At 43.1% G+C, this 113658-nt stretch overlaps 8 protein-coding genes across 16 annotated transcripts in view; 4 read left to right on the top strand and 4 right to left on the bottom strand.

Annotated features, from left to right (window-relative positions):
- The window catches only part of nhlh2 (nescient helix loop helix 2), a 3636-nt gene extending 500 nt beyond the window's left edge, over positions 1 to 3136 (bottom strand). Inside the window, exons 1-2 of the mRNA XM_079336385.1 lie at positions 2583 to 3136; positions 1 to 1794 (exon numbers count right to left, since the gene is read on the bottom strand). The exon at positions 1 to 1794 is cut by the window's left edge and continues 500 nt beyond it. Of these exons, the coding sequence (XP_079192511.1) occupies positions 1383 to 1754 (372 nt within the window). The 5' untranslated portion in view covers positions 1755 to 1794; positions 2583 to 3136 and the 3' untranslated portion in view covers positions 1 to 1382. The remainder of the gene's footprint in view (positions 1795 to 2582) is intronic.
- Positions 3137 to 32489: 29353 nt separating this feature from the next.
- On the top strand, positions 32490 to 35687 carry hpxb (hemopexin b). Its single transcript, XM_079336233.1, has 8 exons — positions 32490 to 32634; positions 32799 to 32956; positions 33059 to 33212; positions 33688 to 33900; positions 33989 to 34081; positions 34765 to 34895; positions 34995 to 35142; positions 35302 to 35687. The coding sequence occupies exons 1-8, from the start codon at positions 32556 to 32558 to the stop codon at positions 35526 to 35528; spliced, it is 1203 nt and encodes a 400-aa protein (XP_079192359.1). The 5' UTR covers positions 32490 to 32555; the 3' UTR covers positions 35529 to 35687.
- Positions 35688 to 41696: 6009 nt separating this feature from the next.
- On the bottom strand, positions 41697 to 47940 carry LOC306818643 (gap junction alpha-3 protein-like). The gene is made up of 5 exons (XM_079336325.1): positions 47810 to 47940; positions 45177 to 45238; positions 44686 to 44774; positions 43837 to 44396; positions 41697 to 42630 (listed from the first exon to the last, which is right to left on the bottom strand). The coding sequence occupies exons 3-5, from the start codon at positions 44752 to 44754 to the stop codon at positions 41772 to 41774; spliced, it is 1488 nt and encodes a 495-aa protein (XP_079192451.1). The 5' UTR covers positions 44755 to 44774; positions 45177 to 45238; positions 47810 to 47940; the 3' UTR covers positions 41697 to 41771.
- Positions 47941 to 49070: 1130 nt separating this feature from the next.
- On the bottom strand, positions 49071 to 52037 carry LOC306819005 (gap junction beta-6 protein-like). Of its 5 annotated transcripts, XM_079336756.1 has the most exons (7): positions 51864 to 52037; positions 51716 to 51775; positions 50920 to 51091; positions 50542 to 50694; positions 50032 to 50180; positions 49751 to 49957; positions 49071 to 49575 (listed from the first exon to the last, which is right to left on the bottom strand). In XM_079336756.1, the coding sequence occupies exons 3-7, from the start codon at positions 51088 to 51090 to the stop codon at positions 49497 to 49499; spliced, it is 759 nt and encodes a 252-aa protein (XP_079192882.1). In that variant the 5' UTR covers position 51091; positions 51716 to 51775; positions 51864 to 52037; the 3' UTR covers positions 49071 to 49496. The 5 variants fall into 5 exon arrangements, with proteins under 5 accessions (XP_079192882.1, XP_079192881.1, XP_079192883.1 ...); XM_079336755.1 differs by lacking the exon at positions 51864 to 52037 and having other exon boundaries at positions 51716 to 51798; XM_079336757.1 differs by lacking the exons at positions 51716 to 51775; positions 51864 to 52037 and adding an exon at positions 51189 to 51272.
- A 1517-nt stretch (positions 52038 to 53554) lies between these two features.
- Positions 53555 to 54826, top strand: sap18 (Sin3A-associated protein). The gene is made up of 4 exons (XM_079336552.1): positions 53555 to 53765; positions 54134 to 54243; positions 54335 to 54457; positions 54558 to 54826. The coding sequence occupies exons 1-4, from the start codon at positions 53694 to 53696 to the stop codon at positions 54712 to 54714; spliced, it is 462 nt and encodes a 153-aa protein (XP_079192678.1). The 5' UTR covers positions 53555 to 53693; the 3' UTR covers positions 54715 to 54826.
- A 760-nt stretch (positions 54827 to 55586) lies between these two features.
- Positions 55587 to 58301, top strand: rtraf (RNA transcription, translation and transport factor). Its single transcript, XM_079335970.1, has 8 exons — positions 55587 to 55772; positions 56098 to 56222; positions 56316 to 56415; positions 56950 to 57030; positions 57153 to 57241; positions 57320 to 57388; positions 57630 to 57678; positions 57756 to 58301. The coding sequence occupies exons 1-8, from the start codon at positions 55712 to 55714 to the stop codon at positions 57908 to 57910; spliced, it is 729 nt and encodes a 242-aa protein (XP_079192096.1). The 5' UTR covers positions 55587 to 55711; the 3' UTR covers positions 57911 to 58301.
- A 57-nt stretch (positions 58302 to 58358) lies between these two features.
- nid2a (nidogen 2a (osteonidogen)) lies at positions 58359 to 100773 on the bottom strand. Of its 4 annotated transcripts, XM_079335964.1 has the most exons (41): positions 100685 to 100773; positions 94622 to 95020; positions 93381 to 93566; positions 93046 to 93162; positions 84615 to 84716; positions 84375 to 84514; positions 83958 to 84090; positions 83524 to 83850; positions 82877 to 82988; positions 81172 to 81211; positions 80963 to 81072; positions 80737 to 80870; positions 80541 to 80652; positions 79974 to 80174; positions 79648 to 79878; positions 74356 to 74502; positions 73730 to 73858; positions 72091 to 72216; positions 71802 to 71938; positions 71616 to 71721; positions 71356 to 71489; positions 71136 to 71241; positions 70021 to 70154; positions 69827 to 69932; positions 69134 to 69267; positions 68945 to 69050; positions 67851 to 67984; positions 67664 to 67769; positions 66965 to 67098; positions 66750 to 66855; positions 66266 to 66399; positions 66056 to 66161; positions 64869 to 64998; positions 64686 to 64786; positions 64397 to 64569; positions 64162 to 64291; positions 63853 to 64024; positions 61897 to 62054; positions 61626 to 61749; positions 61110 to 61222; positions 58359 to 59105 (listed from the first exon to the last, which is right to left on the bottom strand). In XM_079335964.1, exons 2-41 carry the CDS (start codon positions 94826 to 94828, stop codon positions 59095 to 59097), a joined length of 5349 nt encoding a protein of 1782 aa, XP_079192090.1. In that variant the 5' UTR covers positions 94829 to 95020; positions 100685 to 100773; the 3' UTR covers positions 58359 to 59094. The 4 variants fall into 4 exon arrangements, with proteins under 4 accessions (XP_079192090.1, XP_079192091.1, XP_079192092.1 ...); XM_079335965.1 differs by lacking the exons at positions 66750 to 66855; positions 66965 to 67098; XM_079335966.1 differs by lacking the exons at positions 69827 to 69932; positions 70021 to 70154.
- Positions 98318 to 109328, top strand: ptger2a (prostaglandin E receptor 2a (subtype EP2)). Of its 2 annotated transcripts, none has more exons than XM_079335969.1 (3): positions 98318 to 99199; positions 99938 to 100852; positions 106800 to 109328. In XM_079335969.1, the coding sequence occupies exons 2-3, from the start codon at positions 100031 to 100033 to the stop codon at positions 107085 to 107087; spliced, it is 1110 nt and encodes a 369-aa protein (XP_079192095.1). In that variant the 5' UTR covers positions 98318 to 99199; positions 99938 to 100030; the 3' UTR covers positions 107088 to 109328. The 2 variants fall into 2 exon arrangements, with proteins under 2 accessions (XP_079192095.1, XP_079192094.1); XM_079335968.1 differs by having other exon boundaries at positions 98318 to 99203.
- Positions 109329 to 113658: the final 4330 nt, after the last annotated feature.

Raw genomic sequence — 113658 nt, 5'->3', positions numbered from 1 at the left:
CAACAATTTAGGGAAATAAACATCTATGGGGCCATTCAACCCCGTCTTGAAGTGCTTATCGTTGCTATTGATAGACAATAGACGTGACATTTAAACCAAAATAAGATAATGACAAACATCAAACATACATCAAACGAATCAGTTATGTTATGGGTTAAAAGAAAGTGCCATTGTAAGAGTAGAACACCATCACTTTCCAAGTTCAATTTCACAGTCTAAAATATAGAAGCAACAAACAATATACATTTATACAAAAAGACGCCAGCCTATGATATCAACATAAATAAATAAGCCTTAAATATTAACACAATTAAATAAATAATTCCATACACTTTAAAAAAAATGATTAAGGTCACAATTTTATATGTCATAAGTGGCACTTACGCATTGAATCTTTTTTTTCTTCCTTTACGGAAAACATCATCTAAAACTAGATCTAAAGCAGCTATTTCGTTTACATCCTTTCATATCCGACACAAACATGCCCCAGTGTTTGTTTTATTAGACATCAAATCGATACAGTGAGTGGAGGAGGTTTTTTTTTTTTTTTTTTTTTTTGTACTTTAATATTAATGACACTAAGTCGGAATGCCATTCATTATAGAGTGAAGATTTCCAGATTTGGTCCCATCATCACTGCTGGGTGTGAAAGCTCATCCTCCTCCCACTGTATATCAGAAAAGAATTGTTCTTCTCATTATTGCATCTAACAGCTCAAACGACTCGGCGCTTGATGCTTTAGTTCAGTGAGCGGTCCGGACTGAGAATTATCACTCGGAAAAAAAAACTTTTCAATCACTGCCATCTTTCGAACCAGCGCTGGACATCGTGCTAGGATGAGGGTCAAGTCAGTCACAGCATGATGCATGATGTATGGCGATCTCCCATTATCCGGGGCAAGAGGGGATTTGCAACTTAAGGGGTTGAATGGGTGTTTCCTTTTTGGATTTTTTTTCCTATAATGAACGGAGCTCGTCGTGTCACAGGTGTTGGATCAATATATGAGCCGATAAATCGTCAAACAACAGGTTTGTACCTGAATGTGGCTCGAGAGACACAAATCAACCATTAAATGATATTTTTCTTGCCTCAATTAAATGTAATATTAATCTTGAAGGAAGAAAAAAATGTGACTGGTTCATCTTTTTTTCCTCGTAAATTTAAATTATTGGGACTGTTTGCACAACATCTCGGCCATGAACTGTTTTTAAAAAATATTGTAAATCTCCCTAACACATCAACCATCCTTATGCCAACCTTGCCATACTGAATTGACCCCTCAGCATCATGCTTGGGTCCAATTTACCAACCCAACATTTCAGTCTCATTGTTTGTGTGTTTGTGTGTGTGTGCTGGTGTGTGTGTGTGGGGGGAGTCCACTTCTAGACATCCAACACATGATTGAGATAGGAGATGTAGCATATAGCCAGTCTGAGGATCTCGATCTTGGAGAGTTTCTTGTCCGGGGGCAACGTGGGCAATAATTTCCTCAGCTCCGCGAAGGCCACGTTGAACGCCTCCACCCGGATCCTCTCTCTGGTGGCGTGGGCAGAGCGATACTTGGCCGTGGCCCTCCTCCTCCTCCTCTTCTCCTCCCGGCTCAGGGGCTGGTCTGATCGACATTTTGCCCTTTCCTCGCCATCCGTCGGCTCGTCCGAGCCGCAGCCGGCTGACTTGAGGCCGTTCAGCAAAGATTCCGGGTCGGACTGAGTCCAGGAGAGGTCGGCCTCAGCTTGGTCCGGGCTCAGCATCATCTTTATTCTCGGTTATTGGCGCTCACTCCTTCTTAGGAAACTGTAATGTGGAAAAAAACAGCAATTAAAACAATAATATTGAATATTCTATAAAAGCATAAAGTCAACTGCTGTCATTCTCTCTTATAATACAGATGTATCATGTTCTAAACAAAAACATATATGTTCTCATACCTCAAAATAAAACATCTAAGAAGAAGAATTGTTTTTCATTTTCAAAACAACCCTGAGGCCCCCATTTTGAGAACCCCCCACTGCTTGTTTGGGTGCCGGGGCCCCCTATAAAATCAAAACAGTCGTTGCATAATAACATTAAAGTCCATAAATAATGAATGCCTCGAAAAACTCGTGTAATGGTTCATTTATTCAACCCTTAAGGCCTTAAAAGAGCCAAACACATACAGCAAAACCAATTCTAAAGTGTCCTCTTCTTTGTTTTTTATAATCAAATATTTGATTTTATTTGATATTACAAAAAAAAAATCCCGTTTTGAAGGAACTGTTTTTTGTTTAGTGAATTAACATAATCAGAATTGGCCATCTGTCACAGTGTGATGAACACATCTGCTTGGCTGAGGCCGGAGTGACTTGACAGCATGGAGGCAGAAGACGGGAAGAAATAATGTTGACATCTGCTGGACATGAAACTAGCGAAGCTACTGTGATTTTTAAGACGGGAAAAGTAACACATAGACTAAAAAAACATCAAATAAATCCCCTGTTTTGTTGGTCCTGTAGGCGCATAAATCGTAGGCGCATTTGTAAAAACAACAACAAATTTGCAAATGAACTTTTTTTGTGCATATTTTCCCCACTTTTGACACTCACCTTGAAAAGGAGTTTTGAGGCACCAAAAAAAAATCTTCAAACCAATTTAAAAAAAAACGCCTTAACTCCAAATTAACTCATAATCCGTCGGGGGAAAAAAAACAAACATCAGGTCGAGGGACAAAAAAATATATATTCAAAAAATAGTTTTACTTTTGCAGCTGCTTACTTGCAACATGAGAACCTCGAGAGGTCAAACGTCAAGCCAAGAAATATGTGTGCAGGTTATCAGAAACAGTGGAGTCGAAAGTCTTGGAGATGATTAGTCGATTAAAAAGAAAGATTCGATAAGGATCGGACAGCCCCACGCGTGATCCCAGCGATGGAGAGACAATAGAAACGATGTGCAGGTTGTGGAGAAAGTGCAGCCGGGGCTACTCGTCCATCCGCCTGTGGAAGATGGGGATAAAGAGGGTGAGATAAGCGAGGTCTCCCCCGCGTGAGGAGTCACCGGATCGGAAGGCAGTTCACGGATAATCCCCCTTCCCCTCTTTTTCTTCTTCCTCTTCTCTTTCTTCCACCGAGTGTCATATGCGAGATAAGATCCAAACGATCCTCACTAATAAAGGCTCACTTCAGGGACGGAGGGGATGGAATATATTTGAGGAATGGTATTGTCTAACGCCGCCCCCTCTCCCTCTCCCTCTCCCTCTCTCTCTCTCTCTCACACACACACGCACACACACACACACACACCTCCTCTCTCTCTCTCTCTCTCACACACACACACACACACACACACACACACACACACACACACACACACACCTCCTCTCTCTCTCTCTCTCTCTCTCTCTCTCTCTCTCTCTCCACGCCCCTCAGCCCTCAAGCGCTCTTGCTCCCGTGGGACTCCAGTGGGCAAAGGGAAGGCAGAGATGTGTGCATGATGAAAGATGGAAGAATAAACAGGCGCGTCCCGTGTTGTGAGTTTGTGCACGTGCAATCAGTGCAATAATTAAAACTATGAAGTGTCTCTGTGTCTGCAGGTATAAGGGGGCAGGACAGCAGAGGGGGGCTTCAGGAAGAATCAGACAAGCTTTAAAGTCACAGGTTCATTCTTAAATGTCATGTGTTTTTATTTGTCACTGAAGATAAGATGAGATGAGGACGCATTAGTCCCTAAGGGGAAAATTCAGATTAACCTGAACATGTTATGTACGCTTTGGAACAACAGTATCCTTTTCAATCGGATCTTTTTTTATAGAACCAAAGCAAAACTAAACTAAACTTTTTGATCATTTGATTCCTAAATGTTCTTGTGAATTTAATGCGCTGAAGATGATTGTAGCCTCCTCCATTTGTAAAACATTGAGTCAGTTGCAAAAGTTGTTACTGCAACGCACCCTAAGCTACTTCATGTACCTGCATGTGTAAAGTCATAATCTAAAAATTAAAAAAAAATCAATAGAAGCATAATTTTGAGTTATTTACCTCTATATAGGTACTGAATATTTTTACCATTTCAGCCAAGACTTTTCTTATCTGAATCTGCAATATTATTTTGAACCAAATTGAATTTCTTTATTTACTTGTGCAAAATCATAAAAAAAAGCAACATGTGACAACTAAAGTTTTTTTTTTTTTTGCAGATTCAAAATCTTGCGAGTATACAATGAGTTGACCTCCATTGCTGCCTCTCCTTGTTCTGTGTGCATTTCTCCAGGTGGCTGTCCTTACACCTGTGTTCGGCTGCACCTGTCATATGCACAGGTGAGTAATACACACCCTCCGTTATAGTTTTCATAGAACATGTTTACTTGTTTACTTGAAAAGTTCTTGTGAAAGCGAAAAGGAAACGTGCATAAAAAAAACCCTGATCTGGATGGTGTAAATATAAAATCATGTTTTGGGTGGGGATAACCCACAGCACCTCTTTTTAAAAAAAAGGTACTAACATGAATTTTCAAAAGTTTTTCCCCCTCTCCTCCTCCTCCTTCTTCTTCCAATCCTCTTCCCATCATGCCCCTCTTCGCCCGGTGGCACCAGTGTCAGGTCAGCAGGGCCTGGTTCCAGAGGAGGGGCAGTGGCCAGGGAGTGTGGGGACTAGCTGCGCCTAACGAGGTGATTAAAACGATAAGGGGAAGCACGGATGACTTGCCGTGGCCCGCAGCCACCGCCATGCTAACTGCCACCACACACACACACACACACACACACACACACACACTGAGAGTGAGAGAGAGAATAGTACTTCAATGGTGCCAGAAGGATCATATCAGTGAACATTTTGAGTGTGCCTGTGAGAGAGAATGAGAATGTGTGTGTGTGCGTGTGTGCGTGTGTGTGTGTGTGTGTGTGATGACGGACAGCTCGCCTTGGGCTCCGGCCCGGTCCGTGCAGTGTGTGTGACACACAGAGACTCACAGCGGGGTGTATCAGAGACATGTCAGGACCAGGAGACAGAGGCCTCCTGACAGCTGGAGCCCACGGACACACACTCTCACACACTCACACACACACACATACACACACACACACACACACACACACACAGCCCTCCACTCTAATTGCTCCACAGACGGAGAAGAAGTCGAGATGCTTGGTGGTCTCGACCCCTCCTCACTCCGTAAGGCCCTCGGCCAAAGACATGAAGGACCCCTCCTAGGCTGTTTTGTTTGTGCCTGCTGCAGTTACATCCCACAGCTGATGTTGTGAATGTGGAGGCCGGGTGGAGAACTGCAGGGTGGAGGAGTCAGCAGAGGATGGTCTCTCCAGCCAGAAGGATGACGTCTGGTTTAGTCATCATGCTGCCGGTAATAGACTCCATCAGATTTATCTAAGTGTGCTGAGTCTTGGATTAAATCATCCCTCTGTTTCAAGGAATGAGTCTTTGTTGATACACAAGGTCAGCATTCTTTAACGAGGGGAGGTTAGGGACCGAGCGTTACATGAAGCTATTGCTACTGCTAACAGGAGGACATAGAGAAGCCTTGTTTCTGCAGATTTTGAATTTTGCAAAAAGATGTGAAAACACAAGACACCCGGAAAACAGACTACAGAGCATATTAAACCAGAAAAAAAGCAGAATATGGGACCTTTCAGGCATACCCAAATGGCTGTTTGGGTATGAGACAACAGGTTCTACTCAACCTTGAAATCACAGGCCTTTCTCGAATAAGCTCGAGCACGTGCAGGAACATTTAAAAAATGGATAGAGGTCAGAGTGCAAAACGGGTTCAAGGCCGATGCAGAGCTGGCTAAACACTGAAGCTTCAGTGTCCGCATGAAATGTTTGAATTTGGATGGCACTAACCATTTTTAAAACACTACGTGCCACACTTGTATTTTTCCCCTTTTACAAAGCTGTGACGGTTGAAGTTGAATCTCAATCATCAAACAGAAGGAATCTGTCAGTGAAATGGCGAGCGAAATATGTTAATAACCCCCTTCATGCACATTCGGTGTGATTAATTCAAAAAAACCATCCTCAATTGACCGTTTCCACACAACCCTGTGTGGAGGGAAAGACCATCGCTGCATTTACGAAACATTTCAGCCTGGAAGGTTTTCCGAAAACTAGCTATTGAAATGAAAAGTTTGAGCTTTTTTTTTTTACACCATTTATACATTTCAGGGTGAAATACTTCTTTGAAAAGACCACCTTGGGAACAAACGTTTGGCCTGCCCACTCAGTGTGGATCCCATAATCATTCTGAACTATCACAAGAAGCAGCGCACTGATTTATGGCTATGATTATTCTTTGCAGGGCTTATATCACCGATCCAGCTGCGGCCTAATATTGCAGAGTTTCAGAGGAAATAAGATGCAAATTTGAAACCTAATTTTTTTTTGTTGGAAAGGATGTGATTATTGCCAGGCAGGGGTGAATCTTTTTCAGAAACATAAAAGACAATAAAAATGTCATTTTTGAGTATGGAAATGTCACTTTACAGAATCAAAAGGTTGCTCGGCGATTCAGCCTGATGAGACGTCTGTAAGGGAGTGATTTGTCTGATCCGTCAGCTGTCCGAGCCGATTGTTACGACAAAAAAAAAACACCTTGAGCTCGAGTGACATCCTCCAAAACCGTCACCTATCTCCCACACAAACACACACAGGTTTGAACATTCAGGGAGCAGCGGGATGGAGCTGTGAAATGGGAAGGATTAGTCACTTTGTCAGGAGATGTATGGGGCTTCTCTCAGGTGGACGGCAAGCCACAGGGGGCATCTGTGAGAGAGGAGAAATTAGAGGCGAGGAAGAGACGACAGAGAGAGAGAGAGAGAGAGAAGGAGGCGAAAAATGGAAGTGTGCGAAAATGAAGACAGAGTGGGAGAAAGGGCCGTTTGCGCGCCGCGGAAAGGAGACAGTAAAAGTTGTGGCGAGTGAGGATTTACGCCTCTAAACTTTCAACATTTGCATCACTGGAACACATGAACACTCTGGGCAGAGCGTGAACGCCAACTTGTCCATGTGTCGTGTTCTGTCTTTTCTTCCAGCGTAGTGAGATAGGCAGTGGCCTGGACCCTGGCCTTGTGTGTGTCTGTTTGTGTGTGTGAGTGGTAGAGAGAGAGAGGGGTGGGGTAATGGCGAGGGAAGGGGGGGGGGGGGGGGAGCTGTCGGTTCAGGCCTGAACAGGAGGTGTGGGATCCAGAAAGCTGGGGGTCCCATGTGAGAATGTGGCCATCCTCAGTGCTGCCGTGGCAGGCCTCGGCACCATCTGTGCTCCCAGCAGGGCGCCCAGCGAGCAAATTCTCCCCGCCACCCAGACACATATGGACACACAAAGGTGCTCACTTTCTCACTCTCTTTTGCATGGAGGTGCACACACACACACACACACACACACACACACTGGAAACAGAGAGAAAGCACTTGGGACCCAGCGGTAAGAGAGGGGAGGATGGATGATGAGCATCTTGTTAATGACGCTAACTTAAGTGTGATGATAGAAGCATTATTAGTCAGCGAGTGATCCTGCTGTGTGCTGCAAAAACTTGAATCATAATTTTGCAAAATGGGGCGTACAACAAGCTGCGAGTGAGATTTTCTTCATGGGGAGTTGTACTTAACCCCAGTCTTCTTCTCCTTCTTCTTCTTCTTAAAAGAGTTCTCTTTTCCTGCGTGGTTGGCCCAGGACCATTTTACCAAAGCTAGCATTTTTAACGACGATTCGAGCGCCACAGCTTCTTCCTGATCTGTCTTCTACGTTGTTGTCAAATGAAATAAAGTCACGGAGAAAGTCGCACCACTTCTCAGGAAAGCTCGCACACGAACAGATAAACAGACTTGAGCTTCTACGGCGCCACTTCGCGGAGCATTTTGCTACGCATGTCACTGACGGCAGAGGTTGCTACTCCATAGCGCCGTTTCCACCAAGCGCTTCAAGTTTGGTTCGTCTTGGTAAGGCAGGTATTTTGTGGCGTTTCCATTGACTAAAGATCCCCAAATTGCCGGTCCGTGACGTCCTACTTTTTTGTTACCCTTCTGTTTGGTAGAAGCAACAAACACAACCCCGCCATATTTGCATACCCCGTCGAACATCGTCGTCCATCGCTGGTTTTGTTTACCGTGCCGCGTTTTTCTTCGTTCTCAAATTCATTAGCGAAGGTAGCTGTTAGATGCAACTTTCAAAAACCAGCACAAACCCTGCTGATCGTTCGCCCAGCAGCTCGCGTTTGGCAACAGAGGCGTCACGTCTGTGTCTTTTTATAGGCAGTGATTTCCTGTGTGTCACAGCTGAGCTGAGAGAGCTTCCAGTGAGAGGAGCGCAACATTTGAAAGCCATGTTTTAATCAGTGACATGATGATTCAGTACAGTCAGTTCCGTTTGGAGATTGGGAGTGGAGGATTTGTTGATGTGCGTAAAAAAAGAGCACTTCTAGTGAGTTGAAATTCCTGTGAGGGATATTTAACTGCTTATGAAACAAGACTGGAATGAATGCAGATACTTCTGTCTGACTTACAAAAGCAAACAAGACCATCAGTAACAAAGTTGACGACTTCCTATATTTACATTTTTAGTGCATTAAACGGGTCAGCGGGTCAATGTCAGAAAAGTATGCAGCAGAAACAGTCTTTGTTTCTTCTGTGCACGGGGTAAGACTAATAAAAGCTCTTATGTTTTTCCTCTTTTTTTCGAAGAACATTTGAACTCCCAAAAACCTCCACAGCACCCGCATGCGTTGCGTTTCCACCTGCATCGTGGCTTTGCTCCATTTCCCAGCGCCCAGCGCCACTCAAACTGTTTCTGAAGCACAGCCGACAGCAGCTGCCATCGCAACTTCACAAGATCCCAAACAACCGATTACTTTGCTTGTCTGAGGTGGATTTGCTGTTCATGTGGTGCGCCATGGTGCTGAAGTCCGGTTGACGGAGGGATTGGATAAGTGATCGGCGGTCTGTACAAGGTGTTGACTTTGAAATTGACAGCATCTCTCTATGCTTTCCAGTATCTGACTTCCTGTCTGGATCGATCTGCTCTCTTCAGTTCGACACGTGTTGGAAGCGGATTCGACGCTGGATTGACTGCGGCGCGTGCTGCGTTGACGAACGGAGGCGCAATCACCAAGGATGCCGTGCGGTCTGCAGGCTGGGCATTTACAGCAAAGCTAAGAAGTAAGAGGGACCCGTTTGTCCACAGGGTTCGCCAAGATCGACACGAACGCCAAACCTAAAATTCAACAGGCTCATGCATCAAGCAACTTCTAAGTTCAAGCTTCCTTCTTTAACCTTATGCTATACTCCATACTCAAGATGGAGCTAAAAATCAGTTAGTTGTTTGCTTCTTTCTGGTTCCTTCCATCCCACTTTGTTCAGCACACATACATGTTTGATCCCCACACTCTCCTCTCCACTGACCCTCCTGTCTTGGCCCACAGCCCCCCCCCCCCCCCCTCTCCTCAGAAGGCGCACCTGCCTCATTTACCGTGTTGGTGCACTCTCCTTTAGCCACCCTACACCTCCATCTTCCTCAGTCCAAGCGCCCCAGCCGGCTGCCTCCATCCCTCTGGCCCCTTATCCACCCCCAAGTGGCCCCTTTTCCTCCATCCAGGGCCTCCAGCTGGCTGATGAGTTCATTAGGCCCAGAGCTCTGCCAAGGAGTGTGGCGCTGTTCGGGGCCAAAGCAGGAGGGCATCAGGAGGCCCCTGGTGGTCATTGGGCACAGAAGACGGTCATTGGAGGCGGGACAGGAAAGTCCCAGAATGCCCCACATGTCGATTGTGTCCATTCTTGGAGAGGGCGACTTTTTATTTTGTACATTAACAATCTGGTTCGGCGCTCGCTCCTCACGGAAACTTCAGGTCGGGGATGAGCGCGAGGCGTCGTGGGTTTGAAGGGGTTCGCGTAAACAATGAGGGAAACAGATTTCTAATAATCCCCACAGGTCGCGGTGACATCTGGCCCCGTACTTGAGCGTTGGCTCAATTAATTCGGAAAACACAAAACAAAAAAGCGCCAGGGGCAAAGATCTGGGGGGACTTAACGGGGCCGCTTTGTATGTGTGTGTGCGTATTGATTGTGGCATTCGATCAAGTCAACTGCAGTGGATGTGTGTGTGAATTTTGTCCAAATTAGTCGAGGTTTACAGCTGCTTTACGCCCTCATTTTTACACACATCTTGTAAAATAACCACAAAGACGTGGTTTAAGCATCAAACAATAGCGCCTTTTTATCCTCAGCTTCTCTCTACCTACTGATTTCTGTTCGCTCCACTCTCACCTTTTCCCGCCTCTGTCCTCTCCTTCCCTCCTCTTCGCAGTGGGTCAGCTGGGGTCGGGGCCTTGGTGGCTGGGCTCAGGTGTAGCCTCAGCTGGCGAGGAGGGAGGGAGGAAAGAGGAGGAAACGGAGAGGGGAGAGGAGACGAGACGAGGAGGATTCTGTCCCACGGGCGAGCAAACAGGGAGTCCGTCGTAAAAGAGGAAACAAACACGTGCATCCACGCAAGTAAGGACACAAAAAAAAAAAAAAAAAGACAACAGCTTTGTCCCTCACCCCTCTTTTTCTACACCTCCCCCATCTTTCCCCTCTTCCTCTCTCGCTCCTTCTCTCCTGGGAGAGGCCTGGCCGGGCTTGGCCTGAACGCCATCTGCTGCATAATGTAACGGGATAGAACTCCAAATCCTTCATTTCCACTCACTGCCTGTCGTGTGCATATTTGTGTGTGTGTGTGTGTGTGTGTGTGTGTGTGTGTGCGTGTGTGTCCACTCGTACAATTTCATTGGAAAGGGTGTGAATGTTTGAGCGCGTGTGAGATCTCATTTTACGGATGTTGTGACATTAGCCCGTCCAGCGCTGATTCTGAGTGACGGGTTTGATGAAATAAAAAGGTGATGAGAAAATGTGTGTGGTGTTGTTTAAAAAAAGGGATTATTCCGCTCTCTTGAATATGCAAGTCTGACGGTTTTCACAGCGTCCGCGTCGGAGACAAGAAACAACTCTTCCTCTGAGGCGACATCATTGCATCTCCGACTTGTTATTGTCTTTCCAGATCCACTTTCAGATGCAACAAAGCGTCCAAATGAAAAAGTCTTTAAACATGAACTCCTGGGAAATCTCTAAAGCGCATCGAGCTTAGAGTGGCGCCTTGCCAGCGATGTCACAAATTTGCTTTTTGTTTACAAGTTAACAAACAAAAGTGCGCACACACGGAGTCGTGTTTAAGTGCCCCACCCCTCTCCGCAGCGCTGGTAACCCGGAGGTGCAAAGAGTTGTCCCTCCAGGTCCCCGTGGGGCCGCTGTGAATCGGGGGGCCATCTGTTTTCTCGTAATAAGCTTTCTCTCCATTCGCCCTTTCTCTCTCGTCTGTGTTTGTTTCTCGCTTGTTTCGAAGGGTCTCCTGTCTCTCTTTTTACACGCAGGGACACAAAAAAAAAAAGACCGAAAGACCGAGAGACGTCGCGTTGCTTCCGGATGCAAACACTGACTCAAACGCTGCGAGTTTAGGGAAACTGAGACATGGCGAAATATCACAGCGTGAACCCTTAACCCCGACCAGCTATCCATGGCTGTTGACATAAAGTAAAAGTGACACATCCCTCCTCACATAAACCCTTGCACCCTCTCCAGCTGCTGGGCAGTCACTAAAGACTGCATCCGATTTATTTTCTTTGTTTTGTTTGTGTTGTGCGCTTGATTGGGAAAGCTCAAAACAAAAAAGCGAAAGGATTAAATCGCTTAAAAAAAAACAACGATTTGGCCACACATGGGCAAACAAAATAAATAAATCACTGCGATGCCTGAATACAACTGAATTCAGAAATACGCTGCAGCGACAGGAAAACAAGCAAAATGTGGAAATGCTCAGCAAATATACACATTTAGAAAAACCGGGAAAGTAAATCAGAAAGAGTCAAAAACAGAGCACGATTAGTAAAAATAGAAAAAAGCGGCCAAACATGGGAAATACTGTCAAACCACCTGATACAGAAACACACTTCAAGAGCCAGAAAGAAGAAAAGAATATCAAGCCTATATGGATGAAAAAAAAAATGCACTGCAAAAAGGAAAACACAACAAGAGCGAAGTTCAACGTCAACAAAGAGCAACACTGACTTTAAATATATCACCCATGTGTTCCAGTTAAAGCACATTGGAGAGCACATTTTAAAAACACCCGGCCTGAGGAACTATTTGGGATGTGAGTGAACTGAAATCAACCTGCTTGACTCCGCTCACAATGACAGTGACAGGTGCCGAGAGCACGCCTCACTCCCATCATCCTCCTCTGCTGGAGTCGCTGGCTCGCTTGGCCAATCGCTGACGACGGCGCTGATTGTTTAACTTTTTTTGGGGGTTTGGGTGAAAGATTTGGTGTTAGGTGGCCCTGGATCGATCAGAATAGTTGCCATGGCTACGGAGTGATGTGATGGTTTTCAGAGGGAGAGGGAGAGGGAGAGGAAAGTAGATTGAAGTTCACAACGAATGACATATAATTATATATCCACAGACATAAAGAGTCTCGAGAGCGGTCTGAGTGTGAATGGAGTTCTGCCCAAGGTCTTCCTTCCCAGCATGCACACTGTATGGAGCAGCGTTAAGGACATGTTTGCAGCAGGCATGTACCAATTCAAACCTGACACCACACAATACACATTTACGTTTCATTATGGGCTGTGCATGACAACGTCGATATGTCATCTGATATTGTTCATTACCCTGGCTGCTGCATTATCCGATTTATGCCTTCCTGTGGCAGCTTTCAATGCAGCCTTGTGTTATATCATGATTATGAGCAGCCCGGGCGCAGGGATGCTGTCTGCATCTCATTCAGGCACAATGAAATGGATCAATATACCAGAGGAGGCTGAATCAGGGGGTCTGCATGTGCGCGAGAAAGTGTGTGTGTGTGTGTGTTTGTGTGTAGAGAGACAGCCTTGGGAGATCAGAAAGCACACTTGCTCGTGGCTTCAAACAGGGTCTCTCTTTCTGTCTCTCGCACACACAGCTGCTTTTTTTTTTTTTTTTGCAGGGAGCACCATTTCAGTGTAGGAACAATTTAAAAAAAACCCCAGTATGTCAGCCTGCGAGCGCTTCTTTTTCCACGTGTTGTTGGTTGCAAACTTCATGAAGCCGTATTTCTTCGGTGACGCAGCAGGCAGGCGGGCAGGCGCGAGTCGGACATCTCGCTTGCTCTCATTTAAGTGCAGATTTACAAGCTGCGTGCGACAGGAGCTCAGGAGTTTTTTTTTCAGGCCTCGTCGGGAGGAAGCTGTGATGTGAATACATCCAAAAGTGTGGCAAACGGGCTGCTCGAAGTCCTCTTGTTGTGAAATTGAAAAATCGGAGCCCTGTAACAGCTCAGGTGCTTCGTTGGTGTTGTTCTGAGAGAGTGATTTCCTCTTGTTTGACGAGTCTTTTTTTATTCTTACTTTCACGCACAAGAACAAACACATTCACGCGTGCAACGCTGTTAAGTCGCAATTACACTAATTTAATGCCCCATTCCCCTCTATTAATCCCAAATTCTGACCACATTTTGATCCCCGATTTAAATGAAGGGGCTGCCACATGCTTCACTCAGAACAAAAGGGAGGTTAGATTTATTCTACATTTGGGGCAGTGTGTGTGTGTGTGTTTTGTGTGTGGTGGTGGGGGTTCATGCATGGGCATAACACGGCCCCTAAAGGAAGGCCCCCGCTGCCAGCTGCCAGCCATAATTAAGCAGCCCTGCCGTGTCTATCTCTGATTATGTTTGACCTGGCTAATAAGGCGAGTGTGTGCCACCTACACGTGGCAGCGGAGCGTCACATCCCCCCATTGTCCACTTTCAGATGAGGTTATTAGTTTGATGTATGGTTGATGATGAAAACGTGCGTGTTGCTGAAACATCCGTTGCATTAAGTTCTCAGTGTGTTGAATAAAAGGAAACAAAAAACAAAGCAGCATATGGTTGTCAGCCAAAATATCCTCTTAATGCTAACTGAATATAGATGTGTTATTCGTTTGGAGTACTGATATTATTGGCTGAAGTGATTGTTTCATGTAAGGATGTGATTTAATGAGGGGGATAAAAAAACTAAAAGTTTAAAAACAATCAAAAAGGCTCTCTTTTCTTCATAAAAAATAAATTGACGAGAAGCAAAACGCTTGGAGAGGACGCGAAAAACACAGGGAGAACCTCTCACTGTCTCTGATGGCGAGACAAGGAGCCGGCCACAGAACGCTGCAGCTCTGGGGTAGGTATAACCTTCACACACCTGGGCCAAATCAGGGCCAATCAGTCACACACACACCTGACACTGCTCTGAGATGATTAGCTCCCCACACCGAGCGCGGTCTCCCTCACAGTTTGGTCAAACTTCGCACCAGTTCATTGCAAGAAATCAAAAGGAAATCAAGGTTTTTTTTCAGGCTCATATCACTGAAGTGAGAAATGGGCATCCATTCCCAGAAACCAAGGACGAAACCAACCAACAGTGATTACCAAAAAACATGAATCAACTTTCACTTCCTCTTCTTCTGCAGTGTGCTTTGACTCACTCCGATGGATCTAATAGCACCTTTAAAAAAAAACCCAACAACTTGGATTTAAACATTTAGAGATAAGTAGGTATGAAAAAAAAAAATCCACATTTTGCTATTTCACTCAGGAGTTGGTGGAGACCAAAAACTGAGCACAAAGTGAAAGACTTTGAGAGGAAAATGTTGTTTCTTTAGAATCTGTCATGGTGTGCCTTTGGGGTTTGAGCTGGTGGTTTGACGGAACCAGATATATTATGATCTGACATCTGAACAAATCGAGGAATAAGGATAAACAATCTGAACTGGTAGCGTTAGCGATCAACTGAATCTACCTCCTTAGACCTGGATCGGCACTACGAATCAGTTCGCCTGGTTTCAGAGCTATGAACTACGTGAAAGAAGGGCTGCCTCCTCTTCTGCACACCTGCGCATCAATCCATAGTTTCAGACCTCGGCTTGAAAACCCATCTGAGGAAGAAGCCAGCAGAAGGCGGCGTGATCCGTCAGCTGAAGTGCAAACGTAAAATAGTTCAAACATTTACTCGGAGAAATCTTTATTCCTTCCAGTTAAAAGATCACTGTCCTCCCAAATGGCACTCCCAGGGAGGGCTCTCCTCCAGTAACTGCCTCAGCCAGCATGTACACCAACACTGCAGCAATCAGTATAAATTAATAATTGGTGAATCAAAGTGCTTAATTTAATGGCGGCTATGAAAGATTAATACCTGACATTATCCAAGCTGCTGTGCTGTAAGCGGACCCACCCATGCCTGAGGAAAACCAATCTCACGTCTATGAATATGACATTAGACACATTGACGCGGTGTGGTACATCAGTGTCAGGCAGAGTCTTGAGTACAGCGAGTGCGGATGGAAAGTCCACAGAGTGTGACTGGTCTATTTCTGTCTCTCCTCGCCATCCTTTTCTCTCTCTCTCTCTCTCTCTCGCTCTCTTGCTGGGTCTAGAGGCGAGAGATCAGTTCAGGGTGGAGGAGAGCTGGTGTTTGGCCTGGGGGGCCCTTGGCCACAGATTCTGTCATTGTCCACAGCTGCCACTCCGCCTCCCACCCACCCGCCCACCCCCCTTTTCCTTCTCGCTCCTCTCTGTGGCCATCCTCACCTTAAGGGCGTCCCCTGCTACCCCGCCTCCCTAATGAAGAGTGACACGCGTCCGGAGGATCTGATCTAGTCTGAAACGGGGGGGGGGGGGGGGGGGGAGCTTGCCTCCTCTGTTTTGTCTCCTATTATTGACTGCGCCGGCTCACACTGAGTCGCCCATGATGAGACCGCAAAATACCCAAGAGGCATCGCTCCCAAATCATAGGGGGAGCTCAAAGGGCAGATGTGATTGTATGGAATCGTGAGGACCTAATTGTCTTTATTCATGAGCTGTGTGATTGATATTAGGGGAAAATGAGACACCCTAATTGTCCTCTTATATGAGGGATTTGGTACAGGCCCACACTCTGATGCTGTGGGTGTGTGTTGTGCACTACTGGGTGAGATATCAAAGTGACAACTCCTAAAGGGCATCTATGCAGCGGTCTGCAGACATATCACTTGAAATAATTCATGTTGTCTTGTTGTTCTTTCTGACACTTTCTTGCCTTTATTGTTTGGCTGGATCCAGACATTATCAGGAACAAATGGATACACAACCTCGGAGGCATGAGAAACAACCTTCTCAGCCGCCCAATTCTGAACTTCCCATTTTATATATTCTTCTCCCGGTTGTTAAATTCATCCTGCTCCACCCCGTGTGACAGTACGTTATATATTTTGAAGCTTTATGATGTTTGCACTGAAGTCTGCTTCCTTTTTTTTACGGCTGCATCAATCCATCAAGGTGAATACTCGATCACAGAATGAAATAGAATAAAAGAGTTTCCTCACGTATTTGAACAACAGCATTCGTTTAATTAAGGTTAATTTTCTGATAACTTGTCTATGTGATATTTGGCTAGCTTTGGTACTTGTATGAAAGCCCAAAAGCTCATGCTTTGAGTGTGGGATCGTGCGTGCATGAGGTAGAGAGCGAGCAGGGAGACAGGGAGGCTGTGATTGGGTCATCAGATTGGTACCTCATGGCAGACATTAGTCAAATTTTTCACATGCTTACAAACTGCTTCGGATGACAGATTTTCATCGTTCCTTTTTCAGAGCGCATGAGTTATTAATTTCTGTCAGGACCTTAAGACAATTTCCACCAAAATCTGGATCTGGAAAAAAATGACCAACCCTATAGCCTATTATGTTACCTTCAATCTACAAGTAGTTCCTAATTTTCTTTCAAGATAAAATCAAGTTTGTATAAAAACAGAAAGTGAACTACCATTAGCTTAAGACAAAAATAAAAACATAAATAAGTTACGCCTTGTGCTGGGAGTGACATTTTGTTAATATAAAAAACACATGCTTTAATTCATTTGATTTAATCCCCTATAAGAAGTTCGGTTGCACCAGATACTCACTAAAGCGCAATAAGTAGATGAATCCACCACTAAAAATAGACCCAGAAAAAAGCACTACTTCCTGCCCCATCACAGTTGCGTCCACCAATCATATTCCCTGAGCTAACCTGCATATCCCACAATGTAAGAGTGGCAGGTCCAGTGTTCCTGGGCCTGTCGATCAAACGTATACGCTCCACACGAGGAACGCCACAGAGCCATAATTGAAATCCACGAGGGGAAACACCTTGAATGGCTCAGGTAAGCGTAAACTAATGTGCGTGCGTGTTTATGTGGGCCAGCGTGCACCCACACACACATACACACACACTCTGCAGATGAAGATGAAAGCAAGGTGTGTATGTTTATGCATGAGTGTGTGTGTGCAAATCTGTGTGTATGTGTGTGTGCACCCACCAGTGTAATGTGATAAGCTCCAGCAAAGCACATACCTGATGCCATTAAATGCAATTTCCCCTGTGTGTCAGCGCAGCCATTTGTCAGCTGCTAACACTGCACGCTTTATTAAAAACCTCATCCGCTTCAATTAACTGCGCCTGCAAAGCAGTTTAACTCCACTCTAATCCTGTCAAGATGTTTTAACAGGCCCTGCGTACTGTAGGTACATCATTTCAAAGCCTGTTAGTCAGGTTTTTATGGGTTTAAAAAAGTCTATTACTCATCACCTGAAGTGACTGTTTCGAGTCACAGCGATGGTGTTCGTGTGCAGATTCTTTTTTTGGCATGGAAATGTGACTCTGTTTTATTTCGCTTACATTCCTGTGCAACTTTGTTAATTCGTGGTCTGTAATGTTGGAAAGTAACACAAAGTAACAAAAAGGAAAAAAAACCTCACATCGAACATCCGTCTCTCAAGTGACCAATCACTGTGTTTTCTATGGCCGAAATTCTCCACTATATTGCATTTGTTGATATCGAGTCTTCTCTCTTTCGCGGCGTTTGTCTTGATTTATTTCTCCCGTCCTCAGCTCAGGTTTGACCGTGAAGCAGCGAGACGTTAAGTCATGCTCAGGGTTTTGTTTTTGAGCAATTTAATTGTTTTCCAAATTTTGCAAAAGCTTTCTGCGCTTATTGCACAGCTGATAAGTTTCGAAACAGCCAGGCGAGGTCAGTCCAAATAAAGCCTCATCACTGGTCAGGAACATTTTCCGACCTGTTGTCTTTTGACTGATTTCACTTTAGATTTCAATGACATGGTATTTTTTTCTTGTGTCACCAAATGTCATTTGTTTGTAACAGTTTCACCTTGCACAAAAAAAGTTCCTGGTAACTGCAGGCTTCTGAGAGAGAGGGTAAGGGTTTCTAAAAATGTGCAGGATAAATAAAGGATTTTAAAATGAGACGGGCTGCTTTCAACTCATCCTTTGGAGAGCACATGTCGCAGATAAAATCTATCTACGAGAAGCTGAGTGAAGGAGTTTACGTTTACAACTTCCAAGACTGAACATTCCCAAGGGTTAACCAGGACTTAAACCTTCACATAATTGTGATTTGATATGTGATAGTTTGCGCTAAACCCAAATAAAAGAGAAGGAGGAAAAAAGTGCAAAGAGACCCAAGAAGTCAGGGAAATAATCCCAACAAGCAGCCAGAGAACAATCAAACAGAAAGAGAGTGAAGTGACTGTTGTACATACTGTAAGACGGAGCTGATGAGGGCGGTGAGCAGCAGTCGGTTGGCATGTGAGAATGAGGTGATTGGCTGGAAGTGTCCGCTGCTGAAAGGTGAGAGAGTGTTCGGGCTTAGAATGAATAAAAAAAAACAAAAAAAACTGTCCTTTAAATGTTCATTTCTCAATCTTTGCACAAATGCAGCCAGTCTGAAGGTCTAAAAACATGCTCCCCCACAAGGACATCACACATCCACAGTGCGCTTTACTGTTTTCTTTTCTTGCGCACACACATTTAAACATGTCTTCCTCTAACACACACACACACACACACATGCGCAACACACGGTCATGCCAGCAGGGAGGTGACGGTTAGCATGGCGCTGTCACAGGGGTTCCTGGGCAGGGTTTGCAGGAAAGGGAGAGGTGTAAATTGGGTAAGCGCTGGGTGCAAAACCTTGAGAGTTTAGGTTTGCTGCTCTTTCTCTCGATGCTTTGTCACTCACACACACCCTAAGAGATTCAGGTGAGGAAGTAAAGGGGAGAGGGGCGATTTGGCTGCCTTTTTTTTTTTTTTTCCCCCACATTGTGTTTGTATCTGGATTGCGAGCTCGAATGTGTCCTTCACGGCTGCTCTCTTTCTCTAAATCCTTCAGCTTCTTTTTCTCTTTTTGTGAAATTGCACTGTAAAAAAAAAAAGAAAAAGGTTGGACGTTGACAAAAATAAGTATTAACAGTGTGAAGCAGGCGGAAGGTGTAAAAGATGAGGTTAGGACTTGTGATGGTGTTGACCACAAGCAAACAGGTTTACCACATAGTTTCATATCTTTCAGCTTGACGTTGATGAAATTTGAAAGTGTAATCAGCGAAACGAAAGCTAGCGGCGAGCAGGTGTGACTTGCCTTTGATCATAACGGAGACCAATTGCAATTAGAGCCAAAATGGCTTGACGGCAGTATCAGGGGGCCGCTTGCAGATTATGTATTTTTAATCAGAGTTGTTAGCATCTGTGATGGATGCCCATTTTACCCACACCAGCCCCTGATGGCATACGTCATGTTTGCTAGCTGCGGATTATAACCGTGTGAATGCTGTCCATTAGCTGCATGAGGAGACGCACATCTCTCCCCCCCCCCCCCCCCCCCCCCATCATGTCGCCCAACACACCAACTCTGTAAACTGAGTTTCCACATGATCAACTTTAATGCAAATTTCTACGACTTACTTTCGTTTCTCATCTTTCTAAGATAAACTTTACTTCACTCGGAATCAGGGATTATTACTCCCATTTTTTTTAATATATAATTGTCCGATAAGCAAAACTAATGAAATATTCCTGTGAACTGTAAAGCTCTGACTCACCCTTGTGAGTTGTCCTCACGGGGTTGGGTGGCCCGCTCTGGTGCTGCGTAGGCTCATTCACTAGTACACCTTTGTATCAAGTTTGCTTCCTCACTATCGATGTGTTTTTATCATGCAGACAAGTACCAAACTGTATTCTTTGCGTTCTCAAGAACTCTTTACGCTCTCTGTCCCAAATGCTCAAAGAGAAGTGAGGAAAAAGGGCTTTGGGAATCTGTTGCTAAACTCAAGGAGCTGGTTTCCTTAAATTATTTCAAATCGAAAGTGAAAGTTTGTCTCTTTTTGTGTCTCCGTCTGTATCTTTGTGTTTCCGCTGCTGCTGCCTGTCTTGACGAGGTTCAAGAGAAGCAGAGAGAGCTGTCTGCAGGCTGCACGTCACGCCTTCAATGGACTCAAAGGGAAGCTGAATCCTCTCTTTAGTTTGTGCATAACAAAACTCCACTCCACACTTACGTCTTCATTTCTTAAACACTGACGGCAAAGCCAATATCAATATTTCAGTTTAGTAGTTTTGCTACAGGACCAGTTTAATGGTGAATGCTAAGACCCAGCCCTGTTATTGATTAGCTTTAAGCTTCAAATGGTTTCTTGCTGTTTCACCAGAGGCCTTCTGTCTGTATGTCTGTCTGCATAAAATCGACTTCAAACTACAAATTCTGGTGAAGATCAATCGTTTCAAATCAACTTTAAATGCACCAAAACTAAACAAGGCTGCAGCATGATGATCTTTTATTAAGTTACAGTTACGCAAAGATCTGTCAACGTTTGACTTGCTGGTGAACGGAAAACAGTTTTAACATCAAGTATAGGTACTTAGTAATATTAGCATTTTTAAGCTTTGTGTATGTGACGTGTACACGTTGTTGAAATCAAGGGAAGTGAGGAGTGTTGTTGCTACTTGTTGGTGAGGTTTTATTTGCGTGTGTAAATATTATTCCACTGGAAATACATTTATAATGATGGTATCTGCAGATTTAAAACAGCCGCATCTTTCCAAATGCAGGCGAGAACTATTGTCATTAAAGCACTATTTACTCCAGTTTACGCAGCATACACATTCCATATTTACAAAGATGAGAAGCTGTTGTCGCAGCAGCGTGTGTGTGTGTGTGTGTGTTTGTGTGTGTGTGTGTGTGTGTGGCCCCTAACTCGACCATGTGCTAACCCCACACAGCTGCAGAGTCCCCTTGAGGGTTTGTCGCACAGGCAACAGAGGAAGGGCGGAGGAGGAGGGGGAGGACGTGAACACTCATTTCCATGCAACACTGTTCTGGCAAAGACATTGTACACCGCTGTGGATGTGCGTCTCTCGTGCTATTGCTCAATCTTTTTAGGCCTGTCAGATAGGGTTTTCATCAGACAATTCTCCGGGCGGCGAGGTTGAGAAAGCTGATTGTGTACTTCAGTGTAGCGAATGTGTTTACGCATGTATACAGGAGATAGAGAAGGAAACAAGGGGACACTTCATGGGGAATTATGAGCAACAAAATCAGATTGTTTTTATCTTGTTTCATCTCAAATATGGACATAGAAGGAATTAAAGTCAGAGCGTTTTTAATATGTATGTATCTGAATGAAGAAGTTTATTATAATAGGATTTGCCTTTTAATAGCTTCATAAAACTCCCTTTATTAGTTTTCTGTTCACTTCTTCCAGACATAAAGCAGCTCAGAGTCCAGCCTAAGCCAGGTAATGGAGAAACAAAAGGAGTCTCAGGTTCCTCAAATATCCCTGTCAATCAAACGCCGTTTCCTCTGAGTGCGTTTTCTATCTGTCAAGGGTCATAGAGAGTGAGGATGAGACCCATCCCCACCCCGCTCCTCCATCTCCTCCATCTCCTCCATCTCCCATCCCTCCCTCCTCTCCTGCTCCTTCGAGGTGTATCTCTACCTTGTGCTTCACGTCTGGGCATGACCTGTTGCTAGGTAACCCTGGGTCACAGCTGCACACTATGGCAGACCCTTTTTTTTTTTTTTTATCAGCGAGTTATGTGGGAGACGGGGGCTGTAATTTATTAGTTTGATATTGGGCGGCCAGCGCAAGTTTGGGATTGTAAAAAAAAAAGAGGAAGAGACGGCCTATAGCTCATCAAAATGCTCATTCTGATCCCGGGGCTCGGCCCGCTCAAGAGATTCACAACAGAGGGGATCACAACATTATAAATTCATCCGCTTTTTACTAAGAAAATCAAGCATCTCCAACAACAAAGCCAATGGTAATGCACTTTCCATGCTGGTAATTGAACAGATGTGGTCAGAGCTTGGAGGGCTAAGAAAGAAAGGAGAATTCATCTCAGGACAGTATGTGACTGATTCATGTCCAGGGATGAAGTGGGAGCAGATAAATAGTGTTAGCTGGCTTTGTAGTCACGACACAGCGGACCTGCTGAAATCAACTTTCGTTAGACTTTAAACACAAATTGTAACGTAAAGACTTTAAAAGCTTCGTAAAAAGAGACAAGAGAGAAGTATAAAATAAAGCTGTGTTCGTCAAATGGGAAATAGCTTTACCAGCTTTTAAAAGACAACAAAGAGGCAGACAAGTGTCCAGACGGTCCGGGTTTGACTTGAGGTTTCTACCCGTGTCCGAAGTTTAACATTCATGCTTGAAGGGGAATTTGTTTGCTCTCTGTGAAAGACAAAAAAAAGTCCAAATGTTTTGGCTTCACTTTTGGTGAGCTGTCATGTTGTCCATGTTTCTTACACAATCTGTGAGCGCTTCACATGGTAGAGCAGCTGACTCTTTTTGTTCGAACGCAAACATCCTTGATCATGGGCAAAGGGCAGGTTTTAAATTCACTGATTCGTCCTCCTTTTTACTGGAAAAATAGTCGTTTTTTTTTTTCTCTCAGCAAAGCCAAAGCCAATTTTTTATTTATTTAACCTTTTTTTAACCAGGTTGGTCCCATTGAGATTAAAAACCTCTTTTCCAAGGGACACCTGGCCAATGGTTCTACTTCATTTAGACAAATGAATTAAATAATGCAAAGAAAAACAAATGTACACAACTGCAACTAAAAATTTATTTTTTAACAGTCAGCTTCTTATTGTTAATCGTGCCAATTTATCACAAAAGCCTAAAATTAGGTTGGCAAGTGTAATGACAGACTGCCAGCATCTGAAAGTTTAACAGTTTTTGCAACACTTCCGTGTGGTCATAATTGGTGATGCATCTGCTGCCGTTGACTCAGCCACACGTCTTTCTTGTCCCGATGAAAGCGCCCTGATGCATCCCGGCTCCCACCCACAGCACTTTTGTTAAATTCCTCTCCCTAATCTGCGTGTGATGAATATTTTTCAGATGCTTCCTTTAGGCCACATCAGATCAAAACAAATGCACCTGCACTTCTTTTTTTTCCCTCCTCCCTTTCTGCAACTGCAACTCCCCCAGGACGGGTAAAAATTGACTCCCTGGCTTCCTCCACCAGGCAATTACGTGCCATCTGTTCCCATCTTGGTTGTTCCAGCTCGTTTTGTTTCTGCGATTGTTCGTCTAATATCATAGGCCTGAAAGTGTTAGAGAATAAAGGGTGGGGGGGGGGGGACACACCAAAATGAGGAGTGGCATGAAGAGGAATTAATCGAATCTAACAGCAGAACCAGATCTTCCCCTCTGAAAGAAGATAGTCCCACTAGAATGAGGACCATTACCATATTCATCATCTAATATCGCCTGCTGTATGCAAAGTGGAAGAGAAGAGAGCAATATCACTTTTTTCTTGACCGCCTTTCTAATTCCATCTGTGAAATCTTTTTTCATTGTTTGTTTGCAACAAGTTTGCCACCATTTTTTTTTTCTCACACTGGTAATAATCACCCATTAACTTCCCTGTCATATAACCCGCCCTTATTTATATATATGGTTGTTATGCTGCCATGCTGAATCACATTACTGTTGTGTTACAGTAACTATTGTTCCCATTACTCTCTGACACACACACACACACACACACACACACACACACACACACACACACACACACACAGAGGCTGGAATCAGATTTAATTGCAGAGGCGAGCAGCTGGATCGGAGACTTTTAACGGCCGTATCAATAACCGAGCGCCACCTTAGGCCGATATAATTTCACATCCGTCCTGACAGAGCAGGAGACAGAAATAATCAGTCACAACACCAGGCAGACAGCCTGTAGGACCTCGTGTGACACCCAGAGACTCTGATGGCTCAGGACCCATCTGTGACCAGGGGGCAGCGTCAAAGTGTGTGTGGGTAATTGGTAAGAAGATGTTGGATCCTATGAGAAGTGGAAATATATGCTTCTCAGTATACTTCTTTATGTAATCATTGTCACACCCAAATGCACAACTCAAAGGTTGGAGGGAGATTCAAAGTTTGTACTCAAAAAAGAAATCCAATAATCCAGGCTAAAGTGGCCAAAAGGAAAGGCAAGAGGCGAGGTCAAAAAACAGGTACAGGTCATCAAAAGTGCTGACACGAAGGTACAAGACGAAAAGGCCCAGAAGGAAGAAAAAAAGTACCAAGACTATGCACTGAAAGGAGGTAAACATGACACATGAGGACAACAAACTAATCTGAAGCTGTGACAGTCCTGTGAGTTAAACGCATCAAGTGAAGCTTAGTCACAAAAAAAAAGGCCCATTCAAATCTACACCATGAAATTTGAGGGTGTAATGATGTCCCAAACGTGTTGGAAGCAGGGGAGCCCGATGTTGTAGTGGTTAAGTCACACCCCATGTAAAGAGAATCTAGTCCTCTGAGCAGGTGGCCCGGGTTTCAATCTGACCTGTGGCTCTTTTTTCACCCCCCAACACAAAAGGCATCAAAAGTTCAGGGATTACTGGATTGGGCCCCCAAGAAGTTGCACGCCCTGCCTGTGGATACCTCTGAGGATGTTACACAGCATTACAAAAGTTTGATCCGGAAGGAATAAATGCATGGAGGACTTTTTCTAAGTTGGTATGAGAAAGCAGCGACGTGAGGAAACATCCTGACATGTGCACGATCCTGCGGAGTGTCTGTAAATCCATTGGACCAGACGTATTACATTCTTTAATTATAATTTGATTATTTGAGGTGAATTTCATTTTTCAAAACAAATGCATTGACTTCACAGGTTGCTGAAGCTGTGCGGCTTTGTATTTGCTGCCACCTAGAGGTTTAATAGTGAAACTTCAGTGGAATTAATGAGTTAACCTAGTATCACCAATCTAAAAAAAGGGAACAGGAACTGAGGCTTCTTTATCGATAATTCCAACTTCACTTGTGCAAAGCGTTATGCTGTATTGTAAGTGTCTGTGGAGTTTCTCAGATATCCAGGTCATGTTTCATGTCTGCACACTTAGAGAACCTGAAGGAGACCCTGAGCGATTGAAACCACTTCAACACAAATGCACTTCTTTTTTTCTCCTCCCTTCTTGCAACTGCAACAACGTCCTCAGCCTGTATTTAGATCTCTCTTCCACATCGATCAATAAAGTATCTATCTATCTATCTATCTATCTATCTATCTATCTATCTATCTATCTATCTATCTATCAGACATAAAACATATAATTTTACATTTCCGTCTAACACTTCGACCAAATAGAATCAAAGACCAAAACTGTGATTTGTCTTAAATCTTTCATTTCTATGTTTGCACCAGACAACGATGTAATCTAGGATTTAAAGATTGTGTTTTCAACAGAAAACACACACACACTCGGTCAGTGGGTCAAACATCCTTATTTGATAAACAATTTAAACTCCTGAAGGACAAGAAGGATCTACTGCAGTGACACGTTTTAAACCACTCTGTATGCAGGGAGCCATGAAAAGAAAGAGGGAGGGAAGACGGAAAAGAGGGGGAGAAACAGAGGGGTGGAGGGAGGAAGAAGTGAAGGGTGCAGGACAGAAACGAGAGAGCAGCAGAGGAAGCAACACACCTGGAATATAGGTAGGACATGTTTAACTTTCTTTTGGTGTCATCTCAGTTGTTTTTCTTTAATTTTGCATCTTGAATCTTTATTTATGGGTTTTTACCCATTACACAATTTTAATACTTTGTTTTGGTAATTTGCTGCAAACAGATTTCCTTCAAAAACGAACAGAAGGACATTTCATTCAACATTGCAAAGAGTCCTTTACCTGCCAGCTTAATGCAATGTTAACTTGAGCTGAATGGCTCCATTGTTTCGATCTGATAGGCTGGAATGCTCCTGAACATCCTGCGTGATCATCTCAATTATGAATGGTATCATTTCTTCTATAGTCTCAGCACCTCAGCTGAGGCCGTCCGGTAACTTAGCAACTCGTTCCTCTCATTCAACATTAAAGTGGGGAAACATGAGACGACCCAGTGGACTCAGTCCTGGAGAGTGACAGGGATTTGTTTCCGACACGTTACTTGCATTTTTAACTCACTCTGATAGAAAGACTGATCCTTTTTACCTTTAATTTACTAAATAGGAGAATAAGATTGTTATGCCACGATTTTCTGCAACTAATTTCCCATTTATGTTCTATTTATGCTCCATTTTAAATTGTCCTTAAGATCGAGAACAGATACCCACAGAAAAAATCAAATCTTGGACATCTTTTTTAAAACATGGGAAACAGATATAACACTCTTAGGTCACGTGTTTCCAGAGGGACCTTATTGTGAACATGAAGAGGTAAACTGACACCTCCGCCTTTCATCTTCACCCTGTTGCTTTTCTCCAGGGGGGTCAAAGCCTCTCTAACTGGGTCTATACTGTTAAAACATACATGCTTGTTCACACAATCGTCAGAATATGATCTATTTTGCGTGGTCATGAAGACAGATCTGACCCCTCTCCTGGCAAAATCTCTCATACCTCGTGTTGTCCATGAAAGACGGGGTTCAGTTTCAATGCCTCTGGAAGATAAGAGCGGCTGTTTCCACCAAAGTGACAATGAGGGTCTGTATTGCATTCGGAAGCTACTGTTTGAGAGTGTTGAGGTCTCTTGATGAGTGACATTAAGTGAAGTAACTCGGTAAAGGGTGCCTCATGAGCCCCTCTGCCTGTACTTTTACAATTATCACATTATGATCATATAATCTCTGAAATGCTTGAAATACTGATAAAGTCATTTCATTTAATTTGAGAGTGCAGCATAAGTCTTGCAATCCAATCTCTGTTCTGTATAAATGTGTATTAAACGTCCTCTCAGAAACCTTGATTAACATCCAATTCAGGCTACTACCTGTTGTTGTGATCAGTGGCTGCCAATAGTGTTGAAATCTGATTACAGCGCTGACCTCAAGGAAAACAGGACAGTGGATACCTGAGAGCACTTTGGAGTCTCGTGAGAAACTGAATATTGTGCTGGGTGGATAAAGTTGCAACGAAAGGGAACATGTGCCCCAGTTTTAAAACAGTGACAGAAATGTAAACAGTCCTCACAGGGTTTATGTGATACAGCTGAATCAACAGGTAGGCCAAATAGTTTTGCCAGAGGGTGGACAAGTTCACTTGCAAAATATTACAGGATGGCAAAGTTGGGGGGAAATGTTAGGAATCAAATGTTAAGTCTTCAAAACATTTACAATCGATAGTATTTCTGAGAATGCACTCGGCCTTTGTAATATTTTTCCAAACCTTGACATCTTGTTTCAAACTTTATCTGTTGTTCAAGTTGGTTGTGTGAAGATTGAAAAAAAAGTGTATATATGGAGGGATCTGCACCTTTTATGTTTAAAATGTCTAAAATGTGAGTCAGGCATTTTCAGTGCCATGGTGAAAGAGATTTGGTTCAACTAAATTTTCATGTTTGCATGTTCTCTTTGTCTTTACAGGCACTATTGCAAATGTTATAAAAGTCTGAACCCCCTTGTCAAGACGACTCTTCAAATCTACCAACGACAATGTTAATGCGATCTCATTCAGAAAGAAGAGCCCTTCTTGGGTTCACAGCTCTTCTGACACACAGCACACCTAAACAAAGAGATGTAACTACCCCCCCTCCCTTATCCTTCACCTCACAGGAGTCCATCTTTACTCCCATATCTCTTACGTCGCCACCTCCCTGGGTGACTCAGGCGCTTTCCAATCTGGAGCAAGGAGAACAAGAACTGCAGAGTCTCAGGGATCGACAGCAGGCGGAGGTGGAGGAGGTGAACTGTGAGTTGGACAATGCTGTGATTGAAGCTCAAAGAGAGGAGCGCCGACTTCTTGAGAAGGTCGAGCAGGACCACAGAGATGCCCAACGGCACCTTAGTCAGGTGAAGAGGGAGAATGCTGCGGCAGTGAGAGTTGTCCAGTCACTTGTTGATCAGCAACTTCGAAAAATGGGACAAATAAAGGAGCAGATAAAAAGATGGGGCAGTACTGCTGGTGGATCTAACAAAAATCAACTCCAAAGAGGAGTGGCAGAGATCACTCAACCTTGGGAGATCTCTTTTACACTGAAAAGAGTCAGTTTCTTACCAAGTCCTGGTTCCAAGAACTTAAGCCTCGGGGAAGTCGAAGTTCATGAGCAAGGTATGACCTACCCTATTGGTGTCTGTGGTGTCCAAGGACAAAAATGTGCCTTGCATTCAGGAGATGCAGCATTTTCAAATGTAACCTCTCTTGAAATCCGAAAGGAGCCCCAAACAAACAGAGCTGGACAGAGGTACAGTCCAGATAAAAGCAATAAGGGAAACAGCGGGAACATGCGAGTGGTCCGGAAGCTACTTCTGTCAAGTTCTACAGAGAATGAGGATGAGCCCAAGTCACCCACCTTAAAATCCCCAATCCCAAGACATCGCAGTGTATCTGAGTCCTCCCAAGATGAAGAGCAGGAGTCTGTTTGTTCAGAAGCACAGGGGCAGGACCTTTTCCTTGCAATCCCTCCGGTTTCCAGTCAAGGAGAATCTGAAGGTGATGAATGTCATGGCAGACGAAATGGAACAAAGAGGCGCTCCACAATGAAGGGTAAGAGGAGGCAACAGGCCCTTGTCTTTGTGTCAAGTGAAGAGCCATCCTGCCCACCTGAAGAAACTTTTCAAAAAAGCGGTAAAGTGGCAATGTCTCCAAAGATAAGGTGCAAAAGTTCACCCTCCAGACAAAGTCCACTTTCTCAGTTTAATCTATCACAGAGCAAGACCTCAAATGAATCTTCAGTGGACAGCGGAAGCCCTCCATCCCCAGTGGACAGTGAGTATTCCTGTTACACCTATACTGTGAATACTCCAAGTAATGGATCCCTCAAAAAAGAACACAGCCGCTCAATGTCCACAGCTGACCTCTCAGGTAAACTTCAGCCTTTGACTGATGAAGACAAGGGTGAGGGCAAAAGAATCAGGAAGTTCAACCGAATGTGTCTTGCCACTGAACCTTCAAGCCTTCTCAATAAAATAAGTTATGAAAAACAGCAAGCAAGATCCCAAGCCCAAGATGAACCGGGTTTAAACCGAGTGAGTAGATCTCTTTCCATGTCTGCAATCGAAGGAGACAAATTACACCAAGTCGGGGAATCACAACAGTACAACAAAGACAAGAAAGAAAGTGTTGTGCCAGAATTAAGGGACATGGAAGAGGAGGGAGGTTCAACTGCTCTCGATTCGGCTTATCTGGTCAAACAGTTTGGGAAACAAGGATCAGGCCGCACGGACTTTAACCTACCAAGTGGTGTCCATGCAACCTTCAAAGGGCAGCTTTTTGTGGTGGATTGTGGAAACGCCCGCATTCAGGTGACTGATTTCCAGAAGAATGTTGTACAGCAAGTATCTCCTTCAGGAACAGAAAGATCTTCTCGCATCTGCAACTACTTTGATGTGGCTGTGAATTCAAAGGGACTCATTGCGCTGACCTGTGCCGCTGAACGAGCCGTGTTGGTGTTCAGTCGCCATGGACGCCTCCTACAAACATTTGGAGGCACGCTGATTGGTTCCACCAATGAAGAGCTGGATGCTCCAAGAGGGGTGACTGTAACTCGTCAAGATGAGTTCTTGGTTGCTGATATCAAGCGTGGCACCTTAACTTCCCTTAAGCTAGACCCAAAAACTGGAGCTAGATTGGAGCGCACAGTTGTCACCGGGTTCCACAGGCCTTACCTGGTGGCAGCTTGTCTTACCACTGGGCTCATGGCAGTATCTGAGCGAGGAAATGAGACTGGGCGTGTGCCATGCATTCGAGTCCTGGAGCCTGGATGGAACACTATTCGAATCCTTGGGGTCTGCTCTGGCCTGGGGCCTGTCTTGACATGTCCCTGGGGTCTCTGCATTGATGGCGATGGGGATGTCTTGGTGGCAGACTGGGGCAAACAGCACCATCGTGTTCTTCTCTACCCATCCAAAGGAGTTGGCTGGCCTTTGGTTAACGATAATCTGAGTAGCCCAAGAGGTCTGGCACTTCTTCCTGATGGTCACATGGTCGTGTCAGACAGCATGAATCACTGCGTCAAGATCTACCGCTACAAGAGAACCACGGAGGACAACTAAGGCATGAAAACAAATCAAGTGAATTTTAATTTTTATCACCTATGAAGAAATCTGTAACAGCAGGCAATAAATATCTCTGAAATATACAATGGACTTTCATGAGTTAAGAATACGCCTCTACCTCCTATCTGGGTTTTTTTTCTTCTAAGATTTTTTGGGGGGTTTTATGTGCCTTTAATGTAGAGATTAGACAGAGTCGTAAATTAGGTAGAGAAGGGGGGGTGACTTGCAGGAAAGGAGCCACATGTCGGATTGGAAAACCGCCTGCTTGGAGGATTATAGCCTCCCGACATGGGGCGCACACGCTAACTGCGCCTCGCTCCTATCTGTTTTAATAGATTAGATCAAATTAAATGAATCCCAAGATTATAATCATATTTTGTTACTTTTCAGTGTGATAATTAGTTGAGCCAAGACGTGTAGAACATGAGTATTTTATTTCTGAATCACATTTATTCAGTATATGTAGTGCATTAAAGTCATTCTCCATGCATGTATCCTTTAAAATAATATACAGCTATGATTTCTGGCTCATCATGCTGTGTACCCGAATAATATCAATATCGGTATCAAGATCATTTTATTAAATCAATAATCAATCAATCTGCAGAACTGAAACTTAAAGTTGACTTTAGACTAGAAGAGGCTTACTGGTTTGTATTTGTTATCATGTCCTTGATTCAGATGATTAAAACTGGATTCAAATCTCATGTTGCAATCTTGTGTTTTTTTTTCTTGAGCCACCACATTGCCACACATCAACCCCCAACGTCAAAGGATGTTCATTAACTTGTATTTTTTCTGATGTACTGTTTCTACACGTTCCCCAAATCATCTATGTTTCCAGAAAACTCAACAAAATAGAAAAGTGGAACATCGGACACTGACTGACTTACTCAACATGTTTTTTTTTTATCAGCAATAGAAAGAAATGGGTCACATCTAATTAATCAAATAGAATACACTTGAAAACCACCAACGGTGAAGCCAATGTTTACCTTTTTAACTTTTATTCAAATGTTCAAATATTGAAACAGCTTTATTAAAGTTGTGTGCTCTTGGGAAAATGCATTCAATATTAAAGACATCTTGCACATAATATTGACATTAATGGAAAACAAAGACTTCAATAAGTTTGTTGTACAATATTCTTGTAAATGATCACGATTGAGCTGGTTTTGTAATATCCAAAATTTCAACATGTGGTTAGTCCAAACAAACACACAGCTCAATCTTGTCCACCCACACACACATTTCAGTATAAAGAGCACAGGGTCCGCTCCTGCACTGCTAAACTCGGCTCCACTTCACAAGGATCTCATCACGACTGCACAGCATGGAGCTGCTCACCAGAACCCTGTTCCTGTGCTTTGTACTCACACTGACTAATGGAGCACCTCTGTGAGTATGACGTCCTTTTTAGGATTTTTTTTTTTTTTAAGGTACATTAAGTTAAATAAGTGCTGTTCTTGATAGTCCATGTATGGTCAATTTTGAGATTATGTGCTTGTTTTGAGATTTAGCGAGAACTTTTCAACAAAAAAAGTTAAAGTCCAAATAGAAGTTATGTGAAGGAAATATGAACAAACTTAATTAAAACTTTGGTTTTAAGTTTCCTTTTGGGGTCTTTGTTCTCAAATCTAGCCAATTATAAGGATGTGCTGTTAAATTTAGCATTGCAAAATTAACCAGATATATCTATTTAAACCAATATATAGTAACAACCCTGTGAGTTCTTGTTTCCATGAGGGCTTCAATCTTATCTTTGGCATATTTTTTATTTGAACTTTGTTTTCATCAAAAATGTTTTTCATTAAAATTAGAGAATTATTATTGTCTCTTTAAGCCTTTAACTATTCTCTGCAAATGTCTGCTACTCCTCTAATTTTGAACTGTCGAAAAAAAAATGAGCATGTCACTGTGAAGGGGTTTCATAACTTTATTTGCTAGCTCACAAAGTTCAGCAGTTGGATCAATTGAATAAATACATGAGTGCAATCCTATATTACTTCAGAGGTGTGCCGACCCCTGAACATACAAATAACAAGCCTTTTTTTTTATATACCACACAGCCCCCCACACGATGCAGCCACAGGTGACTTTTTAAAACTTTCTTCTGCACAAAAATCACCAAATCATACACGACTACTATCCTTCATTCACACGTACACATGTTTTCTCACCTCGATGTTTCTATCTCTTAAAAGAAGAGGTCAATGCCATGCTCCCTGATCGCTGTGAAGGTCTTGAGTTTGATGCCATCACTCCAGATGAGAATGGAATGACTTTCTTCTTCAAAGGTGTGGCGCTGTTTTTTATTTCATTGTATTTTTACAATGACATATCAAGATTATTTACTTTCAAGGCTGTAGATCAAATAACAAAGCTAATTTCTAACTTCTAAAGCTGATGAAACTGCTAATACATGAAGTGCAATGAGATCCTTCTGACCTTTGCCCTTCAGGTAGCCACTTGTGGAAAGGTTTCCATGGCCCAGCTCAGCTCTCCAATGAGTCCTTTAGGGAGCTCGATGACATCCATCACATCGGCCACGTCGATGCAGCCTTCCGTATGCACAACCCCGACAACGCAGGCGACCACGATCACATCTATTTCTTCCTGGTATGATCCAAAATTGTTTTGTTTTTTTGGGGTGCAGTTCCACTAGAAATTCTGATAGCGACACAGTGCCAATATTTCCCTTTTTTCTGGTGTAATCTCCAGGATGATAAAGTCTTCAGTTATTTTAACCACACTCTGGAGGACGGGTATCCAAAACAGATGCAAGACGATTTCCCAGGTGTCCCCTCTCACCTGGATGCTGCTGTGGAGTGTCCTAAAGGAGAGTGTAGATCTGACTCAGTCCTGTTCTTCAAAGGTGCGTTGGCATGTAAATGACCTTTCAGGCTTCAAGTTTTAAAATCACGTTTTACATCATAAAAAAGAAAGTAGCACAATTTGTAGAAGAGAGGTTTGTTGACTTTTGAGAATTGACATCAACAACAGCGTGTTGTGTCAATATTCCGATGTAATACTGCCCCCTAGTGGAGGGATTTGTTCATATTTTTAAGATGCTTTTAGGTATTAGGCTTTAGGTTTTTCTTAAGAGAGACACTGTTGTTTCTCCTGGATAGGTCTAGGCAATGATCTCAAAGCTACTTCACCACAGTATGCAGTTGTTTTAACTGAGAATCATCTTTTGAATGCTTGTTTGTGTCTTGATGTCATTGTAAATGAGGTCAAACTTAGTGCTTTTAAAAGGATAAATGGAAACACAAGTAGAGAATATTTTGCATTTCATGTGACTTAGTAGCGATGGCTGGCAACTCAAATAAAAGAATTTATCTCCTTAGGGCACGATGTGTATACGTATGATATCGACACAAAGACAGTGAAACCAAAGACGTGGCCCCACCTGCCCGTCTGTACCTCTGCTTTCCGCTGGCTGGAGCACTACTACTGTTTCCATGGACACCACTTCACCAGATTCCACCCGCTAACCGGAGAAGTGAACGGTTCCTACCCTAAGGATGCCCGCAATTACTTCATGAGGTGCCCAAACTTTGGTGGGTTTACAAATAATTAAAAAAACCGAGTTATGTGTTACTGTGTTCCGAGGAAACCGAAATACGTGAACATGCATTTTCTCTGCAGGTCATGGAGATGGTTCAAAAGCCCTTAAATGCAGTGATGTCAAAGTGGATGCTATTACTTCTGATGACACCGGAAAATCATATTACTTTGCAGGTAAAGTCAAATCAAAGTACGGATGTGTAAAAACAGGCTTTTTTGATCACACGAGGATGTGACCTCTGGGCTTTTGCAGCCAGCCTCATTTGAGAGCTCCAAATTTAGCTTAAAAAATCCCAGCAAGGAGTCAGCGACATTGTCAGAGCAACTCTGAGCGAGGAACAGAAAACTTTTACCTGAGTGAGGAGACGTGGTTGACCCCCTTCCTCGGGATGACATGTTTTCAGGAGCTGTGATGATAATAAAAAAAAAGAGAGAAAAAAAGTCAAACCTAGAATCTAGTCCGACATTTTGTAAGCATAAACAATATGGAATTAGCATCTGTGTGATCATTTTTAAGACATACTTTTAAAGTATTTAGCTTACAAGATGCTTGAAATCCCATGCTCACTTGTAGAGGGCCTTAATCAGTGATTGGATGCACAAATCATCTGAACGTCTGTTCAGCCCAACTATGAGTCAAAAATGTATGTCATGTTTAATACAAATGTATATATTTTCTTCTCAGCTTGAGAAACTCTTCATCCTGTTAAAAGTCTTCCTCACTCCTCCGAACACGTTTACATCTTAGGAGCTCTTTTAAGGGCAAAGAAACTTTGTGAATAACTTTCATGCTATGTGTCTTTTAATCAGTTATCCTACCGTAAACGTTCACGAAATCCACGGTTTTATGTGCGCAGGGTCAAACTTCATGCGTCTTGACTCCCGCCGGGACGGCCTCCACGCTTTCCCCATCACCAGAACCTGGAGGGAAATGACCAGCGGGGTCGATGCTGCGTTTTCCTACACTGACAAAATTTACATGATTAAGGTAATCGATAAAAATGTGTCTCGCTTTGTAACGGAAACCTTTTTTTTTTTTTGGAAAAGTTTGAAAGAACATCCCTCATGTGCTTCTGAATGCATACAGGATGATCAGGTTTTCATCTATAAAGAAGGAGCTGAAAACACCCTGATCGACGGTTACCCTAAAACTCTGAAGGATGAGCTCAACGTTGATGGACACGTGGACGCTGCATTTTCCTGTCCCAATGAAGACATCGTTCACATAATTCAAGGTCAGTTTGTTGACTGCCTGTGTGTCTTGTTGTTGCAGATTTTGGGTAAAAACTTATTGAAATATTATCACTCTTGAAATATGGCTTGATCGGAAAAGTTTACATCGAAAGCAAAAATGTTATTGTTTGATTAACATTTTAACACACATCTTCCAACAGGAGAAAATATGCTTTCCATCACATTAACCACCACGCCGAGGAACGTGATTTCTGAAATGAACATAGGACTGAACAACGTTGATGCTGGTCATTGTGGTTCACAGGGAATTGTGTTGTTCATGGGCTCCAAGTATCTCCATTTTCCGAACGTTCAAATGCTGACTCCGTCCCTATTACCCCTCAGGCCTCTGAATATTACCTCAGAAATTATGGGATGTCAGGATTAGGGATCAGCGATGAAAGAACGCTTACAAATCAAACATCAAACCCAAAGAAAACCAAGCGAGCTTGTCGTTGTATTGATGCTTACAATGATCCAGGCTGTTTAAATAAATCCAAACACTATGATGCTTGACTTGGTTAACATAATAAAGTGGAAAACTTAAGATCTTGAGTGAAATGTATTGTGTTCATTGAAAACAATCTAATGGATTTCCAAAGCTATTTCTTTGGTTGCATGTTTGCAGAGGTTTAACTGTTTCAGATGACTTTAATAAATAAACTCCAGTAGAAAGTTTGTCATGTCAGAGTCTGGCCACAAGAGGTCCTACTGTACAAATTCATGTGTTTCACTATGACATGAAACAGCTGAGTTAAAAGACATAAAAATATTGGATGTGTCAACAACTAACAGTGTTTGCAGGCTCATAGGACAGTTTCACCGAAGGGACACAGTTTGGTTGAACTCTTTAGAAAACGTGAGTTTACTCGATGTGTGTGTATACTCTGCAGCGTTCCAGTCTGTTATCTGTTGAACTCGTGAAGTATTTTCTTCTGTTTTTTTGTTGCAGCATCTTAAAAACAGAGCAATACAAGCAGAAAGAAATGCAGAAGGATTGCTCTTTTTAAAAAAAGGAGAGCTTGCTGGAGACTTTTGTACTGTGAACCCCAAACTCTGCCCATTTACAACAACTGAAAAAAAAGCAGCTGCTTCTCTGCACCTGTGTTGAGTTCCTAATGATTTCTAGCAACGAGTTGCAGCCTCGGCAGCAGAAACGTAAAGCCACTTAAACTAAATATTTGTCCAGGTGCAAACAACAGAAATCCATAGATGTCTGAATAAAACATAATATTCCTTGATGCACACAGCAAAGTATATAGTCCAATATTTTTACCCTACAAGACAAATAGGGCTGTTACTGTAACATTATTTCAGTTCCTTTAAATGTGTAAATTAGTTTGTTAGTAAGTAACACATAAACCCTCTGTCTGAGTCTTGAGACTCTTTTTGTGAAGTATTTTGAGATATTTGTCATAAATCAGCTCTATACATATAAACATGCATAGATTGGTAAGCTGTGTAAAATAAATGGTTGATTGGTAACATTTTTTTACTTCATGTTTATACAGTATAAACATGAAGTAGTTATTAACATATTGGACCATACAGGCACGTACCCGGCAGCCTGCAGTCCAGAGGTCGGGATGGCATTAGCAGTCATTCAAGGCCTTTTCACTCCCTGGAGAGGTTTTTGTTCAGCCACAATCCCTGGGATTTACAGCAAGCATAAAGGAAGCGCTGGCCTCAGCACAGCTTAATGGGCGAGGCCACGTGGACATAAACGTACAGACATTTGTACACTTTGAAACACCAGTTGATATACACACAACAAATGGTTTTCATTACACAGGCACCTGCACACACACGGATGCACACAAACACGGACAAACACATGAAGCCACAGAATATTAAAGTAACATTAATAAGGGAAACTGAAATAATAGTAAAATTTAAAAAAATTCAAATTCTAATGTTTTTCTTGTTTAAAATAAAAGACTTTTTCCTGTTGGTATAAAAAGATTGAGGGTTAGTGAGCTTATCCAAAAGTCATTAGTATATGTAACTTAGGCATATTCAAAACAAAACCCTGATATAGCCAAACTCATCCAAAATAAAATGGTTCCAACTTTGTTAGTACTAAGCTGGCCTTTTTAAATACAATTTTAACTTATAAGATTGTATTATTTAAAGATAAAGCTGGTCAATACCAAATTTAGTCATGGTGTTCCTCAGGGTTCAAAACTGGTGCCACTTCGATTTAATTTTTGTGCTTCCTGTTGGTAATAAAATTCAGAAACCTTTCTTGTTTATGAAGACAAAACATTCTGTAAACAAAACTTGAAGAATGCCTGAAGGATTTTTAGACCCTGGATGGCCAGCTTCTTAACTTTAACCGTCATTGACACAGACTTTATGATCCTTTGCATGCCGCATCGTAGTAAAATTATTTAGATGTCTGGATCCCAACTGGATAAAAAAGGGAAGAGAAAAGAAAAGGCTTACCATGATATAATACAGGTATGGTACAAAAAGTTTATTCAGTTACAGTTCTGTTAACATTTGAGGTAAATTAACATTTACATCAACATGTTCTATAACAAAACATTCAGACGCAAGGCACTTCTCTTCAAAGACAGTCTTTTTACAACGGGACTGATAGGGGAGTCTGTGTTCTTGCTGGAAGGAGCGCCATTAAAATCCCGTCATACAACATCTGTTTTCTATCCATTTGGTTTTAAGGCACATCCGTTTTGGAAAAAAAGCTGGATTTACCAAACGTCTCTTAACCCATAACCAGGACAAAAAAGAACAATCACTAAGGATTAATTTATTGTCCATTCCAAGTCTAATTTTCTAGTGTTGTTTCCATAAATAAACAAAAATATGTTAATATTCCTCGCCCAAGGTAATCTTTTCTTCTATATATAATATCTAATATCTAATATTTTCCTATCCTCATAACAGTGGTCTATAACTAACCAAATGTGCAAATCTTTCTCTACATTTCAAATGTACTAAGAACCCTTTAGAACAATAAGGTTATGAGAAACAGTTTAACCTCAGTCACGACTGAAATCTTGTTCTGACAATATCTTGTGACAAAGTCCAAAATGAAGTATTTTTCTGTGGGACTTGCTTTTCCAAGATTCCTAAACAGGTTGTGTCACGACGCTGATGCGGTTGGAATCGTATTTGTTATGATTGGGCGTAAGCTTCCCAAGCAAAACTCAAAAAATCATGCACCATTGTGTTGTGATATCTTTAGCACAAATATCTCCGAGTTTGATAAGTATCTTCAATAACATTTAATTCATCACAGCTGTTCTTTCAAAGTAGATTAAGCGCTTCAGTTGCTATATTGTGCTGACACTATTCATTGGCACATTTATTTGACTCGAGACATGTAAACATTCAACTCTCTGAAACATATCCTATCATGAGACTTACCACAAAAGCAATGTGCCTATTGCCAATAATTGCTCCTTATTTGTCCCCTTTGTAATATGGTTTGTAAACCTATGTATAAAGAATCCTTTTCAGTCATGATCATTTGGATTTTATACTTTTTTTTCCAAGTACCAAAAACACACCCTGACATAGCATTGACAATCTTGCCTAATCTCCTGCAAACCCGAAACTAAGGTCTCCAGTAAATCTAAATCCATTAGAGTTTGAATCCCAAATCTTTTATCCATACTTAGCATCACATCACAGTTATAGGAACTACAATAAAATGTAAATTTTGTCCGAAAGCACTTTCTAATTAAAGTGAATCAAACAATAAATACTGTCAAGAAGATTAAAAAGTTGATGTGTTGAGATTAAGCTGACTGTCCATTACAATGAGCAGTGTTGGAAATATGATGTTTTTTATCGTGCTAAAACGCCTTTCATAGCAGTGACAGACTAAGCTAAAGCTAATTAGCCTAAATAAGCATAAAGACAAGAAAACAGAGGGGTCACAGCTCGCTCGCTCGAATTTTTCCGGCCTCTAGAAAATGGCTTGAAATTGTAAATCAAGTACATTTTTATTTCTTTTTATCATTTCATGGTCAGTTACAAAATGCCCTGCTGTATACATCGTACTAAGCAGTTTGCATATGCAAACACTATGCACCAAAACACCCCAGTTTTTTATATGATTATGTGATATGTGATTAATACTGTATTGATGACGAATACTGGAGGCTAATGTGCGATAAATGATCTATGATGTTAGCTATTTATATTGTAACCTCAGCTATTTGTTCTAGCCTACTTAGGTCGCCAAAAAATGATTTATTATTTGGCCCGGTAAAAAGTTTCCAGTTGCCATTCATGCAACTTAACAGGACCTCCAGTATGATTGTTTCAAGCAGCAAATCGTACCTTCAAGCACTGATTGAGGCCCTCAGTAATGAGCCAATTACCTGAACTCTCAACATTGCCCTGGATTATCACCCGATCAGAGTGTAACAAATATACAAAACAAAGGAACTCTGTGTGAGATGGTTTCATGCATGTATGTGAATGGATCTTGCATATTGATTGTTGTATCAAACGTACTTTCATTTGGTTATTCTGGTTGTGGTATTGAAATGCTGTTTTAGGCACTTGTATTTTTCAAGTATTTAAGAAGAGCCAACCCCTCTTCTATTCAACTGGTAAATCTCTGTTGTTGACTTGCTATTTAGGCACGTTTTTTTTTTTTCCTGAGTGATGAATAAGACGTGCATCATTTTATTTGATTACTGTTGGGAAGTTGCTGAATCTAAACTTGTTTTTTCTTTTTTTTGGCAGGAGTTAAAGACAAATACAGAAAAAAACAGTCTATGTGGGATTTTAGTTTTGGACTTGACAGAAATATACATTTCAACAATTTTAAAATTCTCATATATGTCTCTCCTTTTCTCTAAAAAAAATCTACAAGCTACAGTATCACCTACAGCTAATCTAAAAAAAAACTATAGAGTCTTCTCATATGTATCAGCTTGGAGTAACTCAACAGTTCTGTAACACACTGCAAACACAAGCGTCAGAAAAGTGATGTACTGGTTTGTTTTCTCAGTAAGTCTGCAAAGTGTAAAAGTATTGGATCAAGAACTTCTTCAAAAGCTGTTTGAGATCCTTTTTTAAGTAGTTCAAACGCCTCTGACTTTGGACTTTTTGCATAGTTATCTTTGGCCAAATATCAGCGATAATGTTTTGTGTCACTTTTTGTTTTGCAAATTGTAGTTAATGTATGTAGTTCTGTTTAACATCCTGTCATTGTATATGTACATATTTATACGCTAACCTAGATGTAACTGCAGAGATGTCATTTTGTAAACAATGATACAAGATTAAGGTTTTTAAACACACACAGCCTGGGGAGCCTGAGGACTATGTCTCAGGGTGGGACTGCTTTATAGCTCTCCTCTCGTCCTCTGCTTCGTCCTAATGTCTCTCTCTTCATTGGAACTACAGGCTGGATGAATTCAGTACGCACAGACGAACAGGTTTAACACAACATAACGGACCTTTAAGCTCGATTATAATGTCACGAGAAAAAAAAGTGCAAACCTTTCCTTAGATGTCTCCCAGCAAAGAATTAAAAGAGAAATAATTAAAAAAAAGAATATAGTATCGCTTCTATGCTTCAAAACCTAAAAGTTAGTCCAATCATCATCATCATCATCATCATCATCACCATTATCATCATCTTCACCACTCTCATCTGTCTTTGTGTGTATTTATGCTGGTTATATACACCTAAGATAAGTGTGTGTGTGTGTGTGTGTGTGTGTGTGTGTGTGTGTGTGTGTGTGTGTGTGTGTGTGTGTGTGTGTGTGTGTGTGTGTGATCTAAGTTCAAAGGACAGCGTATCTTTCCTGTTCAACTTTTGAAAAAAAAGAAAGAAAGAGTATGGCCAGAACAGTAATTGGCACCCATGTTGTAACTTACTCTCTGGCAGCCATATTGGAAATATTCGCTAAGAAAATGTAGCGTGTAGTAGTGATAAAAACATAAAAATAAAGATTCTAATTCACATTTTCTGCCAGGATTAAGATAAAAAAGATTAAGAGCACTATATGAAACATAGCTATCTCCTAGCTTTGCAGCACCATTCATGATTGCCACTTAGGCTTATGCATGGAGTTCAGATAATTTCAGCCTGACCATTGCGGCTTCTGACATTTCCAAATGAGACCCATAAGATACCAGCTGAACCTGATGTGGTAATAAGTGACTAATGCAAGCCAGGGAAAGTGTCTCTGATTTACCTGGCTATAGCCTTGCTAACTTAGTTTAGCACAATAACAAGTCAGTGAGAAATACAAGGCTTCCTTCTTTGCCAAAGCATGTCCATTGGACCTAATTATTTTATGGATCAGAGTTGCATTAAAAACAACTGTCTGTTATCTACAGCAAATGACTGCAATACGGAAAAAGTAGATTTCATAATGCGGTAATTGTCTGGCCAAACTCTTCCTAACCCTACCTCTGTTCTTGTTAAGAATTCTGATATAAGCTGCAACCTCAAGCTGAATGTACATGCGAGCATGTTTTGGACCTCCGTCCTTCAGGGATGTGGCCCTTACTGGAGAACATGCTTGTGTGTGTGTGTGTGTGTGTGTGTGTGTGTGTGTGTGTTTTCTAACTTTTGTGCATATGTGAAAAAAGTGTATCAATGCACGTTTGTGTAAATGTGTGAGAGTGTGTGTTTTAGCTACACTGCCAGGTCATCTGGGCGAGCTCTGACACCGCTGCTCTTGTTGGCCCGACTCGGCTTCCGGATGTCCGTCACTGGAGCAGCAGGGGGCTGATGCATCTCCGCTCTGGTAACCACGAGGAACTCATCGTGTGGAACCGTACAAGGTGCGGTTGCGACATTATTTTCCTGATCGCTCGGCGCCTCCTCTGGTGAGAGGGAAGAAAGAGGGGTACGAAGAGGGAGTGTGGGAAACATGGAGTGTTGTTCTCCAGGTGGAAGTGACGGGAACGTCTCCTCCTGAGGAGAGGAGGAGGCAGAGGTGGGAGGGGAGGGAAGAGGGGGCGGGAAGGATGGAGGGGAGTATTTTCCATCCAGACTCTGGAGCTCTCGTTCCATGTTGCTCCAATTCTGATCATTCGCCTGCTCATGACTCCCAACACTCACTTTGTCTCCATTATGATAAAAAGAAGTGGGCGTGGCCTCCAATAGGTACTCATCTGGGTAGGACCCTGAGCCCTCTATCTTGAGTCTGGCAGGTAAGGAGTTGGTGTTCGGGTCTGAGGAGCTCGCTGCATTGGAGCCATCTGTTGGACCATAGGCTCCTTCCTCAGCATCTCCAACCCTAACAACATTCACACTGGCATACACTGGCAAACACTCCAGCACTGAAGCGGAACTCTGCACGGGAATCGTGTCAGCGTCTCCTGCCTTATTTGCACCCAGCAGCAGTGACTCGCGGTCAGGTACAAACTCGTTGGTGACCCCTTGCTTGACTTTCTTCCAGCCCAGGTGGTAGATCTCCAGGAGGTTCAGGACCAGAGAGACACAGGCAACAACCAGCATGAAGATGATGAAGATTGTCTTTTCAGTGGGCCTGTGACAAAAGAAAGGTTTTAGTCACCAATGACAAGCAGTAAATCCACATGTGTACATGTGTGTGTATCAGAAAAGGTACAACAAAAGAAAATAAAGCATACTTTTTAAACAATCTTTGACAATGTCTTGGTTTTACTCCTGGTTACAGTGTATAAATTGACCATTCCCCAAACCTTTCCCCTATCTGCTATAATAGCAACTGTGATAAAGAGAAGGAAGCCTGTCACACTTTAAATTTCCTTAAAAGTCAGAGCAGGCTTTAAGCATTCAATCTCATCTAGAAGAATAACATACTTTCTTGGGAGCATCAATCCTCACAAGGTAGTGTTTGCTGCATCGTTACGTTTAGGGAAACCAACCAATCACTCTTGACTTTAAAACCCTCAAAGAGATTCTTTGTCTTTCTACAACCTCATCAAAAGCACGAGAAGCCATTACTTTTACATTTCCCTTTGCCACCTTGACCAGAGACTTCCAAACAGTAAACAATTCCTGCAGTCCTGGACAGTATTGTGTCTGATTTATCTATTTCCAACATTAACAACATCTGCTACCATATCCCATAAAGCAGAGTTACTTACTTTACAGAATATACAATACGGGTTTCCATAGCTCTACATGAAACCCTGGTACTGGAATGCCACCCTCCTGCTGTCTACCCCAACAGAAGCCAACTCTATAAGAGGCATTTGGCATCAGGACGTCAGAGCCTGTCTCTACTTACTCACAGCAATCGCTGCAGCCAGCTCCAATGCTCTTTCTTGCTAAACCTCATCAAACCTAAGTAGTAAAAGGTAGGCATACCATACATTAAGAATCTTTATGCAAAAACAGAACCACGCTGAGGCTGCACTCTCCATATTTGCTCTTTCTGCAGAATGGCATTGTTAATTGAAGCTGTCAAAGTGGGAACAGCACTTTATTTTAAAAAAACGTTTCTGTCCTGTGTTGCAGGACAAGCAGATGTTACCATGTGGGACAAAGAATCTTGCAGAAATACAAAATCATTATATATATATATTAAAAAAAAAAAATAGATAGGGGGGATTGGGCTTTGCAAGTGGTCAATTCAAGCATTAATCTTAAGTAATATAAACATGCAATAGATTTTGGAAAATCTGAACTTGCATTGCAAATTTAAAAAGCATAAAAATAATAAGTATGACGAGAAGAACAAAATCAGAATAAAATCCTACTGTCTAACCTGGAGATGAAGCAGTCCACAGTATTGGGGCAGGGCCAACGACCACATTTATAGAGTGGCCTCAGATGGAAACCATAGAGGAAGTACTGTCCCAGGATAAAGCCCACCTCAAACAGAGTCTTGAAGATAATGTTGAAGATGTAGGTCCTCAATAATGCCCCTCGGATCCTGATCTTCCCATGCTCATCACGTATCGGGGGCTTCTCCTTCTTTCCTCCGCCTCCTCCGACATCACCCACTCCGTTGTGATAGTGAGGGTCGTGGTCCTCCTGGTGTCGCCCGGCCTTCCTGACCTCATCCTCTCTCTCCCTCCTCTTCTCCTCCATGCGAACAATGTGCAGCACATGGCCCAGGTAGATGAGGGTGGGCGTGGAGACAAAGATAATCTGCAGCACCCAGAAGCGGATGTGGGATATAGGGAAGGCCTCGTCGTAGCAGACGTTCTCGCAACCGGGCTGCTGCGTGTTACAAGTGAAGTCGGACTGCTCGTCGCCCCAGACCTCCTCAGCTGCTGCGCCCAGCACCAAGATGCGGAAGATGAAGAGGACAGTAAGCCAAACCTGATGGAAGAGGAAGGACACAAGAAGCAACAATCAGAGCACATGTCTCAGCTTACTTCATAAGTCTGTTACATTTGATTATGCACGGCGAATCCATGCAACTCAATCAGATCTGTTGACTTGTTTCTGGTGTTTAAGAGCTCAAAATGTGAAGGAGAACAAGCCATTGGGGAAAAAACTCAAATGGTGGCCATTTAAGGATTAAAGGATTTGTTGAGAAGAAGGAGGTCAATTTAATGTAGCCTCCTACTTTTACACACATCTAATGAATCGATTGTCAATGAATCACCTTTCCAATCACAGTGGAGTGTTCTTGAGCATTCTCCAGCAGCCGCCCCAGAAAGCTCCAGTCACCCATGCTTCACTTGATATTCTAACCTGGAAAAGGAAAAGAGAGTCTGGGTGAAAAGACAAGAAGGAGGAGGAGATAAAGACCAAAGCAGATGTTCTTCAGTTTCAGATAAACAGAGAGAATAGATAAACAGATTTTGAACGTATGGAGGACTTAGACATAGAGCTTAACTGCTACTTGTTCAAAATCACAAGGCATGTGTTTCAAGGCTTGACAAAAAAAAAGCAACTGGACTTGATAAAAGGTCATCTCTCCTTTGAAAGGCTTCTGTAGTCCATCCAAGGAGGTTCATATTTCATGCTCTTTCTCAATCAAGCTTTGTTTGATGTTTACCTCTTGACAAAAACATATAATGCAGCTTCTGGTATCATGATTCCAAGAGGAAACAACCAGATTGAAATATTCATGAAAAAGAAAAACAGACTTACTAAAATATTGTTGTATCGTCAGTGATAAATCCATCGACCAGAGAGCAGAAGAAAAACAAGATCTGCATAGAAGAGATAAAATGTTCTTGTTAGCTTTTTTTTTTAAATTTCAAACAGAATGCACAAAAGATTCTCATTTGAGTCATTCAACCCGTTAAAACTCCTTCCACTGTTTGGGAGATTTCAGCCGTCAAATCTGGAAACACCCACCAGAGATTTTACCACTTTACAAAAGGTGTTCCGCAAGGATCTACTATGGGTCCTGTGGTCTTTACAATTAAACAGTATGGTAAGGTTTAGAGTTTTTTCAGTGTTTAAGAAAAAGCCAGCGGGCGTATGTTTGTTACATAACGTTAACTTCACTGCATACATGATGTAACTTGTGTTTGTTTCTCATAAATCATCATTTTTAAAACCAAATTCATCACTACATTAATTGGCCTGCAGAAAATGCAAACGTTTGTTTGTATTTGTGTGCATGTCCGACAGAGCTGGACGGCTTGTGGACAATGGCTGGACATCTGTGGGAAGTGACTGAGCGGATAACAAGCAGTCCTGGTTGAATGCCGGACTCATCAAATCACAGGAATGCTGAGGAGGGCAAATGTTTGCTCGGGATCGACTGATATGTACACATGCACGCGCAAACGCATACACACACCCACAATAACAGTATAATACACTACTGCTGTATACGTGAGCCTCCAATGTGAAGCGACAACGTTTTACTGCCTCTAGCAAAGGGTAACCTGAAACCACTATATGTCTTATCCTCCCAAGGAGTAAATAAGCAGTCCATAAAGGAGACATGATACTCATAATAAAGTTGAGTTCATTACATTGCCACGAGTGATGTCATACAACTCTCAAAGGCCAACTTCACACATAATAACAAACATCTTTGTTAAACTAAAACAGCAACAGTAACGTGTTCACTTAGTTCAAATGAAGAGAAAACAACATCAACGAATGCACACGTTTCTGTTACTGTCGACTGATATACTCACAACGGCATGTGTACATTTACATGATGTGTTGACGTGATGAAATACCATCTGTCAGAACAGACAATAGAGAAGCTGCTAGATGGACAATGTCCTGGCTGGCAGTGTGCTTTTGATGGATCAGAGGTCTTTGTACTTCAGCGGCCCAAACAGTTAACTCTTGGCCTGCCGTTTGCACCCTGAAAACCTTTGTAAGATACGCAGACAGTGGCAGTGTTTGCAAGAGAAACATTTCTGTTTGTGATCCAAGTCGTTTGTTTCGATGCACATCCATAAACCAGCCACATTAACCTCTGTTAGATTAAAAATGGTCAATGGCTACGACAACTCAGAAGCAGCAACAAAAGGAGAGTAGATTTGTAAGATCATAATGTCATATCAGCTAAGGGTCATTAAGTGCACAGGGGTATTGTGCATGGAAAATGTACTGAATTTGTGCATAAAAAGCCTTAAAATGAATAAAAATATTATGCAGGAAATTTGGTAACAACACATCATGTATCTGCTTTGTGAGATACAACGGTGCAAAATGGCTTGTACAGGTGTCTTACGTTCAGAATTTGTAATGGACAAAAAAGAGAACACAAAAAAAGGTAAATAAGTTGCTAAATGTTTGCAAAAGTTAAAGATAAAGATTCCCCAGTTTATGTAACCAAGTGCCCAAGCTCTTTTCTTTTTTTCATTTTTTTTCATTTTTTTTTGGGGGGGGGGGTTATAAAAGAATTAAAAAGGGAATAAGAAAATGTTCATTCCAACCACAGCAACTTCAATCTATAATCACAAAAGATTTTTCCAATTGAATTTAGTTCTCCAATCAACATACTGTCATTAACCAAACCTAAATACTACAACAAGCAGAAAACCTGACATTGTTTCCTCTAAAGCTGGGGGAAAAAAACAGCCACATGTCATCCATCGATGTGATTTCATGCATGGTCAATTCGACTTGACTGCCAGTCTATTTAGTGAAAAACATGACATAATGTCATCTGCACTTTATTTATCTCTATTACTTTGAGGCAGCAATACAAAGAATCAGTATCAACACAAATGGATTTAACAAAATATGAATTGGAATGCCTTACCAGGTAATGTACAAGTCTAAAAATATTATGCTCCTCCAACCATTAAATCACCCTTAGTGAAAGGTGATTGAATAAACGGCATTCATATTGAAATGAACATATTTTAATTGAGACATTAAGCCTAGTTTTTTTTCAATTACGAACTTCAATTCAGCTATTAATAATGCATGACAATCGTTTTTACGCATTAGTCCAGAGAAAGGTCAGACTGGCAATGGGGAGACCAAATATGAATATCATTTTATACTGTGGGACATTTGATCATTTGAATGTTCTCATTAAAATAGTAATTCTGATGTCAAAAAGTAGTTCATCTTAGCTTTGCTGTCCTTCAAATGTTCTGCTCATTTTGACCCAACAACTATCGTCAACAAATTCATGAGATGGCCAATTAGTGGCTTCCTGTCTGCCTTCTTTCCCACAGGGAAGTGAACGCAGCATGAGAGGTAGCGATAATCCAGCAGGTGGAAGGATGATAATCCCTCCTCTTCCCTCCCACTTCAGCCAACACCATCACTCCAGCATCCACCTGTTTACCGCTCACCTCTGGAACACGTCTCCCCCCCGGCAGCGCGCTTCTTCCCCCACTTCTTCCTTCTTTCTTTAACGCACGGGTGCGCTCCAGGCGTCCAAACCAAAAACGTAGGTGAGGTTAGTTGGAGAGGAGGAGGGGGGAGAGACACACAGAGTGATAATTGCAGTAACAGAGAGAGAGAGGGAGAGAGAGTTAAAAAAAAAAAAAAAAAAAAAAAAAAAAAAAGACGTTAGGCAAGTCTAGTCTTTAAAAAAGGGGCGCGTGTGGATCCTGTCCCACGAAGGCGAAGCGCAGCGGCTGCGTCCCGCGTGGCCAAGGCCATCCGCCACTGTCACACATTGGTGTCCCCGTGAATGGGGCGCACGAGGGGGGTGTTGGTGGGGGGAGGTATGTGAGTGCATGCACGCGCGTGCGTGTGTATGTCTTTGTATAGGGCAGGGGCTTTTTTTAAATTATTATTATTGGCACAGACCCAGTTTAAAACAATTTCTGACTTTTCACAACATGAAATAACTTTATGAATTGTATAAGACTAAATACTAGGAACAATTAAAAGATAAATTCTATTTTACATGAAGGTCACAATGTTCACCATTAATGATTTGCTTATCGCCTACTCTGTAAGAGCCAAACTAAGCAACGCATATTAAGATCATAATTCATGTTCAACAACTTCCATGACTGATTATCAATAAGCAAAAAGAGGGGGCGGACTTCTAGATAATGGCCAATCATGTTGACTGTAGTGATCTAGAATAAGGGACTGTAGGAGCCATAATGTGTGTGTGTGTGTGTGTTTTTGGGGGTTTTTTTTCACCTTAGTTGTTATTGATCATATTTTGGTCCTTGTATGGGTTCCATATTGTTTCTGCTAATTATCTTACAATCACCATTATCATCATCATCTTTTGACCTTTTGTTTAAAAATACATTTATTTCCATTTTTTGTTTCATAAATCTACAAACATATTTGGACTTTGAATTTGGGAATACCCACTGAGTCTCTGCGGCACTTTACAATCTTAAGCCGCCACAATCGGGACTAACAAGCGTTAATATTTATAATTAAGCAGCCAGTAAGCCACTAGTTAGGATGCTAATATGGGGCATATTGTGACCTTAAAGTGTTACCGGATTTTATATGTTTAAATTTGCAGAAATATATTTTATGAACAACAGGTTTATAATGGCAGCTTGTTGTTTTGTTGGCTTTTTTTCCCCGTCCCTCAGAGGAGGGGAGGGAGGACCTCCAGACTTCACCGGTCGTTCCCAGCAGATGTCGCCAGAGTTTCACACATTAGATTACTAAACTTACGTGTAAGGAAAGATTTTATTTATAAGGTTAGTGCACTTATATACAGTGACATGAAATTCAAGGAACCCGTGTGAATAAGCTTGTGAGTCCTCACACTTATTTTCTTATTTTCTGCTCCAGTAAAAAACAAACTAAAAACTAAAAATTGAGAATCTCAGACGACTTCCTGTCAATCTCCGTTTTTGAGTGATCCCATCCTCTCCACCCTTTTGCTCTTAAACACCCAGGGCATCATAGAAAATGTTCAGTTGTATTTACACAGTCACATTACAATTTGTACTTTTCACATGTGGACCACTTGAATGCAGCTCGTGAGTGTTTCAAGTCTTTCAAAATGTCTGTTGCACGCATAACATCCACCTTGTTGCTGCTTTGTCAAGTTCAGACGAGCAACTTCTGGTTTGTCGTATTCTGCGTCCTCTCTCTGTTGGATCTTCGGCTCGTTTGACCTCTGAGACTCCTGAAAAAAAGGAGAGGGCACATTTCGTAGGAGCTGATAAGAGACTCATCACAATGTGATATACAGAAATATTACTGTAATATTGGTCAAAATTAAAAAAATTAAAAAAAAAGGAAAACTGACAAACCAATCAGTCGATTAATCACCTGACTGTCTGACTGATTATTACCTCTACCTAGTGACAGCCTTGGCGACGATATAGGCGAGTTCAGCCATGTTTAGGACCATGCAGATGGACGAGGCTGTGGCCATAAAAACAGTAAAGATAGTTTTCTCAGTGGGGCGAGAGATGAAACAGTCCACCAGGTTAGGACACGGCCATTGATCACACTGAACGAGACGTGGCATGTGGAAACCGTCGTACACGACGTACAAGGCGTACCTGGAGAGACAAGCGCACGTGTTCATCGGCAGGAGTCTGGTGGACGAACCGGCGATCAAAATAGAATAACTTACATGAAGCCTCCTTCGAACAGCAGCCTGAAGACGAGGCTACAGGCGTATGTCCACCAGAGGGCACCAGCAATCGGGAGTCTCCGTCTCTTCAGGGTCTCCAATTCCTCCGCCTGGCCTTTGTTTCCGAGAAAACCCGCTCTCCCCGAACCCTGTCACATATAGCATGACTTACGATTAAATAAACAAGGAAAAAAAACAAAAACAAGACGAGGCAGAAAACAAGAGAGACACGATGAGATAGAAAAAGAGGAGTAAAAAAACAAAAACCCAAAGTCAAATATGACAAGATTCGAGGAGAAGGGACAACACAACGACAAGAAAGGAGAAGACCAAACGAGAGAAGGAAGAAGACACAAAGAACATCACCTACATGAAAAGACCAGATTTGACAAGCGAGACGTCAGGAACAAAAAAATCTAATACATGCAACGTCAGGTTTCTCTCAAACACTGATGGGATAAAAATTCAAACAGCACACACACACACACACACACACACACACACACACACCTGTAGGAGCCTCTTCTTGTCTCTGTGGTTCCTGTAGGCCACATACATCGCAACCAAAAGCGTCGGCGTGGAGACGAAGAGAAGCTGAAGACACCAAAGACGGATGTGGGAGACGGGGAAGAACTGGTCGTAGCAGACGTTTTCACAGCCGGGCTGAGAGACAGACGCATGGGAACACTGCTGTGAAAGATGTTTCACAAATCCAGACTGTGCGAACTCTGATTATGAATGTTCCCATACAAGAGTTTGAGCGATATGTGGGGGAAACAGAAACTATCAGCTCTATCCATGTGTGTCATATATCAGAGTCCTGAGTAAGACACAAGCGTTGATTTGTTGTAGAGGTGATGACATCACTGATGGGGTGCCATACTGTACCTGGAGTGTGTTGCAGGTGAAATCCGATTGCTCGTCCCCCCAGACGCTCTCAGCAGCGACGACCAGCACCATGACGCGGAAAATAAAAAGCACCGAGAGCCAGATCTTCCCCAGGCTGGTGGAGTGCCGGTTTGCACCCACTAACTGAGTGTACAGAGCGGGCCAAGACATCCTGAGGAGACAACGAGAGGAATATCATCAATGAAAGGAGTCACCAGAAGAAAAAAAAAGAAGAAAAAAAAACCTCACAAGTTGTTTGCGTTTTGTACCAAGTTGGAGTGGATCACATCAGATGGGGACACTGAGATGAGGGCAGAGGCAGGACGGAGATGAAAGCAGCGGTGAGAGCGGCGATGAAACAAAAGAGAAGTTTGAGGAGAAAAAAAGGATGAAAAAGGAATGAAAGTGAAGAGGTGGAGGACGAGGAGGAGAGATGGCCCAGCGCCAAAATTCATGTGAACTAGTGAACCTCGCCGCCCACTGTGGACTGCACTGAACTGAACCCACACTGTACACACCCACACTACTACAGTCCTCAATTAGCCTCGCCATTCAAACTAAATCATAGATGTATTGATCTACTGATTATTAAAATGACACCTTTTACATATATATCAAATCTCATCTTTTATGAGACATACAGTCATGTGCCAAAAAGCTTCCAGAAAAGGTGAAAAGTCAACGAATGGCGTCAACATAGGCTTTTATTTTGAAATATTTCTTTTCAAAAAAGACCTTTCAGTGTGTAGGTTGTGCTTTGTTTTTTAAATCACAAATCTAAAAGTGTTTCCCTCACCTTGTTTCTTGAGAGTCAGGTTGTTTGCAGGAAACTGTTCCACGTGTTTCTTTCCATCTTCTAAAAGCAAACAAACAGTTGAGCATCACGTCGTCAACATGGTGCACACATGAGGGCAATCTGGATCTCAAGTACTCAAAGCACAAACCTGCAGCGCCTGCTTCCTTTGCATGAAACCAAAGATGCGCCTCAGCGTCAAGCGCATCATATGACTGTGAGACTACTTCCTGTGAGGGTTTTTCAGGATAAAATGCAACACTTGTACTGTATGTTGTTGCTGTTTTTGTTTTGTTTTTAGAAAGAGGCAAATCCAGACATTGGCTGACTGTTGAAGGAGAAAAGAAAAGTGAAATGACTTCGATGATTTTTATACACAGTTTCTCTTTCAACAAAAAACTTCTAATCGTGCCGTGTGGTGTTTGTGCAGGATGCTCATGCAAGGTGGAAGTCAGGGGATGATGGAACAAGGTTGCAACGTTGTGAAAAGGGGTGTGTGTGTGTGTGTGTGTGTGTGTGTGTTTGTGACTGTAACAGAACACAGGTGTAGAGTCAAAGTGACTTTTCAGAGCCAGAACATCCCTTGGCAGCAGTCAGCCTGCGAGACAGAGCAGCTCTGTGTGCTGCCAATGACTCGAACCGATGAGTTTTCCTTCACTGTTTGTTCAAGTGTGGGAACAAAGAACCAACTTCCTCATGTCATACACACAAACTAGAACAGATTCTGCGTGACCTACAGTGTGACATCAAGTTGGACAAATTGATGAAATGGTGGTTTTTAATAATGTTCTTGGGCTTTTACTTCCACAAAGATGTTTGTCGAAAAACAATAAAACAAGCATTTGAATTGACGTGAGCAGAAATGATGTGGAAGGGCAGGAAAACATCCAGAGCGGAGACAGAGAAGGCGTCAGTGATTCTAATGGGAGTCATTAGGGGAATAACAGCAACTCTTATTCCTGATGCATATCAATGAATGGATATCAGTGTCAGGACACGACTCAAAGGGCCACTGTGTGATCCGTCAGTCAGAACTGGGCCAGAAAAAAAAAAAAAAAAAAAAAAGAAACAGAAAGGCTGGCGGATGGTTGCAAGCTGTTGAATGAGTAGGGAGGAAGAGAGAAAGAGAGCGAGAGAAGTGAAATAGAGCTGATTGTTGGAGTAGCTCCTGATCAGACAGCTCGCAGGAGAACAGAGGGGACCAGTGTCAGGATACACACACGTCCACACACTCACATATACTGTATGTAACCCGGACATCTACACACACACACACACACACACACACACACACACACAGTGTAATGAGTGAGGGGGAGAGCAGCATGTGACTGAATAGCAGGTCTCAGTTCAGTAGGTGGACTTGGCTGACTGATCCAGGATCAGCCAAGCTCCAGTCTGTACAGCAATGTGAGAGCTTCTAAAATGCAAAAAAAAAAAAAAGTATGTGAACATCTCAAGAGTGGTCATTGCAATCAAGCAAGTACAGTCAAAGTTTCTGAACCGGAAAGTCAAGGGTTCGATCCCAAGCCCCTGCAGTCGCATGACGATGTGTCCTTGGGCAAGACACTTAACCCTGAATTTCTCCCTCTGCTTCATTTGCGCTTTAAGCACTATACAAGCTCGGGTCCATTTAAACATTTAGGAAATAAAATGTGAATCAAAGTAAGTGTTTGAATTTAGACATCAGGGGTATAAATGTAAAATTCAATTTTGGATCTGAAGTGTAACGCTGTCAATCTTTAGAAAAAAATATTTTTACATTGCATAATTTGCACAGTTGAAAACGAAGCATGCAATCTCCCTCCGAAACACCAGAGGGCGACAACGACTCCGCAAACACTTCGCTTAAAGAAACCCAGAAACGGAAGAAGCCTCCATACTGCCCGTGTCTGCCGTCTGCTGCAGCGAGCAAAAGAAAAAAACACAAGGGCCGAGCACGGTGGATTAAAAAATATATAAGAATCGGTGAAAAATAACGATGGCCCTTGAATCACGGATCACACAAGAAGAAATCAAGAGAGAGCCGGAGAAGCCCATCGACCGAGAGAAGGTGAAACCTGCTGCAGCCTGAGCTAACAGGCTAACAGTCTGCTGCGTGCTAACATGCTAACTACGGCTATCGATACATTTCACATTTTTATAAAATAAAATTACGTTGTAATTTCTTCGTGGACAGGAGGAAATCAGTCGTAAAACAGGTCGTTTGTAAGTTATGTTTCAGTGTATTCACGCAAAGCTCGCAAATGCTATCTTTTATTTATTTCCCTCCTGACGAGTTGTAGTTCGCCGGTGTGTCCACTTGAGGGCAGTGAATGCTCGGAAAATAAAACGTTTAAACGTGTCTTTGAATACACAAGTGTATGGTTGTGCTTTTTGACTTGTCTAACCCTTTTGTGTTCAATGTGTATTTGTCTGCAGACCTGCCCCCTTCTGCTGCGAGTATTTACCACCAACTGTGGCCGACATCACAGACCGGATGAATTTGCCCGCGGCAATGTTCCCTCCAGTGAGCTGCAAATATACACATGGTGAGACCGTTCACCATCCAGCCGTCTGGTTTAACTCTTTGATTTGAGATGTACATTTGAGATTAAGTGTATGACTCTGTTTTTTTGTCAGGATGGACGCGACCCTGAAGGAGCTTACCAGCCTGGTGAAGGAAGTGTATCCAGAAGCCCGGAAAAAGGGGACCCACTTCCATTTTTCCATCGTCTACCCAGACCTCCGAGGGAAAGTCTACAGGTTAGTATCACACGCTGCAACAATACACAGTCGGAAGAATTCCTGATCACTTTATATTTAACGTGCCTCTTCTGTCCTTTTTTTTTTTTTTTTTTTTAAGGCTCCGAGATCTCGGCAACACAATATCAGGACGGAAAGGCACGGATGATTCCATGACTCTGCAGTCTCAGCGCTTCCAGATCGGAGACTATCTGGACATAGCGATCACGCCGCCCAACAGAGTCCCACCTCTCGGCCCGCGCATGAGGCCGTTTTAAACACACACACACATTCAACTCACATCAGCCGTCGTTTCTTTTTGTTCTTCCCTTGAACCAGCTCTGATTTTTTTTTTTAATGTAACATGTAATAAAGTTGTTTTTTTCTCAATGTTTCTTCTCCTTTCTTTATGACACAAGGCAACATTGCAACTTCATTTTTATGTTTCTGATCCATACAACCTTATGTATTCAGGGTAGACATTTTCAGTGACAATGATGTGAAGCCACTAATTCAACAAGCTTTGAGATAAATATTTCAAGTTTTAGTAGTAGAGCTGATTTCCATCTCGACGAGGAGTTACTCTGCAGGAAACTGGAGAAATATTACAATTGGCAGACGTTGCACATCTGAGAGTAGCTACAACAGAAGCAAGGGTTAACGGTGCTTTCATTTGGTGTTGGACACTTCTCGAAAAATATGTTGAAAGGTTGAAAAATAAACATCTGCTCAAGTTCGAACAACTCGTCTTCACAGTAATGTTAAATAATTCACGCATTGCTGCTCAAATATAACTTTTCAGAGTTACGCTCTACAGATACTCTTCATATTATCAACGCTGTTTGTTGGTGCTCCGATTATCTGAACTTAAATGACTTGAACTCACTGAAGTCAGAAGTCAGTCATGAACGCAGCAATAGAGAAGGATGTGAGTGCAAATAAAAAGCCTTGTCTGAGTGGACAGATTCCAGCAGGCAAATCCTGCATCAGCAGTGTCATCAGAGACACCACCAACAAATCAAACTGTAAAATGCTGTTGTAGCAAACATATCCTGGGCTTCTCACTCGGGTCATTTGTGTATTTTACTGAGAGACGGTGTCTAGTAACATTTAATAAATGAGGACAAAATAGCGACTTTTACTTTGATAGTTGTGACAGGAAGTGGTGGAGTGCCGCCGCCTGCTGCGCATGCGCGTAGGAAGTTGCCGTCAGCTCGCTGAAAGAAATCCATTCCGGGTTAGGAATTTTCAACCCTGAACAAGTCTTGTGTCGAGATGTTCCGGAGAAAACTGACAGCGCTGGATTATCACAACCCCGGCGCATTTGACTGCAAAGGTGTGGATAACAATATCGACTTTTTTTATAACGAGGTTCGTTAGGCGTGTGCTGACGTGTGTGTACGTCACTGCCTGGAGACAACGCAGTGCCAAACTACACTTACAGATAGTTTTTTTTATGTGAATTTAGTTTACTTATGGGACTTTTTCTATAAATATTCGTCTACAGCATCTTAGCATACCACACTTGTATTCGGCACAACTAATTTTGAGTACAACATTAAAAAAACAGGAATTTTCAACACTTGTATGCACAGTGTTATCAAAGACCCCCCTTTGGTCTACTAAATGTCTGTCTCTCTTTTCCCCCCATCTGAGCTCAGATGAGACACAGTTTAGAAACTGCATAGTTTGGCTGGAGGACCAGAAGATCCGACACTATAAGATAGAGGACAGAGGAAACCTGAGGAACATCCCCAGCTCAGACTGGCCCCAAGCCTACCAGAAGGTATCCCTGCTGCCATCACACTGCAAGCTCACATGTTTCTGTAATATAATTGTTTCGGTGTGATTGAGCCTTTTTTTTTTTTTTCGTGTGCAGTACCTGCTGGATGTGAACTGTCCATTTCCAGTTCAGGAGAGGCAGGAGGCTTTAGACTGGTTGCTGGGCTTGGCTGTAAGATATGAATACGGAGACAATGGTAAGATGACAGTAGATGTACTTCATGCTTATTTGACCCGTTTTACACAGATGAACAGTAGTGCAACACTCATGATGACCAGCAGATGGAGACATCAGAAAAGGAATAACAAAGTTGCGCTTCATCTAAAAGAACTTTCCCTCGAGACTGTGGACTTAATGAGGAACTCAGCACATTTCAACCACAGGCACAACGGTCTACATAAAGTCCCAGGGACGTTTGTTGTACCCCCTTAAAGGTTCCTGTTCCGGGGTCGTAAAAAAAACCTGTGGCGTTGAACATTTGTCGTGTACATGCTCTTTTTCTTAAACGTGCTTATTCAGCTGATGTAAAATGAAGGCAACTATAAACTTTAGCTACCTTAAGTAGCCCCTGGTGCGAACAGTTCTGGTTACTTTTGGTGGAAATGCGTTTTAAGGTTGCCAACCCATTACGAGAAAAGTTGAAAACTCGTAAATAAAAATAGCTTCATACACCTGCTCAGATACTCAGATGAAACTCACTCCCATGTTTTAATGGTTTGTGTGTTTTCAGTCGAGAAGTATAAAAAATGCGAGCCCCTGGCGGCCTCCAGCGACAGCAACAAAGCCGTGGACCCTCTCGTCAACCTCGACAGTGAGTAGAAACGCGTCCCGGCTCCTCCACCTGTCCTCGCACTTTTGCGTCCCAAGCATGCCGCCCTCGCGTCTCTTGATTCGGGTCGCCTTCTTTGTTCCTCACATCTTTGTGTTTTGCAGGCGATTCTCCAGAATTCAAAGCAGGAGTGACAGCTCTGGCCAACATCCTCAAGATACAGCGGCATGACGACTACCTGGTTATGCTAAAAGTAGGAATAAAGTCATGTATCATGATTATTATTTTAAAGATAATTCTCTGAGTGACCCATCATTTCATCTTCTTTTAGGCCATTCGAATTCTTATCCAGGACAGACTTTCTCCAGAAGCAATCACTAAAGCCAACCAGAATAGAGAGGTAAACTTCATCAATCACAGCAACAGATTCTTATCTTAAAGGTCCTATATTATGTCCTTTTTATGGTTCATATATCTAATTTATGTGCACACGTTCACAATCGCTAATGTTGTAAAAAAAGTGTCGTATAAACCCAGAAAAAGCAGACTATGGGACCTTTAATTCAACATGAAAACAAGATATCCTGATTTCAGTCTCTGCTTTGTAACATTTATAATTGTCATGTTGTCGTGGTTCCTAGGGTATCCCAGTCGCTTTGGACAAGCACATCCTGGGATTCGACACTGGAGGTAAGAAAAGGCCAATCACCGTTCAAAGGTTACGGCATACTTACCTGCTCATGGGAATTTAAACCTTTTCCTTTCAGACGCCACTCTGAATGAAGCGGCTCAAATCCTGCGCCTGCTGCACGTCGAGGAGCTGAGGGAGCTCCAGACTAAAATCAACGAGGCCATCGTAGCCGTTCAGGCCATCATCGCCGATCCAAAGACAGACCACAGGCTGGGCAAGGTCGGCAGATGAGAACGGGGACAAAGAGAGGCGGCGGAGGAAGGAAGCGATGAACTGAACCATGGGAGTTTTAGTTTTCAATTTGAGTTTGAGAGGAAAATGCTTCATTTTAGTTGGACATCAATGAACTTTCTTTTTTTTCTGTTTGTGACAAGAGATTGGGGTGTTTGAATTGAGAACATTTGAGAAAATGAACAATAGTTGGCTGAAAGCCTGTTTTATTTAGAGATCGGCTGAACCTTCCCGCTCACCAGAGAAGCTTCTGAAATATTAAAACTGACGGTTATATTTGTATTTTTCGCTGACAGAGAATTGTTTTTTCTGCCGATGGATAAAGTTTATTTTGAAATGGTCAACAATAAAAGCTGTGAGAGAAAAACATAAACAAATCCAGCTGAACAGATGTTTGTCTCCTGTGTTTTATATAATTAGCATTATAAAAACACAACCTCCAAGTCTGTCAAGTACCAAAATCACATTTTATTGTTATAAATATCACATCTTATAAAAAGATAAAGATTTGAAAAGTAGATAGTAAAACATATTAGGCGAAGGAAGGATGTAACGTCATTTCATCGTGTGTGAAAAACAGAGTCTCAGTCTCTGATCTGACTGGCACACAGGGCTGAGGGAAACATTAATATACCATTATTATAACATTTGAGTCATGTGATTGGACAAACATGATAGTACTTTGGCCTTTTTATTCGCTGCTAAATCATGACTGAAATTGAAAGCCCTGTGGCCAGCAGACCGAAAAACCAAACTCAGCTTCGCAACAGAACTTCGACTCGAACACTTTAAAAAGCTCCTGATGTGACTTTCTTCTTTGGCGTTAAAAAAACAGACAACCTTTACTCACAAACATTTAAATTTGATCTGTAGCTTTTATCAAAAAAAAAAAAAGACTCACGTACAAAAATACAGTAGAAAAAAAAATTAAATTGAGGTATAAAACAAATTTACAGAACATTTATTTTGGGGTTATATCTTTATGGTGAGATAACAGGGGGAGTGGAGGGGTTGTAAATTTGCTCTGACGGTCGATCTGGAGACGGGAAGCCATCTTGCTCCCTACTGAGTGTCCTATCTTCGGAGGGACAGTGAAGGGGCCACTTCATCGTTTCGCTCCTACCCTCTGATCAGGAATCGCCCCCCCAGAACTTTAGCACCAAAAGGACTCTGACAGTCCGTCGTTAATTGCTCCCTGAGAAACACAAATCAAGACATTCAAATCAGAACAGAGGTTCTCAACTGGTGGGTCGGCACCCAAAAGTCTGTGAAGTGCTTTTTAAACATGTTTTCTATCTGACACCGTCTGACGTCCAAACTGTACAATTTTTAATAAAATAAATCTGATGGTTTTAAAAATATACATTCAAGGGGCTTTTTTCATGAAGGATTTGGTGGTAGGTTAGACCAGTTGAGAATCACTGCTGTAGAGGACAAAGAGTCTAATTTTTACAACTTAAACACATCCATTCAATTCCAAGTAGAAAGAAACCTCTGTTGTGTCAGGGTTTATAGCTGCATTAAAGCTCTGACGTTCTCTTCCTGGTTGACTGCTACGTGACAGGATGAAAGCTTAAAGTGCTGCAGCAGCCTTAATGACAGAACAAACAGACCCTCCATCCCGAACAAAGCCCGGCACTTTACGACGGAGAATTATCTGTGTGAGGAGTGTGTGTCAGTGTGCGTTCACGTATTCAACAATGACGGCTTTTAAGCTTCTCAGCTCCCAAACCTGCTCCGAGTTTGTTTCTCGAGCTGTCATCGAGGGCTGAATAAGACCGCACGTCGACATCTTTGAAGACAGGGCCTCTTATTTCATCGGAGAGGGTTGCAGGACGTGTCGAGGTGACCTTTACACACGCTCGTTTTAGCCATTTTTTCCGGACCACTTTTCAAGTCAAGCTCTTGCGCTCTCTGCAGATGTGTGCAGCATTAACAAGGACATCTGCCCAGGTGCCACTTTAAGGATTATCCTGTGTTTAGAGGCCGACTTTGTACTTTGAAGGTGCTCAGCGCGAGTCTTTGAGAGGACGTGAAGCCACCTGCAGACGTCAACACATCAAACATGGCGCACGCAAACACAAAATACAGGTAGAGGGGTCGCACACAGCTGTGTGTAATCATTGTTCTGTGGATTCATGTACGCACACACACACGTTACAAGTAGAGGGTCGCAGACAGCTGTGTAATCATTGTTCTTGAGTCTGTTTCAAGGGTGTGTGAGAAGTCGCTACACACACACACACACACACACACACACACACACACACACACACACACAGCGATAGAAGTGGAGTAGTGGGTGTAATCCAGATGTGTGATGACTGTTTTTCTGGATGCAGGGTCATGAAAAATAAACTTTAGCTTCTCTATACAGCAAAGGTTGCATTTACTTCCCCTGAAAATAATCTGTTTTTTCAGACATTCATCCATTGAAACCGGCAGATTTTGTCAAACAGGGATTGTCAAACAGCAAATATTATGGTACTTACTTTTGTCGTAATTTGACAGATAGCTATAATATAATGCCCTTTTTTGTGCATTTTATTGCATGTTTTTGATATTGATTATGCATATTTGGTGTTTTTTTTTCAATTTTTCCCACAGAAACACAAACATTTAAACAACCCTCCACAAGTTTCAAGTTTTGACACAAAGCGTATTGTACGAGATTTTCTGTGATTTCTTTTAAAGAGCTTATAAAGCAACAGTGATTGCTCTTGTGATCTGTGGATACACAGTTGACCAACATTTAACTTAGTGCCTGAATGCATCCTGTCTTGACAAACATTTAAGACCAGCTTTGCTGAAATGTCTCCTCCGCTGTGGCTGACTGTGTCGACATTGAAGAGGACGTTCATGTTTCCTGTGTTTTCATCAGACTTGAATGCAGCATTCTCCTCCACTGCATCTCTGTTTCGTTGTTATCTGTGCACAGTGTCTCTGTGTAAATGCTGCCTTCAGGGTGATGGTGACATCTGGTAGGAGTTGACTGACGTGATTACATCACCAAATGAGCTCACTGTCTGGTGCACCATCAAGTCAGTGTGTGTGTGTGTGTGTGTGTGTGTGTGTGTGTGTTTGGTTGTTATTATAAAGCGCTAAAAGGGCACGTCTGAGTAGAGTCTGTAAGGAGTGTGTGTGAGTAGGGGAAGGAGATTGACAGTACGTGCGCGTGTTTCTAAGAGTAAACTCTCACCTGATAGACACTGGCTAGTTGCTATGGCGATGCCGTACAAGTGAGAGCGCTGGTCCGGCAGGTATTCATCAGTGAACTGGCTGCTGTCTTTGCTCACGGCGATCACTCCGTCCCTACGAGAGAGGAAGAGAGAGAGAGCGGCGTTGAGGACGACTGATCCGCTCACTGATTGGTGATCAGGAATTATTTGAGATGGCAGTGCTGTCAAATCAAATAGATGACAAAATATATTTATTTAGTATTTTTTATGTATAGTATGTATTTATTATAGATAGTATAGTATGTATTTATTATATTCATTTTTTTATTTTTTATTCTCCCCTTCTCTCCCTCGTTATATTTACACACAAAACATACACACACAAACACAACCCTGCAAAATACATTGTCATTAGTTCCTGCTTGTTTCCGTTTTGTCTTGTTTATACCGTCTTAAATGTTAACACACATTCATCTCTCACTCGTATTGTACTGTCTTGCATCACTACCAATAATAATAAAGTAAAATGGGGCTACCTCCTCCAGTCCGTGTAGTAGAAGTGGTTCCTGTAGTAGACCATGCTGAACGGGTAGTTGACACTGGGGTGGATCACTCTTCGCCCTGAACCGTCAGGAGACACACACTCCAAACGCTTCGTACCTGATGTTTAGAAGGAGACAAACCGTGGATCTCAAAGTGCTTATCCTGTTATATGACAAACGTCTCACCGTGTCTGTGTTTGTCGTAGCTACAGGGCTACCTGCCTGGTGCCTCTGCTATCAGCAGCTGAGTGGAAGCTGTGTTTACCTGCATCGGCCCAGCACACTTGTCCTAAGGCCGAGTCATACGTGAGGGCGTTGGGCAGACCGATCCCGTCAGACACCACCACCCTGCGATTCTGACCGTCCACTGAAGAACTCTCGATCTTTGGAGCCTCTCTGTTCCAGTCCGTCCAGTACAGAGTCCTGCAGAGAGAAGAACATCTTTATCATTATCTCGTCTGTCGGCGTCCCGTGGACCGCTTCAGGAAGAAAAGATGAGCAAACCCTTCTCCTCCCAGTTTGACTGGATGAACTTGTTTTGGTGCTGAGCTGCGATCTGGCTAATATAAAGAGACAGGAGGAAAAGCACACACACACGAGTGCACGTGAATAAAGGTAGGAGAGCACAGGTCTCCAGGGAGCAGCAGCCTCGTGCTGATGAGGTGACGGTCAGGTTACTGTGAGCAACATGTGACCTTTGACCTCGTGCATTTTTTGGAACATGTTTCATCTGTATATATTAGGAAAACAATGAAACATATTGAATAATGACTTCTTTCATTTGCTGTGAATAAGTTTTATATGATTTTTGATTTTTTTAAAAACTTTTATTAAAGAACTAAAGCAGAGCTTGAAGGAGTGTGTGTGGGCTGCTCCTGACGCCTTGTGCTTCTCATCTGTACATGATGCTGTACATGTGGGCAGTCCACTGGGAGCGACAGGTAATACACACCACATGAGCAATCAACTCACACACACACACACACACACACACACACACAATGTGTTTATGAGTGTGTGTGCGTTCATCAATTGATGATGAACGCACGAGCAGATGTTGTAGATTAAACGTTTCAAAGTGTGTGTGCTTTCATATGTGCAGCTCTGTTAGTGCATGTGTGTGTGTGTGTGTGTGTGTGTGTGTGTGTGTGTGTGTGTGTGTGTGTGTGTCAAAGGGCAACATGTGAAGGCTCAGAAATCACAGAGCACATGCTTAAGCATAAGTGTACCCGTGTGAAGCAGTAATTACCTTTAGGACTTGGCTTTTTGTCAAAACACACACACACACGCGCACACACACGCACAAACACACACAGACACACGCATGCACACACACCACACACGCACTCACAGTTGGCCTTCAGTGAGAAAAGAAGTGTCAAAGCAATAAAATGAAACACACATTTTGGGGTTTATGATTTGAGTTGTGGTGTTTAATGACTTGTATTCACAACGCACACACACACGAACACACACGACCACACGCACACACATTTTCACACAAACACACATGCATACTTGTTGATTATGTGATTAGTTGTTATGATGAAAAGCAGATGTTATTCCTGGAGAGATGACTGATGACAGCCTCATGCTGTGTGTGTATGTGTGTGTGTGTGTGTGTGTGTGTGTGTGTGTGTGTATGACTCCAGGATTAATAGCATTAGTAAATCCAGTTTTCTTCGCTCAGTGTCAAAGAAAGCAGTAAAAGTCACTCAGGAGCAGGTTAATCAAACATGGAGGACTAAAGGGACGCTCCACCCACAGCACCTCATCCCGTCGCTCTCTTCGTAGCGGCGTCTCACACTAATGAGGTCACGTTTAGGTCACGGCCTTACAGACTCGGCAATAAAGCGTTCGCCTAAATGGCGTTAAAAATAATCCAAACTGTGCAGATGAATTGGAAACAGGCTGTGCTGATGATTCACTGCGTCGAATGCTGTTGATTTTGTGGGTTTTTCTAACGGGCTGAAAACCATCTGTGGCCTCTTCTGATAGAAAATCTTTATCTCCTTCTGCTTCAGTGGAGCTCATCCAGGATGTTACACTTGATGGCAAAGAGCGTGTGTGGGTGTTTGTTTGTTTCTCTAAACTCAGGGAGGAGACACACTAAACTGCGCTCCAAGGCTCGGAGAGTCGGATGACGTGACTTTCCTGTTTTGAACAGAGAGACGGACGCATCAAAAGAAAAGCGGTCAGATCGACATGCGTGAGGTTTTACCCAGTCGACGGGACCACTATGATGGCTCTGGGGTTGACCAGGTCGGTGTCGATCAGCGTCCGCCTCCCGCTACCGTCCAGGTTGGCGCTCTCGATCATGTCAGGGTTGGAGTCGACCCAGAACATCAGCCGACGACTGGCGTCCACCGCCAGACCCTCCGGACTGACCAGATCTGCACGGGAGCAGGGAGGACACACACGCCGTTTCATAAAGCGTTCCAATCAAACTGAAGGAGTGTAAAGGATGTTTTCACACACGCACTCTCCAAAAAAAAAAAACTGTGTGTATACGGCGCACGCTTGTTCTGACCCGTGTTAATGAGGATCTCCGGCTCGGCTCCAGGCGCCATCGAAGCTCTGTTGATTGTTCTGGCGGACAAATCTGTCCAATAGACACGGTTCTCTCTGCAGTCATAGCCTATACCAACCACTATGGAACCCTGCAAACACACACACACACATTACTGTTCACCTCGTGCTCTGTTGGTTGATTGTTCTGAATTGGATTAAATGTACAAAATCAAATCTGTAATATGAACAAGTACATGTAGAGTCAGGAGTGTTTTTGAGCGGCTTGCATCCAGCCGGGTCCCGTTGAGAGGCAGCGCTCCGATTTTCTGTCCCTGCGCGTACAGCAGGGTGATGTCAGTGTGAGGGGGAGGGGTCACGACTGGGTTAGGCAATGGGCGCACTGTGGGCGGGGCCACCGAGGGAAGGCCTGAGGAAAGAAAAGATGGATTAAAAAAAAAAAAAAAAAAAAATTCAGGGATGTTTGAAGCAGAATACTTGTGATGTGAACGAGCAGTTCGCAGAGATGGAAGTAAAGATTCTTACACGCAGGTTTGACGACTTCATGCGATCTGGTGCCGGGAACTTCCCGCCCGTCCTGGTCCACACACCAGCAGTAAGTGGTCTCTCCGTAACACTGGACCGGCCTACGGTTGGAAAATCACTCTCTCAAGTTACCCGTCACCGATATGAAGGATTGTGTGTTTTTGCTTCGTGTTTCTCGTGTACCTGAATTGTCCGTCTGCGTCGCACTGGGGCACGTATTGTTGCGCCTCGGGTTTCCCACCGTAGTGCTCAATCAAGCTGGCTCTCCATCGCTCACACACACTGTCGGGACGCTGGGTCGGAGCCACGTGGACTGAGAGGGACAGGAGCCCAACACACTTATTATCGAAGTAGAAGGATGACAACAAAGATCTAATAATATTCCAGCTCGAGTTTACACGACAATGAAAAGTGTGTGTGTGTGTGTGTGTGTGTCTTGCTTTTGTCAATCCTGTTTACCTCGTAAAGTCTCTTCAGTAACTCACTTTATGGGAGAGCTTGAAAAGTACACCAGAAACCACTTTAGGCTCCCCTAATGTTTATTCAGGCCTCTCTCTCTCTCTCTCTCTCTCTCCTAAACTCAGAGGGAGATTTGGGAGAATGTTTGAAAGGAGGGTGAGAAGAGAGCGACTTAAATGTCGTGTGATACGTTTATCCAGCAGGATTTAATGCATGAGAAGTTAGCATGCGGCTGGTTGTTTGGATCCGAGGTCGCGCTGATACATTTGTGGCAGAAAAAACGGTCAGATTTGAGGTGACATCCATCCAAGTATTGTTTCCAATTTGCTTTCACTCTCAAAGAAAAGATTACAGAGGAATCACCAAATCAGCCTCCAGTGTCTGGGAGTGTTCGAGGGCCAATCGTGACGAGAGTTTCAAGGAAGCAGAGCAAACATACAAACCTCCAAGCATGTGTGTGTGTGTGTGTGTGTGTGTGTGTGTGTGTGTGTTCGATGTGCATCTGGAGGGCGCGGTGTAACACTGTTTTGTCACTCAGCTGGCCGGGCTGCCTTTCCATGTTTTGGTTTGGTTGCCCGGCAGCAGCCTACAGCTCATCTGCCCAAGAAATGACCACTTCAGATGTTTGGATGGTCATAAATGGAATTTATAGCGAGGGCTGAATTTATAGAACGGCCTCTTTGTGTATATTCGAGTGGGCGAGAGAGAAGCACAGAGAGAGAGAGAGAGAGATTAAAGTGACTCCTTTTCTGAGTAAACTGTTTATTTCCTAAAGAAATTAATTTTGCATGAATCTAAACAAAACAAAAAAAAACTGTTCAATAAGTGGTAGCGTGCAAAGCTGTTTCAGTATTTTTTTTACTATGCAAATGTCATGACACTGTATGACTTTGTATATCCGCATGTCTCACCTGGTTTGTCACAGTCTTTGGGTTGAGTACCAGCTGAGGTCCTGGTCCCTGCTCTCTCCTGCCCCGTGCTGTCCACACACCAGCACTCTCCAGTAGAGCTGTAACACTGAAGCGAAAAAAAAAGGAAACATTTATACTTCTGTTTTGTTTGAGAGACTCAAAAATGGCTGTCAAAGAAAGTCACTGTGTCTGTCGGAAAAGAGTCTCTACCTGCAGTGGTGTGTACAGCCCGTTAGCGTCACACTGCGGTGCATATGCTCCATATAAAGGATATCCATCTGGACTGGTGGTCTGCACGCTGTCTCTGTGGTGCTCACACTGAGTTTTAGGACGTTGAGGTTCATCTACAAAAAATGGCGGGACATTTTGATCACGTTAAAAAAACAGCAGCTGTTGGCGGTGACTGTACACACTGAAGTTTGACCATCTTTCACAGGTTAGCCGTTCACTTAATGTCTCATCACTGTCAGCCCTAAACATGATGCATCAACTCTGCGCAGATGATATTCTTGTCTGAAACGTCTGCAACGCCTCACTATGATGAGGAAGTTCTGGAGCAGAATCTTTTTGCTCTCCTAAATCGGAGAGAGGCAGTCCTGCATTTGTAAACTAATGCGTGGAAATACAAACGTTAGCGTTTAAATAGCAGCGGGGGACACCAGGAGGTGTAAATGAGAGAGGCGTTTATCCGCACCTGGTTTGTCACAGTCTTTGGGTTGAGTACCAGCTGAGGTCCTGGTTCCTGGTCTCTCCTGCCCCGTGCTGTCCACACACCAACACTCCCCAGTCGAGCTGTAACACTGAAACCACAGCGAACGATTCCTTCGGTTTTTATCTCAGCAATTCTTCTCATGTTCTTCGCACAACTAAATGGGTAAAACAGTGTGAAATAAGCCAACAGATATCTACCTGCAGTGGTGTGTACAGCCCGTTAGCGTCACACTGAGGTGCATATGCTCCATATAAAGGATATCCCTCTGGACTGGTGGTCTGCACGCTGTCTCTGTGGTGCTCACACTGACTTTTAGGACGTTGAGGTTCATCTAGAAGAGAAAAAAAACAGAACTTGAATTTGAAGTCTTTCGGAAAGACAAACATGTTACAGGCTACGTTACACACGCTCCCCTGCTCTATGTTATGAGGCTTTTCACACATGCACAAAACTGCTTACGTGTTGTGATCAAATCATTCTTAAACACCAAAAAGTATAATAACAGGTCATCATGTCTTACTTCTCAAACTGTTTGTTCAAAATAAACCGGTAGTGGAGCAGTCAGTCCAAGATAATTGACCGCACCCACGTAATCCTGAGAAGTGGTCTGCTGGTTCTTAATCACTAACACCTGTGTGGCTGTACTGAAGCTTTAAGAAACACAGATTCATCACACCAACATCTTTCACAAAGTTTTTCTTTTTTTTTTTCAGGCCTAGTTTTTTTAATAAACTGGCGTACCACATAGTTCAATTCTCAGCCCACTACAATTTCTTTCCTTTATGTTCCTCTGTATTACTGGGACAACCTTGATCCTTCCTGCCAGCACTGCCACGACTCTATTAAAGAACGACTCATATCCCTCCTTCATATACCACAACATTCGACAGTCTCACCTGGTCTGTCACAGTCCACAGGTGTTGTACCAGCTGGAGTCCTGGTTCCGGCTCTCTCCTCTCCCCTGTTGTCCACACACCAACAATGTCCAGTAGAGCCGTGGCACTGAAACACAACATAAGGCATCATAATACCAGTGGAGAGACATTACGCCTTTGTACATTAAACATCACACCTGAGTCTTACCTGTCGAGGTGTGTATTGTCCATTGGAATCACACTGAGGAACAAACAGTCCTGGGATAGAAAATCCCTCGGGGCTGGAAGCCTGTGCTCGCTCTCTGTGCTGCTCACAGTGAGTTTTAGGAGGCTCGGGTTCATCTGGTTGTTAAAGATGGAAAAGAAAAGGATCACTCACAAACACTTTGAAATATGGGTTATATCAGATCAATTTGGAGCTCTGCTACCATTAAAGATCTATAGATTTGTGAAACAGATGGCAACAACAGGATGTGAGTTTTGGATGTAATATTCTTTTACACAAGGAACGGATGTACACAGGAAAGCAAAACTTATTGAATCTACTTTTTTTTTTGTATCAAACTTGGCCTCTCATGTCTGTGTTGCAGAGTGCATCAGCCCTTCTTTTTTCAGTTATTTGTGTAAAACAAAACACTGTCTGTTATGTGATAATTTTTCCAGATCACTAAATGTGCCGAGGCTGTAGTCCTTCTTACAGCGGCTGTGAGTTCAAATCTGACCTCGGCCCTTTACTGCATGTCATCCCCCGCTCTCTCCTCCCAACACTTCCTGTCTCTCTTCAGCTGTCCTATCTCATAAAGTCTGTTCTTCTAAAAGGCGCATCTTGAAGGGGATCACTCGGGGCACGTTTGTTTTCTCACAAACAACTCAAAGGTAGGTCCTCTTCAACTTCTGACAAAAACATTCCAGCTCAGGTTGATTTGTTGTACATATCCAAATGTTTTGTTTTACCTCCGACTACGCTTTATCTTCCTGTTTCACTCTGTCCTTGTATACCGTTAGCTTCTTACCACACACAAGTCTGGCAGTGATGTCACCTGTTTTTCCACGCATTCCAACGCATTGACCCAATGACCTTGATAGTGCACCACTTACAAGGTTAGACACACACTCACGTAAACGTGCCGTCTGTTTGACTTGTCATTGAGCTGAGGAATTAGGCGGTTCACGGGTCAATGTTTAAAAGACAGCCTTGAGGAGCGATGACATAATGCACCTGCTCGCTCTTGTACTGACTGGCGTAAGTAAAACAGCTTCAAGCACTCACAGTGGAACATGTCGGCCTTTTCATGTGTTTACCTGGTTTGTCACAGTCTGTAGGTGGTGCACCGGGTGATGTCCTGGTTCCAGCTCTTTCCTGTCCATTACTGTCTACACACCAGCAATGTCCACTCGAACCGTGACACTGAAAATTGTATGTTTGAATTTAGTATCAAATGAAATAAAAATCAGTTCTGTCAGTTAGCAGCACAGTAGTAAAATGTAAACCTGTAGTTGTGTGTACAGTCCGTTAGTGTCACACTGAGGTACGTAGGCTCCGACTACAGGATGTCCCTCTGGACTGCTGGTCTGCACACTGTCTCTGTGGTGCTCACACTGAGTTTTAGGACGCTCTGGTTCATCTGAGGAAAAAAAACAAAAATTTACAGACACTGAAAAGCAAACTGTTAAAATTCCATCGAATATTTGCATTGGAGAAAAGCTTTGAGCTCCAAATTTGATTCCAATTTCTACGGGCTAGTTACCCTTTATTGATATCTAAACATGAAGAAAATGCTTCCTTTTAGAGGAGAAGATTGACAATGTTACAACCCTTTTTCTTTTTCCGTCTTGTATTGTGAAGCGAGCAGCTTGTCTCGTCACACATAGCACGGCTCTTCCTAAGATAAAGCTAACATAAGCATGTAACATCTTAATGCATACAGAAAAACAACTCCTTTATAAATATAACCAAATGATGTCGTCTCCATCTCTCAGGGTTTAAGCTACACTAATTCTAGCATTAATTTGTTAAGTACTGTACAAACACAATGTTGGTATGTATCCTATCACTTATTTAAAGCCTCAGGCGGAGAGCAAACAGGATAACTTGTTTGTTTGGCACTCGGCTTGCCATTCTAACGCGGAGAGTTTCCTCTTTGTCAGATCTGATGTGCTCGCATCCTTGAGTCGACACCTCACCTGGTTTGTCACAGTCTTTGGTTGATGTGTAAGGAGGACTTCTGGTTCCTGCTCTCTCCTGTCCCCGACTGTCCACACACCAACAGTATCCGGTGGAAGCATGACACTATAACAGCAACAAACACATTCATGTTTTTTCAACACGTTTTATATATGTAGACGTTTCATGGATAGAACAAATACAAAGCACTGACTTGTAATGATCTGTACTGTCCACTGGCGTCACACTGAGGTACGTAGGCTCCGGCTACAGGATGTCCCTCTGGACTGCTGGTCTGCACGCTGTCTCTGTGGTGCTCGCACTGAGTTTTAGGACGCTGTGGTTCATCTGGGGGAGGTATAGAATAAGAAATCAGACGGTTAAACTGTGGATGAATGTGCAGTGGAGCGAAGCTGTCTCCCAGGGAACCAAAGCCTGGATTTCTTTGTCACACTTGCTTGTAAATCTGTGTTTTTCTCTCCACCTTCTTATTGCTGGTGTCATCGGCATACAGGAGCATTTTCTTGGCCTCGTTTTGGGTCAGCGTTTAGATGAATATGAATATAAGTTGATGTGCTTCAGCAGCTTATTTGACACTCTGCTGTGAAATCGTATATGTAATGGGATAAGCCCACTATTGCGTCATTGGCTTTTAAAGGGGCATTCCACTGATTTTACACAACATGCATACTGGTTAAGGTTAATCCAACTAAGCCCATGAAAAAATGTTGTGTAACGTCTGTTAAGGGACATTGTGAACTGGAAGAAAATGACCGTAATGATGTCATTGTGACGTCATAAGCATTATCTCAGCTTGGGTTTGGACACTTTAAGCTTTACAAGCTGGAAGTAAAGGTTTTGGAAGATCTGTTTTTTTTTACCCAGCAGGGCTGGTCTAAATAAATTAGCTCCACAGCTGCATTGTGGGAAATGTAGGCTTGCATGTTTTTGAACTAAACATTTACTTCAGACCAAAAGGAAGGATGTAAATCCTGCTTTTACTTTATTTTTCTTTCCCAAACTGGTTTCCGTACTTTATGGACGTGAAATACTAAAAAGCTGCACTAAGGTCTCGTGTCCATCTCGTGTTTTTTTCTGAGCGCTGGCGTCTTTATTCTATGTTTTTTTTTCCAATGAGGAGAGAGCGTTTGCATTGGCAGGTATCCACAAGGACAAAAAGCGCAGCGCCAGCAGTTTTTTCTTTTTCTTTTTCTGAGCGCTCCATCTTCTATGCGCGGCCCCTCTCATTCAGACTTCACTGGCGCTCTGGCCGTACAAAAACACGGGGTGTACGCGGGGCCTGCGTGTACTTTGGATCCAATCCCTCACCGGGTTTGTCACAGTCTGTGGGTGTTGTTCCAGGTGGCGTTCTTGTCCCATCTCTCTCCTGTCCATTATGGTCCACACACCAACAATGTCCAGAGGAACCATGACACTGCAGAATATATCAGCAACAAAATCAATCACAAAGATATTTAGCTTGAATAGTCAGAGCTGCGTTCTGTCAGATGGAGGTTGTGTCCTTTTAAACACTTCATGTGTGACATACCTGCAAAGGAACATACTGCCCAATAGTGTCACACTGAGGTACGTAGGCTCCGACTATAGGATATCCTTCTGGACTGCTGGTCTGCACGCTGTCTCTGTGGTGCTCACACTGAGTTTTAGGACGCTCTGGCTCATCTGGGGAGGAAAAAAGACAAAACTGGAAATACTGGAAAAAGTAGTGATATGGAGATGCTGCTTTCATTGATTACTCATTTGGTGCTTTTGGAGAGAGCAGGCGCCCTCGACGGATGTTTATCTCACCTGGTCTGTCACAGTCTGTGGGTGCCGTACCAGGTGGAGTCCTGGTTCCCACTCTCTCCTGGCCCCGGCTATCCACGCACCAACAGTGACCCGTGGAGCCGTGACACTGTGAACGAATGAGTCGAGGGTGAGAAAAGCGAGTCGCCGCTCTACGCAGCTCATCAGTCAGACGTGCACCGTGCCCACCTGCAGTGATCTGTACTGTCCGTCAGAGTCGCACTGGGGGACGAAGGCTCCAACACTTGGGCGCCCGCTTGGTTCCCCTCCGCTCTGCAGGCTGTCTCGGTGCTGCTCACACTGGCTCTTAGGGCGAACTGTCTGACCTGGAGACACACTCTTTTATTTTTTTGGTCTGTGTGTTCCTATTAAATAAAGTGAAAGCTCTGAACATTTAAAAGCGTCAGAAAAAGAACAACGCTCCCAAGTTTGACCAAACACGAGCACAATCAGAGTTTATTGCAGACATTTCACCGACCTTCCTGCTGTGCACAATTGAAGCCATCCCCGTAAAAGCCAGGCCTGCAGTGACACTGGAAGGATCCCAGCCCATTGACACATCTGGCATCGATGTGACAAGGAGAGGAGCTGCACTCATCCATATCTTAAAAAATTTTTTTTTTTAAAAAGCAGGAGCACAAAAAATGAACAAGACAAACCTCCAAATCATGTTTGACCTCATCAACACTACTTTAATCATGTGATATATCATATTTTCTGTAGAAAAGGAAGGTAAAGAGGGTTTAAAGGAAGTTCATCAAGAGTTCATACTGATGGGTGAAAGCAGGACACACACACACACACCGGCAGGCGCTCGCTCCTCCACACATTCCGAAGCAAAAACACACACTGTGTCATTGCTCCATTTGTCTTTCACTTTCACCCCCCTCTCCTTTCTAATCTCACCCTGCTCCTTCTCCCGTTAGTTCCCAGCCTTGTTCTCACATTTGCCGCCCATCCTCCCCTCTCTCTCTCTCTCTCTCTCTCTCGCTGTGTTTTCTCGCTTTTGCAGCTGTGGACGAAATGTTGTGGCTGTGCAGGGACAAACATGCACTTCTCCTCCAGTGTCATAGAGGTGTACGCCCGGTGCAAAAGCACCTCTTGTGTGACCAAAAACTGCACATGAACGTAATATGATTTGGTCACCAAAAAAAAATTGTGTAGGACACTGTTACCACGGCAACAGTTGTTTTTTTGATGACAGAGGTTTCCTTTTTCTTAGCACATAGAATAGAATGCCATCATTGTCTTTATACAACGGTACAACAAAATGATTTGGCTTCACACTGAAGTGCACACAGCCAAAAAAACTCACGAAGAAGAATATATTAAAGTAACTCTAATTGAGGAGAGAAACCAAAAAGAAGAGCTGTGACCCGCTGCATCTGTTCCGCCATCTTGGATCGATCACATCCATAAAGATGATCACAATATTAATGCATGCCCGAGGACAGCAGGATGGATTATAACGCAACGCGTAGGTTCTCCGTTTTTGATGGTTGATTGTTATTGAGTCATGCCGTCCCATCTCGCACTGCCTCCTATTGCTTGGATCGTGTCGTAGGTTAGGTGGCATTAGCTTATTTCTTGGTTGATTGTTTTTTTTCCCCTTAAAAAATGGAGTGTAGCCCAAAGACAAACCACTTCAGGGGGGGAAAAAACAACAGCTGCTGGGAGCATGTGTTGAAACAATTTCAGCCGAGCCATCAAGGGATCATGTTTCGTAAGTCTAACTGTTGCCTTAGTGAAAAACTAAAATAGAAACTGTGAATAAATAACCATGGTATGCCTGAAATGGTCTTAATTCTGGTTCACTTTTGGGCCAAGCTCACATCATGTTCTCTGGGGAAAGAAAAGTGTTTTTGTGTTGTTTTTAGACCCAAACATCTCAACAATCGTTGCTCTGACTGCCGTGACATTTTGTACTGAGGATAATCTTCCTCTTGGGATAAAACATTGCAAATGGTCTAATCCATCTGCGGCCGTACAATGAGTCAGCACATCTTCAGGCTTAACCCTGCACATAAGACAGCAGACACAGAAAACCAAGAAAAGACAGTGTGGGGAAAACATTGGCTTGCATGTTAATCTGTTTAATGACATGAGCGTTAGCTTACCAACACAGGTACGCCCATCGAAGCCGAACTCGTAGCCGCTCTGGCACTGGCAGCGATGGCTGCCAGGCAGGTTGACACACTGAGCGTGAGCGCCGCAGGAGCTCTGGTTCTCAGCACACTCGTCTACGTCTGCAGTGAGCGAAAAGGAGGAGCAGTGAGACAGTGTCATGCATGTGTGTATGTGAGTGTAAAAGCTGTAATTAAAGGGCATTACTGGTGATTGTGCGTGTGTGTGTGTGTGTGTGTGTGTGTGTGTGGGGGGGGGGGGGGGGGGCGCCTTTCCTAGTGATGCCAGCAGGCGAGAGAGACCAGGCAAGCTTAAAGCAGTATGAGTCTTAGTTTAACAAACGAGGAGGGGAGAGAAGGACGAGAAAGACGAGAAGAAGAGGGGAGTAGAGGAAGACGAGATGACGAGGGGAGGAGAGTAGAGAAGAGGAAAGGAGAGGAGGAGAGGAGAGGAGAGAGGTGCAGATGATTCATTCCATGCAGCCTGTACTTGACCCCTGTCACACGATGGACAGATGTTGATGAAACACAGACACGCTGCCATGAGCTGTCTTTAACTTAGTCTCCATGTGTTTGTGTGAGCGTGTCATGGAGACAGGGCTGCAGTCCCACAAATATACCGTAACAGTTGCGTCCGTCTCCTCTGTAGCCAGTGGCACACTGGCACTGGAACTCCTGGCCCTCCAGTGGGATACACTGCGCCGTGGTGTCACAGTCGTGGTTCCCAGCGTAGCACGGGTTCACCAGCTCCGGCCCGGACGGCTCAACTGCAGCGAGAGGAAGGAACGATGAACGAGCGGAGAAGGTTGACACGCTTTGTTAGATTAGCTTAGTCCCTATTTAATCATTACATGACGCTCATTAACGCAACAAGAATGCTGTTGGTGAGCACTCGGTTGCTCAGGGAGTCCTTGAGCAAGAAAATCTCCCTACAAAGTTAATTGTTAACATTTGGCTGCTGTTGTGCAATACAACTGTCGTCCATTTACCACAAAAATGGAGCAAAATATGAGAAGAAAAACAAGTCGGTATCATTGACACACAAGTAAAAGTCCTGTTGTTCGTGAAACTGTGAATATTACACTTTCTATCGGAGCCTGGATGTCAGGGTAATGAAGGGTCTTTGCATCCAGAGGGACATGAAAAAGGACAACAAACTGCAGGACTACAAATGTCCTTAATTGAGATGAACTGTGATCTGGATCTTTTGCCAGCTCGCGTTGAATGATTACAGCGATGATTAGAAGACAGCCTTAAACAGAGGCACATGTGAAATCACTCCGGACGAACTGCCAGAGGACGCTTCCTCGGAGGAAGCGGCTCCCTTCACGTGCTCAATACTCAACATATGGATGGAGTTAGACACACGTATACATGAGAGAGAGAGAGAGAGAGAGGGGCAGACGGATGAGTGAGCGGATGTGTGGTCGGGGGTTTCCTCGTAACGATGCACATGACAATCAAAGACAGAGACAAAAAGAGGCGCGTCGAGAAAACCCTGGGAGGGGACACGACAAAGATGCTCAAAATGAAAAGCTACTTGGCTTAAAAGAAGCTACAGAAGGCTTCGTGAGGATGGATGGCACGGTGTGAATGGAGCTGAACATCCTGGTGGAGATACTTGTGATCCACTGAACTGCTCTAATGTTATCAATAAGTCCAGTTGCCGGAGTTACCGTCGGCAACATGTCGTGTCTCGTAGCACACTGTGTCTCATCACTTTGGGTTCGAGCGCTTTCTATCGCAGCGTATCAAATGAGTTGAGCTACTATTCAAATAAAAGGTCGTCCCTGTTGGGGGTTTGGAGTCCAGCCCGCCATATTGCCAACATGTGAGCATTCTTCTACAATAACAAGAAAGGTAAAAAAAAAAAATCTGTGATCACAGCTTTAAAATGAAGTTTAAGTGTTAAAGGATGGTCTTTTTCTTTACCATCATCAGCTATAAAATACAAGACACACACACACAGCTTGCTCCCATCACCGACAGCCAGAGGCCAACTTTGGCTCATTATCAAAGAGCGAGCGAGAGAGAGAGAGAGAGAGAGAGAGAGAGAGAGAGACTCTTCAAAGTGCTGAATGTGGCTGAGCGGACGAGGAGATGAGAGGGCGAGATGCATGTGGATGGGAGAGAAGACCGAGGGGTAATTAGAGAGAGAGAGAGAGAGAGAGAGAGAGAGAGAGAGAGAGAGAACACACACACTACAAGCCATCAAAGCATGCACTGCAGTTTCCCACCTGTAGCTTTTTTACTAAACTCCTCCGCACAAATACACACCAGCTTTCAGAGGCATCTCATCTACAGAGGCGTAGCTGTAACTCTTTCAGGGGGGGGTTTGAGGTGACGTGACCCCTCTTTAAATCACTGGAAGCATCCTACGTGCAAACCCTGAACTCTTATATCTATCATCGTTTACTTTTACTGACACCGCGGAATGACCTGGATCTAAAAGACAGTGGTTTTCAAAAGGAGGAAAAGAGGGGTTTTTTTCAGCTTTCACGGGGCAGTGTGTTGCTCCAGGACCAAAATGACTGAATAAGTTCTTTAATAATCATGTATTTATGTGTTTTCAGATATTACTCAGCATTTAGAGTAGTCAACCAACCTCTGGGGCTCGGCATTGAAAGCTATAAAAAGGTACCTGGATGATGTCACAGAATACCTGCGTTATAAACTGAGGGTCTGCGTCTGTGTTGTAAAGTTGAAGGCGTTTAAAAAAGGCAGGAAAGATCTTTTTATAAAGATGATAGCGAGCGGCATTCTGGGAAACTTCGGAGTCCAAAAGCACCTCTGCTGCTTCGTCTTAAATCGCTTTTACAAAAATCAGGCCGTAAAACTTCAACGGGTGAATTTACCCGTTTGACAAAGCTCGAGGCGTTTTCTCACAACGCTGACTGGCTTAATACTGGAGCACATGTATAACCTCTGTTTCCCTCTTGTATTTTCATCAAGAACAGCAGACGATAGACATGTGGGGAAAGAGAGTGGGGAGGGGGACGGGCAGCAAACGGTGTCAGGATCAGGAGTCAAACCAGTGTGTTGAGCCTCTGCACATGGCGCGCCTGCTTTCAAGTGAGATAACCCAGGGCCCCAGTAGCTATCTCCAACACAACAATGTGGCTGGCTGAGACAAATCGTTCAGTCTCTGCAGTTTGTCTCACAAAAAAAAAAAGAAGGTTGGCGCTTCATTGCCTGAAAACGTGCACATTTCGCAACGACAGTCGGAAACCTCCCTGATCGGGCCCCATCTGACAACACTTACACTCAGTGCCCTGCTGAGGGCTGCAGCATTAGTCCTGTGAAAACCAAAATGTATCAGTGAAGGAAAATGAAGAGGAGTTACCTGTCTGGGAAATAATGATAAACGCTAGGTGTAGGGGCCCCCAATGACTTTTTGCCTAGGGGCCCCAGCACACCCAAGAATGGCCCCTGGACGTGACGTTAACCGAGAACCTTCTTGTGACGTGGCTTAAGCAGTTTTGTGGAGTTGGTTGCTCACTCAGTTCTACAGTGAGGTTGATACTTTGAACAGTTCAGTGTCTGAAGGTCTCCTCCAATTCTCATGACATCAGAGGGCAGCTATTCTACCCGGCAACCCCCCTCTCCAGAAAATCTGTCATTGGCTGGGATATTATTTCCCAGAAAGAGTAAGACCCTTGAACGCACACACAAACACACGCTCTCTCTCTCTCTCTCTCACACACACACACACACACACACACACACACACCACTTAACCCGTGTTTACAAAACCCCTGATCCCTGAAAGCTCTTCCAGCTGTGCTCTGGGTGAATCACTGTGTGTGTGTGTGAGAGTCAGACGTGTCATCATAACCTTTATAATCAGCGTGTTGACGTTTCAATGACAGAAACTTGGGCTGAATTCAAACACGGGGGGGGGGGGATATTGCTCCCCCCTCTCTCTCTCCTAGTGTCATCCTTCTCCTCTTCATCTTTTGACGACCCCTTGTCTCCGTCGCCGTGTTCCTGGCTCCCATCAGACGGAGCGGGCAAAGAAAAGTGTTGACAGAAAAAGAACACGACGCGAGTTCATGCCGTATTGCTTTACACGTCTCAGTACCCGGGGGGGGGGACACGTGACAGAAAGTTGAAGATAAAGAAGGAGAGATGTGAGAAACAGCCATTAAAAAAAAAACAACAACAACCTCCGTTTGTCCAGCTGACTCACACGCGATAAAGATTTATCTGTCTTGAAAACATAAATAGGAAAAGATATGTTCAAGCTGCTTGCCACACACACACACACACACACACACACACACACACACACACTCCTAAACAGAAGAAGAGATACGGCGGAGCAGAGATGCAGATTATAGATTTAAAACCTCTAGATTTAAAGAGTGTGTTTTCATTGGCTCTAAAGTTCTCTTTCAATGTGCTATCCAAAAACGTTACTGGGGTATATTCAAATTTGGTGTCATAAATTCAGATACCACAAAAAATAGGAGTGCCGTCAACGCGAGTGTGAGGAATCGCTGCTCCTGTGGCTCTTTGTTTGGACCTTACGAGCCTGAAAAGTCTCCGTCCGGGAGGAAGACGCTAACTGACGACGCGACATGATGTGCGGCGACCGCGGGCCAGGTCACGGGATCCCACGGTACGCCGCTTCAGCGTTAACTGATTTATTTCAGGACGATCATTTTCGATGTTTTCAAAAGTGCGCATGTGAAAACGTGGCCAAACTTTCTCTCCGTGACCACAAAGTGTGGCGGTTTCAGTTTTATGTTTCTGCTGCCACAAAGTACTTAAAGGAAACAAAGCCAACAATAAGATGAGCGATTTTCTTTTCTCCTTACACTGTTGCATCATGCTCAAATCTTACTTCTGCTGCAAGAGCTCGTGCTGCGGCGTCCACGCCGATAACGTGCCAAACCCAGATCGAACTAGAGAAATATGAAAAGTCAGCTGTGACGCACACTGTGGCTTGCGAGGATCCTTGAAGTGGTTCAGAGCGTCTGCAGACTTTGGCGGACGATGCACCGGAGGTAACGCAGATGTTTTCAAATCATTTCTGGTGTCAGTCGGTGTTTTAAACGCGAGCTGTCTCGAACTCAGCACCGTGGTTTTGGCTGCGGTTTCTGAGCAGCATTGTAACAATTACTTCGAGGTCTGGTCGCTAGTTTGCGGCTCTGGAAGATAAAAACCTCACGTTTTTAACGCCTTCAGCGTGTTCGGCAGCTTACAGACTGACAGTGATGGTCAGGACTGGATTAAAGCAATCGCTTAGAGACACTGCAACAGGCCAATGATGAATCTATATACGACACTGAACACAGCTAGTCTGTCCTGACACGTCACCTTTATGATCCAAAGTGACACTGCTTCTTTAAAGCGCCTTTCTATTTAAGAATCCTGAGTAACTCACATCAGCTGTTTTGTACAAACATGCTACAGCAGCATTTCTTAATTTGTCTTCTTTTGAAGCCCACATGCTGAGTCAGCGTCTCTGTGTCCTCGTCTGTTTTGGTTCCTTTTAGGTTTGATGTATTCAAACTGTTCCTGCCTCTCGAGTGTGTTTCGAATGACCGCTGGATGAAGAACAACGTGCTCTCCAGGAATTAATTAAGGTTTACTATTTCGGTCTTTTCTTCGCAGTTCCACTCTGTTTCTATCAAAAAAGAATTTGCTTTCACATAAAGCTTTAAAAACAATCAACTAATCCAGTTTACTTTTGTCCCAGTTTTTTTAACGGAGAAAAAAATATTGGATCAAAGTTTTCGAGATGCAAACTTTTAAAGGTGACCAATCAAAATCAACGCAAACTGAGAGACACTTCCAGCCGCAAATCAAATCGATGTCCATCCGAGTCAAAAGCACAAACTGGAGTTTTTTATGGATTTAACTTGCTGATCTTTTGACTTGAGAACATTCTTCTCAGTTTCACTCACCTCCAACCGGGCTGATCTTGTTGGTGATGGCGTATCTCAGGATCCGCTCCTCCTTCACGTACATCACGAACACCCTCTCCATGGAGATCTGCAGAGTCTCCGGAGCCGAGGCGCGGTTGTCATGCCGACAGTCGCGGTAGGTAATGTTCTGCTTGAGCTGGAAGGAGAAGGACTCGGAGCCTCGCTCGGCCGAGACGACCGTGAACTCCCTCACTGAGGTGGAGGTGGCGACTGAAGGGACAGAGATGAAGAAGGGTTGAGCGAATGCAGGCGTCACGTATTACAGCCCGTCGTTTGTGTTTGTCTCATGTGGTTGTTATGGTTACCAGATGGGTAATATTGGTAGGTCTCCTTGAAGGGATCCATGGTGATTTCAGCTCCAGGGGGCAGGAAGGGCACGCTTCCGCTCAACACCGTGTCCACAGTAAGGTGGTGGTGGTCGTCAAGGCCACGGCCCGTCTGGATGATTGACAGGTGCTGGTTGCCGGGGTAAAAGATAACCTCTGCATGACGACTGAACTCAGCACCTGGTGATAAAATAAAAATATAAAAATCAATATATATATATATATATATATATATTGTTGTTGACACACAACAGAAGATACAAATCATACAAGGAGGAATGTCTTCACACACACACACACCACACACACACACACACACACACACAGCTGCTTTCTATTAGAGAGGGGAGGTGGAAGCCTGATATCACATCACATCCCTGGAGACAATACAGCTGGCTGAGGGACACACACACAAACAGACCCACACAAACACACACACACAGCAAAGGAGTTACCCCATCTCTCCACACATGTGCTCCAGATGCAGTATGCACAAAGCAACACACACACACACACACACACACACACACACACAACCCAGTATACCTGTGATTTTGAATCCTGCTTGGCTATTGGGCAGCTCCAGAGCAAACAGCCATCCGAACAGCTCTCCGATTGGTGCAAGGGGCATGAGAGCCCAGCCCACAGGCTCAGGTACCTGACCAATCAGCACAGAGCTTACAAAGGAGAACATCTTTTGAGATTCTTTCCATAGTTCAATGTTTAGCGTTCAATCTCCTACCTCGCTGATGGCGGTGTACGCTCGCCCATCTCCCACCACGATGTAGGCGTGCAGGTCGATGTTGTTCAGCGCCACCGGAGTCGAACCCACACTCACCGTCCCGCTCACCTTACCGCTGACTCTCTGAGGAGCGCCTGGAAGACCAAGCCGAGGGATTACATGCACTCGCAAAAAAAAAAAAAAAAAAGCGCACACTCAAAAACCAACAGGTGAAAAGTGCTCTTACCCTCGGGTAGACAGTGGCGTCCGTTTCCATAGAAGCCAGGCTGGCAGTGACAGCAGAAGCCTGTGGGATAGTCGGAGCACAAGGCATTCTGGGCGCACTGCTGTCGGAATCTAGAACGGCAAACGCAAGGGAGGAAAGAAACGGTGAGGTCTTTTTCTCCTGCGGTTTGTTCGAACCCTTATTGTCCCAGCGAGTGAATAACGACGTACCTGGCACATGTTTCCTTATTCTCTGTCGTGTACTGAATCACTGAGAGACAGGGGAGAAAGAAGAAATCATCAGTGTAATCAGATTGCATGTAGAGAATAATAAAGAGTGTATTTTATGAAGAGCTCGCTCAGCATTCTTGTGTTTTCATTTTGATGCTGTGACCTTTGCTGTCCTCGAAGAAGAACGTCTTCTGTTCACACACAGAGACGTTTTGATTGGTGGAAAACTTGGTTTCTGTTTCTGCGTTGAAACTACAACCTAGCATGCACCCTGTACCTATGCGCATGAAGCAAGACGTGCACGTCTTCACAAAAGTAACCGCGCATCGCAATGACGCAAGCCCTGTGATTGGTCTGCCGGGTCGCACCATTGCAACACTTTTCTTTTTTGGTTTTGATTCTGCAACAGGACAAACGCTTTAAGTGAAACATAAGACACTCGGATTCAGTCGGCATGGTTACCAGGACACAAACAAGCAAGACGCTGAACTTGAAATCCAATTATCATAGAACTAAGGCTGAGCTATAATGGGATTTTTGGTGCAGATATAAGGGAGAGGAAAAAATGTTGACTCCGATATATCAGTCCATATCTATCGTCGACTTTTAGAGCTAAACACATACAGATAAAAACACATTTATTGCGTTGATCAAGATCCAACAGTTTCATCAGATAACGTCTTCACTCTTTAAAGCAAACAAAGAAGATGAAGATGTGCACATGATGTGAAAGTACAGTTTAAAGTGCACACACAGTTTCCACGTGCGCTCCAAACCCTTTCCGACGACGACTCTTTCTGGAGAACGATCCTCTGTCGCACAGCCAGCCACTCGCTGTTATTGGTTTATTTGGAATAAACAGAATCCAATCTGGAGAGTCAGCATTTGAAGAGGTTGCTGAGCAGACAGCGAAACAATGAGAAACACAGACTTCTCCAGAAACACTTTGATCTCTCCAGTTTGCATAATTTCATGTCTTTTCTTTTTCTTGCTTAACGGCTGATTTGGGCTCCAGATGCAGAACTCTTCTCAACACTCGCGCCAGTTCATTGAACACTAATCCCAGTCTTCAAAATGTTGTTGTTGTGGAACACGAAGCTTTGTCTCAGATTTTACGTTTCCTCCAAAACAAACTTTTCAGCAGCGCCTGATAAAATGGTCTTTTAATTACAACAAGCATGAATGAAAGTTTAATGAGACCAAACAAACTGCCGGTTAGGGGATGCTGGCGTTACTCCAAAAAACTTCTGTTAAACTTTCAGAAATTTCCAACCGTTGACAGATAGCTCTCTCAGCATCTTTAATGAAAACTAAAATCCCTCCAAAGTGAGTGAACTGACTCAATAAGAGGAACACTTCTCACACAGAGAGACTCTCACAGCCTTATGTAACCAGGCAGGGTGACTGAGAACTCATTCTTATTTACAGCAAAAGCCTGTGGGAGTAGTTGCAAGGGAGGGAGTGCAGGACACACACACACACACACACACACACACACACACACACACCTGGGAGCTGCCCAGCACAACGGCTGTATTGTGCTGCCAGCTGCTGAGCAGCTCTGCAGCAGAGGGCGAGGTAAAGTTACTTTTCTGTTTCTCAAAGCGTGCGTCCATTCATGACTTTTGTCCAGGACTGCGTACAAACATGCGCGCGTGTGTGCGGATGATGTGCATTTCAAACAAACGTGCGGTTTGTCTCTTACCTCCTGTGTCAAAATCAACATCGTCTTCGTCCACGCTGACCACGTGACCTCCGGGGGAGAGAGGAGGCTCGTTTCTGTGAGGGGGGTAGACATCCACCACCTCCAGAGGAGCCTACAAATACACACAAACAGAGGGAATATGTCATTTTGTTGTTGTGATTGAGAGCTAAGCCAATTCTTTTTAACTCTCTCCAGATGCTACGATCTGCGCACACTTCACATATTGTGTACGCGCGTTCACGCTATCATGATGGCAGCTTAGCCAGCTTTTCGTTGGCGGCACTATAACTGCCTCCAAAACCAGCGTTCGATGAAAACCACAGAATTTACAAAAAGTAGCTCCAGTTGCAAATCGTTATGACTAAACTCGGCTTGAACCGCAGCTAAAACGTCTCCCATTTCTTCTTATTAAATGCAATCAGTGATGTTTGAGAGCACTTGAGCTGATGCCACGCCATACCGCCGTCTGCGTCGCAAAGATAAATGGCGTAGCAGCTGTGAAATGCTTGCAGTTTGACTCAGAAAAAACATTATTCTAGTCTTTGTTAAATGTTCCTTAATAATGCAAAACACAGAAAGGCACATTATAGTTATTTTGGGCCGATGGGATCCTTGCCATTTCCTTTGCAAAGACATGTTAGTGGTACCTGTGGCTGCTGTTCCTCAGTCTGCTTCGAACCTCCATCTGGAATTGGCGGAGCATATTGCCTCTGCTCTGGCTCGGGCCTGTACCTGGGTTCAGACGTCAGCGGTACATCTTCGCTACCATACTGATTAGAATCCTCTAAAGGGGACGAGGGGGCGTTGGGACTTGCTGGTTGAAGGGACTCGGACGGTTCCCCACCAGCGGGGGCCGGCTGGAATTCAGGGTCCCCGCCCGTCAGAGGGTAATCCTCCTCTTCGTCCTGGTTGTCGGGGTCAAACGTGTTGTCTGGGTATTCCTCGAACTCTGCGTACTCAGGGGTGGTGGTGTCCTGGAGTCAGAAAACATGGAGGAGTGTTATCACAAATAAAAAGTTCTGAATTGTAACAAAAACTTGATTCAAACCAGACAACTTTTTTTTTTTTTTTTTTTTAATACCTGAGAAAGACCATGTCCTCCAGCTGGCGGTGTAGCAAGGATGCCACCAATGGATGCAGGAACTATGTTGTCAAAGGAGTAGCGGTTTCCAGTGTGGAAGAGCCAAACACCTGGTATCCCTGTGTTACCAACCCTACAGAGTGAGAAAACAGCCGCAGAGTTCTGTCTGAGTAAATTTACAACGTTGAAAAGCTTTTTTTTAATGTAAAAGTCAATGTAACACATTTAATGCATCCAAAACAAGACCTCTTATCAGCTTGTACTACTATAGCTTGACTGTTTTTCAAGTGTGGTGCAAGCTCACTTCTGTGAATATAGTGCTGCTTTAAGATCACCACTAACACTTGCTTCGCTATCTAAGGATCCATTATGATACTTTGCCAGATGCTTAAGGCAACTTTTAGGATTTGTACTTACTGGTAGAGGTTTTTCACAGTTTGCTCATCACCCGTCACGCTGTAGTGAGGTCCCTCAGTTCGAGAGAAGATTAAATATGTGATTTCTCCTCTGCTGAAGCCAACTCTCGCAGGAAGTTCTATTTCAACGTTGTACGATTCCTACAGACGGGTACAAATATGCAAAACAACACGTTCCTCAATAATTATCTGTGGCAGTATCGTGAGTTTGACTTTGTCTTTTTTTAATTGAACGGTTTACCTTGGGACGCGTCCCAAAGAAGTTCAGGCCACCTTCAGGGTAGAGGAAGAGCACGTACGAGTCTGTCTCATCAAAACCAATTACTGCCTGGAACGTGTTGACCTGTGAAGAGATACGAGAGACTGTGTTTATCTGAAACGGAAGAGAAACAGTAAATGTCAGCGCGTAAATTCCTGGATTTTCTTTTTTCCCAAATGTCGAAGAGTTGGCATGTACAACAAACTTGTAATAATCACTTACTGCCACAGGGGTCACTGTTCAGCAACAGTAACATGGACATGATTGAATCTATATATTGATAAACAATTACCACTCAAAATGCAAATAAAAAATAATGCATTTATTTCTAAGAAAAATATTTTTGAATTATTTTTTAATCTTCTGCCCTTGATGACCCAAAGTGTAGCAGATAATAAGATAACTAGGAAAGTGTCTTTAAAATATTGTTTAAGAGATGAGGTCACCTCCTGTGTGTACAAAGTGATGATTCCAACACTCACACCTCATATTTAAACTTCACACCTCTTCTCCTCCTCCGTGTGTCTCTTCCTCTCTCCTCTCTCGCTCTGCTTGGAGACATGTTTTGAATTCACACCCTTCAAACCCCCTTTCTTCCGACCACCACCAATTATTGACATACTAACCCCACCCCCAGTATGTGGGTTTTCTAAACCTCCATTCAGGGTACAAGGTAAATAAACTGAATCGGATGAATCAGTGAACTTCCTTGCTAAACATTGGATTGTTACTCCTGGAACTTATTTGCTAAATGTCAGTAGGCGCGTTTAGCCCATCCTGCCAGAAACCACATTTAGAAAACACTCAGATTTGGTGAATGAAGGGAAGACTGTGTGAGTGATCCCAAGTTGTTTTCCTTTGGGACCAAATCACTTTATCTGCACAAACACACAAGACACAGACCCAGAAATGCACACACACACACACACACATACACACACACATCTCTCAGCCCCCAGCCCAGATGTTGATCTCCACAGCTGTCTTCCTGTGTGTCTGGACATCTTTCATGATGATGTTACAGCATTCGAACCAGACATCGTTACAATGTGAGACATGGGGTGCATACACTTATACAACACAGATGTCCCTCCACCTATACTCTTCTCATGTGAATGTATGTGTGTGTTCTTAATTGTTTACATCAACATCTTTAAACTATCTTGTTGTTTGTGGGCGGGTAGGACTTTGCAGCCCCCAGGCTCTGTGTAATTAGTGAGGAGGGAGTCTATGGGGAAGGAGGAGAAGAAGCTGGAGCTACAAAAGGGGATCTGCTATTTTCTTTGTCCTTAATATCCCTGGTAAACGTCTGTATTTTTCTCCCCGGCCGCCCCTCCTTCTTCCTGGGAAGGGGAGAGAGAAGATGAGAAGCAAAAGGAGGAGGGGGACGAGGGAGAGAGCTTTGGACAGATAGAGAGATAAAAGGATGAGGGGGGTTGGCATAGTTGGACGAGAGGCCATGGGTCTGCTTCACTATCAGAGAAATATGAGGAGACAAACACAATTTCCTTCAAAACAATGTTATCTGTGGAGAAAACTGTGTTTCTCTCAAAATATCGTATAAAGTAGCAATAAGTATATAGCCCTAATCAGACTGCTGTTTCAACTCTTATAATATACAACCCTAGGCTCTGAATGAATGTTGCAGAAGTACAAATGTAGGGACAAAGCGATCCCCTCTCTGTGCCGCCTTTGGAGGTAGAAACAGGGGTGTTACTGGGGCGAGACAGGAGAACATTGGCGCAGTCTGATTGTTTGTGTATGTGAAGCTCTGGCTCTCCCGCACTATTGTTGCGCCGAAACGCAAAGTGCATTCACAAACTGGGACACCAGTATTAAGCTGTTGCTGGATCAATATAAATGTCTGAATATGTAATGAAGGCTGAGCGTCTGTTGTGGACATGCAATATGAAACAGACTTTTGTAAAGTGGTGTTAGTGAAAAGCAGCACTGTTCCTAAGAACAGCCAAAGAGATATGTGACTATATGAAAATGTCAAATAGCGGGTGGGGGGTCAAATTGTCTGAACAAGAAAATGTAAACAAACAGTGTAAAAGTTGCTTTCATTAAAGTTCTACTCGGCTGATTTTCTACTTGGAATAGAGCCAAGCTAGCTCAACCCCGTTTCCAGTTTTGCAAACTCCAGCTCCATCTTTAGTCTCAGACATCAGTGTGGTATGGACCTTTTAACTTCACTTTTGGCAAGTAAGAAAATCAGCGTAATCTTCCAAACGTCAAACTGCTCCTTTAATTTGTGGTCTCCCCTTCAACCCTCCTCGTTCTGTGTGGTCATCTGCTTCGTTAGAGTCGGCCTGTGTGAAGCAGCCTCGTGTGCTTTACAGACTCACAGCTGGAGGACAACAAATTGTAGGCAGCACACATCAAAGACCTTCAGAGAGTGTGTGCCTCAGTATGTGTGTGAGTGTGTGAGTGTGTGCCCCCCCCCCCCCCCCCCCCCCCGTCACCTACAACCCTCGACCTTCCTGCAGGGTTTTGTCACACCTTTTTTTTTTTTCTCCTCACACTGACCAGACACACGCCCAGACGGACTAACAAATGTTTGTTGTCAGGATCTTCCTGACAGATTTAAGTGGTAACATCATCAGTCTGCTAGGTTTATCTGCAGCACGCTGTGGGTTTGAAGTCTGTAAATACCCGACAGTGAAACATGAAAGTTAATTCAGCTCATTAACACAACAAGGAAGCACCTGAACACACTTTAATTATTAAAATACTGCATTAAAAGTCAATGAAAGACACATGAAGTAGAAAAAGCGTCATATTTGTTTTACATTCTTTCTCGCAAAAAAAATTGATGAATAGTCTCATACAACAACCAAAAGATTAGGTTAGCTTAGCATTAGGCCTAGAAGCACGTGTAAAGTTAGTTAGCGTAATAACATGCTATCAATTTGTATTGTACAAAAAGCAGAATAACAAACAGCAAGTTGAAATCTCACAAAGGTTTGTGTCAAAATATTGTAATAAAACTGACATTTTTCCGGGCAACAAAAATAGGTTTTTATGTGGATAAAACAATTGTATATATTTATTTAATATGGAGCTGTAAGAGATTCCAGCAGATAGATTTCGGCGCCTTTGTCCATTGTTAATGCTAAGCCAGCTCTAACTTTATTAAAACTTTAGCATGCACACATAAAATGGCATTGATCCTTTCATCTAATATTATGCATGTAAAGCAAGAACACAAAAATGAAAAACATGTCCAATAATATGGAACTGTTAGTCGGCAAACATGCAACTTACTTAGCTCTATATGACATGACATGGTTTAATTATACATCTTAAAACCTGACAGCTGCTGCTAACACAGAGCAGGTGTTGTGTGGAAGCGATTTTATGTCTCATTTAGTGTAGTCTCATCATATTTACTTGTGTTTGGTCTTGTCTAGTGGTGTTTATATATTGAGCTGGTTTACTCTGTCTTTATATAGTTTAGTCTAGTCAGCCAATGACTTAGGGAGAATGTAGCTGATTGCTCATCTTGTCTGTGTTTCGAATAAGTGACTCAACGCTCTGGAGCAAATGGTTTGAATCATGTTATAATTATCTAAAGCGGCATCCCACTTTGGTTGGCCAGGAACATCCCAAAGAAGCGAGAGAGAAAGAGAGAGAGAGAGAGAGAGGGAGGTTTAGGATGAATGTATGACACTTGTTTGTTGGTCGCTGGTTTTTCAGCTCTGCGGCCGCAGCACAGCTGCAAACAGGCACAGAGAGAGACAGAGAGCAGCTGCAGTCAAGTTGCCAGCCTCACCAGAGTGCTACAACGGAACTGCCTACAGCGTGGGAACTGGCACACACACGCGCACACACACATGCACACACACACAGAGACCAGGCGTGTGGCCAGGAACAGTGCAGTCAGTATTTCACTGTTGTCATGTGAATTTATTTGGGGGTGGTATGCCTGTTTTAGGTTTCGCTCTGGTCAGAAGGATTCCCTGCTCTTTTAAATCTTGAGGAAATTGTACAATGTCAGGTCTTGCAGCAGCTTTTTGATCCACTCAAGAGCACATGGTGGGTAAAACCAAATCTGCTTTTCTTAGATCCTGCAAGCTTTCAAAGCATGAACATCTTTCCCACAATTACAAATGAAAGAAAGACGACCGTACTAGTAATTAGTTAAGACAGAAAACATCCTAGTCTATATTTTAGTGGCTATATTATTGAGCTGCAAAGCCACAACATGACGCAAACCCTTGTTTTGTCTAAACTGTTATAAAAACAATAAAACATACTATGAAAGCTGAACTTTAGAAACACTTTTCTTTAACCAGGACACACAAAATTCAAGGGATTCCCCCTGTGTCACCGCTAGGCCCCCCGTTAGAAACAACAAATACAAACTAAAAGAAAACAATAGCGCCTGTTGTGCTGGACCAAATCGAACAGAGGAGTCCATGTATTCATTCAGTCAGCCTCGTCTGACCTCCGCAACAGCAAATATGAAGCGAGAAACTCCCCAACCACCGACACGTTCCCTTTCTGCAAAATGCAGCTTTGAAGAGACTCTGAGGTCTGCTTCAGACGCAGTAATGCTCTCCGGAGGGGAACTTCAGGACACTTTTGCAATATTGTGTACATACCACACATACCAATTCCATTCCAGTGTTTTTATATGTTGAGCCCCTCTTTTGGTATGCATCACCACAAAGCCCTCGATAACACTGAGCAGCCTATGTAAGCTTTTAACTACTGTATTTATTGTCTTTGATACGCACTGTAAAATATTAGGAAGAAGTGCACTATATAATTATACAAGAAGGTGGTCTTCAGGCATTGGGGCGGCAGTAGCTCAGTCTGTAGGGACTTGGGTTGGGAACCGGAGGGTCGCCGGTTCAAGTCCCGGCACGGACCAAGTCCGGAAACTGGTCTGGTAACTGGAGAGGTGCCAGTCCATTTCCTGAGCACTGCCGAGGTGCCCCTGAGCAAGGCACCGAACCCCAAAACTGCTCTGGAGCGCTCGCTGTGGGCAGCCCCCTCACTCTGAGACCTCTCCATTAATGCATGTCACTAGAACCCTGTTTGTGCATGAGTGTGTATCTCGGCCTATGTGTGTGTTAGACAGAGTGTAAAACCGAATTTCCCCTCGTGGGATTAATAAAGTGTAAATTATTATTATTATTATTATTCTAGCACTATGTGCACATTAAAACCAATATAAAGTTCAACGTCATCACCCTCTCTAGTCCGCACAAGAATTACTCATCACTAATACATTTACGTATAGTTTTACATATTGGCTTGTACTGCCATGCAGCCACTTGTCATATAGTCATAGATTTGCTCCAGGCCAGGCTGAACGGGCTGCTCTTCCTGCTCTACTACGCAGATGTAAACAAGCACAGCGAGTGGAAAGGATCTTGCAAATTGCATGACAATCTGTAGCACAGATGTACAAGTGTATGCGTGTGAGGAGGGGTCAATAAACTAAATTTTCCAATTTTGCTAAATATTTGCTAAACATTTCTAGCATGGCTAAAAGTGTCTCTCATTATGTAATCAATTTGAAGAAACTGTTTTTTGTTATGAGAAATCCTGTAGTAATTTTGATTTGGTAATGTTGCTTGAGTGGATACATGCAGTATATTTTTATTTAATATATAATGAAGCGTCAGTTTTTTCTGAAGATAATGTGCTTTTTCAGCACGTTTGTTTCTGACCCAACACGTAGCATTCTGCGCACCCAGCATTCAAAAACATGACATGTGAACTAATGTGAAGAATGGTTAGCAAAGGAAAACTTCCTATAAGATCAACACAGAAGGCCAGGCTCGGTGTAAATGGCTCTGGTCATTAGCAAATTGAGCTACATGGTGGTAGATACAACAGAGTGTGTGTTTTAGGTTTCGAGTCAAGCAATTACTTTCCAATTATGGTAATAGCCTCTTTTAAACTCATTTTATAGAATACACAAACCCACCTATAAGGGATGTAAACTTTCTCTCTTCTGCTCTTATTTCCATCGCTATAAATTACTGGGGGGGTTTTTTCTTCTCATCTCAGTATCCGGCTCCCAAACTCCACACAGTCTGCCCCCTTCCCCCTCAAAATGCTAAACCCCCTCCCTCGTCACACTTAATATACATCCTGACAAACACACACCTCAAGTTAATCAGTTCGCACACACATACCAAACTCCCCCCAAGCGCACCCCACCCAGCACCTCTGGCTAATCACTTCAAAGGGAGATGCTATCAGCGCAGAGAGGGACCCACTGAAGTAAATCCCAGCAGGGACCCCGACTGCTTCAATCTGACAGGCGAGTCAGGCCCTTTAAATCACACAACAATCCCCCTTTTTAGCACGTAATAAAACACTTTTTACCTTAAAATCAGCCTTTGCCCAACATTGAATAGAGCCTGAACAGAATATAAGAATAGACCAATATTGAGCCTTGAATTAGAATCTATGACAGATTTGTTTGCCTTCAATTAATCAGAACTCAAAGGAGGCGTAAAAGAAACCAGACCTTAAGATTTTGGAAAAAAAGAATAAACAGATGAGCCAGCGAGATCTCTTGGGGAGGGGGGGGTTCTTTAAATCTGCCACTCCCTTCAAGCCCTCTATCCCACACACACGTTTGTTTGATCGATAAATTCAGAAGGCACGGTTTTTCTTGGATTCTGTTCTGGAGAATAACTTGAAACGGCTGTCATTTCTTGGAAACGTTCAAATGTATTTGGGTTGATATGAAGGTTCAGGACATAACGCTGATGTAAGTGGTGACGGGGTTAATGATCAGGGTCATTTAAGTTTGTCTTGACTGCTTCAACTTGCAATGTGTCGTTTAAAGATGTAAGTAATTTAGGAGGCTCTAATGCAGAATGCAGGTGAGTTGCATGATGGGAACTGTAGGACCTGATGTCTATGCACCCACAGCAGATTCTAAAAATGGGATATCTTGGTGTGGACTCCTTTTTCTTTTTAAATGTGTCTCATGTTAGCGCCCAGACTTTATGGATGTGCAACACTGAATTACTTGAGTGGCCCTTTAATTATCTGAAGACTGATTTATCAGGGTTCATTCGACTATCTGTACGTACAAATTGTTACATTTGTCTGAAGTTAGGCATCTCATCGAATGCAGGGAGCAAAATCTTAAATAAGTGAATAATGAAAGGTTACTTGCTCGGCTTTAAGAGCTGCATTTCTTGACTGAAAATTCAAATTTTCCCTTTAATTAGTACCAAATGACATGTTTGACGATCCCAAGGAAATGATGGATGAGTGAGATAAAGTGCGACTGTGAAGTGTGCGTCGCTCCCGGGTCGTGGGAGAGTTGAAAGAAGGTTAAAGAAGCTAAAGAAAACGAGTGTTTGGTGAAAGGTGCAGGTGCATCGCGCTGTTCGTAAAAGACTGACTCTGTTTCTGCTCCACATCAAGGCCAACAAGAAAAAATGCTATTTACATCTCAAGTAATCCCCCTGAGAATAATCCTGTTTTGAAGATGTATATGATGTCTTTGCAAACCAAATGATTAACTAATAATAAGCTAACTAACAGGAAGGGGAGCGATGGCCAACAGAGCATGTGAGCAGGAATGGGCGAGCATGTTTGCGTCTACCTGTGAGTGAATTGGAGGAGAGGATAATGAGTCGGGAGGCACTTTGATGACCCTAAAAGATGACCTCTGACCGCTTGAAAAGGTTAAGAGGCAGATTAGGAGGGGAAGGGGAATTACAAATAGGACCCCCACCCTTGGCTGATTACAAGTGATGCACATCCTTCAGGAATTTGGGATCGTCTCTCACGAGAACTTTCAACGTTCATCTGAGGGATACGTTGGCCTTTGACGTGGCAATAGAACAACTAATCCCATCACAAATCAATCCAAAAAGATGTCAAGTTGGAGGCCGTTACCTGCGTCAATCGGATGCTTTCACACATGCATAAAACTCCTGAAAATTTCAAGAATTTTACAGATGAGCTGCATGTGTGAACGAAACACATTTGAATCCCCCCCCCCCATCCACCCCGACTTTACCAGGAATTTCTTCTGCCAGGCCCCTAGAGGAATTTTCCACATGAAGTTGAAGTGAGAGGATGCGACAATGCTGCATGAAATATTCAGGAAAATTCACCAACGCTGAGACATTGATGTTAATGTCAGGCAACCAGTGCAATCCTATGCTTCAGACTCCACTCTGCTTGTCATTTGTTTATACTGTAAAAATGTCCCAAAACACTTAGCGTTGATATTAAGGCAAACAACTATCATAATACTGTCAAGTAGCATCTTTTTTTACATCATGTCCTGCTGCCTGATATCTCCCCCCCCCCGCATTGAGAGACACGTGTGAATAAGCATGTCAGAAAGATGTCAGAGGACGTCCTGAACTTTTCCGAGACATGTTCTGGACTGTGCGTTTTCAAGAACTTTTAATCTTACCTTGTTGGAAGGTCCACTGTGACGAGTTTGTTCCTCGTATGCCGCCACGTTCTCCCATGTAGCCACCACAACATGCGTGGGTGTGAATTTTGAATCGGGGAACCCTCGATGCACCTCCTGGGTGAGCAGATGAACCAATGGTGAATGAGCGAGTGAAAGAAAGAGAAAAGAAGGAAAGGAATGTACAATGGACTGAACTAGTGGAAGATGAATTGAAAAGGGAAGAATTCAGATAGTTAATTACAAAGCACAGAGTCGTACTTATTAAAGTCTTAAGTCAACATCCAACCATGTAGTTGTGTTGGCTTGTTTTTCGATTAAATGCATGAACCGACCTGGGCCATTTTGTTGAGCACACTGGGCGTCTCTGTCACCCTGAAGTAAATCTGTCCTCGCCCTCCGCTGGTGTCGATGTCCGCCAGAAACGGTGCCACAGCAGGGAAATCGGTTGGGAAGCCGTCGTCGACGTATTGCTTCTCCATGGGCAAGTCCTGCGCTGATATGATGCCGTTGGTAGCCACCTAGAGGCAGAACGAGTCAACAATGAGACCGCCGGTTTTACAAAGCAGACCAATTGGTGTCCCTCAGCACAAGCTGGGACCCCTGAATACTTGAAAATCCATCGTAAACCTCCTCTAGGGGAAATCTTAAAGGCCGCCTTGAACCCAGGAAACCTTCTAATGAACTCATATCCCCTCATAAACCGCTGGAACCTTCTCATAGTCCCCAGGAACCACATAATGAACCCCGAGATCCTCCCCGTAAACCAACAAAGCCTCTTGAAGAAACCTCTTGGGCTCCTTCGAGGATTCCTAAGAATGATCAGTTGGAACTTTTTAAACCATCTACTACCGTTATCAACTTGTATTTTCAACATAAAAGAGCCTGAACCAATGGGATGACATTTCAAGTACAGGTACATGCTACTTAAAGCACTTTTTACTACTCTAGTTATGTCGTATTAGAACTGTATCTTTCTTGCTATATATAAAACGGACTGTTCTTCTTCTTCATTGTCTGATTTCAGCAGACATTTGTATTTGTTACACTGTGGGTCAATTACAAATACCTCAACTCTGCACCTCAGTGTTGTTCTTGTAAGTCGCTGCCAATCACTAGTGTCCGATTACATAATAATGGGACACTTTCAGTGACCGTTCTGCATGATGAGTACAAACATTTTTGATGTTTCAGGTACAATTTGGCATTGTTTTGCATTAAAAGTCGCACATAGCAGCAAAAGAAAGTGTAGCTGACTTTGTTTAACAGATACTGGTGCTTGTATGACATGCTGATGTTATCAATCACCAGCCTGTTGAGCTCTGTTGGAGAATTCTTCATGAAGATTTATGAAATTCTGACTTAATTTATGGTCATGTCAGAGAATTCAGCACAACAGCAAACAAAGGAGACACCCCTCTTGTCATTGTTAGTTTATTGAATTTTAAATATGCTCATGAGTCTCACTCTTATTCAACAGCTGCAAACATCATCTGAAAAAAATTTTACTTTTACAATTTCACAATCGTGCAGTGATCATGATGCATGCAAACAGGATGAATGAAGCTGTACTCACATATAGCTGGGAGAATTGGGAGTCGTAGAAGTATAAAGGTCTGGGCAGGGTCAGCACTTTGGACGTTTCATCGTCGCCCTCTGCCAGGATCATATCTCCACTCATAGAGCCATAAGGGAACAGATCAGCCCTCTGGATGGCTGTAACCACACACGCGCTGACGCTCCAGCAGAGCGCGCACACAGACAACAGTTGCCCTCTCTGCATGGTGGAGCCGGCTTGAATGAGCAGCTCTGCGCTGTGAGAGGCAGAGAGGTTCAGGAAGAAACGAGGAGAACTTTCCTCCTCTGCAGCGGGCCGCTGATACTCAGCGGGGAGGAGGGAGGGAGGGAGGCGCGTCGGCGCGCTCTGATTGGTCCGAGGCGGATTCAGCGACAGCGGCAGCCCGGTAACATCTGGCTTGTATTAAGAGAAAAGACAAATAGAGCGATCTTAATCCGGATGTAACTCCATCTCTTTCAAAACAATGTCCAAAAAAAAAAGGCAGAATGTGAATGAAACACATTAAAACAAACATAAACTTGTATACAAAAGTGGGGGTAAAACGGCTAAATTTGGTTAAAACGTTCAAACATAACAAGGAGAAGGAGAAACGTACCTCCTTAAAAATAAGTAGCCTATGTTACTTAATATCTAGCACATCATTTCAACATCCCATAATACTACAGATACCTCTTATTAATTTACTTATTGCATTGAATAGTCTGATCAGTAGTCATTCAGTATTTTAAATCAGCAGTCTACATCATCAGACATTTACACGTTCACTTTACTTTAGTAATTCACTACTTGTATAAAAGCGATTCACTTGACACTTAAACACTGAATCATGTGTGCCACCTAGTGTCAGATCTTCACATTACATCCTCAAGCACTGAAAAAGTAAATAAAGATGGACACTATTCAAACAGAGAGATGTGTACAGTGTAGAGAGGATGAGTAAAGCAGGTGATTAAAATCTGGATCCAAGACATCTGGACTGAGGGAACATCAGCCAATAGGAACAAAAGAAGAAGAAAGCGAGAGAGAGAGAGAGAGAGAGAGAGAAAGGCCGAAGCACAGATGTGTTTGCACTATGAGAGAAGACAATCAGCAAATTAATCTTCATTTGTAGTTTCAAATGTTGTTTTTCTATTTAAAGTGAAAAAGTGAATTTGACAATAAAGGACGAACGCGACCGTGGTTGAAAACCAGAGGGTCGCTGGTTCAAATGAATCTATCTCTTCTGACCACACATGGTGTTTGTAGTTACACAGAGGAACCTGTAGGTGGAAGCAAAGACAAGGCTAAATAAAGCACACAGCACATCAGAGTCCATGTTATTTATATCAGGTGTTGGACACTCCACGTTTGAAACTCCCAGGTGTAAATACAAACATTAGATCGTTCTCATCTCATCATGTTTTTGATTACATCCTGCTGACGAAGCGGCTTCATTTGTGATATCACCCAAATCAATAAACTCATCAATGATTCAAGGAAGGGCCATTAGAAGGCTGGCTCGGGCCACGCGCCTAAGTATTTTGTTGAGCTGTTCGACTGTATGATTGTATGTGTGTGTGTGTGTGTGTGTATGTGTGTGTGTGTGTGTGTGTGTGTGTGTGTGTGTGTGTGTGTGTGTGTGTGTGTGCGTGCGTGTGTAGAAGTTAAAATAAATCATCACTTGTCAGCACTTTAACAGATGGCAGGTCCTGGACAAAGGCTGTTTACGAGCAGAGCAGGCCAGAGGATTTATGGGTTAGGACCCTGATCAATAATTGAATAGCTTCTAAATGAAGTGCACGGACAAACAGTGAGGAGGTTAAGATGCCCACTTCAGACAATCTGGATTCTGAGGGTAAACTTGCGGATTAGTTATTGGATGCATTAACCATTTGTCGGACTCTGTTTGAAATGGCGATTGGAGGAAAGTGCAAAGCTCCAAAATAATGTCGCAAAAAGCAGTTTAATTCATAATAAAGTAAATATGTAAAGAAGGAAGGAAAGAAGAAAAATGGACAACAGTTAAAAGAGCAGGAAGGAGAGGAAAGAAACAGAAGGTGAGGATGGGGAAAGAAAAAAGAAGAGATGAAAGAAGAGGAAAAGGAAGCAAAAGAAGGTGAAGGGGGAAAAGGGTGTGAGTGCGGGCAGAGGAAGAGGTAAAAGGGGCCTCTGCTGCAGGAGGACACAAGTTTAGACCAAGGGGAAAGGTTGACCGTGCTCCAAAGGGAAAGAGAGACAGAGAAGAAACAGGAAGACATGCAAGAGGTGGAGAGACAGGAGGAGAAAAAAATACCGGTCCTATACTTTATAAATTATAAACCTGTGCTCTCTACGAGTTAGTGTCTTTGAATCTCTGCAGCCTACCTGTAAAGGGTCAAAAGTGAGTAGAAAGAGAGAGAGAGGGCGTAATGGCAGTATGTCATAATAAAGGATTGGTTAATGGGCTTGTAGAAAAGCACTCAAGTCTCATTTCAGAGCTTTCAGCGTACATCACCGCCTATTTTAGGATCCTGTTTGGCTCACATGTAATTAGAAGAACATTTTCAAACATGACAGAATATGTTGAAAGCTTTTACGGTCTAAAAGGGGCAGATGGTAGGTAATTCCTTTAAGGTTGATGTCATCCTCATTTCAATCGAGTTTCCATACAAACCAAGTCTGAACCTTCCGTGTGAAAACAGAAATGCAGCAGAAATAAACGTGTCTACACTCTGGATCAAAAACAGTCAAAATAGCTTTCCATATTTCTTTATTTGTTAAACTTGTACAAGCTGTAAGTGTTCACAACTCAACCATTTTAATTTTATGAAGGCTGCATGTTATGCATACATGGTTGTGTTGACCGACAGGTAGGGTTGCCACCTGTCCCGTATTTCACACTTAAATACGGGACGCGGTTTGCCCCGTATTTCTAAGTTGCCTTGAACTCTTAGAAGGTGGAAACCCTAGAGAGGAGGTGTCTTGTATCCAGAAGGCTTGAGGCCCGGCTCAGCTCCAACAATTGCAACAATATGGTGACCTCCATTGTTGGGCTTGAAAATGCTTCTCCAGAAACATATGGGTGATGACATACTGAGACTGCGTCCATGTGTTATACAGACTATAGAACTCACTCTGAAACTCTGAAACAGTGTGATTTCATCTCTGTCTTCTTCTTCTTCTTGATCGTTCTCAGCCCAGCTCGTCGCGGTACATGGCTTTGAGTCTGGACCAATGAGTCTGGTTGGGCTCCAGGTTTCCGCCTGTTTAAAAGGATGTTGCTGTTACCAAATGCTGGCTCGTGTTGAATTAATGATGAGTTGGGATAGAGATACATTATCAAAAGGATGCATCATTGGAGGTTAGGGAGGTACAGAGATGGAAGGCTAACAATCATATTTCGATTCCCAGGGGAAATTAAGACCTCAAATCCATAAGATTGAGAGAGGACACCCAGGAGAACAACATGCAATCTCTACACATAAAACACAGCCACACACTGTTCAGACTAGACACTCTGATTTTTTTGCTGTAAAATTCTCTCGTGGAAATACAAAGGCAAACACATGTGTTTACCCACATTGTGTTGTTCACAGGTTTAGAGGCGTCTGCATGAGGTGCTACTTTGCTCTCGTTATTTTTGGCACCATGCTAATTGCAGGTCAGAAAGTCAGAACTGTGACTTGTACTGTACACATTCATGCAAAGTGGCTGGTAGAGTTTGCATGTTTACTTTCACACAATAGAAGTGTTTTTGAGCTCAATGTGATGGAAAATTAATTATACTGTAGTTCATTATAAAAAAAATCCTCTCCTATGAAAGAAGGCAGGTTGTGCGTTACGAGTTTCTTCTTCTTTGTTGGAATACATCATGAAGTTGAAGGCTGTACAGCTTTTTTTTTTCTTTTTATGAACTCCAGCCCGTTTGTAAGGAGTCCGTGTGACGTCAGCGCATCTTTCCTAATACCCCGGGTCCATCCAAAGCCTGCCTCATCACAGCGCCGCGCGCCTCGCCCTCTCCACACCTCACCTTCGAACCCGAGCAGCTTCGCGAAACATTCACCGGGATTCATTTTTCCACATCAAAAAACTCGACCTGGACTGTAAAACAGGGAAATAAACGTCCACGATACGGGGAGCGAGTTGTGAAATGGTTGATTGTTTGACGCTTCAAGTCCACGCTGATGTGACTGTCTTTGCCTGAAGCGCTCTTCTCTGTGGTAGCCGAACTCCATGCAGAAAAATGTCAAATTTCCTTGCCGACATAAAAAGGTCAAGCCGGCTTGAGCTCATCTTGATTATTTTGTAAGTATGCAGTTGGAGTTTTCATTCGGCACAAATCCCATCCACTAAACAACCTCTTTCTGGATGAATTCAAACTTTGCTGTCAAGTTCTTTTGCGCGTGCTTTCCAACTCAGTCAGCACGTTGTGTTGCGAGTATTGCGCGTGCTGTGTGATAAGATCGGCATTTCAATTGTGCCTACATACTTTTTCGACAAGCCGTCCACCGAGAGCCCAACACCTGGAAACATCTGGCTGAGCTCTGTTTAGTGTTTTTGGACAAGGGAAGGACGCTGTTTTTTTGGACAGAGGTGGTGGCATTTGGACAAGTGCAAGTAGGTGAGTCACTTATCTGTCACTTACACAGTAAACATGAACGCACACAAACAATAGAAGTCATGTAATAGGAATAGATCTGTGTTGCATTTTGTAGGATTTTGTTTACTATTGCACTTACATATTTAAAAAAAAAAAACCTCCACTTGATTCTGAGTGAAACAACAGCTGCATGTGTGGGAAACATTCAGCATTCAGAACAACTGGGACGTCTTAAACTCATGACTACAGCTCTTTTTATCCCTGCTAGTCAGCTGATATATGACTTTTAAGAGACAGAAGGGGAACAACTACAAGTTTCACAATCTCATAGTGGAGCACAGTTCGACTTTTTCAGCACATGCTAAATGTGTAAAATGTAAAAAGAACATGCTCCCTCTTTTTCTGTATGTTCAAGAAATATGAGACGGTAGCCTGCAAAAATTATGTGAAGAGGTCTATAGTATAACTGGCTCTGATTTGTTGGTATAAAGTGGGGATTACTTGTAAACATCCAGTGTGACCGATGCAAGATGTTATAGGGTCAATGACCGGCACATAAACAATCATTGCTTGTTTCTAGAAAATGCTGGAAAATAATAATTAAATGCTGCCTGTCCTTAAGCTATGTCTGAATCCATTTTCATGAAACAAGTTTCAGCTGATGATGCCGATGACATGACAAACTGTCCAAACCAGCGTTAAATAAAGCACAATTCTGAATCTCAGATGCATCCTTTGTTCCTCTCTGTTTGCAGGATGGCTGCAGACAACTTCTTAAGGACGCCTTTTTAACTGTATCAATGGAAGCAGGGAAATATTTTCTCCACCAATCCTAACAGATTCCAGTCATGGCAGCGAAAGACCCGTGCCACACCCAGGAGCACATCAACCCTGACACGAATCCCGTGATCAGTGCGGTCATGTTCGCCACGGGGATCTTCGGCAACGTGGCTGCCTTGATGATCCTGGAGTTCCGACGACGGAGAGACATGAGGGTCGGAGACGTGCGGCGCCGATCGCTTTTCCACGTCCTCATCACGTCGCTGGTGGTCACGGACCTGGCTGGGACTTGCCTGGTCAGTCCGCTGGTGCTGATGTCGTATCATCGAAACACTACCCTGGTGGGGATGTCCTCCGACTCCCAGAGCGTGTGCAAGTACTTCGGTTTTAGCATGACCTTCTTCAGCTTGGCCACCATGTCGCTCCTCTTCATGATGGCGCTAGAGAGAGGTTTTGCCATTGGGTACCCTTATCTGTACAGCCGCCATGTCACCAAGAAATGTGCCTACATCACAATACCATCAGTGTTTATGTTTTGCATATTATTCTGCCTTCTCCCTTTTGCGGGATTTGGTGTTTATGTACAATACTGTCCCGGCACGTGGTGCTTTATTGACATGAAGCCTTCAATTCCGGCCTACCGCGCCTACTCGTGCCTCTACGCGTCAGTGATGCTAGTGCTGGTGCTAGCTATAGTGGCGTGCAACTGTTTTGTGGTTTACCAGCTGTTCAGGATGTACCAGCGTCGCAAGAGGAACGGCGGCTCAGTCATGGCCAGCACGAGGCCGAGCAGCCAGCGCAGGACGGTGTCGATGGCCGAGGAGGTGGAGCATCTCATCCTGCTGGTGTTCATGACCATCATCTTCATCATCTGCACACTGCCCTTAGTGGTAAGATGACAAATGGCACACATTTATACACGCAAAAACACAACCAGATAAAACGAACAAACAAAAAACCTCACAGCTAATAAATGGATTCATTATTTCCAATTCTAAAATAAACCAATCACAGCACAGTATCCATTTGAGGTTATGAAAGAGGGAAAAAAGAAGCAAAATAAATAGTTTTTTTTTTGTATATAATCAACTTTAAATTGAGAGTCTTCCTCTTGGAAATGAGGAGAAATTTGGATCTTACAGATTTATTTATTGAAGCTTTTTTAAACATTTAATTACATTTGCTAGTTTTTTTTTTTTTTATTAAAACTTGCCAATTAAGATCTTGCATGTTCGTGAAAATTAAACATTGTGTCTGGAATATTTATTTAAACACAGGTTGAGCCATTTTACAAGACTGTAACAGTGTGCCAATCATATTATCATCCCTGTAAAACAGATCCCGATTGGGTGATGAGGGGGGATGTTGTTTCAGTGAACTGTGACATGTTTTTCATTCAACCCACAACTCATGCTGTGATTAGTCATTGAGCGGTCTCAGCAAGTTTTCAAAAGATATTTTTATAACCATCACTGTTTGGAAAGTAGCACTTTGTCTTTCAAGAGAATAGTCGGTAACTCTCCCAGCAGAATATGATGTTGTGCTTTTCTCTGCAGACTGCAGTAATGGGCCGTCTAGAGCACAGCTGAATGTTGCCTGGGGCTTTAAATGAATGTGTCACCTCTCCGCCAATTTTTGCATCAAATTAAATTTTATAGCACCAGAAAAAAAAAGAGAGAAAACGGCAACAGCGAGAGCCCATGTTCCTACCTAATAAACCTTTTAGAGCCTAAACCTGGAAGTAGAGTGGAAGCTGTGAAACTTACATGAAGCTGAACTCTACCAAATATTGTGGACTACTGTTTGGAAGCCTCTATGGCCGTTGTATTTACGCAACCTTAGCTTGCTGTGTGCAAGCTAAGGTTGCCGTAGCATTTTCAGAAAGACGCCAAGATCATAAAACTGGAGAATATGTCGTAGTTCGATGACTCAGAGTAGTTGGCGTGATACCAAGCAAACAGCGAGGAGCACTCTGCGGTCACTGGACGTGGTCAGGCCCCCTATTATGTACCTTGATCATTCAAATACAAACAAGTGAGCAATAAAAAAAAAATGCATCCTCAGATTTTTAAGAAATTAGGATAGAGGCCAAACAAATTTTTGTAGCAGTGCCGTTAACATTTTACGACGTAATGTTTGGCATTTTTCTTGTACCTCCATCTTTGATTCATTGTTCATTGTTCACTGGATGTTACTTCTGGGGTTTAAAGGATTAAATGAGGATTGAAATGAGCTAAGAATTAAGTATATGAAATCCTTGTAAATCCTGGAGGTCTTCAAAAACTGGATTGGATATGGCTCGTTAATTTGCCCGAGACATAATGATGTGATTCATTCAGTACTGAACCATTACTTTTTCGTTTCAACTCCAGTCGACCTCAGTAGGAGATAAGTATTCCCTGTTCATTTCTAAACATATAGATTAACGTAAAACATAACCACAGGAAGTTCACTTGTCGTAAAATGACAGTGTCTTGAACAGCAACACATTGTGTTTCCTCCGTTGTACACTGTGTACCAGGTGTCGACCAATGCGGGCAGGTGGAGGACACTGGGATCAGCTTCCCCCGTTGACCTTCTACACTGCCTCCTCAGGAGTTAGGATTAAAATAGATGACCCGGCGCAGTGAGGTTGAACAAGGACGAGCAGAAGGACAGAGGACGAGGCGAGTTAAGGACAGGGAAACAAATTAGACTGTAACTGATCACCTCACCTGTGGGAGCATCAGATCTAAAATCAAGTCCATATTAAACGCCTTACATGCAAGTACGGATCTATTGAGGGTGCGAGGGCGTACATGTCAAATTTTAAATACGGTAAATATGTTGTATTTATTGAGCAAATCTGCCAAAAAGGAAGATTTCTCTTAATTTCAAGAGAAAGGAGCTTCTTAAGGGCGATCAGAGCAGCAGACCAGATTCAGCGGTCACCAGCTGTTTCACCACGGTTGGTGATGGATACTGCTTGTCATGGGAACACTATGTTAAACATACGGGTGCACGGCTTACTTGTGGATGTCACATGTGACTCTTCTCCTCATATTTCTGCAGAATGGTGACATTAACCTTCTGGTAAATGTTCCCCTGCAGGAAGATGTAAAAAAACCCTTTAACCATATTTCACTATAAGCACATCCTAAGTGATTATCCTGAGGGCTAATGCTTCAAATTGATTTTGCTTTTCCATTATTTTACCTATGAGCCCAACAAAGAGGAAAGGGTCTGCTGTATAGAAGGCAGCCATTAAATATGCTAAGCTGACGGCGTATCCATCATGAATTCTTCATCCTGAAGAGGAGTGTATACGTTGAGAGATTATCTGTGTTTGTGGGGACAAATCTTGAATCAAAGGTGGCTACAATGCTGCGTCAAACCGATCAGAGGAAAATCCAGAAGGATTTAAAAGACAATGTACCATCATGTGCAAGCATACAGATGTTTCACAGATGTTTACAGATAATTATTTTTAAGTTTTAAATCCTTTACCACATGATTGATTCTTTGATATTCTGATAAGCGCTTCCTTGACTGCTAAATATAACTACTTGTGCATAATTTATCAGGAGCCTTTAATAGACATCCATGACTGTCAAGCCAGCAATGTGATACCATATTTGGAGGTTGGGATATGAAGCACACCACACACAGACAGAAAGATCATATTGCATTTTTTCGGCCAATGTGGAACTGCACGCTGATGACGTGATGCGCCTCAGGTTATCTGTGATTGCATTAAATATTGAAAAGGCCAAAACAGAAGCCTTCTGGCACAGAAAATGAGACAATGGAGAGTAAATGGAGACGTGGTGGGAAAAAAAAGACAAAAGTAATAATGTTGAAATGGACAATCAAAACGCAGTACGGGTCGAAGTTGTTTGTTCCAAACTTTCATTCTGGCTTGAACTTCTCCTGAAACCTCAACCATTCCTGAATAAGAGGCATGTGGGAACACGAAGATAAGCCTATCAAAATGAAATACTTGGAATCATTACTCATGTTGTTGATTACCAATGAGAAATGCTGTAAAAACCAGAGGCAGCAGCTTAAATGATCCCAGTATTTTGCTGAAACTAAAAACCAGAGCACAACCCTCTCGCAGTCGCAGACACTTCCCATTAATGCTTTTATTACGCTTCCTGTTGGGTGCTGGGAGAGGAGAAGAAATTGGGTTCACAGTGTGAGGTGGATTTCATGGCTGTACTGAGAGAGAGAAAAAAAAAGGAAAAATCTGTCTCCGCACGCACAAACGCGAACCTTCTCCTTTTCTGTTTGTCTCACACACGGCAAGGCCTGTCGCTAATCACAGCAATGATAACATGTGGTTTCATTTGGGGTAGACGCTGGGATAGGCATGGAGCTGCTCGACGCTCAAAGAAGAAAGAAAACAACATATTTTGTTAATTTCTTTTGCGTCATTTGTGTTTTCCAGCTGCGTGCGGATTCTCCCGTTACAGTGACGTTGATTTTTTTTGGGATCATCATTTGTAACAATAACCGTTTGTCGACAGCGCTTTGGAAGAAAAGAGATTTCAGTAGTTTCGCACATGCTGATCAGACAGCTGCTGGTGTGCCTTAAAGCAAGATTCCTTCCCACCAATTGCAGCTGTGTATTTGTCAGCTGCACGAGAAAAAAAAACAACAACAAAAAAACCGCAATTAGTCCTCATGGACTAGTAAAAGCAAACAAAGCCACAGGGTCGAGTGAGCGAGCAGCAGGAGATCGGCATAATGACAGAGGTGGGACAATGTCGGTGTGAGCGTCACTTTCTGAGGACGCTGGGAGCTTTTACAGAAGTAAAATCTGATCCAGTTTCTTCAGTTAGGGGGAGATAAAGGTGGAAAATAATGGAAAATTTCACAGAGAGTGAACAGCGCATGGATTGGCTGAGCAACCTGTTCACTTTTGCCTTGACATTTCACTGGATATTGTTCCTCTCGGGCCCCTGGAGAGAGCAGCTGCAGGGATTTATAAACCTGTGAAGTGGTCAGAGCTTCCATGGATTGTATTAAACCTGTGAACATCATGCTCAGGGAGTTCACTGCTTTGTGCCTCAGCCAATCACAGCACTGGCTGGCTGACATCATTTTAACCCAGAAACTAAAGAAGGAAATCAGCTGCTCATTCTTGGCCCCACGGTGCTGGTTAAAAAGCTGCTTTCAATAGAAAAGGCCAAATGTTTTTTTTTTTTTTTTTTAGTATGCTGAAAAATGAGCTTTACAACAATAAGTTTAGGTTGACAGAACATTGTTATCTCAACTTGATCTGTTATTTGGAAGAAGCCGATGGCAGGTGCTAACCAAAATTTAAAAACGACTCTTTAACGTTCTGCTTTGTGTCTGCGAAACTTTCTTTTTACCGTATTAGGTGAAGAAATGAGGAAGGAAAAAAAAGGTCTTTTGTAACATTCACAACACTATTACAAAACAATTCCATGGATTTCAAATGTGCCAGTCATGAATGTGCTTAGCTGAAATCAAAACAGCAGTCTGCCTTCTTGATAGATAGATAGATAGATAGATAGATAGATAGATAGATAGATAGATAGATAGATAGATAGATAGATAGATAGATAGATAGATAGATAGATAGATAGATAGATAGATAGATAGATAGATAGATAGATAGATAGATAGATAGATAGATAGATAGATAGATAGATAGATAGATAGATAGATAGATAGATAGATAGATAGATAGATAGATACTTTATTGATCCCGAGGGAAATTCAGGAAACAACATATTTTCTTTGTGAAGCTAATAATGTACTTTTCGAAAAAGATAACGAGGCAGCTGCTTCTGAGGATTGATCGGGAGTCACGTAGAGGGACTTTTGAGTTCTCCTTTTCTTTTTTAAATCTCCACTCCCCTGGAGTGCAGATGGGTGCAGAAAAGAGCTGTAAATGCAAATTTAGGCTTACACGTGTTTGCTCTTTTGCAAAGTACGAATGCAAAACTGACAACATGACTCGTGATTACGACTGTAGATTTCTTCACTCTCCTGGCTCGAGGCCTCTACTCGACCTGCCTGTATATTAGTGGATGTACAAACCTGAAGGCACTTTTTATTTGACAAGAAAAATAAAGTTGATCACATTGCATACAGTAATAACCATCATGTAGTTGCTTTAAGCATATGTTGTGTATTGGCTCTATCTCTGTTTTTTTACAGCATGGTCATATTGACTTTTCGCTTGTTGCACCCTTAGGGGTCAATTAGCTGCGTTGTAGTTGTAAAATGTGTTCATGGAGTAACGCTATGTGACATATAAAGAGGCAATGTGCTGATGAAGTGTTAAAACGTGCTCACCGTGGCTGCTGATTCATAAATAAGCTACACAGGCACTTAGACAGTCCCGATGGGTAGAATCCTGTAAACCGGCATGGGAATCTCAGTTTGCCTCCGCGTTCACCATCTGCCTCACAGCCTCTCCTAAAGCCACATAAATGTTGACACTCTGAATGATTTATAACCGGCCTGTGTTGGCCACAGCGGGCCGCCTGAAAAGCAAACAAGACGATGCGGAGAGTAATTGAAATATCCACTTTGCATTAGGGACTCTGCAAACATCCTGAGCAGACTGGGTGATAGTGCTTCCTGCCTGTAAGAGGATCATATTTAAAAGGAATGGAAAAGTGACTTTTTACTGGGAGTGTGGGCAAGGAGATTTGGACTCACGGCCAAAGTACACAATCACTCAAGTGTCGTCAGTAAACAGTGTTTTTTGGTTTAGAGATGTGAGAAAGCATATGTCGACTACCTGCGCCTGTCATGGGTGGTGGAAGCAGAGCGTTGGCAGCTTGTTTAACACCCGTTCTTTGCTTTTCACTTCTCCAGATTCGAGTGTACATCAACTCGACGTCAGGTGAAGAGTCTCACTCGATGGACCTGATCGCCCTCCGCTTCATCTCTGTCAACTCCATCATCGATCCCTGGGTCTTCATCCTCCTCTCCCCCAGCGTGCTGCACTTTTTATGGGCGTCGGTTTGCCAGGCGCCCTTGGGAACCTCCAGGGTTTCTGTTTCAAAAACATCTTTGGACAAAGAGACTTATCTGACTAACGTCCAACTTTCTTCTAAAGACGTGGAGTACAAGGAGAATTTTCAGACTGCAGAAGCTCTATGACCATACCAGTGTTTTATCTGAAATATTCATATTTATTGGACTCGATATTGGATGGGGGTTCTCCTTGGTAATCCGTTGAAGCAGAGAGCTGTGTTGGACCAAAACATCTCTTTTCTTCATGAGAGCTCATTGTGAAAATGAGCCACAGTCAGTCCATTTCCATGGATTTACACCCTCCGCGAGCATTTCAGTAAAGTTCAAAGCATTATTAAAGCTGTATTATAAGTGTTAAAGCTCAACCTTGTGCCTCCTTTGCTGCTTACATTTTACACCATTAACTAATTCTGTTCGGCTGCTGATAGGGGAAGGCAAAGAAAAAGACTATTCAGGTTCTGTTTTGTTCTGGATAAGACAAGTTGCAAATGTTTTGGTGTGTATTAAATCCACCGATGACGTGGAAAAGGCTTGGGTGTGTATTAAAATAGAATAAGCCTTTGATTCAGGACAAACACTGAAGAAGGAATTACCCAATGACTTGAGGCCTTGCTGTTCACACCTTATTTGATTCAAATACTATAACTACTTACCAAACAATTACTGAGATGTCAAAAAGGTTCACTATGAAGAAAACCAAAATTAAGTTTGTGGGAAAAAAAAAAAAAAAAAGATCTTTGCACAATCTGTTTATCTGTTCAAAGAGTCAAAGTGTCAGATCAGGCGATCGTGACTTAACTGACAGACATGACCGACGACACGCTCGGCGTTGGAAGAAAAAGGGGCTGGGCTTAGACAACACCTCCGTCCTATAGGTCCATGTGCAGCTCTGACTTTACCATTCTTCTTCTGCAGAAAAAACAAGGTGGTGGATCTATTCCAGTATTAGACGTCATGTATGAGGTGTCATCTGTACATGGGGCCTCTTATTAGTCATTATGAGATGCCTGAGGTGGGACTTCCTGTTTTATGTCATCACCTTGAGAACGTGAGAACATCACCTCTGAGATTCTCAACCCCCGCTGACCTGAGACTCCGCCCCCCTTCGGTAACCTTTCCCCTCACATTCCAAACAGATTCCTGCTGAAGAGGTCGAAGGGCAACCGGCCTGGAACAAGAGAAGTCCAGACTTCACTCAGGGAGTAGACAATAATAGTCATAATCTGAAGTCATGATCATACAGTATGGGCTTTACTGGAGTGTCGTAACGGATTCAGCCGACACTCCACCACAACTTTTATTCAAGTGTGCAGTTTGAAACGGAACATCTGGAACATTGTCTGTGCTACAAAGCAGGTCCAGAGCCTTAATGCAGAACGTCATGATGACAGTCCATAACAATGTCTTCATGATAACGTCCACTGATCTGTTTGAAAAAAATACAGCTGATCTGTCGCCCGCCATCTTTACTCCATTTAACGGCTTAGTGATGTCAGTTCTATCTGACGCGCTTCAGATGACCAACAAGTTTCCTGGAAGAAGTGACACTTTCCTCCTGTGTTGCCTTACGCGTTCACACTGGCCAAAATAGTTACACATGTTGGATTCAAACTGGGACGAATTACACACACAAAAAAAACTCACAGCGAATTGTAACCATTACAAGATGTGATTCTTTAAAAAGGATCGGATTCAGACAGATCTCAAGTGTCTGGCAAGAAAATAAGCTACTAGAGATTAGCGGAGGATCTCCGGTCATAAATCTCTCGAACTAGAAAAACACTCGCTGCGGTGAGTGGCGTTACGTAACAGCCAGGGGTCCGATTGAAATGGAAAAAAGTTTGCTAAATTAACTTGTCTAATATGGGGGGGGAGGGGGAGGGGTATTTCAGAGAATGTCAAAAAGTGTGTGAACATCAAGTAAAGGATTTTGCTTCCGGAGTGTGTGAGAGCGCATGTTTTGCTGTTGTTGATCTGTTGTTGGTTGTGAGCTAAAATGTTCTGTGGTTACGACAGTGACTTACTGCTTCCTGTGTACTGTGAGCTTTGCGTTGTGTGTTTGTGTTGGTTTTTCTTCTTATTTGTGACTGACTTCTTCTTTTTCTCAGGCTTCAAAATTGCCCACGTTAATGTCCCGCAGCCAACGCTAGTCACGTGTGTGTGAATGTGCATTTGTGTGTGTGTGACAGACAGCACTGAAATGTAACCATGTCCAAACAGAATGCTATCTACCTGAATGTCTCTGTACTCTGATATTAAAGTACTGTACATGAAACTTATTGCACTGAGCACACAGCAGTGTGTGTGTGTGTGTGTGTGTGTGTGTGTTTTATTGCTTGTGCAAATAAACATCTCATCCAGCCAGTACTCAGTCCAACCTGCTTTGTGTCAGTTTTCTTCAGGGCATACGGTTTGTGGATGGCTTCCAGATGTGGAGACCAGAGGCAAATCTTTCATTACGACACGTTTCACTGGAGGTCTGACTGCAGGGTTTTCCAACTAACGTTGGAGTATCGTAAGTAGGTCATCGAAATGTGGCTGAGACCTGTGAACAAGTGCTGACAGGAAGACAGTACCTGTTTCCAGCTCACTAAACTGCTGTTTGGATTTAAAGTTCAAAAGTCTACAGAGAAATCTTCAGCTTTGTCTGTTCGATAAAAGACGTCAAAGTTGAACAGCTGACTTAAATGGAATAAATATCTAGAAATTAGTGTTTGAACATGAACAGGAACTGTCAGCAAAAGAATAATGACTTCTTATATTGTAGAACTATTTATAAATCGGAAACAGTTTGTGGTTTAGAGATTCAACGAGGGTCCATCTTATCATCAAGTTTTCTCGAGGTACTTATCAGCTGTTGCGGCCTTGCACCTTGCTTTGATTCAGGAGGGGAAACTGAGGGCCAGGGACCGTCCCAAAAGTGCGCGCAAAAAGTTACACTGAGAAAGTATCATCGGCCGTTTCTCAACTAATGTCTCTGACGTCAAAAACATTTTTCAACAGCAGGCGTGACTTGAATTACAAACTTTACAAACATTCAGTTTGGACCATTCATCTTAACCCAATGACAATATAATGAAGGATACAACTTTCAACAGATGCTTTAAGCTCGACCTTTTTGTCTCTCCAGAGCTCCTCGGCATCAGGCACTGGTGTAAGCAGTCTGTCAGTATGTTCCTTTATTGCCGTGTTAATGGCCTTACGATAATATCTATACATTTTTCAGCCCTTAATTTCAGTCCTTGGCATCTGATCTTTGTATGATTACGACTCTATTACAGTTTGTATGATCACGCAAATTAAACTGTCTGGAAATCATCTGTTTTCTATTTGGCTGGAAAGCCAAACTTATGTAATAGACACTTCCTGTCTTTGGATGCTTTTTCAACGAGTCACCGGTCTTTTCTTTTGTAAAAAAATAAAAACAGATACAGCCGCAGGAAAAAAAAGGTTTATTTACTTCAGCATCCATTTTTTTTTTCTCTCTGGGAAAGACAACGTGCTTTCCTCCTGTGGATTGACAAATGCAAGCTGCCAGGGTTGCAGTCATCTCTTGGTTGAAAACACTGACATTACCTTTATGGAACAGGACTATCTGTCTATCTATTTATAGGTTTCTTCACTGGAGAGATAGGAAGTCAGTGAGAGAGAGAGAATGGGGATTGACATGCGGTAAAGGAGCAACAGGTTGGATTCAAACCCGGGTCGCCCACATTGGTAACAATCTTAAAAATGGTCATCTTCAAATATTTCACTTTGACTTCAGGTTGCTTCTTCATCTGGTAAATTCATCTGAACACCCACTCGAGTAGGAACCAAATGAAGGTGCCAGACTGACTGACTGAAACGCAGAAACACAGTCATCCTCATCATCATCTTCACTGACAGACTGGAACATTAAAAAAATGTCAACTTGATCAGATAAGCCTTTTCTATTTATTGCAAACGATATGTTTGTGCTCACATTACAGGTTTGATGTATCGTTATCGTTGGATACGTTTTTAGAACTTGTTCGCAGGGTTTTGAACGTCTCCAGTCACTGACCTTTCTCGGTTCCTTCAGTTAAGGTCACTTTTTATTTGCCCCAGCAGAGGCTTGAAAAACGACACTCCTGTTGAATTTCTCTGGCAGAAAAAAAAAAAAAAAAAAAAAAAACACCGTTGAGTGACGGGCGCGAGGAATGATCTTTCTCAGGAGAGTCAACACGAGTTCTGCAAAAACCAAAGACTACCACATCACAAAGGTTTTTGTTTGTGGGCCACATAAACTGCGGCTGGATTATTCAAACCGATTTGGTGAAAGGGAATGGTTCTGCTTTTATTAAACTGAAAATCGTCCAAGGTTCGGAGGGAAAGTGAAACTCTGTCTGATCGTGCTTGAGAAGCAGAACTACACAACAATAGACTGCTAAATGTTATTGTCTTCTGGTGACATTAAATCACATGTTTGGTAATCCAATGGACAATTAGTCATTTCAGTCCGATGGCTGATGATGGGGTTTTTTCCCCACTGGAGAACACATGTGGAGGTTCACACGCCACCGCCTTGCAACATGTGTTTCTGCCAGAGTCCAGTTTCCCAACTCTCTATGACGGTTAAGTCCTCGTTAGTTGGCATGGACACAACCATGTGAACGTGACCCTGCTTACATTTCACATTTCAGCTTATATGTGACACTTTTTGTAAGAGCAATTCCAATTTAACGACGACACTTTTCAACTATTACAACAAGAAAATAACAGCTACAACACATTGCCACCAAGTCTCCAAATCGGTTGTGTATGGTTCCAAGTGTTTTGGATCTACACATGCAGCTGCCTATAAAATGTTATAACGGTAAACTTGCATTCATAGAAGAAGCCTGACGTATACCTGTTCAAACAGCTTTGAATTAGGCTCATTCTAAGTTTCTTCTACTGAACTTGTAGCATGGAAAGCACACTTCCGATTACAACGTGAATGCAATTATCCCCTATAATAAACAAGAATCCATCCTGCTTGCTTTCTCACAATTAATGCTTCTTCAATAAACAATTACATACGGCTGACTAACCAGACGTCAGGAACACATCAGCAATAACTGAATTTATTCCGGCTAATTGATTAGCTGATTAATTGACCCTGTCGGTTTAATTAAATAAACGTGTGTCTTTTTCGGGTTTTCATTAGGTCAGAGGAAGGAAGCTGCTGCCACGTGTGGGGAGGTTGTGCACATGTGGAGAAAGTGGTACGATATTGGAAGCTGAGTATTACAGCTGTTTCTTCTCCTAAAAGGGGCTCTACTCGTTCGGAGATGTTTGTCAAACCTGCGATGTTAACACACTGAGGAGGAATATCAAGATACAAGAAGTCGAGCTTTTTATGCTGAAGGAATATTTCAAATGTGTAGATTTATGTTGCAATAAAAACAACAAAAAAACCCAGCTTGTTCAGGAGAAATTCAGCGAGTGACCTTCTTTGTTTTAACAGTGTAGCTGCATTATTAACCAGCCGCAGGCTAGCTGCACACGGGTAATTAGAGAGAATGAACAGGAAATTACAACGATCTACATGAGATTCAATGTTTACTCGTTCCACATCTGAGAAGATGAAGAATTGCCTAACGTTGCCTGTAGCGTTTAGTGACAGAGGACTGGTCGTTTTCATATCTGCTAATGCCGGATCCTCTCAGCATATTACTTTTCATTTCAGTTCTTCCATTCATGTTGTGAAAGAAGAACTGTACTTGTGTTTGGCGATGATACAGAGCGAGGTGTCGTCTGCATAGAGGCTTTCTGTCTGTTATCAGGCAGTTTTCTCTGCCACTCTTTCTTTGTCCAATGTTTGCTAAGTGCTCATGGTGGATTAATTCGTGGTCTTCTTCGATGACGTAACAAGAGCGTGGTCTTAAAACCTGCTCCCTTCATTAAGTGTCTTTAGGCAACGCTTGTTAAGAATTGATGCTGTGATTGATTTCCCAACATGCTTTCCTCACCAATGATTGTTGATCTTTAAGACATCGGAAGGAATCAAGAATTTCCAAATGGCAGTTCATTGCCTTCATGCCAGTCCTCCGCTCCTTCTACCAGTTCTCCTCTCTACCTCAATGAAGCTTCATGTGACGCTAAAATGCCTCCTGGAGCTTTAGAGTTGGCGCTTTCATGGCCATCAGTCCTGGAGAATGACAGAGTTTAAAAGTACAAGCTGAGGGCTGAAGTGAGCTGATGACTGATAACTGTCCTTGGTCAAGTTGAAAGTCGTTGAATACGTTTCACTTTCACGTTTAATTCCTCCTTCGCTCTGAAAAAGTACTTCTTCAAATTAAAAAAATCTCATAACATGCATCTATGTTTTACCCGTGTAATCTGTGGTAGTTTCTAATTTAAGACACCCTTATCTCGTTTCTGCAGCCAGCGGCCAATTAGCTGGAGGTTCCAGTGGGTCAAATGTTAAAAAAGCAACGTTTAGCAAGAGGTCACGAGGTCAACATGAGAAGCATGCAGGAAAAGTGTCGCTGAAGGGGAAGTGAGTCAGTCAGAAAGAGATGCAGATCAGCCTGTCTGTAAAAGCCACAGAGGTAAAGGCTATAGGGACTCTTGTTTTTGATAGCTCCACAAGAGCTTACATCAAGTTATGAAATTGAAAAAGCAGCTGTAGCTGATGTAGGACTGGAGAAAATATTGTGTCTGCAAGATACAGGACGTATTGATGTTATCA

Source organism: Symphodus melops, assembly GCF_947650265.1.
Source record: "Symphodus melops genome assembly, chromosome: 23".
NCBI lineage: Eukaryota > Metazoa > Chordata > Actinopteri > Labriformes > Labridae > Symphodus > Symphodus melops.
Note: the sequence above shows the minus strand (reverse complement) of the source record. Positions and strands in the feature narration are given on the sequence as shown.

What these genes read in the sequence shown, in the direction of transcription:
- sap18 (XM_079336552.1), top strand. Translation starts at nt 53,694, where the DNA reads ATGGCCCTTGAATCACGGATCACACAAGAAGAAATCAAGAGAGAGCCG. An exon ending in AGCCCATCGACCGAGAGAAG is followed by an intron (nt 53,766 to 54,133) that starts GTGAAACCTGCT and finishes ATTTGTCTGCAG; the next exon opens with ACCTGCCCCCTTCTGCTGCG. An exon ending in CTCCGAGGGAAAGTCTACAG is followed by an intron (nt 54,458 to 54,557) that starts GTTAGTATCACA and finishes TTTTTTTTTAAG; the next exon opens with GCTCCGAGATCTCGGCAACA.
- rtraf (XM_079335970.1), top strand. Translation starts at nt 55,712, where the DNA reads ATGTTCCGGAGAAAACTGACAGCGCTGGATTATCACAACCCCGGCGCA. An exon ending in ATATGAATACGGAGACAATG is followed by an intron (nt 56,416 to 56,949) that starts GTAAGATGACAG and finishes GTGTGTTTTCAG; the next exon opens with TCGAGAAGTATAAAAAATGC. An exon ending in AAGCCAACCAGAATAGAGAG is followed by an intron (nt 57,389 to 57,629) that starts GTAAACTTCATC and finishes CGTGGTTCCTAG; the next exon opens with GGTATCCCAGTCGCTTTGGA.
- ptger2a (XM_079335969.1), top strand. Translation starts at nt 100,031, where the DNA reads ATGGCAGCGAAAGACCCGTGCCACACCCAGGAGCACATCAACCCTGAC. An exon ending in TCTGCACACTGCCCTTAGTG is followed by an intron (nt 100,853 to 106,799) that starts GTAAGATGACAA and finishes TCACTTCTCCAG; the next exon opens with ATTCGAGTGTACATCAACTC.
- LOC306818643 (XM_079336325.1), bottom strand. Translation starts at nt 44,754, where the DNA reads ATGGGTGACTGGAGCTTTCTGGGGCGGCTGCTGGAGAATGCTCAAGAA. An exon ending in ACTCCACTGTGATTGGAAAG is followed by an intron (nt 44,397 to 44,685) that starts GTGATTCATTGA and finishes CTCTTCCATCAG; the next exon opens with GTTTGGCTTACTGTCCTCTT. An exon ending in GTGGACTGCTTCATCTCCAG is followed by an intron (nt 42,631 to 43,836) that starts GTTAGACAGTAG and finishes CTTTTGTCACAG; the next exon opens with GCCCACTGAAAAGACAATCT.
- hpxb (XM_079336233.1), top strand. Translation starts at nt 32,556, where the DNA reads ATGCTCCCTGATCGCTGTGAAGGTCTTGAGTTTGATGCCATCACTCCA. An exon ending in ACAAAATTTACATGATTAAG is followed by an intron (nt 34,896 to 34,994) that starts GTAATCGATAAA and finishes GAATGCATACAG; the next exon opens with GATGATCAGGTTTTCATCTA. An exon ending in CATCGTTCACATAATTCAAG is followed by an intron (nt 35,143 to 35,301) that starts GTCAGTTTGTTG and finishes ATCTTCCAACAG; the next exon opens with GAGAAAATATGCTTTCCATC.
- nid2a (XM_079335964.1), bottom strand. Translation starts at nt 94,828, where the DNA reads ATGCAGAGAGGGCAACTGTTGTCTGTGTGCGCGCTCTGCTGGAGCGTC. An exon ending in ACAGTGGACCTTCCAACAAG is followed by an intron (nt 84,717 to 93,045) that starts GTAAGATTAAAA and finishes ATCTCTTCACAG; the next exon opens with GTCAACACGTTCCAGGCAGT. An exon ending in TGTTGATTTTGACACAGGAG is followed by an intron (nt 81,212 to 82,876) that starts GTAAGAGACAAA and finishes CCTGTCTCTCAG; the next exon opens with TGATTCAGTACACGACAGAG.
- LOC306819005 (XM_079336756.1), bottom strand. Translation starts at nt 51,090, where the DNA reads ATGTCTTGGCCCGCTCTGTACACTCAGTTAGTGGGTGCAAACCGGCAC. An exon ending in TCACCTGCAACACACTCCAG is followed by an intron (nt 50,695 to 50,919) that starts GTACAGTATGGC and finishes TCTGTCTCTCAG; the next exon opens with CCCGGCTGTGAAAACGTCTG. An exon ending in GTCGCCAAGGCTGTCACTAG is followed by an intron (nt 49,576 to 49,750) that starts GTAGAGGTAATA and finishes CCTTTTTTTCAG; the next exon opens with GAGTCTCAGAGGTCAAACGA.